Source organism: Phyllobates terribilis, unplaced genomic scaffold, assembly GCF_046119375.1.
Source record: "Phyllobates terribilis strain yellow unplaced genomic scaffold, ASM4611937v1 Scaffold_5__5_contigs__length_657084704, whole genome shotgun sequence".
Lineage (NCBI taxonomy): Eukaryota > Metazoa > Chordata > Amphibia > Anura > Dendrobatidae > Phyllobates > Phyllobates terribilis.
In genome coordinates this window covers 317,523,657-317,667,835 of record NW_027362765.1, presented here as the reverse complement: position 1 = coordinate 317,667,835, position 144,179 = coordinate 317,523,657, and the positions used below count along the sequence as shown (strand labels likewise).

Sequence of the window (144,179 nt, the reverse complement as noted above, 5' to 3'; positions counted from 1 at the left end):
TTGCCAGTGTCACCTACAGCACTGACAGCCACATTGCCAGTGTCACCTACAGCAGTGACAGCCCCATTGCCAGTGTCACCTGCAGCAGTGACAGCCACATTGCTAGTGTCACCAGCAGCAGTTACAGCCAAATTGCCAGTGTCACCTACAGCACTGACAGCCACATTGCTAGAATCACCTACAGTAGTGACAGCCACATTGCCAGTGTCACCTACAGCAGTGACAGCCACATTGCCAGTGTCACCTACAGCAGTGACAGCCACATTGCCAGTGTCACCAGCAGCAGTGACAGCCACATTGCCAATGTCACCTACTGCACTGACAGCCACATTGCCAGTGTCACCTACTACAGTGACAGCCACATTGCCAGTGTCACCTACAGCACTGACAGCCACATTGCCAGTGTCACCTGCAGCAGTTACAGTCACATTGCCAGTGTCACCCACAGCACTGACAGCCACATTGCCAGTGTCACCTACTGCAGTGACAGCCACATTGCCAGTGTCACCTGCAGCAGTTCAGTCACATTGCCAGTGTCACCTACAGCACTGACAGCCACATTGCCAGTGTCACCTACTGCAGTGACAGCCACATTGCCAGTGTCACCTGCAGCAGTGACAGCCACATTGCCAGTGTCACCAGCAGCAGTGACAGCAACATTGCCAGTGTCACCTACAGCAGTGACAGCCACATTGCCCGTGTCACCTACAGCACTGAAAGCCACATTGCCAGTGTCAACTGCAACAGTGACAGCCACATTGCCAGTGTCACCTACAGCAGTCACAGCCACATTGCCAGTATCACCTACAGCACTGACAGCCACATTGCCAGTGTCACCTACAGCAGTCACAGCCACATTGCCAGTATCACCTACAGCACTGACAGCCACATTGCCAATGTCACCTACAGCACTGACAGCCACATTGCCAGTGTCACCTGCAGCAGTGACAGCCACATTGCTAGTGTCACCAGCAGCAGTTACAGCCAAATTGCCAGTGTCACCTACAGCACTGACAGCCACATTGCTAGAATCACCTACAGTAGTGACAGCCACATTGCCAGTGTCACCTACAGCAGTGACAGCCACATTGCCAGTGTCACCTACAGCAGTGACAGCCACATTGCCAGTGTCACCAGCAGCAGTGACAGCCACATTGCCAATGTCACCTACTGCACTGACAGCCACATTGCCAGTGTCACCTACTACAGTGACAGCCACATTGCCAGTGTCACCTACAGCACTGACAGCCACATTGCCAGTGTCACCTGCAGCAGTTACAGTCACATTGCCAGTGTCACCTACAGCACTGACACCCACATTGCCAGTGTCACCTACTGCAGTGACAGCCACATTGCCAGTGTCACCAGCAGCAGTGACAGCAACATTGCCAGTGTCACCTACAGCAGTGACAGCCACATTGCCCGTGTCACCTACAGCACTGACAGCCACATTGCCAGTGTCAACTGCAACAGTGACAGCCACATTGCCAGTGTCAACTGCAGCACTGACAGCCACATTGCCAGTGTCAACTGCAGCACTGACAGCCACATTGCCAGTGTCATCTACAGCAGTTACAGCCACATTGCCAGTATCACCTACAGCACTGACAGCCACATTGCCAATGTCACCTACAGCAGTGACAGTCACATTGCCAGTGTCACCTACAGCAGTGACAGTCACATTGCCAGTGTCACCTACAGCAGTGACAGTCACATTGCCAGTGTCACCAGCAGCAGTGACAGCAACATTGCCAGTGTCACCTACAGCAGTGACAGCCACATTGCCCGTGTCACCTACAGCACTGACAGCCACATTGCCAGTGTCAACTGCAACAGTGACAGCCACATTGCCAGTGTCAACTGCAGCACTGACAGCCACATTGCCAGTGTCAACTGCAGCACTGACAGCCACATTGCCAGTGTCACCTACAGCAGTTACAGCCACATTGCCAGTATCACCTACAGCACTGACAGCCACATTGCCAATGTCACCTACAGCAGTGACAGTCACATTGCCAGTGTCACCTACAGCAGTGACAGTCACATTGCCAGTGTCACCAGCAGCAGTGACAGCAACATTGCCAGTGTCACCTACAGCAGTGACAGCCACATTGCCAGTGTCACCTACAGCACTGACAGCCACATTGCCAGTGTCACCAGCAGCAGTTACAGCCACATTGCCAGTGTCACCTACTGCAGTGACAGCCACATTGCCAGTGTCACCTGCAGCAGTTACAACCACATTGCCAGTGTCACCTGCAGCACTGACAGCCACATTGCCAGTGTCACCTACAGCAGTGACAGACACATTGCCAGTGTCACCTGCAGCAGTGACAGCCACATTACTAGTGTCACCAGCAGCAGTTACAGCCAAATTGCCAGTGTCACCTACAGCACTGACAGCCACATTGCTAGAATCACCTACAGTAGTGACAGCCACATTGCCAGTGTCACCTACAGCAGTGACAGCCACCTTGCCATTGTCACCTACAGCAGTGACAGCCACATTGCCAGTGTCACCAGCAGCAGTGACAGCCACATTGCCAATGTCACCTACTGCACTGACAGCTACATTGCCAGTGTCACCTGCAGCATTTACAGTCACATTGCCAGTGTCACCTACAGCACTGACAGCCACATTGCCAGTGTCACCTACTGCAGTGACAGCCACATTGCCAGTGTCACCTACTGCAGTGACAGCCACATTGCCAGTGTCACCTGCAGCAGTGACAGCCACATTGCCAGTGTCACCAGCAGCAGTGACAGCAACATTGCCAGTGTCACCTACAGCAGTGACAGCCACATTGCCCGTGTCACCTACAGCACTGACAGCCACATTGCCAGTGTCAACTCCAACAGTGACAGCCACATTGCCAGTGTCACCTACAGCAGTTACAGCCACATTGCCAGTGTCACCTACTGTAGTGACAGCCACATTGCCAGTGTCACCAGCAGCAGTTACAGCCACATTGCCAGTGTCACCTACTGCAGTGACAGCCACATTGCCAGTGTCACCTGCAGCAGTTACAACCACATTGCCAGTGTCACCTGCAGCACTGACAGCCACATTGCCAGTGTCACCTACAGCAGTGACAGCCCCATTGCCAGTGTCACCTGCAGCAGTGACAGCCACATTGCTAGTGTCACCAGCAGCAGTTACAGCCAAATTGCCAGCGTCACCTACAGCACTGACAGCCACATTGCTAGAATCACCTACAGTAGTGACAGCCACATTGCCAGTGTCACCTACAGCAGTGACAGCCACATTGCCAGTGTCACCAGCAGCAGTGACAGCCACATTGCCAATGTCACCTACTGCACTGACAGCCACATTGCCAGTGTCACCTACTACAGTGACAGCAACATTGCCAGTGTCACCTACAGCACTGACAGCCACATTGCCAGTGTCACCTGCAGCAGTTACAGTCACATTGCCAGTGTCACCTACAGCACTGACAGCCACATTGCCAGTGTCACCTACTGCAGTGACAGCCACATTGCCAGTGTCACCTGCAGCAGTTCAGTCACATTGCCAGTGTCACCTACAGCACTGACAGCCACATTGCCAGTGTCACCTACTGCAGTGACAGCCACATTGCCAGTGTCACCTGCAGCAGTGACAGCCACATTGCCAGTGTCACCAGCAGCAGTGACAGCAACATTGCCAGTGTCACCTACAGCAGTGACAGCCACATTGCCCGTGTCACCTACAGCACTGAAAGCCACATTGCCAGTGTCAACTGCAACAGTGACAGCCACATTGCCAGTGTCACCTACAGCACTGACAGCCACATTGCCAGTGTCACCTACAGCAGTCACAGCCACATTGCCAGTGTCACCTACAGCAGTCACAGCCACATTGCCAGTGTCACAAACAAATTTGATAAATGTAAATATCAATATGCAATTGTGTTTTTATTTTGACACATAAGTATGACCCATGTATTATTGGTATATATATGCCGTTGTTTTCTGTGCATATAGTGAACATCAAACACCATATATAATTCAGCCACATTCAGCTGGATGGACATTGCAATATTCGCAAGTTAAAGGGAACCTGTCATGTCAGTTGGTGCAGGTAAACTGCCCCCAGGTTGTTGTTAGTGATGCATCACTAACACGCTTTTTGCATTAAAATCATCGCTATAATCATTTGTAAAAAGCACTTTATGTACTTATATCATATCTGCTCCTTTAGACATAGGGGTGTTCATTACTGTATTCAGTCGGGCTTGTCCCCGCCCACTCAATTAAAAATGTTCCCGGGTTTGCGCCGACGTCACATGAATAGTCTTTTTGAAATCCCGCGCTTGCCCATTGTATATGTTCACCCACGCTTGCGCAATGTGTAGTGTAAAGCCGTGAGTCGCCGCGCGTGCGCAGTGACAAGTGGTTCCCATGCTCGCGCAGACAAAATGGAGGAGCTGATCAAGCACCTGGTTCAAAGCCAGCACCAGCAGCTGCAACACAACAGCTGGCACAACAGGAGACAAGTAAGCTGCTTATGCAACAGCTGAAGTAGTAACAGCAAGAGGAGCAGCAGCAAAAGCAGCAGCAGCAAGAGCACCGAGAGCAGCAGCACCAGAATCAGCTCCGACAACAGTAGCAGCAGATTGATTTATTCACAGAGGCAGTTTGTGGCACAGCGGCAGCTTCGACCCCAATGTCAGCTAATGATTTCTCTGTCCGGAAGGCAGTGAGGAGAGCCTTGCAGAAAATGACCCCGGGTGATGACATAGAGGCCTTTTTAACAGTTTTTGAAAGGGTCGCAGATAAGGAGAATCTCCCTTAATCGGGGAGCCACGAAATGCCTACTATGATTTAGCCTTACAGGACGCCAAAGAATATGAAAAATTGAAAACAGAAATTTTGGTGCGCTTGGGGGTGACAATGTTTGTCACGGCACAATGGGTTCACCACTGGGCATATCACTATGACAAACCCCCTCGCTCCAAAATGTTTAATCTGCTGCACCTCATCCAAAAGAGGTTACAGCCAGAGTCCTCTACACCAGCGCAGATGGTGAAGCGATTTGTAATGGACCTGTTTGTGCGCTCCCTTCCAAGCCTGATGTAGACTTGGGTTGCCCAGGGAGATCCCCCGAACACCGATGACTTGGTCGGACTGGTCAAAAGGTATCAGGGGATCGACAGGTCCTTGGGGAGGCAACCCACTCCATGGGGGGGGGGGGGGCTGAGGCTAAAAAGGGAGTGGGGCATCCAAAGTCCAAGGTGTAGCATCGGCGTCTCTGCCTACTGCCAGGCAGAGACGCCTTTCCCTTCATCGCCGTGGTCCCGGTCCGGTGTTTTCCCGCTGCCGTGGCGCGCACCGCACGCAGCTTCCCGGGCACTGTGCTTAGGGCACGCGCGCGCTCCCTCCCTCTTAAAGGGGCCGCACGCGCCGTCCTAAAGAGTCCCCGGCCAATGGCTGTAGGACTTCCCCTTTATAAGGCACCTCCTCCAAAATGGAAGTGTCTGTGCAAGGTTGTTGTTTTGTGTGCTAATACTTTCTCCAGCCCTCAGGTCCCACTGCCTGTCAGCCTTGCCCGCCAGTCTGTCTAACAGTCCTGTCCACAAGTCTGTCTAACAGTCCTGCCCGCCAGTCTGCCTATCTGGAGCACCCGCCAGTTACCTGCCGTGCCCGCCTGCCTACCTGGAGCACCTGCCAGTTACCTGTCGTGCCCGCCAACCTGCCTACCTGGAGCACCTGCCAGTTACCTGCTGTACCCACCTGCTTGCTTACCCGGAGCACCTGTCTGGCTATCAGCCGTACCTGCCTGGTTATCTACCCGGATCACCTGCTAGCCTTCCTGCCGTGCTCATCCGCTGTACCGGTCAGCTTCTGTCATCTGACCCGTGGGAGTCACCTGCTCTCACACAAGGTCAGTCCCAGAGTGGCACCTGGTCCACTTGCCCGGTCCTTTCCTGGTTCACGGAGTCGAGTAAGCCGCCGTGTGACCTGGGTCGGTCCGAGTAGGCACTTAGTTACGCCCCTCTGGTCCCTCCTTGCCCCGAGGCACAGAGGTTCAACCACCCGGATCCATAACAGTTTGTACAGGCCATGGAACCCGGTGGTCCCCGGGCTCCTTCGCTCTCAGACCTGTACCAGGAGGTCTCTCGCCAGAGATCCTATCGGCGGACAGTCAACTCCCGCATGGACGCGCTGTCCACCCCGACTGTGTCCATCTCTAACCGAGCAGCACCCGCTCTGGCGGCACCTCAACCCAGTGGCGCTGTGACACCTGGCTTTGGACCCCGGCTCTCTGCGCCTCCACGTTTTGATGGTGACCCCGTCCTATGTCGGGGCTTCATAAATCAGTGCACGCTGCACTTTGAACTCCTGGCACACCAGTTCCCCTCCGACCGGGCCAAGGTGGCGTTCATCATGTCTCACCTCACCGGAGAGGCGTTGGTGTGGCTTAACCCTCTGTGGGAAAGAGGGGATCCCCTGGTGTCCGATCTTCTGGCTTTCCTCGCTGCCTTCCGGAAGGCCTTCGATGAGCCCGGACGAAAATTTTCCACTGCTTCCTCACTTCTTTGTCTCCGCCAAGGGAGTCTCACTGTGGGCCAGTATGCCGTACGTTTCCAAACCTTCGCATCTGAACTTGCCTGGAACAATGAGGCCCTGGTGTCCACCTTTAGGGAGGGCCTTTCCGGACGGATCAAGGATGAGCTTGCCGGTTGTGACATCCCTTCCACCCTGGACGACCTGGTGTCATTAGCTACCTGGATTGACATCCGTTTTCTGGAACGTGCTAAGGAGATGACCCGGGAAAGAAGATTTCTGCATCTCGCTCCAACATTCCTCGCAACCAGCAATCCCCCAGGCATGTTCGCCAGAACCTATGCAAACTGACCAAACCAAGATGGTCAAGTCTCGCCTGGAGACATGCCGAGCTGAGGGGAGTTGCTTCTATTGTGGCAGTATCGAGCATTTGATCCGTTCCTGCCCGGTGAGGCCGGGAAACTCCAGTGTCTAGGACCGCTCGGAGAGGTCGTCCTAGGCAAGAGTAAATCCTCCCCGTCCTTGACTCTATCTGTTTCCATTTCCAGTGGTGAGACCCGCTTCTTTGAGACTGCCCATCGGGATTCCGGAGCCGCTGGGAACCTCATTCAACAGGCCGTTGTGGAGCATTATCAGATTCCTACCGTACATGTGACTGAACCGTTGGCGGTTGCCTCTGTGGATGGGAAGCTTCTCCCGGAAATCTTGCTTGTCACTGAGCCTGTAACCCTTCAGGTGGGAATGCTGTACTCGGAGAAAATCTCCTTTCATGTGCTGTCCGGTCTCTCTCACTCCTTCTTACTTTGTCTACCCTGGTTACAAAGACATGAGCCCGTCCTGAATTGGAGATCTGGTGAAGTGCTCTGTTGGGGTCAGGAATGCCATGAGTCCTGTCTGCTTCCGGTTCGTCCTGCTCGACCCCCGTCTACTCTGGCTAATCTACATGGTCTGCCGGCACCCTACTGGTCCTATGCAGACGTCTTTGCCAAAAAGGAAGAGGAGACACTACTACCTCATAGGCTGTATGATTGCCCCATCGACCTGGTACCTGGTGCTTCTCCTCCCCGCGGGCGAATCTACCCTTTGTCGCTGGCCGAGACCCATGCCATGTCTGAGTACATAGAGGAGAATCTTGCTAGGGGATTTATCCAGAAATCTACCTCCCCGGCTGGAGCAGGATTCTTCTTCGTCAAGAAGAAAGACGGCACTCTACGTCCCTGTATCGATTACAGGGGCCTAAACCAGATTACCATCAAAAATAAGTACCCCCTGCCTCTCATCTCGGAGCTGTTTGACCGCCTTAAAGGCGCGAAGATCTTTACCAAGCTCGATCTTCGTGGGCTGTACAATTTGGTCCGGATTCACCAGGGAGACGAGTGGAAGACAGCATTCAACACTCGGGACGGTCACTACAAATACCGCGTGATGCCCTTCAGTCTCTGTAATGCTCCAGCTGTCTTCCAGGAGCTGGTGAACGACATCTTCCAAGATCTCCTGTATTCCTGCGTGGTGGTGTACCTGGACGATATCTTGGTTTTCTCTCCGGATCTGCCCTCACACCGGAGGGATATTCGTCAGGCTCTGCTTAGGCTCCGGAAAAATCGCCTGTACACTAAATACGAGAAATGCCTCTTTGAGCAGACCTCTCTGCCGTTCCTAGGTTATGTTATCTCCGAGACTGGTCTGCAGATGGATCCCGAGAAGGTGTCTACCATCTTAAAGTGGCCCCGACCGGAGGGGTTGAAGGCGATTCAACGATTCCTGGGCTTCGCAAACTATTACTGTCTCTTCATTCCTCATTTCTCCTCCCGGACTGCTCCCATCTCTGCGCTCACCCGTAATGGAGCAAATCCCAGGGAATGGACTTCTGAAGCGGAGAAGGCCTTTGTCTCCCTTAAACAAGCCTTCTCCTCCGCTCCTGTGCTACACCGTCCGGATTGCAACAAGCAGTTCTTCCTGGAGGTTGATGCCTCCTCCTCCGGGGCCGGAGCAGTGCTCACCCAGAAATCCTCGTTCGGGCATATGGTGACCTGCGGATTCTTCTCCAAGCTCTTCTCCTTGTCCAAACGCAACTACTCTATAGGAGATCGAGAACTTCTGGCCATCAAGTTAGCGCTGGAGGAGTGGCGCTATTTGCTTGAGGGGGCTCTGCACCAGGTGCTCATCTACACTGACCATAAGAACCTCAATAATTTGCAGAACTCCCAAAGACTAAATCCACGTCAGGCCAGGTGGTCTCTATTCTTTGCCCATTTCTGCTTCACTCTTCACTACCGCCCGGCGGACAAGAACATTAAAGCTGATGCTCTATCCCGCTCATTCCTGTCTTCCGACCAAGAGGAGGAGTCTCTACATATCATTGACCCCTCCAAAGTAATGACTGTTGCTCCGTTTGTCCTATCTCATCTTCCAACCGGTAAGACCTTTGTAGCGGTTCCGGATTGTAAGAAGGTTCTACTCTGGGGCCATTCATCCAAACTAGCCGGTCATGCTGGCCAGAGGAAGACCTTTCTGCTCATTGCCCGACATTACTGGTGGCCTTCCCTGCGCAAGGATGTTGCGGACTTTGTTGTGGCTTGTTCCTCTTGAGCCCTTAACAAGGTTCCCAGGCACCTTCCAGCTGGCAGTTTCCTTCCTCTGCCTGTGCCTTCCACTCCGTGGCAACACATTGCAGTGGACTTCATTATGGACCTCCCTGTTTCTGCCGGTTGCACTGTCATTTGGGTGGTCGCCGACAGCTTTTCTAAGACGACCCACTTCATAACTCTGCCTGGTCTTCCGTCTGCACCGGTGCTAGCTAAGGACTTCATCCAGCACATCTTCCGTCTTCACGGCCTACCCCTCCGCATTGTCTCGTATCTCGGAGTTCTATTCACTTTGCGCTTCTGGAGAGCCACGTGCAAGCTGCTGGAAGTCTGTTTGGATTTCTCTTCTACTTATCATCCGCAGTCCAATGGTCAAGTGGAAAGTATCAATCAGAGCCTTAACAGCTTTCTTCGGCACTTTGTCAACGCTCACTATAGCGATGGGGTTGAGCTCCTCCCCTGGGCCAAATTCTCCAATAACAGCCATGAGAGCGAGTCTTCTACTAAATCCCCGTTTTTTGTGGTCTACGGTCGACACCCACGGATTCCGTTTCCCGTCTCCTCTTCAGTGGACAATCCTGCGGCGGAGTCTCTCCTCAGCGAATTTTCGGCTATTTGGGAAGACACTAGATCTGCGCTTCTTCTGTCCTCCGAGCGGATGAAGAAACATGCTGATAAGAGACGTCTGGATCCGCCTCTATTCCGTCCGGGAGACAAGGTCTGGCTTTCCTCCAAATATGTCCGTCTCAAGATATCTTCTTATAAGTTGGGTCCGCGGTTCATCGGTCCGTTCGAGGTTCTGAACCAAATTAATCCCGTGGCTTACAAGCTGAAACTCCCGGTCACCTTACGGTTTCCCAACTCCTTTCATGTATCTCTCCTCAAACCAGTTGTTCTTAATTCTTTCTCTCACGATCTAGGTACCAACCCAGCTCCAGTCTCCGCTGAGGACGTCTTTGAGGTAGAGAACATTTTGACCACCAAGAGGGTATGAGGAAAGACTTTCTTTCTTGTGGATTGGAAGGGGTTTGGCCCGGAGGAGAGGTCTTGGGAACCCAGGGAGAACATTCACGTCCCTCATCTTCTTAAAAAATTTCTCGCTGGCCTAAAGAAGAGGGGGCGTAAGGGGGGGGGGGGTACTGTAGCATCAGCGTCTCTGCCTCCTGTCGGGCAGAGACGCTGTTCCCCTTACCGCCGCGGTCCCGGTCCGGCGTCTTCCTGCTCCCTTGCTGCTGTGTGGCGCGCACCATGCGAAGCTTCCCGGGCACTGTGCTTAGGGCGCGCGCGCTCCCTCCCTCTTAAAGGGGCCGTGCGCGCCGTCCTAAAGAGTCCCCAGCCAATGGCTGGAGGACTTCCCCTTTATAAGGTACCTCCTCCAAAATGGATGTGCCTGTGCAAGGGTGTTGTTTTGCGTGCTAACACTTTCTCCAGCCCTCAGGTACCGCTGCCTGTCAACCTTGCCCGCCAGTCTGTCTAACAGTCCTGTCCGTCAGTCTGTCAAACAGTCCGGCCCGCCAGTCTGCCTACCTGGAGCACCCGCCAGTTACCTGCCGTGCCCGCCTGCCTGCCTACCTGGAGCACCCGCCAGTTACCTGTCGTGCCCGCTAGCCTGCCTACCTGGAGCACCTGCCAGTTACCTGCTGTACCCGCCTGTTTGCCTACCCGGAGCACCTGTCTGGCTATCAGCCGTATCTGCCTGCTTATCTACCCAGATCACCTGCCAGCCTTCCTGCCGTGCTCATGTGCTGTAATGGTCAGCTCCTGTCATCTGACCTGTGGGAGTCACCTACTCTCACATAAGGTCGGGCCCAGAGTGGCACCTGGTCCACCTGCCCGGTCCATCCCTGGTTCACGTAGTTGACTAAACAGCCGTGTGACCTGGGTCGGTCCGAGTAAGCACTTAGTTACGCCCCTCTGATCCCTCCTTGCACTGAGGCACAGAGGTTCCACCACCCGGATCCGTAACACAAGGGGGTGGCGGAGGTCATGCCAAGGGCCTCATCGGGGGATGTAATTTGCTGGAGATACATCTTTTTTTTTTTAAGGTTGAAGGAAGACTAAGTCCATCTAGTTCAACCCATAGCCTAACATGTTGATCCAGAGGAAGGCAAAAAAAAAACATGTGGCAAACACTAAGCTCCACATTGGGGAAAAAAATTCCTTCCCGACTCCATACGACAATCAGACTAGTTCCCTGGATCAACGCCCTATCAAGGAATCTAGTATATATAACCTGTAATATTATACTTTTCAAGAAAGGCATCCATGCACTTCTTAAATTTTAATAGTGAATCACTCATTACAACATCATGCAGCAGAGAGTTCCATAGTCTCACTGCTCTTACAGTAAAGAATCCCTGTCTGTGATTATGATTAAACCTTCTTTCCTCCAGACGTAGAAGATGCCCCCTTGTCCCCGTCTCTGGCCTCAGAGTAAAAAGATCTGTAGACAGGTATTTGTACTGTCCCCTCATATACTTGTACATAGTAATAAGATCACCCCTAAGCCTTCCTTTTTCCACAGTAAATAACCCCAAGTGTAATAACCTGTCTTGGTATTGCAGACCCCCTGTCATGAAAGTTAGCCGCCATCTTAGGTATGATACGTCATACCTGAAGATATTCCCTACTGTCATTTCTAAAAATCCCTCGCACAGCTCCTACCATGTCACAATTCTCCAGCCCCTGGTAAACAGAGCAATTCGCCCCCACCTCTGGAGATCAGTCTCAAGAAACTTCTTTGATATGGTAAATAGATGGGCCAGCTCTGTTGTGTCCTAGGGGGTAATTAACACCTTGATGTCACTTGAAAGTAGAAGCAAACCATCTTGCAATCCTGCAAACCTTTCCCATTGTCCCAAGGAACCATGTGCTTTCTTTGTGGAAAATGGCCACCAAAAGCTACAGACATACTATTAATTCATAACCACACGATACAAGTTAGGGAACCCAAATAAAATGTATCATGTGGGGAAGGTGCCCGCGGACACAATCATGGGACTTATAAATCCATGAGTGGCCTAGAAAGCTAGATATTTAGAAGAACCATATACAAGGTCCCGGGGGGGGCATGTTTAGAGTCAATTTCTTCCCCAGAAGAGTAGGATCACGACGAGACCTCTGGTGATACGATGAGATCACCCCAGGGAAAGTTATGGGTACTTTTCTCAAATAGAGCCAAAACTGGCATTGGTAGGGGGGCGGGGCTTAGTAAACTGACATCACCAAGAGTGGGCGTGACAGCCAGAAACCCCCTCAGTTTTTGACCCAGGAGATGATGTGAACAACTCCTAACGTTGGGTCTAGGTCTCTGAGTGGGAAGAGCACCTTCGCCATGTGCTACTGAGGCCTGGACGACTGCAACTAAGCTTGAACCTGTGGGATAGCATTAGTTTGACAGGAACGGTCCCTCGTAAACCCATGTTGATATTGGGTCATGAGGTTATTCTTCTTCAGATACTCTAGTATAGCATCTCTTAGGAAATCCTCCAGGATTTTACCCACAGTAGAGGTTAAGCTTACTGGCCTATAATTTCCAAGTTCAGTTTTTGTCTCCTTTTTGAATATTGGCACCACATTTGCTATACGCCAGTCCTGTGGTACAGACCCTGTTATTATGGAATCTTTAAAGATTAAAAACAATGGTCTATCTATGACGTTACTTAATTCCTGCAGTACTCGCGGGTGTATCCCATCCGGGCCCGGGGATTTGTCCACTTTAGTGATTTTTAGACGCCGCCGTACTTCCTGTTGGGTTAACCAAGTGACATTTAATGGAGAATTTTTGTCATCACTAATCATGTTTTCTGTCATGCGATTTTCTTGTGTAAATACTGTTGAAAAAAAATCATTTAGCATATTGGCTTTTTCCTCATCCTCATCCACCATTTCACCCAGACTATTTTTAAGGGGGCCAACACTATCATTTTTTAGTTTTTTACTATTTATGTAGTTAAAGAATATTTTGGGGTTATTTTTACTTTCTTTGGCAATGATTCTCTCTGCCTCAATCTTTGCTGCCTTGATTTGGTTTTTACAGAATTTATTTAATTTTCTATATTTATTTAATGCTTCATCACTACCTACTTGCTTTAGTTCTCTAAATGCTTTCTTTTTGTCACTTATTACGCCCCTTACAGCTCTATTTAGTCATAGTGCTTTCCTCTTATTTCTAGCATGTTTATTGCCATAGGGTATACAGTATATTGTGCACAGGTTCTATTCAGGATGCTAATAAATGTCTCCCATTTGCTTTGTGTAGCTTTATGTCTCAGGATATCGTCCCAGTTTATTGCACTAAGATCATCTCTCAACCGTTGGAAATTTGCCTTCCTGAAGTTTAGAGTCCTTGTAACCCCTCTACTACACATCTTATTAAAGGTTACATGAAAACTTATTATTTTCTGATCACTATTACCCAAGTGACCCCCAACTCGTATATTTGATATGCGGTCTGGCCTATTGGTTAATATTAGGTCTAGCAGTGCCCCCCTTCTTGTTGGGTCCTGAACCAGTTGTGAAAGGTAATTGTCTCTCATAGTTGTCAAAAACCTATTACCTTTGCTTGAACTACAGGTTTCTGTCCCCTAATGTATTTCAGGGTAGTTGAAGTCCCCCATAATAATGACTTCTCCTTGAGTCGCTGCTTCATCTATTTGCTTTACGAGGATATTCTCTGCTGCTTCCATTATTTTTGGAGACTTATAACAAACCCCTATCAGTAATTTATTATTTTTTCCCCCTCCCCTTATCTCCACCCACAGGGACTCTACATTTCCATTAGATTCACATATAACCTCCCGGAAGATGGGTTTTAAGGATGATTTTACATACAGTATAAACACACACACCCCCCTCGCTTGTTTGTACGGTAATTTCTGAACAGACTATAGTCCTGTAAATTAACTGCCCAGTCATGGCTCTCGTCCAGCCATGTCTCAGATATCCCCACCATGTCATAATTATTTTCCAACAAAATTAATTCTAATTCCTCCATTTTGTTGGTGAGGCTTCTGGCATTAGTGTACATGCATTTTATGTATCTCTCTGTACCTCTATTCCTTCTTACTTTATTGACTGTTCTAACCCCACCCCCAATTTCTTTATTTGTGCCCAGGTCACTATCTGCACTATCTTCCCCACCTATAAAATGAATACCCTCCCGCCCAATCCCTAGTTTAAACCCTCCTCCAACCTTCTAGCCATTTTCTGTCACAGCCCAGGTCATATAGCAGCTCAATGTACCCTGACCACCGAGCAAATGGACTGTAGCATGGGACGTCGGTGTTCCTTCTATGCATATTCAGTTTGCAATGTGGACTGTCCACCGGAAAGGGGCCCCAAGCTTGTCCTGTATAAGTGAATGGCCTGTAAATGACTGGACTACTAGACTCAGGGAGTTCGTGTCACGCCAGGTGTGAGTGCAACACAGAGAGTCACGCCAGATGTGAGTGCAACACAGAGGGGAAAGGGAAAGGGAGCCCAGACACTAGGGAAAGGGGGAAGAGGTGACCTCCTAATCTGGACTAGCATCACCCAGTCTCCCCCTAACGTCCCTGTACAGCCTCTGCAGCTGTCCCTGATCACAAGCCTCGCCCTACTATCCCTGGCGTAAGGCTAAAGCTGGGGGGTGAAAGGAGATGAGCACTAGTCAACCTCCACTAGCACTCTAAAGACAAAAGGGGAAGACAACACAGGGGAACAACAACTCAGCTTTAGAAGAACTCCAACAGGGCACACGGCCTCAAGACTCCAGAGAGGACGTGATGCTGCTTCAGCCAAGTTCCAAGTAGAAATGAGTATAACCGGCGACGCCCACCTAGACACACCAGGTATATATACACCCAGACTAAAGGGAGGTAGTCGCTGGGTCCTAAACACAGCCTCCTATCTAGGCAGCTGTCTGCATTGCCAAGCGTGGAGATCTCCTGCAAACCACTACAGGGCGACTGTCCGTTACCTCTGACACACCTGTGACAGTCTGGTGACCCTCGTGAGGGCCACATTCCCTTTCAAATTGATTCCTGGGAAGAAGGTTGGCGTCCGCTGCATTCATGGGGATGCTAAAGACTATCCGATGATCAGAGTGGTCATTGAAACGGCCCGAGGTACTGAGTCCCATTAGGACGGCTTGTTCCCAGATTTATTGTACCAAATTATCATATGCTGGGACTTTGTGTTGTTTTAGGACTTGTTGGGGAGGGGCGGAGACCTTGATTGCTCGGGTAGTAAACAGGTTAGCCCTAAAAACGTCTCGCCAACCCTAGAGTCTGACGGGCTTCCCTTCTGTGTAATGGGAGAAGAGGAGAAAGTAGTATCCCCTCAGACGAACTTTCCTGAGATAGGGGTGACCAGAGAAAAATCTGGGTTCACCCAACATAGGGACCTATCTCTAAAAAAAGCGTTCAATAAGGTAACAGCCATAAAGAGCATAACACAGGGGTCGGGGGCTGACACCAGGTTTCCCTATTTCATGTTGTTGGTACCAGGACTCTATAGACAAAGGGTGTTGGACAGGGCCGATTCACACGTCTTGGGTGGCAATCTGGGGGTGGACAAAACTCAAGAACAGGTCATGCGGAGGTTCTATTGGCCCAGATGTCACCGTGAAATCCTAAGCTATTGCAAGTCCTGTCAGACCTGCCAGTTAACCGCTACCACCTCTTCCTTCCAAAATCCTCTTGTGCCACTATTCATCAAGGCAGGACCACAGAGAAACCAAGCTGAAACGCCATGCTGGCTGGACAGAGCAGAAGGGGACACTAAAAGTGTCACAGTGGCAGAGACAATGTCACCGAACAAGAAACAACAGTGCCGAGATCTGCTTTAGTGGAACCGGTTTTAGGAGTTGTCAAGACGAACACAGGTGAGTGAACATGGAATCCTGACAGAACCACATGTGCAGGTGAACCAAGAGCCGTATTGAATCCCCGAAGCCCGCCGCAGGGTGATTTGTAAGGAGGGGGCTAAATTGGACGCGTATTCTATACCCCGCAATGATGAACTCATAGAGAACCTAGGGTCAGCCAGATACATCACCTCTCTGGACCTAACGAAGGGTTACTGGCAAATCCTTCTATCTCAAAGTACCAAGGAAAAGATGGGCTCTTTTTTACCTGACGGTGGCTTCCAGTATACCAGAAGCCCATTTCAGCTGCAAAGAGATCCAGATACCTTCCAGAGGGCCATACACTGGCTCTTAGCCCCTCACAAAAAGTATGCCGCAGCTGACCTCAACGATATTGTGATATTCAGCTCGGATTGGGAAAGTCATCTGCAGAAGGTCCAGGTCGTGCTGGATGCCCTGAAGAAAGGGGGGTTTACCATAAACCCAAAGAAGTGTGACATCAGGAAAAAGAAGGGAAAATACCGGGGCTACATCGTCAGTAGAAGCAAAGTAAAGCCGCAAGTAAATAAGGTGGAGGCAGACCAAAATTGGCCGAAATCAGTCTCCAAGGAACTGGTTTGGGCATTTCAGGGAATGTTGGGATACTATCAGCGGTGTATCCTGAATATCGCCATGACAGCCACACCCATGATCTACCTTCTTAACCCCTTTCCGACCTTGTCAATAATAGTACGTAGATGCGCCCTGGGCCTATAGGGCCAGCTACGTACTATTGCGCGCAATCTTTAATGTGGTCCTGCGACCGAAGTCGCGGTGACCACTTTAAATTTAGCGTCGTGGCATCTGAGGTAAGATGGCACCGTCATGCCACCACGCTACCCCCCGCTACCACGATCGCTATGATTGGCTGTTTTGAACAGCCAATCACAGCATTTCTCACTGTTTTCGGCAATCAGATTACCGGAAACAGTGATGTGCAGCCTAGGATCGGTGCTCCTAAGAACACCGATCCTACGCTGTTGCTAGGAGACCCCAGCCCTGGCGCCAACTCGCTATGATCGGTGCGATCGCCGGTGACAGGGCGGTCACGGGGCGGTGACGGGCTTGTGACCTGCCTGTCACCGCCCCATGACCCCCTGCAGTGTAAGTCCAGGCCCCAGCCACCTCTGATTGGAGCGATCGATGTCTGCATTCCAAAGCGTCACTCCTTCCCTTCCGAGCCCTGCCAAACAATGGCTTTTCCCCACATATGGGGTATCAGCGTACTCATAATAAATTGCACAACAACATTTGGGGTCCAATTTCTCCTAGTACCCTCGTGAAATTTAAAAAATTGTGTCTAAAAGATCGTTTTTGTGGAATTTTTTTTTTTTCCACTGCTGTACGTCATAAACTTTTGCGAAACACTTAGGGGTTCAGAATGCTCACCACACATCTAAATAAGTTCCTTAAGGGGTCTAGTTTCCAAAATGGTGTCACTTGTGGGGGGTTTCCACTGTTTAAGGACATCAGGGGCTCTCCAAACACGACATGGGGTCCGCTGTCAACTCCAGCGAATTTTGCATTGAAAACGTCAAATTGCGCTCCTTCCCTTCCGAGCCCTGCCGTGTGCCCAAACAATGGCTTTCCCCCACATATGGGGTATCAGTGTACTCAGAAGAAATTGCACAACAACTTTTGGTTTCTAATTTCTCCTGGTACCCTGGTGAAAATAAAAAAATTGGGGTCTAAAGTAAAATTTTAGTGAAAAAAAGTTAAATGTTAATTTTTTCCTTTCACGTTCAATTAATTGCTGTGAAGCACGTGAAGGGTTAATAAACTTCTTGAATGTGGTTTTGAGCACCTTGAGGGGTGCAGTTTTTAGAATGGTGTCACTTTTGGGTATTTTCTCTCATAAAGATCCCTCAAAGTGACTTCAAATGTGACATGGACTCTGAAAAAAATGGTTTTGTAAATTTTGTTTTGAAAATGAGAAATCGCTGGTCAACTTTTAATCCTTATAGCTCCCTAACCAAAAAAAAAATTTCTTTCCAAAATTGTGCTGATGTAAAGTAGACATGTGGGAAATGTTATTTATTAACTATTTTGTGTGACATATCTCTCTGATTTAAGGACATGAAAATTCAAAGTTTAAAAATTGTGAAATTTTAAATATTTTCGCCAAATTTCCATTTATTTCACAAATAAACGCAAGTGATATAGAAATTTTTTACCACTATCGTGAAATACAATATGTCACGAAAAAACTTTCTCAGAATCAGGGGGATCCGTTGAAGCGTTCCAGAGTAATTACCTCATAAAGTGACAGTGGTCAGAATTGTAAAAATTGGCCTGGTCATTAACGTGCAATCCACCCTGGGAAGTAAAGGGGTTAAGGGCATGAAGACGTCAATGGACAAATGGTCTCTTGAAGCAGAAATGGCATTCCAAGAATTGAAACGTTGAAACTCAGGGCTACAGGACTTCAACTTTTATGCGGAACACAGTGTAATGCACACGCCCGGGCTGAGTGGCGTGTGCGTGTATATGTAGTGATTCCACTGGACCGTGCCAGAGAGTGAATGCCTGGAGGGGCGTAACTAAGTATCCACCCGATCCGACCAGGGTCGCACGACGGTATACGACGCCAGTGCACCAAGGAGGAACCGAGCAGAGGGACCAGGTGCTACTCCAGGACAGACCCCGGACACGGCTGTTGACCCACACAGGGGAATACAGGAACAGGCAGGTTAGGCTGGCACACAGACTGCTGGGTATAGGCAGACACGGCTGGTATGCAGACTGGCGGATGCTGGTAAGCACGACTGGTATGCAGGCAGGGAGGTACTGGCAGGTACGACAGGTTGGAGCACCGAGTGGATAGGACCCAGTACAGACTGGGACTCAGGAACAGAACCGCAGATGCGGTGGACAAACACAGCAGAGTGAGGCCGCCCAGAGCGGCGAGCAAGAGCAGAACAAGACGAGACCGCCTGGAGCGGTGAGCGAGAGAAGAGCAGGACAAGGCCTCCTGGAGCGGTGAGTGAGAGGAGCAGGACGAGACTGCCGGAGCAGCGAGCAAAGGGTCAGAGCACAGCGAGACTGCCGGAGCAGCGAGCAAAGGGTCAGAGCAGAGCGAGACTGCCGGAACAGCAAGCAAAGGGTCAGAGCAGAGCGAGACTGCCGGAGCAGCGAGCAAAGGGTCAGAGCAGAGCGAGACTGCCGGAGCAGCGAGCAAAGCGTCAGAGCAGAGCGAGACTGCCGGAGCAGCAAGCAAAGGGTCAGAGCAGAGCGAGACTGCCGGAGCAGCGAGCAAAGGGTCAGAGCAGAGCGAGACTGCCGGAGCAGCGAGCAAAGGGTCAGAGCAGAGCGAGACTGCCGGAGCAGCGAGCAAAGGGTCAGAGCAGAGCGGAAACCGCAGGAGCGGTGAGAAAGGCATAGCAGAGCGGAAACCGCAGGAGCGGTGAGCAAGGCAGAGCAGAGCGGAAACCGCAGGAGCGGTGAGCAAGGCAGAGCAGAGCAGAAACCGCAGGAGCGGTGAGCAAGGCAGAGTACAGTGGAAACCGAAGGAGCGGTGAGCAAGGCAGAGCAGAGCGGAAACCGCAGGAGCAGTGAGCAAGGCAGAGCAGGCAAGAACCGCCGGAGCGGTGAGCAAGGCAGAGCAGAGGGGACAGGGCTCTGTTCACACGGAACAGACTGGAAGGGAGAGGCAGAACCAGGTACACACAAGATACTTGCAATGACGTAGCGAGTGGACTCTAAACTCACAAACGGGAGTACAGGGACAACGAGAAGGAGTTAGGTACGGGATCAGATTCTGCAGGAAAAGGGAAGGTACGGACATAGAGAAAAACAGGTAACAGGCTAGGAGAGTATTCAGACAAGAACAGACACAGCAGCAAGATACAGGAGCGGTTCTAGGTATGCGGCCCCTAGAAGGCGGAACGAACAGGCTAGGAGAGTGTTCAGATAGGAACAGGCAAGATACAGGAACGGGTCTAGGTATGCGGCCCCTAGAAGGCGGAAAGAACAGGCTAGGAGCGTGTTCACACTGGCCTAGAAATACAGCCTCCAGGATAGGCAGAAGACAACAGGCTAGAATATAGTTCAGACAGGACACAGTTAAGACACGGGAACTGTTACCGCAAGGCAGGAAACATAGACAGGACCTGGCACATCAGTGACTAGAAGCCAACTGACAGAACACAATGCTCAGGCAAGGATTCCAGGGAGGAGCTGGGTTAAATACCAGGTGACAGACAGCAATAGGCTGAGGACGCATTAGGGGTGTGTCTGCAGCAGCTACAAGAAACAGGAAGTTCAGCAGGTGTCGCCCTAAGCAGACAGAGCAGAGCAGACAACATGGAAAGAAGCCAAAGTGACAGTCTGGACTGGAAATCAAGTGCGCGCTCTTGCACAGTGGGAGATGGACCACTATGCAAGGACGCCGCCAGGTATGTTACACACAGGCCTGGGAAACTGCACAATAACGCAGATGCCCTGTTTAGACTCCCCTGTTTGGTGACTAAAGGCAGAGACAAAGTCACTGACAAAGTACTGGAGGGGAGATAAGTAGCAGTAAGATTGTTAGCTCCAGTAATATAAACATAAGAGAAAATGTTCCAGCACACAAAGTGATCAGTGGTTAAACAGCCATGATTAGTGCTAGGGTGATTAAGCACCTGTAGGGAGGGAGGAGATCAGAGGATAAAATCCCAGTCTTTTAGAGCATTTGGTGTGGGTGAGCCTGGAGGTGAAAGCTCTGGGCTAAACATTGGGTTATTTGTTCCTGAAGCAGGCGGATACCCGTAGCAACAAGGACTGTGCCATACGTTATGTTTTGTTTTTCCTGTTAGGCGGGGAATGCCGTGTTTGTTTTGCTAACATTGCTGTGGTTTATGCCTACTCTTAATAAACCGCAACAGAAGATTTAAAGAGACAGTGTTCCTGTGTCTTCCTCGATGTGCAGCCAAGTGAGCCATCTACCACAATGCGTAAAAAAAATTGCAAAACATATAGAGGCACAGTATAGCATTCGATTTTACGGATACATTACAATTCTGTAACATAGTAAAATGTAAATTGTCTTGTAAATGATTAATAGCTGCTGCTGGAAAAAAACTGATTGTATATGGATGACAAGGGAGAAATAAATTGTCCCACTTTTCTGGATGAAACTCTGAACGATTTTTTATATGGTCGTGTGAACCTTGACAGTCACAGTTTGGGAGTTGCAGTTCTGCAACAGATGGAGAGCTACAAGTTGGAAACTTGAGTGATTGTGTGTTCTTGTTCAGTTGCTCAAAAAGATGGCTGTACACATTAGACAGAAGTGGGTACCACAATGTTTTATTGTACACTTGTTGTACAACTATACATCTAGTGCTACAGGACCTGACTGAGCAGAGTTCTTTCACATGTGTGTAACAGTGCAGTGTTAGGAAGTTGTTTTTTTTTACATAAAACGTTTTAACGGGGTTTGCCGCTTTCTCTTGTAGGTCCAGCTTTCCTCATAAACTTATCAGCACTTCTACACATAAAATGGCTGCCCATAGAGGCGCAAATGTAAAGAACAGTCCATCAGTCTCCTTCAACAAAAAAACAGCTTTCCCATGAGAGGTGTTTTACAATGGAATAAGCTGGTGGGCTGGTCTGGTCATAGCAGCCATTTTAAACAATGATAGCAGGGGTGCTGATGTAAGAAGAGGCCGTTCACACAGCTGTCCATCCTGTCTATCTATCAGATCTAACACTGGAGATACCAGGGGTACGGAGATAAGAAGAGGCTGCTCACACTGCTGTCCATCGTGTCTATCAGATCTAATACTGGAGATACCAGAGGTGCTGATGTAAGAAGAGGCCGCTGACACTGCTATAAGATCTAATACTGGAGATACCAGGGGTACAGAGGTAAGAAGAGGCTGCTCACACTGCTGTCCATCTTGTCTATCAGATCTAATACTGGAGATACCAGGGTACAAGGGGTGCTGGTGTAAGAAGAGGCCGCTCACACTGCTGTCCATCCTGTTTATCAGATCTAATACTGGAGATATCAGAGGTGCTGATGTAAGAAGAGGACGCTCACACTGCTATCAGATCTAATACTGGAGATACCAGGGGTACAGAGGTAAGAAGAGGTTGCTCACACTGCTGTCCATCTTGTCTATCAGATCTAATACTGGAGATACCAGTGTTATGATCTGCAACAAGAACTAAGGAAAGAAGGAAAAAGCTTTCCCTACAGTAAGACTAAGCTGAATCCCTACGATGTAGCGGGCTGCCTGTTCCTAGCGAACAGACCCGCCATAGTCCTAGGCTAGTCTGAACGAAGACCTATAGAGTAAAGGGAAGGGATCCCTAAAAGAACTAAGGGCTAGAACAAAAAGGGACACCTCCTGAACAGAGAAAGTTGTTGCAAAAAACAAAAGACAAACTGACAAAAAAGGTACTAGAGGTCCCAAAGGACCAAGCGAACTGAGAGATAGGCACCGAAGCACCTGGCTAGCAAAACAGTCAAACAACACTGAAGTCCAGCACAGCCAAAAAAGCGGAGCTGGAATATAAAGGCAGATGGTCACGTGACCGCAAAACACAAGATGGAAAAAACAAACAGGAGGGTTCTAACAGTACTCCCTCTTTTAAGAGGATCCTCCGGATCCTCCAGGCCCAGGCCTATCCGGAAACCTCTTGTGGAAAGCTCTAACAAGCCTAGGAGCAGAGACATCATTCGCTCTCACCCAGGAGTTATCTTCGGGACCGAAACCCTTCCAGGAGACGAGATACTGTACTCTCCCTCTATGCCATCTAGAATTCAAGATACGTGAAATCTCATATTCGCCGTCTTCCACCACAGGAGGAACTGAGACAGTGGCATCCCTATCAGATACATCTGCCTTTTTCAACAAGTAAACATGAAACACAGGATTAATCTTCCAGGAACTAGGAACATCCAACCTAACCGCAGATGGGTTAACAACCTGAAACAGTTTAAATGGACCCACAAACTTAGGACCCAGTTTTTTAGAGGGAATCCTCAACCGCAGGTTCTTTGAGGACAAACAAACCATGTCACCCACAGTAAACAAAACCTTTCGTTTCCTGTCAAAATACTTCTTGGACTTCTTGTTAGCCTCTTGAAGGTTGCAACCGTACATTAGTCCAAACTCTCTCCAAATCACCGGAAAAATTCTCCTCCTCCGGCATCGCCGACCCCAATTTGGAGAATGAACCAAAAGACGGATGTCTCCCAGTACAACAAAAAATAGGCGAACACCCAGCTGAGGAGGATGTATTATTGTTAAGAGCAAATTCTGCGAGAGGCAGAAACTCAGACCACACCTCTTGATTGTCCGCCACAAAACATCGCAAAAACTGTTATACATCCTGGTTCTTTCTTTTAGTCTGTCCATTAGACTCAGAATGATACCCAGACGAAAATGACAAATGGACTCCCAACCTGTCACAAAAAGCAAGCCAAAAGCGAGCCACAAACTGAGGTCCTCTATCAGAAACAATATCCGTGGGAACGCCATGAAGCTTGACAATCTCCTTGACAAACGCCTTAGCAAGTGTCTTGGCGCAGGGCAACTTAATGAATGGAACCAAATGACACATCTTACTAAAACGGTCCACGACCACCCGATGACAGTAAAACCCTCAGACACGGGCAGATCAGTAATAAAATCCATTGTGAGATGCGTCCAAGGCGCACTAGGAACCTCCAGAGGGCAAATCAACCCCGCAGCAGGAGTATGTGAAGCCTTTGACCTAGAACACACCGTACATTGACGCACCCACTTGATGACTTCTTTCTGCTATCCAGGCCACCAAAAACTGCAACTGATAAGTCTCTTAGTCTCAGAAATTCCTGGATGACCTGCCAACCGAGACTCATGACACTCCACAAACAAGTCTCTCCTAAAGGTTCTAGGCACGAACAACCTCCCATGTGGAGTGTTAGATGGAGCATCATCTTGAGCTTTTAGAATCCCATTCTCTAAAACGGAGTCCAATGCTACCACCACAACTCCTTTCTGTAAAATGTTCTCCTCCTCCTCGACACCGACCGCAGGAGAGAAGCTGCGAGATAAAGCATCGGCTTTAACATTCTTAGTACCAGGGATATAGGTAACAGAAAAATGAAACCGAGAAAAAAAAAGTGCCCACCTAGCTAGACGGGCATTCAAGTGCTTGGTAGCATCCAGATAGATCAAATTCTTATGATCTGTGAAAACCTGAATAGGAAATATAGCGCCCTCCAAAAAATGACGCCAATGTTCAAACGCGAGTTTAATAGCCAGCAACTCCAACATCATAATTCAATTCGGTTTCCGAAAATTTTTTCGAAAAGAAGGCACAAGGATGTACTCCATCCCTGTTCTCCTGAGACAAAACTGCTCCGCCCCCCACCGATGAAGCATCGACCGTAACCAAAAAAGGCTTGGTCTCATCAGGCTGCATAAGGATAGCGGCTTAACTGAACCTCTCTTTGAGATACTTAAACGCTTCAATGGCGTCAGTAGTCCATTGGACCGTATTCGCACCTTTCCTGGTTTCCATCTCAAAGCCCTCGCTGGAGACAATATAGCCCAAAAAACTAATTTTCTGCACAGCGAACTCACATTTCCCCAGCTTAGCGAAGAGTGAATTATCACTCAATAACTGCAAAACTTCACATACACTCTGCCAATGGGACTCCAGATCTGGCGAATAAATCAAATTTTCATCCAAATTTACAACCACATTCTTACTAATCAAATGTCTCAAGATGTCATTTAGGCTATGTGCCCACGATGCAGAAGTGCTGCATATTTTTTACGCTTCTCTCTGGCAGGAAAAACGCATGCGGTTTTTACATGCGTTTTTCCTGCCAGGTAGAAGAGTTTGTCAAGCGGTTTTGCATGCATTTCTGCATGCGGTTTATCAAGCGCTTTTCCAAGCGATTTTAGCATCACTTGGAAAAGTGCTTGACAACTTGTTCACACTATATAAATCCATGCAACCGGCATGGATTTATAGTAGTGTGACCAAGTTAGTTAAAAAAAGAATAAGAATGGTAAAAAAAAAAAAAAAAAAAAAGATTATACTTACCTTCCGGTGTCCTCCTGGTGTTATCTCCGCCGCGTCCGGTGTCTTGCACTGCTCGCGGTGGTGTGAAGGACCTGCGGTGACGTCATTCAGTCATGTGTCAGGTCACATGACTCAATGACGTCATGGTAGGTCCTTCACAACAGCGCGAGCAATGCAAGAGACTGGACGGAGCGGACAAAACACCGGGAGGACATAGGAAGGTAAATATAATCTTTATTTTTTATTTGAAATTCTTTTTTTTACAGTTTCTATGGTACCCAGGTCTGGATGAGAATCTTCTCTCCTCCAGACCTGGGTATCATCCGCACATTGAACCGTGTGATATCCGCTTGTGCACATGTAGTGATGCGGATGTCAGACGGGCCAATGCAAGTCAATGGCGGTGATTGCATGGGCAGTGACATTGCGGCTTGTCATTGGGGACCATGGAGGATGGATTACCAAGCGTTTCCCAAGCGTTTACGCTGCGTAAATTCCGCAGCATAAACGCTTGGAAAATGCTTCGTGGGCACACAGCCTAATAAGGTTCTGAAAAAATGCAGGTGCATTGGAAAGACCAAAAGGCATCACCAGATTCTCAAAATGACCTACCTGAGTGTTAAAAGCAGTTTTCCACTCATCACCCTCCTTCACTCGTAACAAATTGTATGCCCCCCGGAGATCAATCTTAGAGAACCACTTGGCCCCACTAACTGGTTAAACAAGTCAGGAATTGACGGCAATGGGTAGGAGTTGCGTATGGTAATCTTATTAATTTCTTGAAAATCCAGACACGGACGCAAACCCTCGTCCTTTTTTTTAACAAAGAAAAATCCAACTGCCACAGGTGACTTAGAAGGTCTAATGTCACCAGCAGCCAGGCTAGTCTGTATGTACTCCTCCAAGGCCTTTCTTTCAGGGATAGTTAGATTAAACAAGCGACTCTTGGGAAGAGTAGCTCCCGGAATAAACTCAATGGCGCAATCATAATCTCTATGAGGAGGTAAAACTTGCGACTCCTCCTCCGAAAAAACCCTCCAAAAATCTTGAATAGGTACAGGTAATTCCCCTTCTCTCACAGCCGCAATGCGACCATTACAACATTTATCATAGCATTTCGGACTCCAAGACTTAATCATATTAGTGGACCAGTCCAGCAAAGGATTGTGCAGTTTAAACCAAGGCAATCCTAGAACGACCGGAGAGGGTAAATTATCTAATACTACCAAGTCCAAAATTTCTTGGTGAAGACCATTGATAGTAAAGGGAAATGCAGCAACCTTGTGAGTAATACATTTCAAGGGAGTGTTATCAATTGCAATCACAGAAATAGGTGATGACAAAGGTTTGGATTTCAATTTAAGTTTTTCCAAAAACCCTTTATCAATCACATTAAGTGTTGAACCACAATCCACAAATACCTGAAATTCAATCAAATTTCCCTGCAAAGTAGTACTCCCTGAAAGAAATACTCCTGCAGAGCGTAAACAAGCTATATGGGCGTACCTGACCTTTTTTTCATTTACTTAAACGAAGCTCACAATACTTAATCAAATGGTCAGCTTTACCACAATAAAGACACAATCCCTCGGCAAACCTCCGGTCTCTTTCCTTAACCCTTTCACTCAGACCAGCAAGAAATAGACATTTCAGAGCAGGATCATTCCATCTGACTTCAGAAGCCCACCTTCTGAAGTGTGTGCAATAAATCTTAGCATCATCTGACCCCTGATTCAAACGCCTGAGTTCTGCCTCAGCAGATGAGATTCGATCAGGATCGTCATACACTGCTCAAAAAAATAAAGGGAACACTTAAACAACAGAATATAACTTCAAGTAAATCAAACTTCTGTGAAATCAAACTGTCCACTTAGGAAGCAACACTGATTGACAATCAATTTCACATGCTGTTGTGTAAATGGAATAGACAATAGATGGAAATTATTGGCAATTATCAAGACACCCTCAATAAAGGAGTGGTTCTGCAGGTGGGGACCACAGACCACATTTCAGTACTAATGCTTTCTGGCTGATGTTTTGGTCACTTTTGAATGTTGGTTGTGCTTTCATACTCGTGGTAGCATGAGACGGACTCTACAACCCACAGAAGTTGCTCAGTTAGTGCAGCTAATCCAGGATGGCACATGAATGTGAGCTGTGACAAGAAGGTTTGCTGTGTCTGTCAGCGTAGTGTCCAGAGGCTGGAGGCGCTACCAGGAGACAGGCCAGGACACCAGGAGACGTGGAGGGGGCCGTAGAAGGGCAATTACCCAGCAGCAGGACCGCTACCTCCACCTTTGTGCAAGGAGGAACAGGAGGAGCACTGCCAGAGCCCTGCAAAATGACCTCCAGCAGGCCACAAATGTGCATGTGTCTGCACAAATGGTTAGAAACCGACTCCATGAGGGTGGTATGAGGGCCCGACGTCCACAGATGGGGGTTGTGCTCACAGCCTAACATCGTGTAGGACTCTTGGCATTTGCCACAGAACACCAAGATTGGCAAAGTCGCCACTGGCACCCTGTACTCTTCACAGATGAAAGCAGGTTCACATTGAGCACATGTGACAGACGTGACAGAGTCTGGAGACGCCGTGGAGAGCGATCTGCTGTCTGCAACATCCTTCAGCATGACCGGTTTGGCAGTGGGTCAGTAATGGTGTGGGGTGGCATTTGTTTGGAGGGCCACACAGCCCTCCATGTGCTCTCCAGAGGTAGCCTGACTGCCATTAGGTACCGAGATGAGATCCTCAGACCTTGTGAGACCATATGCTGGTGCGGTTGGCCCTGGGTTCCTCCTAATGCAGGACAATGCCAGACCTCATGTGGCTGGAGTGTGTCAGCAGTTCCTGTAAGATGAAGGCATTGAAGCTACGGACTGGCCTGCCCGTTCCCCAGACCTGAATCCGATTGAGCACATCTGGGACATCATGTCTCGCTCCATCCACCAACTTCACGTTGCACCACAGACTGCCCAGGAGTTGGCGGATGCTTTAGTCCAGGTCTGGGAGGAGATCCCACAGGAGACCATCCGCAACCTCATCAGGAGCATGCCCAGGCGTTGTGGGGAGGTCATACAGGCACGTGGAGGCCACACACAATACTGAGCCTCATTTTGACTTGTTTTAAGGACATTACATCAAAGTTGGATCAGCCTGTAGTGTGTTTTTCCACTTAAATTTTGGGGGTGACTCCAAATCCAGGCCTCCATTGGTTAATAAATTTGATTTCCATTGATGATTTTTGTGTGATTTTGTTGTCAGCCCATTCAACTTTGTCAGAACAAAGTATTCAATGAGAATATTTCATTCAGTCAGATCTAGGATGTGTTGAGTGTTCCCTTTATTTTTTTGAGCAGTGCATAATAGACCCATAGCAGAAAAAAACTCTTCTACCGACCTCAAACATGGATCATTAGGTTGAAGAGAAAAGGCCCACCCTTGTGGTTCATTGCGCAAAAGTGACATAATAAAACCAATGAGTTGTGATTCATTCCCAGAGGATCTTGGTCTCAAACGAAAATATAACAAACAAGCATTTTTAAAGGAAAAAAAATCTGGCTGTTTACCATAAAGAACATCCGGCAGTCCTACCTTGGGTTCCACAAAATGCGCTCTGGAACAGCTACTCAGTCACGTGTTGCTGGAGATCGACCACCTCCAGAGTCAACCCCTGCAAGCGTTGAGCCAAATCCTGGATGGAAGCCATACTGATCCCAGTATTAATATTTCCTTAATTTTCTTTTTTTTTGGGCTGGACTTACTGTTATGATCTGCAGCAAGAACTAAGGAAAGAAGGGGAAAGCTTTCCCTACAGTAAGACTAAGCTGAATCCCTACGATGTAGCGGGCTGCCTGTTCCTAGCGAACAGACCCGCCTTAGTCTTAGGCTAGTCTGAACGAAGACCTATACAGTAAAGGGAAGGGATCCCTAAAAGAACTAAGGACTGGATCAAAAAGGGACACTTCCTGAACAGAGAAAGTTGTAGCAGAAAACAAAAGACAAACTGACAAAAAGGTACTAGAGGTCCCAAAGGACCAAGCGAACTGAGAGATAGGCACCGAAGCACCTGGCTAGCAAAACAGTCAAACAACACTGAAGTCCAGCACAGCCAAAAAGGCGGAACTGGAATATAAAGGCAGATGGTCACGTGACCGCAAAACACAAGATGGAAAAAGCAAACAGGAGGGTTCTAACAACCAGGGGTGCTGGTGTAAGAAGAGGCCGCTCACACTGCTGTCCATGCTGTCTATCAGATCTAAAACTGGAGATTACAAGGGGGGCGAGGTAAGAAGAGGCTGCTCACACTGCTGTCCATCCTGTCTATCTGATCTAATACTGGAGAAACCAGAGGTGCTGATGTAAGAAGAGACCACTCACACTGCTATCAGATCTAATACTAGAGATACCAGGGGTACAGAGGTAAAAAGAGGCTGCTCACACTGCTGTCCATCTTGTCTATCAGATCTAATACTGGAGATACCAGGGGTGCTGGTGTAAGAAGAGGCCGCTCACACTGCTGTCCATCCTGTCTATCAGATCTAAAACTGGAGATTACAGGGGGGTGAGGTAAGAAGAGGCTGCTCACACTGCTGTCCATCCTGTCTATCAAAGTTAATACTGCAGATACCAGGGGTGCTGATGTAGGAAGAGGCCGCTCACACTGCAGTCCACCTTGTCTATAAGATCTAATACTGGAGATACCAGGGTACAGAGGTAAGAAGAGGCTGCTCACACAGCTGTCAATCTTATTTATCAGATGTAATACTGGAGATACCAGGAGTGCTGATGTAGGAAGAGGCCGCTCACACTGCTGTCCAACCTATCAGACCTAATACTGGAGATACCAGTGGTGCGGTGGTAAGAAGAGGTTGTCAACACTGCTGTCCACCCCGTTTGTCTGATCGAAAAATGAAGATACCAGGGGTGCTGAGGTAACAAGCCACTGTTCACACTGCTGTCCACCCATCTGTCTGTTCTAATACTGGAAATACCTGGGGCGCAGAGGTAAGAGGCTGCTCACACTGCTGTCCATCCCGTCTGTCTTATCTAATACCGGAGATACCAGTGGTGTGGAGGTAAGAAGAGGGCACTCACACTGCTGTCCACACCGTCTCTCTGATCTAATACTGGAGATACTAGGGGTGAGGTGGTAAGAAGAGGCTGCTCACACTGGTGTCCAACTTGTATATCTGATCTAATACTGGAGATACCAGAGGTGTTGTGGTAAGAAGAGGCTGCTCACAATGCTGTCCACCATGTCTTTCTGATCTAATGCTGGAGATACTTGGGTGCTGAAGTAAAAGGAAGCAGCTTGTATAGTAGATTGATAGGGGGTAGTGTAGTTTGTGTGTCTTGTTCGTTAATCATGATCCCCTTTTGGCAGAAAATGACTAAATGAGGAAGAAAACTGTTACTGTGACATGATTAGTTTCGAAAAGCAAGTGCAGGAGTGAAAAGGGGGATGTCCTTTCTTCTCTAATACTAGAGAAACCGGGTGTCGAGAAAAGAAGAGGCTGTTCACAGAGTAGTATACCCTGTCATTCTGATTATGGTCTTTGGTCCTGGGCTTTAACCCTGAGCTATAGTAAATTTACAGTGCATGGTTAAAGCTGCTGCTTCTGCAATCTAGCAGGTCAGGTCTCTGGCTGTCAGACACAGTTGAGGACCCTGGGGAGAAGACAAAAGCGTTTTATTACTGCTTCCAACTTCTCCTTTTCTGGCTACATAGTGAGGGCCTGTAGGACTTGGCATAGAAGAGCAGTTGAATTTTAGCAGACCCAGTGACACATGGCACAGCAGGGGGATGTTTTCACCTGTAACTGCGGCTGTTTGCCTGTAACTGTTTCCTAGAAATCTTTTAGGATTTTCATGGAAGACACATTAAATAAAATAAAAATATTTATAAAACATCTGCATAATAAAAGAAAAACAATATTCAGACCCCATTACAAAAACTCTGAAAATAAAAATCGAAATTTAAATGAAATACATTTTATTATATACATGTAAAAAATAACCTACACATACACATATAAAGTATCCATATGACTGTAATGACTTGGAGAATTCATTCAACATGTTATTTGTTATGAACAGTAAAAAAAATACAGTGTAATTTATATGTACCCCAAAACAGCGGTAAAAAATAACACAATTTCTCCGGCACAAAACAAAGCCTCACATAGCCACGTCAAAACATTGAAACATTATGGCTGCTGAACAGAGTACAGCCATGAACAAAAAAATTGTCAGGACCTGTCACCATAAACATGGAGCCCATGATGTTATACAACCCCTGGCAAAAATTATGGAATCACCGGGCTCGGAGGATGTTCATTCAGTTGTTTAATGTTGTTGAAAAAAAGCAGATCACAGACATGGCACAAAACTAAAGTCATTTCAAATGTCAACTTTAGGACTTTAAGAAACACTAAAAGAAATCAAGATAAAAAATGTGGTACTCAGTAAGGGTAAATTTTTTCAGACCAAGCAGAGGGAAAAAATTATGGAATCACTCAATTCTGAGGAAAAAAATATGGAATCACCCTGTAAATTTTCATTTCCAAAACTAACACCTGCATCAAATTAGATCTGCTCGTTAGTCTGCATCTAAAAAAGAGTGATCACACCTTGGAGAGCTGTTGCACCAAGTAGACTGACATGAATCATGGCTCCAACACGAGAGATGTCAATTGAAGCAAAGGAGAGAGCTATCAAACTCTTAAAAGAAGGTAAATCATCACGCAATGTTGTAAAAGATGTTGGTTGTTCACAGTCAGCTGTGTCTAAAATCTGGACCAAATACAAACAACATGTGAAGGTTGTTAAAGGCAAACATACTGGTAGACCAAGGAAGACATCAAAGCGTCAAGACCGGAAACTTAAAGCAATATGTCTCCAAAACAGGAAATGCACAACAAAACAAATGAGGAACGAATGAGAGGAAACTGGAGTCAATGTCTGTGACCAAACTGTAAGAAACCACCTAAAGGAAATGGGATTTACATACAGAAAAGCTAAACATAAGCCATCATTAACACCTAAACAGAAAAAAACAAGGTTACAATGGGCTAAGGAAAAGCATTCGTGGACTGTGGATGACTGGATGAAAGTCATATTCAGTGATGAATTGCGAATCTGCATTGGGCAAGGTGATGGAGCTTTGTTTGGTGCCATTCCAATGAGATTTATAAAAATGACTGCATGAAGAGAACATGCAAATTTCCACAGTCATTGATGATATGGGGCTGCATGTCAGGTAAACGCACTGGGGAGATGGCTGTCATTACATCTTCAATAAATGCCCAAGTTTACATTGATATTTTGGACTGTTTTCGTATCTTATCAATTGAAAGGATGTTTGGGGATGATGACATCATTTTTCAAGATGATAATGTATCCTGACATAGAGCAAAAACTGTGAAAACATTCCTTGAAAGAAGACGCATAAGGTCAATGTAATGGCCTGCAAATAGTCCGGATGTCAATCCAATTGAAAATCTTTGGTGCAAGTTAAAGAAAATGGTCCATGACAAGGCTCCAACCTGCAAAGCTGATCTGGCAACAGCAATCAGAGAAAGTTGGAGCCAGATTGATGAAGAGTACTGTTTGTCACTCATTAAGGCCATGCCTCAGAGACTGCAAGCTGTTATTAAGCCAGAGGTGGTGCAACAAAATACTAATGATGTATTGGAGAGTTCTTTTGTGTGTTTGTTTTTCATGATTCCATAATTTTTTCCTCAGGATTGAGTGATTCCATAATTTTTTTCCCTCTGCTTGGTCTGAAAAAAATTACCCTTACTGAGTACCACATTTTTTATCTTGATTTCTTTTAGTGTTTCTTAAAGTCCTAAAGTTGCCATTTGAAATGACTTTAGTTTTCTGCCATGTCTGTGATCTGCTTTTTTTCAACAAAACAACTGAATGAACATCCTCCGAGCCCGGTGATTCCATAATTTTTGTCAGGGGTTGTAGATCAGCAGGAGCTGAGCAGATTGATATCTGGTTTTGTGAAAAAAGATTCAGCATAACCTGTGATTTCATCATTTAAACTTCTGCTTTTCTGGGATTCATGGTACACTGCTGGGCGATCCTGACTGACAGCTTTGTCTAAGGTCTCATTCAGACGTCCGCGTTCCATCCGTGTTTTTCATATATACAACTCGTACCCATTATAATCTATGGTGCTAGTCACATGTCCAAATTTTAAGGACCGTGTAAAACTCATGGAGACATGTCCCTGATGTCAGGTATCATGTATGAAACGTTCCAATACAAGTCTAATGTCTGTGAAAAACACGTATAGTAAACGGATGGCAGCAGTGTACAATCCATGTGCTGTCCATGAATAACATTGCAATGGATAGGAGACGCTTGGTAATTTATTTATCCATACGTGAAAAATACTGATGGCATACTGATGGTAAATACTGATAACACATGGAGCCAAAATACTGTCGACACTGGAACCATTTTCTGTGTACATGAAAAATACTGATGTGTGAAAGAGGCCTAAGGGTTCATAGGGATATGTGTCACTCACTGATAGGACTATAAGTCCCAGAGAGAGCAATATATATAAATGATGAAAACACAGGTTATACTGAATTTTTTCTCACAAAGCTATATATCAATCTTCTCAGCTCCCCCTGCTCTATAATGAGATGTATGCACATTAGACAGCAAGTTTCATGGTTGCCAGGTCCCTTTAAGTCCTATTCAGGCCTAGTTACTAAGGGGTTAAACGTTTTAGGATCCTATTTATAATGACATTTTCTATTTCTGGGGTAGGGATCCCCTTTAAAGGGGAGCTCAGGTTTCTGCGATCTACCGCAGCAGTCTGTGCGCTGGCAGGTAAGTGGCATTGTTCATATGCTTGTCTGGCATCAGCACCCAGCAAATAGGATCCATGAGAAACTCATGGAGTACAGTACACTGGTGGCATGATTTCACTTGGGGTCCAAGTGCCAACATACACATGGCGCTGCCTGGCTCCTTTCACAAGTTCAGAGAGGAATTGTCCACTATGGATAAGCTCTGTGCTGTGCTGCATCTTCTCCCAGCAATCATCTTCCATAATCGTTGGGAAAGTGACCCCTACAGGTAAAAGATAGCATTACACAGGGCCAATTAAGGCTACAGCAGCCACAATGCGCATGCACCTACTTCCGATATATGTCCCATAGGGGCACGAAGTATACACAAATATAGAAATATCGTTTAACCAGACTTAAAACTATATATAAATATATATATATGCGCATAAATAGTTCACGAACAAGAGCTCGGGACGCTTGTAATCTCGTTGCTATACAGAGATGCTGTGACGACCACAGAACGCGACCCCTCTTCTAACGTCTTGTCCCTTCTCGTGACGTCACATCCGGCGTCCAACGCGAGCATGCGCAGTGCGGGTACAGAAGCCGCTGGGTGCATGCGCATGTGTGCCGGTCAGTTCTGTGGTGCTGAGGCTTTGTCACATCTGTGAGAGTGGAGAGCTGGAGCTGTGCAGGCCTGGACCCTGACCTGGGGAAGACAGGTGGCTGTCATCATGTAGAACTCAGCTTTACTGCAGTGGGAGGGGGAGGGCAGTAGAGGCCATCATATGTCATTATTATATAGTGGGCAGGGTCATTTCTGTATTGTTTGTGCACCTCCAAGTTCTATATGGGAAAGATCATAATAAGTCTAGTGGGAAAACATGAAATGTACATGCAGGACATACGCTCATCTGCAGATCTGCTGACTTGTCACCAAGTTCCTAGTGCTGGATCACAGGTCTGATTGTAGTGTATGGCCGATCAACAGGGTTTACCGACCCCAGAACTTACATTATTTATTAATACGTTTTAGGCAGGTTTGTAAAAAATGATACAAAGTAATAATGTTTCCAAAACTAGAAGCGTTAATAGTTTATTTTTATCAATGAACAAATTGCGAAGTGAATGTACAAAAGAGAAATCTAAATCAAATCAATATTTATTGTGACCGTCCTTTGCCTTCAAAACTGTATCAGTTCTACTAGAAACATTTGCACACAGTTTTTGAAGGTACTCAGCAGGGAGTGTTTTCCAAACATCTTGGAGAACTAACCACAGATCTGCTTTCTTTTCATGTAATTCTAAACAGACTTGATGTTGCAGTCAGGACTTTGTGAGGGCCATGTCATCACTTCCAGGACTCATTGTTCCTTTCTTATGCTGAAGATAGTTCTTGATGACTTTGGCTGTATATTAGGGGGTAATTGTCCTGCTGCAGAATAAATTTGGAGTCAACCAGACGACTCTCTGGTGGTATGGCATAATGAATAAGTATCTGCCTGTATGTCTCAGCATTGAGTACACCAAGAAATGGGCAACGTTGTAGACCTTAGATGCAGTGGTCGGCCAAAACAACTTAATGCAGCAGATGAGATACATCATGCTTATTTCCCTTCATAATCAGAAGATGTCTGGCAGTGCCATTCGCTCAGAATTGAGAGAAACCAGTGAGACCGAGCTACACCCATATAATGTTCAGATTCAGAGAAGTCTAGCCAAAAGATGTCTGCATGGAAGAATTGTGGCCAAAAACCATATGTTCAACGTGGAAACAAGGCCAAGTAACTCGACTATGCACAAAAATAAAGGAATTGGGGTGCAGAAAAATGGCAGCAGGAGCTCTGGACTAATGATTCAAATTGTGAAATATTTGGCTGTAGCAGAAGGCAGTCTGTTCACTGAGCGCCTGGAGAGCAGAACAATAATGAATGTCTGAAGGCAACAGTGAAGCATTGAGGAGGTTCCTGCAAATTTGGGGCTACATTTCACCAAATGGAGTTGGATATTTGGTCAGGATTAATGGTGTCCTCACTGCTGAGAAAATAAATATAGTCAGATACTCATCGATCATGTAATACCATCAGGGAGGCGTCTGATCAGTTCCAAATTTATTGTGCAGCAGAACAACAACCCCAAACATACAGCCAATGTCATTAAAGGGGTTGTTCGGTCTTAAGCTACAAGTCTGCAGCCACTCTGTGTGACTGTAGACTTGTGAATACTCACATTGTGTGCTTTGTGAGGAATTTCCAGGGGTGGCACCGGAAACAGCGGTCATGTGACCGCAAGTATACGATATGTATATTCCCGGCCACATTCCGACTACATGGGTGCAGTGTCTTTTAATGCAAGTGAATTGAGCCTCCGGAAACAGTCTAGTTAGATTGTGGCCATAAGTATGCATGTCACATTCTTGCAGTCACCTGATCGCTGTTCCCGGGACAGGAAACTCCTCAATACCTGTGTGAGGTGTGAGGATTCACAAGTCTGCAGTCACATAGATTGATTGCCGATTTGTAGCTTAAGACCGGACAACCCCTTTAACAACTATATTCAACGTAAATAAGAACAACAAAGAGTCCTGGAAATGATGATAAGATATCTGACATCAGGTCTGTCTGAGATTACATGAAGAGACTGAAGGATTTGTACAAGTGACATCCACAGAAGATCTGTGGTTAGTTCTCCAAGATGTTTGGAGCAACCTTCCTGCTGAGTTCCTTCAAAAACTGTGCAAGTGTACCAAGAAGTAGGGCGGCTATACCAAAAATTGATTTAGATTTTTCATTTGTTCATTTACTTTGTGTTTTCTTAATTGCTAAAAATGAACTATTAACAAACACTTCTATTTTTGAAAGTATGCTTAGTCTCTATTCAAACATAAGTATTTTTGATCAAATGCCAAAACCAGGAGGGTCTCCAAAACACAGAACAATTGTCAGTCTTTCAGTTATAGTTTTTCAGTGTAAGTTCCACTCTTGGTTTTGGCATGCAAACACTGATGCAAAATACTGACTAAATACTAACTTGTGAATAAGCCCTTACTTTGTATTTTTTCCACACCTGTTTAAAACTTTTGCCCAGCTTTGTGGGTGTGTGCGTGCATATGTGTGTAAAGGACTTTTGCCAATACCCTAGACGAGATCAGCACTCTAAAACTTGGACAACAATATATATATGTGAAAGAGTAATCCCCACCCAACTGAGTGCACAACTGCTGTAATAAGCCGCAAGGTATCTGCTTAGCATAATAAGGGATAATGCAAATAAATAACTAATGCAAACTGCACTGTAATGACACTTTAATCAAGTCTCTGCATATATCAGAAAGATCAAAAAAGGAATTAGTTCCTACAGTGATGGATGATGATCCGTGATTACATCTTATCTGGTTATCCGGAACTGCAGGTCACTTACCCACATAATGTGATGTCTCACAATTTTCATGGCACTAGTACTGGATTTCATGGAGCACAAGATGAGAAGTCCCAGGGATAATCAAATCAAATAAAAATTCCGTTAATCACACAATATACAAAGAATTGTAAAGTGTTAAAAAAAAATAAACATTGGTCACTCCTATGGGAAGACAAAATAATGGGGAATTTTATTCCAAGACATCCTTGTTTTGTGTATAAAGGGGCAAAAAAATGGCAAATTTCATTGCACCCACAGTAGTTGATAAGTCTAGGAATAAAAGCTAACAACTAATGTCAGGAGAAATCATGTTTTTTTTTTCCTTGTAGGAAATGCACTATGTGTACTTCTACTAGGAATCATTCTGAAATTCATTCATTTACATCCATGGAAGAAAACTACACAATAAAGGGTCACTTTTCTTGTTATAGCAAGGGTATAATATACTGTAGTAAGTGCCCTTGTGATAAGCTCTATGTGGGACACACAAAGAGGGAATTGCCGGTCAGATTAAAGGAACACGCTAACAAGATTAAAAAAGCATTCATAGGCCATCCCTTATCCAAACATTATAAAGAGGTCCACAATAGTAGGATGGATGGGGTCTCTTTTTGGGGTATAGAATTAGTACAACATCATTGGAGGGGTGGAAATTATTTGCACCAGATGTCAAGAGCTGAAAGTCGCTGGATAGTCCAACTTAAAGGTAATGTGTCACCAGCCTGGGCGATATCAGACCTCTACTATGGGCATACAGGTGATAGAAAAGTAAATCTATACTTACCTGTAGCCAAGTGACGTCACAGTGCACAGAATAGTTCGCTTACCAGCAATCAGCTGGACCGCGGCACTACCGGCCGGAGCGATACTAAGAAAGACTTGCAGACGCCGCAGAACCATCACATGGATCGTCAGAAGTTAGATTGAAGGAGGATCTCTAGTCTGACTTTATTGATTATCCCTGGGACTTCTCATCTTGTGCTCCATGAAATCCATTACTAGTGCCATGGAACTTGTGCAGCATCACATTTAGTGGATACGTGACCTGCAGTTCCGGATGATCATCCATCACGGTAGGAATTAATTTCTTCTTTGATTTTTCTGATATATGCTAATACTTGTTAATAGTGACACTGCAGCATAGTTTGTATTAGATATGTATATAAATAATATGTGTGTGTGACACTCTAGATTTCTGAAAGAGTGCTTAAAAATGCTAGAAAGAATGCACTGCAATATCAAAATGACCTGCTGTGTGCTTCAGTCCTTTTGACCTTCCCTTAACTGCTTAAGGCTTCGAAAGTGATGAAGCGGCTAAAAGAAGTGACTTGTCCATTCTTCAGGAGGCTCACTACTTTACATATACAGTTAAAAAAAAAAGACTCCATAAAAATGACCCAAAAGATGCTTCTGTTATCCCCACCCCCAGCATTTTCTGAAAGAGTATTCTGCTTAAAAAACTCAGTGGTTGTGCTGTCGTAAAAATTTGCTATGTGCTCAAACCCTTAGTGTCACAGAAGAAATCTCAGTGATGCTTTTAATGAGGATATCTTTTAGTGGAAGAGAAAATAAAGAGGTGGTGATCACATTTCTGAATTTGGAAATATATGAAAATATTGGCCACTGAGTGGTACCATTCTGCTGAGCTACATGGCCTCCTCAATTACAACCTATCTGGCCAAGACTGTTATTCCTCTGTATGCTATCATTTTTCCAGTATGTTTCAGACTTGGACGTGTTTGCTTCTCAGTGATGGGTTCTTGACTCCTGGAATAATGTGTACATTCATCTTGTTACCGGTTGTTCTCTTCATTTTAAGCACGATTGTCTTTTCCAATGAGCTGGGTCTTCTCACAATTTGTCCATAATGGTTCATTGGTTCTTCAGTTTGGCTAGGTCTAGGATCTCCTAAGGATTTTTTTGCCATCCACTGGATGTGTAAAAGTCGACGCCAATGATTGACTTCAAATTGTCGATATACACTGCTCAAAAAATTAAAGGGAACACTCAAATAACACATCCTAGATCTGAATGAATGAAATATTCTCATTGAATACTTTGTTCTGTACAAAGTTGAATGGGCTGACAACAAAATCAAACAAAAATCATCAATGGAAATCAAATTTCTTAACCAATGGAGGCCTAGATTTGGTGTCACCCCCAAAATTTAAGTGGAAAAACACAGTACAGGCTGATCCAACTTTGATGTAATATCCTTAAAACAAGTCAAAATGAGGCTCATTATTGTGTGTGGCCTCCACGTGCCTATATGACCTCCCTACAACTCCTGGGCATGCTTCTGATGAGGTTGCGGATGGTCTCCTGTGGGATCTCCTCCCAGACCTGGACTAAACCATCCGCCAACTCCTGGACAGTCTGTGGTGCAACGTTGGTGGATGGAGCGAGACATGATGTCCCAGATGTGCTCAATCGGATTCAGGTCTGGAGAACAAACGGGTGGGCCAGTCCATAGCTTCAGTGCCTTCATCTTGCTGGAACTGCTGACACACACCAGCCACATGAGGTCTGGCATTGTCCTGCATTAGGAGTAACCCAGGGCCAACCGCACCAGCATATGGTCTCACAAGGGGTCTGAGGATCTCATCTCGGTACCTAATGGCAGTCAGGCTACCTCTGGCGAGCACATGGAGGGCTGTGCGGCCCTCCAAAGAAATGCCACCCCACACCATTACTGACCCACTGCCAAACCGTTCATGCTGAAGGATGTTGCAGGCAGCAGATCGCTCTCCACGGCGTCTCCAGACTCTGTCATGTCTGTCAAATATCCTCAGTGTAAACCTGCTTTCATCTTTGAAGAGCACAGGGCGCCAGTGGTGACTTTGCCAATCCTGGTGTTCTGTGGCAAATGCCAAGCGGCCTGCATGGTGTTGGGCTGTGAGCTCAACCCCCATCTGTGGACGTCATGCCCTCATACCACCCTCATGCAGTCGGTTTCTAACCATTTGTGCAGACACATGCACATTTGTGGCCTGTTGGAGGTCATTTTGCAGGGCTCTGGCAGTGCTACTCCTGTTCCTCCTTGCACAAAGGTGAAGGTAGCGGTCCTGCTGCTGGGTCCACGTCTCCTGGTGTACTGGCCTGTCTACTGGTAGCGCCCCCAACCTCTGGACACTACGCTGACAGACACCGCAAACCTTCTTGCCACAGCTCGCATTGATGTGCCATCCTGGATGAGCTGCACTATCTGAGCAACTTCTGTGGGTTGTAGCGTCTGTCTCATGCTACCACGAGTGTGAAAGCACAACCAACATTCAAAAGTGACCAAAACATCAGCCAGAAAGCATTGGTACTAAGATGTGGTCTGTGGTCCCCACCTGCAGAACCACTCCTTTATTGAGGGTATCTTGATAATTGCCAATAATTTCCATCTATTGTCTATTCCATTTGCACAACAGCATGTGAAATTGATTGTCAGTCAGTGTTGCTTCCTAAGTGGACAGTTTGATTTCACAGAAGTTTGATTTACTTGGAGTTATATTCTGTTGTTTAAGTGTTCCCTTTATTCTTTTGAGCAGTATATTTTTCTAGTATATAAGCTTCATATTCACACAGCTAAAGAAATAATGTAAGTTGGTTTTATAAATCCTCATAATAGCTGGTCTTAATGCAAACTTTGATTTTCGTTGTGTATGTGTTTCCACCTTAGAATCACCCCGTGCATCACAAACACGGTCCTTTTTGTGAGGCTTCAGTATGGAAAAGAGCAGGAATCAGGTGACCAAGAGAATATTAAAGCTCACCCTAGAGATCATTTACCTGCTGACTGGTGAGGTGAGAGACACTCTTCTGGCATGCCCTCATCCCTTATAAGCTATGGAAATGGGGATTAAGGGTAGACATTGGGAGCATGTTTCACTTTATGCATTTGTACGAACACCACAGGTGTAGTGTGAGCATATAACACTAGCTTTATCTGAATTAGTAAACTCTGGATGTCACAGATAAGAGCTTTTAGAAATCATGTCACATGAAATTACTCTTGTTACAAAAGTTAACCATACTTTGAAGTAACCAGTGGTGTAACTAGAGTCCGATGGGCCTTGGTGCAAAAGTTGAAAATGAAGATCTACCCCCCCCCCCCTCCACTGCATGTTGGTCAGGTGTATGGGCCCTTGTAGCATTCTAAAACCTATAAGGACATGCGTGTTGCCCCCCCCTCCTGGGCCCCTTTCAAGTCATTATGTCACTGTATATATGCCTCCCATCCTGGGCTCATCCTGGTATATATGACCCCCATCCTGGTGTATATATCCCTCACATTGGTATATATGTGCCTCATCCTGGTATATACAGTACAGACCAAAAGTTTGGACACACCTCATTTAAAGATTTTTCTGTATTTTCATGACTATGAAAATTGTACATTTACACTGAAGGCATCAAAACTATGAATTAACACATGTGGAATTATATACTTAACAAAAAAGTGTGAAACAACTGAAAATATGTCTTATATTCTAGGTTCTTCAAAGTAGCCACCTTTTGCTTTGATGACTGCTTTGCACACTCTTGGCATTCTCTTGTTGAGCTTCAAGAGGTAGTCACCGGAAATGGTTTTCACTTCACAGGTGTGCCCTGTCAGGTTTAATAAGTGGGATTTCTTGCCTTATAAATGGGGTTGGGACCATCAGTTGTGTTGTGCAGAAGTCTGGTGGATACACAGCTGATAGTCCTACTGAATAGACTGTTAGAATTTGTATTATGGCAAGAAAGAAGCAGCTAAGTAAAGAAAAGCGAGTGGCCATCATTACTTTAAGAAATTAAGGTCAGTCAGTCCGAAAAATTGGGAAAACTTTGAAAGTGTCCCCAAGTGCAGTTGCAAAAACCATCAAGCGCTACAAAGAAACTGGCTCACATGAGGACCACCCCAGGAAAGGAAGACCAAGAGTCACCTCTGCTTCTGAGGATAAGTTTATCCGAGTCACCAGCCTCAGAAATCGCAGGTTAACAGCAGCTCAGATTAGAGACCAGGTCAATGCCACACAGAGTTCTAGCAGCAGACACATCTCTACAACTGTTAAGAGGAGACTTTGTGTAGCAGGCCTTCATGGTAAAATAGCTGCTAGGAAACCACTGGTAACGACAGGCAACAAGCAGAAGAGACTTGTTTGGGCTAAAGAACACAAGGAATGGACATTAGACCAGTGGAAATCTGTGCTTTGGTCTGATGAGTCCAAAGTTGAGATCTTTGGGTCCAACCACCGTGTCTTTGTGCGACGCAGAAAAGGTGAATGGATGGACTCTACATGCCTGGTTCTCACCGTGAAGCATGGATGAGGAGGTGTGATGGTGTGGGGGTGCTTTGCTGGTGGCACTGTTGGGGATTTATTCAAAATAGAAGGCATACTGAACCAGCATGGCTAGCCCAGAATCTTGCAGCGGCATGCTATTCCATCCGATTTGCGTTTAATTGGACCATCATTTATTTTTCAACAGGACAATGACCCCAAACACACCTCCAGGCTGTGTAAGGGCTATTTGACCAAGAAGGAGAGTTATGGGGTGCTGCGCCAGATGACCTGGCCTCCACAGTCACCAGACCTGAACCCAATGGAGATGGTTTGGGGTGAGCTGGACCGCAGAGTGAAGGCAAAAGGGCCAACAAGTGCTAAGCATCTCTGGGAACTCCTTCAAGATTGTTGGAAGACCATTTCCGGTGACTACCTCTTGAAGCTCATCAAGAGAATGCCAAGAGTGTGCAAAGCAGTCATCAAAGCAAAAGGTGGCTACTTTGAAGAACCTAGAATATAAGACATATTTTCAGTTGTTTCACACTTTTTTGTTAAGTATATAATTCCACATGTGTTAATTCATAGTTTTGATGCCTTCAGTGTGAATGTACAATTTTCATAGTCAAGAAAATACAGAAATTTCTTTAAATGAGGTGTGTCTAAACTTTTGGTCTGTACTGTATGTTCCCCATTCTATGACTATTCTTTAACGCATAAAAACATAAAAAAGAATAAACGATTCTAATCACCTTCCCCCGCTCGCACTACGTGCGGCGTCCTGTTCTATAGCCGCTGCAGAAGTCGGCAGCTGACTCTAACGTGCAAGCAATGGGCAGTGCATGTCGTCACTGCCATGCGCAGCTCGTAACTTGCACGCCTACGTCTTCTGCTGGCTTCTGATTGAGGTCTCTGTGCTGTAATACAATTCAGCTAAATGTGCATCTTCGGACTCACATCGAGCTGAAATATAAACTGGTGTCGGTGGGTCCCTCTCCAGCACAAGCCCGGTCGTTTTGCACCCTCTGCGATCGCAATCGTTATGCCCCTAGAAGTAACTTTTCGGAATAAGCTTTTCTGTGTGTACATGAGGATTTATGCTACTTCCGTTCATTGTATGTCTTTATGCTTTTGACAGTTTTCCCTTCTGCAGGCTGTAGCTCTTAATTTGCAGTTGACTCTAAGCTGGTGGGAGGTGACAAACTGCTATGATTTTTCCCATACACATCACAGCACACAGAGGCCTTCTTGCTATTTTTTTCTTAATTAGCAAACAGAGAGAAGCAGAATAGAGGAAATTATTTAGTGGTACTGAGCAGTGTAGCTGTGAATCCAGCATGGGTGAAGAGATAAAAGACTTATTAGATAGGTCAGCCTCATCATTCTGTGTTTCCCTTTGCTTGTTTTTTTTTTGCTCTTCTCACCCCTCTTGTCTCAATAGAATATATTAGGAGGTAAAATCTGACACTTAAAGTACCGCTCCAGCACTTTTTTATTGCAGCGGTGGAGTGATGCTACTAATCTAAGTTCCCTCCCCCAATTTTTATATTCACCAGCCGCCATCTTAATCTGTTATCGGAACCGCTCTGATTCTGTTGTGAACTGCCGGCTCTAGTGTTGCTCGGTGATCCGGAAGTCACAGCTGAATGTAAGTCTATGAGAGCCACAATGAGGCCAGAACGAGGTTCTCATAGATTTACATTGAGACCCTTACATCTGACTCTTGATCAGTCACAAGATGGCGGCACAGGAGCGCAGTGTTGCCAGGAAGAGCGGAAGACAGCGGTTGGTAAGTATAAGACTAGGGTCAGGGAACTTTGATTTGTAGGACCGTTCCAGCCCTGAAATAAAATAATCAAACCCTGGAGTGGTGCTTTAACTGTCCTGGCAGTCTGTTGTGTCTTGAGCAAAATGGAGTTAAGCTGATTTGTTATTTTCAGAGTGGGAGATGAGCTCTGGAGGCAGGGAGAAGGTTTTCATAAGTGGAGAAAGACGCAGATTTCTTTAATAAGATACGTTGCAAAGTTTCTTATATTCACTTGTACTATAGATTAAAAATATATTTGTTAAATAGGACCTTTCTCCAAAGTTTTCATGTTGAACTGGACACACAATGTGATAGTTGTTGCAGAGTGGAATGAAACTTTTTTTTTTCCTAACTTCACGCTTTCATTGCAGAAATATTAGCAATCAGATATTTGGCACCTAATGAGTTACCTTTAGTGAAGTCCAAGTGGGTGCTATCTGGTAGTATATACTGGGGCGCATACTTCTGCCTACCGTATGAGACTGACCAATCCATCAAAAGCAGGCAACTACATAGAAGTGCACAGGGACCTGTGATGATGTCATCAGGGTCACATGACCAGAGTCCACATGTCCACATATCTCCACAACAACAAGCGAAATTAAAAAAATAAATAAACTTTTTATTCCACTCTGCAGTCACTATTACATGGAGAGTCCAGTTCAACATGAAAAACTTAGTGAAACGTCCTCTTTAAAGTATAGGTCACAGTGGCTCAGTGATTAGCATTGTTTTTTTGCAGCGCTGGGGTCCTGGGTTCAAGTCCCACCAAGGACAACATCAGCAAGGAGTTTGTTCTCCCCGTGTTTGCGTGGGTTTTCTCCAGGTTCTCCGGTTTCCTCCCACACTCCAAAAGACATACTGATAGGGAATGTAGATTGTGAGCCCCAATGGGGACAGTGACGATAATGTCTATGAAGTGATGTGGAATTAATGCCGCTATACCAGTGAGTAATATAAATAAATCTAATAAATCTGTTCATACAGTCTTATATTGTGTCCTATCTTGTAATAGGACTATGTACCAATGAAAAAAGATATGATGACATCACACCAGTCACTGATACGTGAGAAAAACAATGATGAGAAGATCCTGGACCTCACCAGCAGGATCATCCATCTGCTGACTGGAGAGGTGAGCGCTGCTGGGAATACTGGACATACTATATGTAACACAAGTGATAGTGTCTGGATGATAATGTATTATTGTGTGTGTCAGCTTCCTATGACATGCCATTATGTATTCCTTCACTTAGGATGAAGATAGTTCAGAAAACCAAATAGATTTCTATAAGGAGATAAAGGTGGAAACATGTCATTCACTGAAGTCTATAGGTAAGGGACAATTCATTTAGTTTAGTAAAGAAGACTGTTATAGACATTTGTATAAACTATTAGAGAAATAACAAAATGCGAACATAACGTGAGATCGAGCATTGTCATATATGAAAAAAATGTTAAGCTAATTCCATTCTAAATGATCATCAGCCTCTGTGTATTGGAGGTTCATTTACTGTGGTTGGAGGTGAACCCTGCCTTACTATGCCAATGACTTTAAATTGGATGATAAGTAGTTCCAGCAAGTCTCTGTTCAATAGGGATGTACATTGGCTTACAAAAGTATTCACCCCCCTTGGCTTTTTACATATTTTGTTACATTACAACCAGTGTTTAAATATTTTTGTAATCTGATTTGTGTGTGATGCATCAGAACTAAATAGTCTAAGTTGTTGGTATAAATTCAGTTTATGGGATCATATAACTAAAAATTGGCATGTGCATATGCATTCACCCCTTTTGCAATGAAGTCCCTAAAAATTTCTAGTGCAAGCTATTCCCTTAGTGAAAGAAAGTCCTGTGTACAATCTAAGTGTCACATGGTCTGTCAGTATATACACACCTTTTCTGAAAATCCACAGAGGCAGCAAAACCATTAAGCAAGAGGCGCCACTAAACAAACAACACCATGAAGACCAAGGAGATCTCAATAACATTGTCCATGATTTGTTTCGAGAAATACAAGTCAGGGTTGGGTTATATAAAAAAAAAAAAAAAATCCCAATCACTGATGATCTCCTGGAGCACCATCAAATCCATTATCATAAAATGGAAAGAACATGGTACCACAACAAGCTTGCCAAGAGAGGGCCACCCACCAAAACTCTCAGCCCGGGCAAGGAGGGCATTAATCAGACAGGCAGCACAGAGACCAAAGGAAACCCCCAAGCAGAGACTGGAGTATCTGTCCATGCAACCACAATAAGCCGTACACTCCATAGAGGTGGCCTTTATGGAAGAGTGAGGCTCGTTTTGAGTTTGTCAAAAGACGTGGGAGACTCCCCAAGTGTATGGAGGAAGGTGCTGTGGTCAGATGAGACCAAAATTGATATTTTTGGCCAAGATAAACGCTATGTCTGGTGCAAAACCAACACAACTCATCAACCCAAGAACACTATCCCCACAGTAAAACATGGTGGTGGCAGCATCATGCTGTGGGGATGTTTTTCAGCAGCAAAAATGGATATTCTTGAGCAAAACCTGTTTGTCAGTGATTTTAGACTGGGAGGGAGGTACACCTTCCAACAAGACAATGACCCAAAGCATACTCGTAAAGACACACTCGATTGGTTTCAGGGGAAACGTGTAAATCTTCTGGAGTGCCCTAGTCAAAGCCCAGACCTTAATCCAATTGAGAATCTGTGGTCAGACTTGAAGATAGCTATTCCCCAGAGGAAACCATCTAACTTGAAGGAGCTGGAGGAGTTTTGCCTTGAGGAATGAACAAAAATCCCAGTGGCAAGATGTGGAAAGCTCATAGAGACTTATCCAAAGCAAATTGCAGCTGAAATTGTCACAAAAGGAGGCTCTACAAAGTACTGACTTTAGGGGGGTGAATAGTTATGCACACTGAAGTTTTCAGTTATTTTGTCCTATTTGTTGTTTGTTTCACAATAAAAAGAAAAACAAATGTTCACAGTTGTAGGCATGTTCTTTACATGAACTGATGCAAACTGTCAAAATAATAGTGAAATTTCAGGTTGTGAGGTAGCAAAACATGAAAAATGCCAAGGAGGGTGAATACTATCGCAAGCCACTTTATAAGTTACGACCAGTGGTATATTACTAAGTCTTTAAGACCTGTTAGTAGTGCTTCAGTATTGGAAGATTTTGAAGGACTCTGACAATATTCTCCATAATAGACAATGTAAAAGATGAGGCTATACTGCTGAGTATAGTAAAGTAATAAGGATGTCTTATTTACTTTTGAGTTTGGTAGTTCACATTGTGTGAGCGTAAGATAATAGACACCAGTGGCCGGTAATGCCATTCTATGACGTATCGCCATTGTTGCTTCCTAAACAAGGAGATTAATGAGATGTCTATATGCTAGAGCATCATAGCTGGAGAATAGATATGGACCTGCTGTGGTAGGATCTTGGGCAACAGGATGATAATTAAATTGACATTTGTACATGCAGAGAGAAGCTTGGTCCATCTAATACAGTGAGGTATAATGGCACCTTGATAGAGTCATTATATATACTCGTCAACATTGAAATTGCAACATCAAGAAGGAAAAGTCATGGAGTAATGAAAATCACAGGATGGATAGACATGTTAATGATATGCAAATGATGAAAAAATGGAAACAACATTTTTAAAACATCTCATTATATTCAGTATCGAGTATGATCGCGATCGCCACGCGCAGAAATCCTCACACTTACACTCCTTGGCTGCTATCAATGAGGTTATTAATGGTTGTCTGAGGAATGTTCTGCCACACTTAATGCACTTGGGCACTTAAATTATTAAGATCCGCTGCTGGCAGCTCCCTTTTGTAATTGCCGACCAATGATGTCCCAGATGTACTCGATGAGAGACAAGTCTGGAGATGCTGCAGGCTATGGGAGCACGTTTAGGCCACACAGACTGCTCTCAGTATGTGGCATGTGGCCTGGTGATGTGTTGAAAAATAGCTCCTGGAACACTTTGGAAAATGACTGTACTGGTTTCTTATTTGATCCATTCTATGCTGCAAGTGAAGTTAGACATCACATTCCAAGTCTAAAGCGCTAAACCTTGTCCATACAATCCATCAGAGGGCGTTTGCATGAAATTAGCTGCAAGCCAGAAGTCCAGATACAGGTGCTCCACTGAACTCTCACTACCCCCTCAAAGGCTATCATAGTGTAGAGCAAGATGGCAATGGAGGTCTGTCCTCTTCAGCAATGAGTCCGGCTTTTGTCTTGGATGTAATGATAGCTGGAGATTGGTCTGGAGACAACGTAGGCAACACCATGAAGAGGCCTTCCTTATGGAATGTCACACTTGTCCTACTCCTAGGATTATGTTGTGGGATGGCATAATGTATGGTGGTCAGATCCCTCTAGTCTTCATTCCAGGTGCACTAACAGCTCAGCATTACATTGATTTGGTTGAGGAACTAGTGGTACCACCATTTCTTCAAAGTGTCCCAGGAGCCATTTTTCAACTTAATACCAGGCCGCATGTTGCTTTTGCTACTGTGAACAGCCTAAATGACCTAAACGTGCTATCATATCCTTACAGCATCTCTGGACTTGTCTCTGATCGAGCACATCTGGAACATCATTGGTTGGCAATTGCAAAAAGAGCTGTCAGCAGCGGATCTTGATGATTTGCCCATGTGCATTCCTCAGACAACTATTAACCTAATTGATAGCATGAAAAGACATGTACAGTAAGTGCATGTACTTCTACATGTGGCATTCATACTCAATCGTGAATAACTAAAGATTTTGTTTTTATTTTTGCAACATTTGCATATCATTATCATGTCTGTGGTGTGATTTTCATACTTAGATAGTGTCATTACACCACTTAGCTTAGCTGGCTCGGACAGGGGGGGCTGAGACTTTTCAAATCTAATTTAACCACATGGGTTTTGATCAGCTGCAGACACAAGCAGACTACTTGCACTATGGAAAGCCTTTATACAGGACTCCATTGTGTTCCCTAACAGGACAATCTTGCTGAGACACTAGAAATTATATTGTGGGGGCAAAAAAGGAATTAAAGCCTAGAGCATTAGAGATTCAGTATTAGCTTCCCTAGAAAGCATTAATTATGTGTTATTTACAGATGGTTCCGGAAATTTACCATTGAAATGTCACAGTTCTCTTTATCCAAATGGTTGTACAGAAGATAACAAAGTCGTTACAGAAGAATCCCAGGTATCCATGGAGATGACATTTTTCACATATATATATAAATCTAATATATATAATTGTCTTATCCCGTCTGTCTGTCTGTCCACGAAATCCCACGTCGCTGATTGGTCAGGCCGCGGCCAATCAGCGACGCGGGATTTCAGAAAAAGATGGCGGCCGTTAGCGGCTCACCCTCACATTCTCACCCGCACACGCTCACCCACACACGCTCACCCTCACCCGCTCACCCTCAGACGCTCACCCTCAGACGCTCACCCTCAGACGCTCACCCTCAGACGCTTACCCTCAGACGCTCACCCTCACCCGCTCACCCTCACACGCTCACCCGCACACGCTCACCCTCACCCTCACCCCCTCAGACGCTCACCCTCAGACTCTCTGATGCTCACGCTCGGACGCTCACACTCTGACGCTCATGCTCACACTCGGACGCTCACGCTCACACTCTGACGCTCCCGCTCGGACGCTCACGCTCACACTCTGACGCTCCCGCTCGGACACTCACGCTCACGCTCGGACGCTCACGCTCGGACGCTCACGCTCAGACGCTCACGCTCACACGCTCTGACGCACACGCTCACGCTCACACGCTCTGACACACACGCTCACTCTCACACGCTCTGACGCTCAGGCTCACACGCTCAGGCTCATGCTCTGATGCTCACGCTCATGCTCTGATGCTCACGCTTGGCGCTCACGCTCATGCTCTGATGCTCACGCTTGACGCTCAAAAATGACGCTCACGCTCTGACGCTCTGGCTCTGACGCTCACGCTCTGACGCTCACGCTCACACGCTCTGACGCTCATGCTCTGACGCTCACGTTTGACGCTCACGCTCTGACGCTCACACTCATGCTCTGACGCTCACGCTTGACGCTCACGCTCTGGCTCTGACGCTCACGCTCACATGCTCTGACGCACACGCTCTGACGCTCACGCTTGACGCTCATGCTCTGACGCTCACGCTTGACGCTCACGCTCTGACGCTCACACTCATGCTCTGACGCTCACGCTTGACGCTCACGCTCTGGCTCTGACGCTCACGCTCACATGCTCTGACGCACACGCTCTGACGCTCACGCTTGACGCTCATGCTCTGACGCTCACGCTTGACGCTCACGCTCTGACGCTCACGCTTGACGCTCATGCTCTGATGCTCACGCTTGACGCTCACGCTCTGACGCTCACGCTTGACGCTCATGCTCTGACGCTCACGCTTGACGCTCACGCTTGACGCTCATGCTCTGACGCTCACGCTTGACGCTCATGCTCTGACGCTCACGCTTGACGCTCACGCTCATGCTCTGACGCTCACTCTTGACGCTCACGCTCATGCTCTGACGCTCACGCTTGACGCTCACGCTCTGGCTCTGACGCTCACGCTCACATGCTCTGACGCACACGCTCTGACGCTCACGCTTGACGCTCATGCTCTGACGCTCACGCTTGACGCTCACGCTCTGACGCTCACGCTTGACGCTCATGCTCTGACGCTCACGCTTGACGCTCACGCTTGACGCTCATGCTCTGACGCTCACGCTTGACGCTCATGCTCTGACGCTCACGCTTGACGCTCACGCTCATGCTCTGACGCTCACTCTTGACGCTCACGCTCATGCTCTGACGCTCACGCTTGACGCTCACGCTCATGCTCTGACGCTCACGCTTGACGCTCATGCTCTGACGCTCACGCTTGACGCTCACGCTCATGCTCTGACGCTCACGCTTGACGCCCACGCTCTGACGCTCGCGCTCATGCTCTGACTCTCATTCTTGAAGCTCATGCTCTGGCTCTGACGCTCACGCTCGGACGCTCACGTTCTGACGCTCATGCTCACACTCTGACGCTCACACTCTGACGCTCACGCTCTCACGCTCGGGCTCAGGCTCTGACGCTCACGCTCAGGCTCTGACGCTCACGCTTGACGCTCATGCTCTGATGCTCACGCTTGACGCTCATGCTCTGACGCTCACGCTTGACGCTCACGCTCACGCTCATGCTCTGACGCTCACGCTTGACGCTCACGCTCTGACGCTCACGCGCTCTGACGCACATTCTCTGACGCTCACGCTCTGACGCTCACGCTGATGCTATGACGCTCACGCTTGACGCTCACGCTCTGGCTCTGACGCTCACGCTCACACGCTCTGACGCACACGCTCTGACGCTCACGCTCACACGCTCTGACGCTCACGCTCACACGCTCTGACGCTCAGGCTCACACGCTCTGACGCTCAGGCTCTGACGCTCACGCTTGACGCTCATGCTCTGACGCTCACGCTTGACGCTCATGCTCTGACGCTCACGCTTGACGCTCACGCTCATGCTCTGATGCTCACGCTTGACGCTCATGCTCATGCTCTGACGGTCACGCTTGATGCTCACGCTCATGCTCTGACGCTCACGCTTGACGCCCACGCTCTGACGCTCACGCTCATGCTCTGACGCTCACGCTTGACGCTCACGCTCTGGCTCTGACGCACACGCTCTGACGCTCTCGCTCTGGCTCTGACGCTCACGCTCTGATGCTCACGCTCTGGCTCTGACGCACACGCTCTGACGCTCACACGCTCTGACGCTCAGGCTCACACGCTCTGACGCTCAGGCTCTGACGCTCACGCTTGACGCTCACGCTCATGCTCTGACGCTTGACGCTCACGCTCATGCTCTGACGCTCACGCTTGACGCTCACGCTCTGACGCTCACGCGCTCTGACGCACATTCTCTGACGCTCACGCTCTGACGCTCACGCTGATGCTATGACGCTCACGCTTGACGCTCACGCTCTGGCTCTGACGCTCACGCTCACACGCTCTGACGCACACGCTCTGACGCTCACGCTCACACGCTCTGACGCTCAGGCTCACACGCTCTGACGCTCAGGCTCTGACGCTCACGCTTGACGCTCATGCTCTGACGCTCACGCTTGACGCTCATGCTCTGACGCTCACGCTTGACGCTCACGCTCATGCTCTGACGCTCACGCTTGACGCTCATGCTCATGCTCTGACGGTCACGCTTGATGCTCACGCTCATGCTCTGACGCTCACGCTTGACGCCCACGCTCTGACGCTCACGCTCATGCTCTGACGCTCACGCTTGACGCTCACGCTCTGGCTCTGACGCACACGCTCTGACGCTCTCGCTCTGGCTCTGACGCTCACGCTCTGATGCTCACGCTCTGGCTCTGACGCACACGCTCTGACGCTCACACGCTCTGACGCTCAGGCTCACACGCTCTGACGCTCAGGCTCTGACGCTCACGCTTGACGCTCACGCTCATGCTCTGACGCTTGACGCTCACGCTCATGCTCTGACGCTCACGCTTGACGCTCACGCTCTGACGCTCACGCGCTCTGACGCACATTCTCTGACGCTCACGCTCTGACGCTCACGCTGATGCTATGACGCTCACGCTTGACGCTCACGCTCTGGCTCTGACGCTCACGCTCACACGCTCTGACGCACACGCTCTGACGCTCACACTCACACGCTCTGACGCTCAGGCTCACACGCTCTGATGCTCAGGCTCTGACGCTCACGCTTGACGCTCATGCTCTGACGCTCACGCTTGACGCTCATGCTCTGACGCTCACGCTTGACGCTCACGCTCATGCTCTGACGCTCACGCTTGACGCTCATGCTCATGCTCTGACGGTCACGCTTGATGCTCACGCTCATGCTCTGACGCTCACGCTTGACGCCCACGCTCTGACGCTCACGCTCATGCTCTGACGCTCACGCTTGACGCTCACGCTCTGGCTCTGACGCACACGCTCTGACGCTCTCGCTCTGGCTCTGACGCTCACGCTCTGATGCTCACGCTCTGGCTCTGACGCACACGCTCTGACGCTCACACGCTCTGACGCTCAGGCTCACACGCTCTGACGCTCAGGCTCTGACGCTCACGCTCATGCTCTGACGCTCACGCTTGACGCTCACGCTCTGGCTCTGACGCTCATTCTCTGACGCTCACGCTCTGGCTCTGACGCTCTGGCTCGGACGCTCTGACGCTCACACGCTCCCATGCTCACCCTCTCCCACGCTCACCCTCACACTCTCACCCGCTCCCACGCTCACCCTCACACTCTCACCCGCTCCCACGCTCACCCTGTGCTTGCCGGACATCTCCCGGCTGCTCGCAGCAGAAGTTCCCCGACCGGCGGCCTCGCTCCGCGGTCCTCCAAAATTCATTAGGGGCCCCGGGGGGATACATTGGGGGGTTAATTTAAAGTAGTGCACAACCCATTTAAACACTGCTTCGCTGATTAGTCGCGCCCGGTCGGCCGCATACATATTCTAGAATACCTGATGCGTTAGAATCGGGCCACCATCTGACGCTCAGGCTCTGACGCTCAGGCTCTGATGCTCAGGCTCTGGCTCTGACGCTCACGCTCTGGCTCTGACGCTCAGGCTCTGACGCTCTGGCTCTGACGCTCACGCTCTGGCTCTGACGCTCACCCTCGGACGCTCACCCTCGGACGCTCACCCTCGGACGCTCCCACGCTCACCCGCTCCCACGCTCACCCTGTGCTAGCCGGTCATCTCCCGGCTGCTTGCAGCAGAAGTTCCCCGACCAGCAGCCTTGCTCCCCGGTCCTCCAAAATTCATTAGGGGCCCCGGGGTGATACATTGGGGGGTTAATTTAAAGTAGTGCACAACCCATTTAAACACTGCTTCGCTGATTAGTCGCGCCCGGTCGGCCGCATACATATTCTAGAATACCCGATGCGTTAGAATCGGGTCACCATCTAGTGAAAGTTATAAATGCCTAAAAGTTACTAGATTACCCTGCAGTTCTCTTTACAGGAAAATGTTATAACTCTTCCTTAATGAGTAACCATTGATTTCAGAAATCAATAGTTCTCTTGAAAATAAGAAACTCTGTAATATATCTTATTAGAGAAATCTGCTTCTATCTCTGCCTGGTCTGATCTTTCATTCTTAATTCATGGGAAAAATCTGTATTCAATGAAGACAGATTTCTCCATTACTGAGATACCAGATATCAGTTATGGCTTTTAAGAGTCTAAGAAGAGGGAAGGAGTAAGGAGTTGGGGTATGTGCGCACGTTGAGTATTTGATTGCTGAAATTTCTGCAAGGTTTCTGCATCTCTTGGCAGCAAAAACGCTGCGGAAAAAAAAAAGTTTTTGTAGCGATTTTTGATAAGTATTTTGCATGCTGTTTTGTACAGCAGTGAATGCTTTTTGAAGCTAAATAAAGATATTTGAAAAAAGGAACGTTGGGGCATCGCTTTAACCCTTTGATTACCTTCAGACCTGTGGTGAGTATATTGGTTAATTTAAATGATTAAAGAATGTGTCTGTTTTATTTCAAATAAAGTGTTTTATTTTGTGTCTGTGTGTTTATTTAACTGTTTACTTACAGGATTAGTAATGAGGGTATCTGGCTGACACCGCTTCATGGCTAAATTTAGGGCTTTGTGACAGTGACACCTAATCCCATTACCCCTAATCCCATTCAAATATGAAGTGTCATTTCTGCGGCAGCTGAGGCCAGCTATTTTTAGCCTAGGAAGGGGCCATTAGGCCAACATGTTCCCTGGCTATTAATAACAGCTCACAGCTGTTTTGTTAGCCTTTGGGTACGTCCCCACGATCAGCAACCAGCAGCGCTTTGGATGCAGCATACTTTACCTGCTTCCAAAAGGCTGCGTTCTAATGCCACACTTGTTTTGTCAGTACATGCATCTCCACTACAGAAATTGACATGCTGTCGGTGAGTTTATGCAGCGTCAAAAACAAGCACATTGGGCATGGGATTTCTTATAAATGAAATAAAATGAAGAATTTAAATTTAAAAAAAAAATGGCGTGAGCTCCCCGATCACTTTCATAACCAGCAGAGGGAAAGCCAATCACTGGGGGCTGATTTTACTTGTCAGGGAAGGGGCCATTAGCCAGATGCTATTAATAACAGCCCACAGTTGTTTGCTTAACGTTTACTGGCTAGATTACAGGGGGACCCCTGAAAAAAAAATTGACGCAGCATTCTCCTATAAAATCTAACCAGCAAAGGCTAAATGGATACTGGCCCCTTCCGAGGCTAATAATATCAGCCCTCAGCGGCCCCAGAAATGGCGCATCCACAAGATGCGCCAAATCTGGCACTTGGCCTCACTCTTCCCATTTGCTTTGGCGCGGTGGCAAGTGGGGTAATAGGGTTGGGGTTCATGTCAGCCTTGTATTGGCAGATGACATGAAGCCCAGGTTAGTAATGGATAGTAATAAGATGCCACCATTACTAACCCCATAGTAAAGGTTTGGAAATAAACACAAGGCCTGAAAAAAATCCTTTTTTTTTTTTTTAAATAAAAGTCCACATGGTTATATTCATTTATTTAAAAATAAAAAACCATAGTATACTCACCTAGCGCCTAATCCGCTGAAACCAATGTCCCCTGTAAAATCATCAGCCGACGCCTGTCATACGCTCTCAATTCTTTGTGCGTTTTTGCCTTGCTTTTGACCAATTGACTTCTACTGAGTCAGTCAAATCTGCAGCAAAAATCCGCAGCAAGTCCGCAAATATTTTTATACCTGCGTTTTTGCTGTGGATTTGACTGATTCAATTGAAGTCAATGGGTGAAAACGTGGCAAAAATGTACAAAGCATTGACATGCTGAAGATTTAAACACGATGCAAATCCTGACAGGAAAATTCCTGATCATGTGCACAGCACTTTAGGATTCTAATTGCATTAGCTGGCACAAGGATTCCCTAGCGTTTTTGGCCCATTTCCGCACGGAAAGAAACCACCAAAAACGCACCGTGTGCACACAGACTTGCAGGCCAACACAGACCTTCTCTTGCAACGACAGTTACATTTCCCCATAGAACTTTATAAGCACCAACTGTCAACTCCTATCTCAGTAATGGGAAAGTCTGTGTTCACTGAAGACACATTTTACCTGTGAAGTGAGAATTTTGAGAATGAATGATGAGTCCAGGAGGATTTCTCTAAGATATATTACAAGGTTGATTATTTTCATACTGTACTGTTGATCCATGAGAAAAAAAAGACGGTTACTCTTTCACGTATAAGAAGTTTAGATTTGCCCCCATCAGCCCAAGGGAGTTTCAGGATGTGATTACATTTATGTAATTCCTTCAGTTCTGCTTTCTATGTTCCTTTCATTGTGGTGTTATTTATTTTATAATTAGACTTCCAATCTGGCCGACGTAAAAGTTGTAGTTATATCGCAGATTGGCAAGGAAGATCTGTACTTGAAGGCAGATCAGCGTTGTAAAGAGGAGGAAATTCCTACAGCTATCAGCCCAGGTGAGTAGAAGATGTTGAAAAGCTTCATAATCTTCAAATTTACTCAGCTTAGAAAACTGGCTAGGAAAGGATAGGAGAAAAGTGCAAGCACCTTAGCTACAAAGCTAGCTAGTGATTGTTAAGTGAAGTGATCCTCAGATCTTGATGGTGGTAAGCAGTCTTTAAAGAAGCCCTCCGTTGAAGATTTTTTTTAAATCTGTGTAAATGTGCATATAGCAGACCTTGGCAAAGTGCGGCCCGCGGGTCACATCCGGCCCTCTGGCTGTTCTAGTCCAGTCTGCGGACCGAGACAGCAGTAGGGCTGAAAACAGTGGCCCACGGGCCGCACCATGCCCTCTCCCCCATGCCCTCTGTCTTCATCCACTGTCACCACTTACTGTCATTGGTGGAAAAGGGACTGCCAGCCCCTTCTTCCACTAATCAGCTTGTGAGACAGCTGACACGATAATATAATTTCATCGCGTCAGCTGTGCGCTGCGGAGAGTCAGTGTATCGGAGACAGGACCAGAGGCTGTTTGTATGTACATAGAAGGCTATGTGGGGGCTCATACTGTAAATAGGTGGGGCTTAAGCTGTATATAGGAAGCTGTGTGGGGGCTCATACTGTATATAGGGGGGCTCAATCTGTATGTAGGAGGCTATGTGGGGGCTCATACTGTATATACGGGGCTATGTGGGGGCTCTTATGTTATATAGGGGGCAGTGTGTGGGCTCCTACAGTATACAGTAGGCTACGTGCAGGTTTATACGGTATAAAGGGAGTTGTGTGCGGGCTCATACGGTATATAGGGGATGTCAGTATGCTGAATTCTGCTCAATATTAAGTGATACAATTAATATAAAATAAATATAATTAAGGTTAATATTAATATTGAGCAGAATTAATTTCAGCATATTGGTTCAGATTTCCACAACAGTCACTATGTCTCATGTGGCCTCTCGGGAAAATTAATTGCCCACCCCGGTATGTAGTGTACTGTCAGTGTGTTAATATACTCGCCTACCACTGCCTTCTCCGGAATCCAGCTCCGTTCTGCTGCTCTTTTCAATGCCGCTCTTCAGATTATCTGGATCACACTGAGCTCTGTGTGACGTGGAAGAGGCTTTTACAATGTAATCCTATGAAGCATCAGAACAAGGCTCCATAGACTTAGGCTATGTTCACACGTGGCTTTTTTGCTGCTTTTTTCTGCAGCAAAAACCTGATCTGTTTGCAGTAAAAAAGCTTCAGAAAAAAAGCAGATTTTGCTGGCTGTCTTTGCTGCATTTTTCAGGATTCTAAAGTTGAGATTTGCTTCCGCAATACAAGCATGAATAATGCAAGGTGGTAAGGCACCAATGCAAGACAAATGTGAAACCTTAAAACATTTTTGGAAAAAAGGGCAAATTGACCAAATTATGTAGTGGGAAAAGATTTTTATGTCTGAAAAAATAGTAACTATTCTGAACAAAAAGGATCTTGAAAAAATACATAATTACAAATGTAACAACAGCGGGGGACGTTGAAATGGTCTGGAACAGTTGCTAAATCTGCATGCTGCAGCGCTGGGGTGATGTCTGCAGTGTCCACCGCTGAGACATGAGTGGTGTCATGGACACTGCAGACATCACCCCAGCGCTGCAGCATGCAGATTTAGCAACTCCAGATGACTGATGAAGGTCTGACCGACCGAAATGTCTTATATATTCTGGAATTTCTGTGAAAAATAAAATTATCAATTCACTTTGAATGAAGAGCGAGTGCCAAGTTTTTCTTATTCTGTCTATGGATTGGGGTTCTTGTGCACCGAACAGTAAACCCAGAAGTGCAGTGTTTGTTTTCGGAAATGTTAACTTTAAAACACCTCTAATGTAATTAAATTGTACTAATCCTAACTGCCATTCTCATGATACCAAAACATTTTAGTTTAAACTTGGGAAAATCACAAACATAACTGAGTTTCACATCCTGCTATACCTGCTGTTTTTCACTAAAAATGCAGCAAAAACTGATGGCAACGTTTTTGTTGCTTTTTTGCACGCACTTATTGTTTTCTATGGGTGAAAAAATGCTGTAAGAAGTGACATCTTGCAGTTTTAAAAAAAAACAGCTGTTTTTCAATTCAGTCAGGAGAAAAATAACAATGTGTGTGCATGAGATTTCTGAAATCTCATAGCTTTTGCTGGTGCTGTAAAACGCAGCTTTTAATTTGCATAAAAAAACGCATCAAAAACGCAACATGTTGTAAGGCTATGGCCTTACATTGTAAAAGGGGAGTCTGAATAGCAGTGATATCACTGAGAAGAGGAGCAGAACGGCGCTGAATACCGGACAAGATGGTGGTAGGTGAATATATTAACACAACTTACTACACTACATCCATATGTACACAGATTTGTTTAAAAAATCTTCATGGGTATTCAGGGCGGAGAGGCAAAAGATAACACTATTAAGACCATGTTGCTAATCTCTAAAGCTAAGAGTAGCTCCATATCTATGGGCCTTTTATCTGTTGATGCAGAGAAGGCCTTGGACAAGGTTCATTGGGGGTTTATGAAGGAGGCATTGCGTCAAATAGGCATTGGACCAAGATTTTTACAGTTAATATTTTCCCTGTACTCTGGCCCTGCTGCTAGAGTTAGGGTCAATGGAACCTTGTCCTCACCTTTTGTGATACGAAACAGGACTACACAAGGGTGCCCGCTGTCCCCCCCTTCTGTACATGATAGTGATGGAACACTTGGCTAATGCAATAAGGAAAAACAGCAATATTCTTACAATAGGTACCATGACTTATAAGACAGCATTATAGATGACCTTCTCCTCTATGTCTCTCGGCCTCAGACATCTCTTCCTTCTTTAATGAAGGAGTTTGTTAGATTTGGGTTCCTGAGTAATTTTAAAGTTAATTATTCAAAATCGGAGGCATTAATTGTATCGTTGTCACAGAGAGAGGTTGAACATGTAATGGATAACTTCCCTTTTAAGTGGAAGTCGGAAGCGATAAAATATCTGGACGTGCTCATTTCGCCTGACTTTTCAAAACTTTTTGCACTAAATTACCAGTCGCTTTTGGATCGTACATATAAAGACCTACTGAATTACAGTAAACTAAGATTATCTTGGTTTGGGAAAATGAACGCAGTAAAAATGGATATATTGCCCTGCTTTTCATATATTTTTCAAACTGTTCCCATTTCTCCCCCATGCAGCTTCTTCATCAAACTACGTACAGCATTAACCAGGTTTGTGTGGGGTAAATATAGACCTAGGATAAGTATGCAGACTTTAAACCGTCCTAAAATAGCCAGTGGAGGTGGATTTCCGAATTTTAAAGTATACTTCCAAGCTTCTGTTTTAGGTCGCTTTATAGACTGGCATTTCCACTCTCTGACAAAGCAATGGGTCACAATTGAGCAGGAAGGGGTGAGAAGCATCTTCCTTGTCTTTTTGCCTCTGATGTTTTCTCGATAGGGGGCTTGACGGAATTGACTATGGGAACAATTAAAGTTTGGCATGCAATTCTGAAAAAGCACCATTCCTCTAGAACAGGGTTTCCCAAACTCCAGTCCTCACGGACCCCATCAGCTCATGTATTCAGGATTTTCTTAGCATTGGCCAGGTGGTGGAAGTATCATCAAGGCATCAGTAATTCTCTTAGCTGTGCAGCACTATGGAAATCCTGAAAACATGACCTGTGGGGGACCGTGAGGGCTGGAGTTTGGGAAACACTGCTCTAGAACATTCAGCCCTCTTACTCCACTTTTTTCTAATCCTTCCTTTCCTCCTGGATATCTGCGAGAATCTTTCTTAGGATGGAGAGCTATGGAGGACACCTGCCTTCTACAGATATTGGAAAATGGTAAAATGCCGTTATTCAATACATTACAGGATAGGTCTCCGTCTAGAAAATTGCTGTGGATGGAATACTTACAGTTGCAATCATTCTTGTCTTCTCAGAGGATGGCACCCCCATTCCAGTGTACACCCTCTTCTTTTGAGAGGTTATTCTTACAGGAGTCTCCCCCCAATCATACAATATCCCTGCTTTATAATTACTTGATTAGGGAGGGTATCTCAGGAAAGCTACAGTTTCAACACATGTGGGAACAAGAATTAGGGGTAGTCATATCTTCAACAGATTGGGAAAAAGGATTCTTATTTACACACAAAATGTCGGTCACATGTTATGCGCAGGAGAAAAATTTTAAAATCATGTCAAGATGGTACCGGTATCCTGTAAAACTTCACACCATATTTCCGGCACCCTCAGACATATGGTGGCGATGTGAAGTAGAAAAAGGATCTATGCTTCATATATAGTGGGAGTGTAGTAAGATCAAACCTTTGTAGGAAAAAATATTTTCCAATTCTAATCTAATCACCGGAAGTAGGGTCGAAAATCGTCCTGAGATGGCTCTGCTTTCCATCTTGCCCTCATCAATCGGGTCTCAAAAAAAAGATATCTTACATTTCTGTTTAGCAGCAGCTCGTACTGTGATCCCACATTACTGGAAATCACCTCAAATTCCCCAAATTTCGGAATGGTATAATGAAATGGTTAATATCTGCAGAATGGAGGAACTCTCTGCTGACTATAATGGATGTGCTGATAAATTCAGGAGGATCTGGAGTGTCTGGATTCTGTTTCAAGACTCATCGGAGTTTCATAGGCTGTTTGAGTGAGAGGCCGATGAATAGGCGAGCTGGATCCGGGTTTGTGCTGGGAACTAAATAGAGAGTCTAAATGAGCCTTAGCATATGTCTCCCGTTTCCCCTTCCATCCCCTAATCCCTCCTTCCTTTCTCATCTTTCTTTCTCTTCTTCCTCTCTCCCCTCCCCCCCTTTTTTTTTCTCTTTTTCCCCCTTTTTTTTTTGCACTGTAGTATTTTTGATTTATGTAGTGGTCTTATCAGAGAAGTGATAGAGAATGTGTTATTTTGATCACCATGACTAAACACCAGCATTTATTAATGTATGTTATATATGTTAATGTCTATTTCTAACTCAATAAAAAGAGATTATACAAAAAAAATCTTCATGGGAGGGCTTCTTTAACAGAGCAGTCATGTGCTACACAGGCCTTTCTCTGGTGGCACCACTCTCTAATGTGGAAATATAACTGAAGTTTGTGCTTAGTTTTTTTTGTATATATAAATTAATTTTAGTTACTGTGAGTTGTCATAACGATGTATAAAACAGCACAACACACAGAAAAGTCATGGCCCAAAATGTAAATTGTATACATTAAAAAATTATACATTTTAGAGGACAAAGAGAATGAAAAGGGAGGAGAATCATCATATGCCTGAAGCTTTATTCCAGTACAGATACAGTACAGACCAAAAGTTTGGACACACCTTCTCATTTAAAGATTTTTCTGTATTTTCTTGACTATGGAAATTGTACATTCACACTGAAGGCATCAAAACTATGAATTAACACATGTGGAATTATATACTTAACAAAAAAGTGTGAAACAACAGAAAATATGTCTTATATTCTAGGTTCTTCAAAGTAGCCACCTTTTGCTTTGATGACTGCTTTGCACACTCTTGGCATTCTCTTGATGAGCTTCAAGAGGTAGTCACCGGAAATGGTCTTCCAACAATCTTGAAGGAGTTCCCAGAGATGCTTAGCACTTGTTGGCCCTTTTGCCTTCACTCTGCGGTCCAGCTCACCCCAAACCATCTCGATTGGGTTCAGGTCTGGTGACTGTGGAGGCCAGGTCATCTGGCATAGTACCCCATCACTCTCCTTCTTGGTCAAAATCTTTAAATGAGAAGGTGTGTCCAAACTTTTGGTCTGTACTGTACATCAAAATGAGAGATTTATTAAGACGTTGTTTCTCCCTCCCCCATGACAGCACTACGGAGAGAGGGAAACCTACAGATAAAAAAGGGCGGTACCTCTCCCCTCATCAGTTGGTTTCCTGTCCTTGACGGGGAACCTACAGTGTAGAGTGGTACCTAAAGAAATGAAGATTCCAAGACGTCCCAGGCCTGGCCAGTCCGATCCATGCAGTGGGGGTCCCCTGCCTCGGTTGGTGCAGTGCACTGAAGCCCCGCTGCTGGGTCCGGCGGGCCTTCACAGTGGGAGTAGAAGCGCAGCTACCGCACCACGCTGTAGTGCTGGGCTTCTGGGCGTCCGACTGCGTATGCGCGGGGACGCTCCGGACACTCTTCCTAATGACGCAAATGGAGGGGCACGTGACCGGAAGTAACCTGGCGCAGGAGGTAAACGCTGGGAGGACGCCAGAGCCTGCTCCACATAAAAAGAGCCAGTGATAAGGCTCTGAGCGGTTCTCCGGCGGTCCTCTCTTTGAGAATGGGGTCGACCAGAGAAGAACTGTCCCAGGAACAGCTGAGCCCACTGGATCAGCAGAGCCCGGATCCAGATCCACCACTGGAGCAGCGGCAGAAATGGAGCCCACAGGAGGCACGACAGCATGAGGTCTCCCAGCACCATGAAGTCTCCCAGCACCATGGTCGTGGTAGCAGTGGAAGTGGGCTTTCTGCAAAATCCACCAGGCACAGCAAAGATTCCACCGTGAAGTCCCCATCCAGCAAAGGGAAATCCATGGCAGATGTAATCCCTTCTCCTAAACCAGAACCCCTGTTCGCATCGGATTGGTAAGTGATCTCCCTGAAAGTTTAGAATATAATTAGCCCCTTTCCCTCTCATTTTTTTTTAAGACGGGAAAAAGTGCTAGCAAGACCCAAGCATAAAATCTGTGCGCTCTGCAGTGAAGATTTACCCATTACATGGGTGAAGAGGCTCTGCAGTTCATGCATACAGCAGACAGTCTGTGAAGAAACCCCTAGATTTACCTCTGAACTGCGATCAATAATTTAATCACAGGTGGAGAGTACCTTTAAGTCCTTGCGGGGTAGGGATAAAAGACCTAAGAGGTCTAGAGATTTTTCCCCGGAATCTGGGTCTGATACTGCAGAGGGGGAACAATCTGATGCACATTCCTCCTCCTCATCCCCAAAGGAAGGCAGAGGTCGTAGTTGTTTCCCATTGAGGAAACAGATAGCCTGGTTAAGGCGGTTAGATCCACTATGGAGTTAGTTAACCCTAGGCCAGAAAAAAACGTTCAGGACATAATGTTTGGCTGGATCTGAAAAAGCGTAGGTCTTTCCCTCTTAATGACAAGATTCAATCTCTAATTAAGATGGAATGGAAAAGACCTGAGAGGAAAAGTATATCTATTCCAAAAAGAAAGTATCCTTTTGATGATCCAGTCTGTTCATTCTGGGAAATAGACCCGAAACTAGACGTAGCCTTTGCTAAAGAGTCCAAAAAATTTGCTCCTCCCTTTGAAGATATGGGAGTATTAAAAGACTCTTTAGATAAAAAAAAAACTGATACTTTCCTAAAAGAATCCTGGGAAGCTGCGGGGGGGGGGAGGAGTCCTAAAACCGGCTTTTGCTGCCGTTTAGACCACTAGGTCTATGATGGTCTGGTTGAGTAAGTTGGAGACTCAACTTCAGAATAAAGTATCTAGGGAAAATTTTTTAGACACCATTCCCCTAATGCGGGGGGCGGCTGCTTTCTTGGCCGATGTGTCCACCGACTCAATTAGATTGGCAGCAAAATCGGCAGTTTTTTCCAGCGCCGCTCGTCGAGCCCTTTGGCTCAAATGTTGGTCAGATGACCTCCAGGCAAAGTCCAGACTCTGCTCCATTACCTGTGAGGGGGAGTTTTTGTTTGGGTCGACCCTAGATGATATACTTGATAAGGCAGGGGATAATAAAAAACGATTTCCCATCCCCGCTATCCCTTCATATGAATCGTCTTTTCGGAGAAAGAAATTTATTCGAAAGAAGACCCCAAAAACTAGAATACCTGGGAAGACAAGAAACGGAGGAACAGGGGTTTCATGTTCAATAACCCTTCCCGTGACGACAGAAAGCCTTCGCAATAAGGTTTTTCCCCAGGTGGGGGGGGGGGGACTATCCCTGTTTCTCCCGGCCTTGGAAAAGATTTCCAACAGTGCGTGGATTTTAAATCTGGTAGGGGCAGGTCTAAGATTAGAGTTCCTTTCCGCCCCGAAACCAAATTTCGTAGTGACTCCCCTACGATCCTCTAACATAGAGTAGGTATTCCTAGAGCAGGAGGTTCTAGGTCAGGTAACAAAGGCTGTACTACAGGAAGTCCCCTTTCAAGAAAGAGGGGAAGGATTTTGCTCCCCGTTGTTTCTAGTGAGGAAACCAGACAAATCTTTCAGGACTATTATAAACTTGAAGAAACTGAACAAATTTCTAAGAATTCCGACGTTCAAAGTGGAGTGTTACCATTATGGATTATGTTGTTTGGATTTAAACTTTCTTAAAAGACCTGCTGCTACTGGATACCTGTGCTTTCATCATTTTTATCTGCCGTCTAGAGGATCATGGACTGTGGCTACAGACTATACTGGCTGGAGATACGAAATCTGTGGGCCAACCAAAAGTTGGGAGACAGTGAGTATGGCCTTATACAAAGCCAGTGAAACTACTGAACCCAGATTAGGAACTTGAAGACTGAGAGAACTGTATTTTGGCCATTTACCTGGAATTGCGTTATTACCATGGCTGTGATCAATAAAATATTGTTGCATCGGTAACCTGCCTAGGTGATTACTTACAACCCACAACCTCAGATCTTTACAGAAACAATAAAGACGGCTGTGAAAATTTTGTTTCCTGGTTGTTTCATGACGGTTCTGGATTTAAAGGACGCTTACTACCATGTCCCCATTCACAAAAACTTCCGGAAATACCTCAGGGTAGCGGTCTCTATAGAGGGAAATATCAGACATTACCAGTACGCCACACTCCCGTTTGGTCTCGCAATTGCTCCTCGGGTGTTCACCAATTTAATTGCGGTAGCAATGGCACACCTGAGGGAGCAAGACATCTTAATTGTCCCATACCTGGACAACTTCCTAGTGGTGGCCGACTCCAGTCACCACTGCAGAAATCAGCTGAGGATAGTCATGACTTCCCTAACAGATTTAGGTTGGCTCTTAAACCTAAAGAAATCAAAGACCGAGCCAAGTCAGGTGCAGGAATTTCTGGGTCTTACTCTGGACTCAAGGAGACAAGAGTGTCGACTCCCAGAGGAGAAGATACAAAAGATTATGGGGCAGATGTCTCAAGAAATAGATCACCTCTCTATGACTGTACGGAAAGCTATGCCCTACTAGGCTCTATGACCGCCTGCATTCCAGCAGTTCAGTGGGCCCAAATCCACACCAGGGACCTACAGTGGGAGATTTTAACGGCCGAAATTTCCCTAGGAGGGCGTTTAGAAGGTCAGCTAACACTGTCTCCAAGGGTCATCCTTTCCCTGGGATGGTGGAAAAAGATTAACAATTTGACCAGTGGTATTCCCTGGGTGGGCAGGGTCACTTAGGTTTTGACCACAGACGCAAGTCCCAGTGGCTGGGGGGCACATCTGAAAGACGAGATAGTTCAGGGTGTCTGGACAAAGTAGCTAAGGTTGATGTCCTCAAATATGAAAGAACTTTTGGAAGTAAAGTTTGCCCCGATAGAATTATTAGATTCTCTCTGGGGGTCATAATGTGAGAGTGTTCTCGAACAATCAGGTAGGGGTTGCATATTTGAACCACCAGGGAGGAACTAATTCCCGCCCTTTGATGGACATGACAAACCTCATCTTTCAGATAGCCGAAATCAATCTTATTTCCTTATCCACACTACACATAAGAGGGGTAGAGAATCGCAAAGCAGATTTCCTGAGTCGAACCAAGTTAAGACAAGGCGAATGGGAGCTAAGCCAGTCCATTTTCAAATCAGATTGTATAAATGTGGGGCCTTCCTATCCTAGATTTGTTCGCCAACAAGCGAAACAAAAAAGTACAAACTTTCTTCTCAATAGACCCGGAAGGAAACCCCTTGCGCTGGATGCCTTCATGATCCCATGGGATCAGAGTCTAGTTTATGCCTTTTCCCCGTTGGTCCTGATACCTGCAGTCCTGAGAAAGGTCAGAGAAGACAGGGTAAGGGTAATACTGATTGCCCCCTTTTGGCCAAAGAGGACATGGTTTTCCTGGCTGAGGAAGATGTCTGTCACTGACACTTGGGTGCTACCGAAAATTCTAGACCTTCTCTCCCAGGGGTCAGTGTGTCATCCTCAAATTTCAAGCTTACACATGACGGCTTGAAATTTGAGAGGGCTCTCCTAAAAGATAGAGGCTTTTCCCCAAATCTAATTGCCACCATACTACAGATTAGGAAACCGGTTACTATTAAGTTCTATAGGAAAACGTGGAAGAAATTCCTGGCTTTTTCAGGGTCTAGCGTAATGGGAAAAGCCCCAGTGCCGACCATCCTTGAGTTCCTACAGAAAGGGTTAGAACAAGGTTTAGCTACTAGCACCCTGAAGGTCCAGGTCGCAACATTAGGAGCACTGTATAATTGTGATTTGGCTGGGGACAGATGGATAGCTAGGTTCATCAAAGCTTCGGCCAGATCCAGACCTATAGCTAGTCAAAAACTACCACCTTGGGACTTAAACTTAGTTCTTATGGCCATGGCCATGCCTCCCTTCGAACCCTTAGACTGCGCGTCGCTAAAAATACTGTACCTCAAGACAATGCTTTTAGTATCATTAGCATCAGCATGCAGGGTTAGTGATATCCAGGACCCGTCAGCAGGATTGCCCTTTACACAGATCTTGGGAGGACAGAGTGGTTCTCAAACCTGACCCAGCCTATTTGCCCAAGGTTTCCTCTCGATTTCATAGATCCCAAGAAGTCACCCTTCCTTCCTTTTGCTCCAATCTGGAAAACAAAAAAGAAAAAGACCTCCATACTTTAGACGTGAGGAGGTGTCTAATACAAGACCTGGCAGCCACACAGTAGTGTAGGAAGGATAGGTCTCTTGTTTGTATGTTTTCAGGGTCCTTGTAAATGGTTAAAAGCTTTGAAGGCCACGCTGGCGAGATGGATAAGAGACGCCATTTCCCTAGCATATTCATCAAGCGGGGAAAACGCTCCGGAGGGATTGAAGGCTCATTCAACAAGGGCAGCGGCAACCTCCTGGGTGGAAAAAGCAGGCATCTCCATAGAGAAGATATGTACAGTTGCAATTTGGTCATCCCCTTCTACTTTCTTCAACATTATCGGCTGGACCTAGCCTCTTCCTCTGATCTCACCTTCCGGAGAAGGGTTCTGGAAGCGGTGGTCCCTCCTTAGAGTACAATTCTCTGTAATTCTCTCTGTGGTGCTGTAATGGGGGATCGAGAAAGACGTAGTTACTTACCGGTAACAAAATTTCTCTGAGCCCATGGCAGCACCCGTATATTTCCTTTCTGCACGCGTGGTGAGCACACTTATTTGTTAATTTTGTTTAATCACGGTGTTCCTTATAAGCAAGACAATGATGAAGTTTTTTTGTTGCATTAATCTGGAGGTCCTCTCTTGCTGTGTAAACAACTGATGTGAGGAGAGGTACCGCCCTTTTTTATCTGTAGGTTTCCTGTCCTTGAAGGGCGGATATCCTCTCTCCCTGGTGCTGTCATGGGCTCAGAGAAATCCCGTTACCGGTAAGTAACTACGTCTTTTCCACATGTGGACTGTCCATGATGCCATAGTCTATGAGAACAATGTGAATCTGCCTGTTATTTGCTCTCACAGTTTACATCCAGGCACTTGGCTAGCCCAGCAATATGGATCCCAGAGTAATTTTAACTGTCAGCAGAGGCGCAAGGGTGTTTACTCCTTTGGGTAGTACCTTGTAGTGAATAGTCCCCAGCACACATGGAAACATAGTACCTTGTCGAGAAACTTGTGGTCCATGTTCAAGAGAGAGGAATCCAATATTTTTCTTGTATAAGATTGCGGTTAAAGACATAGGTGATTGGCGCTCCCACAATAGGGAAATAATAAAATATGGAGTATTCACAAAAAAACTCCAATTGTAAATTTTTTTTTTATTGAAAACACAATGCGTTTCGGCTGATGACAGCCTTCCTCAGGTGCCTGGAGATGAAGTGGAGCCTGGACTTATTTATACATCTCCTCAGTTGGGATAGGTGGAGTTATTATTTAACAGTAAAAGCACACCGCATTTAACAATAACAATTGTTCTCAACAGTTTACATCCTGAACAGATCATTAAAGTGATCCTGTCGTCAGGATTGTGCTAAGTAAACTACCGGCAATGTCAGGTTGACGCCATTAAACTGATTAAAATGATGCCTGAGTTGATGAAATCAGTTTTGTAGTTGTTGTGTAATCTTGATTTGCAGTTTGGAGATAATGATATTCTCGTGCTTCTGGGCGGGCCTGTGGGTGGGGGCTTATGTTGGTGCTCTGTTCTGATATTCATCATTGTGGCTTAAATAACAGGTCACTGATCCTTCAGTGACTTGCCTCCTATTTTAAATACTGCTCTTGCGCAGGTCATATTGTGGTCTTTTGAAAAAATTTCTTTAACTTTAGCAACAACAATATGAGCTGCGCAAGAGCATTTCATCAACTCAGGTATCATTTTAATCAGTCTAACAGTGCCAACCTGACACTGCCCTGTAGTTTACTTAGCACTATCCTGATGACAGGTTCGCTTTAAATAAAAAATTTGTTTTATATGACCTCATGGGAAGGGCAAAAAACGCCAGAATAACACAAAATTATATTGTACATTTAAGTGCTATCTTGCAGGAAAGGATGAGCTGAAACAGTTATCGCTCCAGATATAATTACTTGTCAGCACAAGGTCTGCATGACAACAAATACACCAAACAGTGTTCTAAACATATTGAAAGGTTTAACAAGAAAAAAGTCTAGCAAGAAAAAGGCTATTCCATAATCTAAAGAGAAGCTCAAAGGGCTTTGTTCAGGAAAGCTTTATTCATTTCAACGACTCCTTGCAGATAAAAGATGTAGGTAAGTATCTTTCAGAGAATAGAACACCTTTCTAAAAGGATATGGATATGTACACTAAATGTGCTCTACTATATCGTTCAGACTATCAGGGTGTAGACTTTGTAATTTACAGATCCAATAAAACTCCTTTGAATTTAATGCTTTTTTTCTCTTTGGTATTTCACTACTTATCTGTTCCAAGGGTGTAACTTTGATCACATCAAAATTCTTTTCATGTTTAATAGTGACATGACGTGAAGGACGTTCCTTCAAAACAACATTTTTAGTGTTTTGTCTATATCCATTCATGTAAGACCGATTTTAATGTTTGTATTGTGCGGCCAACATATTGAAGACCGCAAATACAATTAATCGCATAAATGACATAATTGAAGTTGAATGATAAACTATGAGTACTTCACCAGTACTGTTCGATGTTATTTGTTTAGAACCATGATCAATAATTTTGCAACAGCAACATTTTTTTATCCCACCTCTGAAAAACTAGATAAACACCCTGTGCTGTGTGCTTTTATTGTTAATTAATAACTCCACCTATCCCAACTGAGGCGATGTATAAATGAGTCCAGATCTCCACTTCATATCCAGCCACTTGAGAAAGGCTGTCAGCAGCCGAAACATGTTGGGTTTTTATCTCTGTTTTTAATAAAACAAAATTTTATCAATTGGAGATTCTATTTGTGAATACTCCATTTCTTATTATTTCCATACTGTGGGAGCGCCAATCACCTGGGTCTTTCACCGCAATCATGCAATGCCGGAACTCCACTGGAGGAACTTCTTACAGCATACCTGGTCAGCTGTGCCCAATTGCATCTTAAAGAATCATAGAATGTTAGAGTTGGAAGGGACCTCCAGGGTCATAGTGTCCAACCCCCTGCTCAATGCAGGACTCACAAAACCATCTTGGATGTACAAACTACTCCTAGTGTTGTGCCTGAGTTATCACAACCTATTCTGGGGAGCAAACATTCTGTCTTTCACCTGACCCTTATTTACTACTAATTTACTACACTTTGATAGCGCCACATTTTTCTCTCCTTTTCCCCAAGGGATTTCCATTTTCCTTGTATAAGATTGTGATCATTCATTCCCTTTATGGTAGAGGTGATATGCCCCTCCCCTCCTCTATTACCTTTGATAGTTCCAGTAGATCCAGGCCATTGTGATCACACAAGAAGAAAGAAAAAAGCGGTCTATAGGAGTGCTAAAGCCAATAGATTCAGGACAGTATTGAAAATTATAAGGTGACAGACCTTTATTAATTATTTAATTACTTAGGCATTGATTCCTCGACATCAAAAGATTCCGAGTTCCGTTTTTTTATTTCCTCCCCAAGATACACAAAGATATCTGTAACCTACCTGGCCACCCCAACATATCAGGCATTGGATCTATGACATCTAACCTTTCCCACTATATCGACCTATTTTTACAAAAGTATGTCTTAAACCTTGGGTCTTATCTCAAGGACTCATCCCAACTCCTTAATCTGCTTAAAGAACTCCCTCCTCAGACTGATTGCCTGATTCTCACGTTGGATGTGAGTGCGCTCTACAGTAATATCACTCATGACCTGGGGTTACAGGCAATCAATCACTACCTTAATGCTGATGTTTCTATGCCCCTTGAACAAAAGGAATTTTTTTTGGAAGCCATTCATTTTATTTTAAATAATAATGTTTTTACATTTGAAAGTACTGTTCTTCTCCAGGTAAGGGGCTGCGCAATGGGAATGAGATTCGCTCCTAGTTACGCTAACTTGTACATGGGCGTATTTTAATCTGTCTTCATCGTGCAGTCCCCTTTGGCGCTAGGCCATATAGTTTTTTATCGTCGCTACATAGACTATTTATTTCTTCTATGGAGGGGCTCAAAAACTACAGCCCTCAGATTTATAGAGTATCTCAATAAAAATCCCTCGGGGCTGGTCTTTACAGCATCTATTTTGGAAAGTGCCCTCCAGTACCTTGACCTGATGGTGCGGTTTGATGACACTGGGAGGGTGTTCACGTCAACACATTTCAAACATGTGGATGTTAATAGTTATCTCTGATTCAATAGTGGACACCTTTCTAAGTGGGTCACCAATATTCCTTATGGTCAGTACTGGAGGGTACGAAAAAACTGTACGAAGGATCATGACTTCATTGAAGAATCAAAAATTCTAAAGAAAAGGTTTAGCCAGAAGGGTTATCCCAAAAGATTATTAACTGACGCATTTAATAAAACTAAACACCTTACTCAAGACCTATGTATTAGTAAGATCCAATCAGCAAAGGTCGATGAAAATAAAGTTGCTGAGTTATCTGATTGAAGTTTAGTCACCACTTTCAATCAATCCCAAGTGACTATTCAGAGGATGTTAAACAAATTTTGGTTTATCCTAAAAGCCGATCCAGTTCTCTCTAAACATCTTCCTAATAAACCGAAAATTATTTATAGAAGGAACCGGAACCTACGTAATCTAGTGGTGCCGAGTAACTCCTATTTTCAACCTGAGTTGGGTAAAGGAATCTGTAGTCCCAACAATGGTTGTTTTTCATGTAACACTTCTAAGTGCTTATGTTGTGGGACTATTACCAGTGGGATCACAGCCTTCTCATCCCAGACAACGGGCAAAACTTTTTCTATCAATTGTCAATCTGTGTATGTTGTGTATCTGCTGCAGTGCACATACGGCCTGCCATATGTGGGCTGCACGATACAGACAATACATGCTCATCTTAATAAACATCGGCACAACATTCGTACCGGGTATCAATTGCATAGTGTTTTAAGCACTTTAGTACGGTACATCAAAAAGATCCAAAGTTTTTGAGACTCACCATAATTGATCATGTGGCGGATACTGCCCCTGATCGTTATGGTGGTCTCATTAATAAAGAAAGCTTCTGGATTTTTAAACTTGGCACATTGGCCCCTTAAGGGTTAAATTTAACTATAGATAATGTGGTCAATTAGTGCCTTTTCATTCCCTTTTTTTATTTTTTATATTGTCACACTAGTCCTAGTTTTTATGTCAGAACTTGTATGTGCTTTAATAGATTATATTTTTAGGTGTGTATTATATGCTCCTTCTTTTAGTTAGTTTTACATTCATTGTTTTTTTATCTAATTTCTTTTATTGGTTTGCTGGCTTGCCACCAGCATCCTAAGGGTGTAATGAGGTCATAATATTGTTGTAAACTTATTGGTCCGCTGCCCCTATAAGTATGTCATTTCCTCTTTTAATCTTTGTACCACCTGATGAAGGTAGCAGACCGCTACCGAAACACGTTGTGGAGCATAAGTAATTAATAAAGGTCTGTTACCTTATAATTTTCAATACTGTCCTGAATCCTCTCTTGGCTTTAGCGCTCCTGCAGACCGCTTTTTTCTTTCTTCATTTCCACGTCCCGTCCGAGGGTATGCCCCAGGAGCTGCTCTGGGCCTGCTTTAATCATCTGTTTATGAGTTAGGACCTCCCGTGATCACGTGACTAGATCCAGTTATAGCTGCAAGTTACTACAGCAACGAGGTCCTCACCTCGGAGTAATCAGCTGAGGTTGGAGGAGGTGAGTGAGCCATCGATCCCCCCCTTCCTTTCTTCAGCCCACTGGATCACCAGGTGCTTTTCATGGTGCGCTTGTCTCCCTTCTTTTTTGTCTCTTATTATGGTCACACAGTACTACATAGAGTTCGACTGTCATTGACCAAAGTCTTTCCAGGCCTAAATAATTTAGAGGTAGAATATAGCTTGTCCATTGTCAAGGATGCATCCATGTCTAATTTACCTGAAAGATCATTGGTGTTAGTAATTTCTAACACAGTTCCATCCATTCAGTTCAGTAGTCCTCAGAAAGTAGAGTTTACTTTAGTAATCTTTGACGACTTCCTTCACTTTCTCTTTCTTGGTTACAAAATTTGTGGCCTTGTCCCGAAGTTCAATCACTTGTGACCGGCAAGGAGCTTCCACTTTGACGCCTCCTAAGTTGACGATTTCAGATCCGCCTTGATGTTCTTCATTTTATCTCTCATGTCCTTGGTGAACTGGTGAAGGTTCCTCCTCAGGCACGGCATTTGCTTTTTGATGGCCTTTGACCTGAAAGAAACTATAAGATTATGTGCACTCAGAGCATATATGAAGTGGATTTTCCAGACTGAAGATGTCTGCATATTACCATTGCAGCATTATGGATGAGAATTCATTAAATCTAGTTTACATGCGGCAGTTAATCCACAGTATGTGAATCTATGTTGGGGATTTCACCCATTGCAATGTGAAGTGTGGAACCACTCAGTTCCACCATCACATCTGCCTTAGCAAAAGGGCACAGTTATACTACCAGGACTCAGGAAAGCTGTGGTCAGAGAAAAAGTAGGAGACCATGGACTACCTAAGGTTCCACTACCTGAGACATGAAAACAAAGTTGATGTGAGAGTGTTTTGACTTATTGGGGAGGCTCTAACAGAGCCATTCCCAATGTAACCCAAGATGTTCGATAAGGATACTTGCTTATAAAGAGTTTGAATAAAGCATCCCAGTGGGTTTTTATTGAGGTATGACAGTCTTATTCTATAGAGCAATTAAAGGGGTAACAAGCTATTTCTACAGGACCTGGAATAAATGCAAACATACCCAACCAGCGGGAATACACAGGAATAAAGAAGATCAACATCCATAACTGCTGCAGTACCATAGGGAGGCTCTGTGCTGGGGATTGGTGACAGACAGGGAAAGTTGGTTAGAGCCTTAGTAAGATGGGCAAAAGTCAGGCTTTGCTCCAATTGGAGCCTCATTTTACACAGAGGCATATGATTTTTCTTTGTTGTGACAGTATTTGTAGATATGAGCCGCCAGCATGAACTAAGTGTACGAGGGGCGATCCAAAAGTAATGATAGTCAATACTAAACACAATGAATATAGTAAAAAAAAAAAAATTATTTTTCTACATAGTCTCCTAACAAGTCTATACATTTAGTCCATCTTTTTTCTAACCTTAGAATTCCCTTCGAAAAAAATTCTTGATCTTGACCCTCAAAAAAATCCCCAACAGCGGTTATCACGTTGCTATTGTCGTCAAATTTCTTGCCCCGGAGGTGTTCCTTGAGCCGAGGAAAGAGAAAGAAGTCACTGGGGGCTAGATCTGGCGAATAGGGGGGGTGTTCCACCAGTTCAAAGCCCGCTTCTTGAATGGTAGCCATGGCAACTGCAGCTTTGTGATCCGGCGCGTTATCTTGGTGAAACAGCACTCCAGCCCGCAGTTTGCCGCGCCTTTTCTCCTTGATAACCTCCCGCAATCTTCTTATTTGTTCTGCGTTAGTAGGAGCCCGTAATAGTGGCTCCCTTCTCCAAATAGTCCACCATAATAATTCCTTCAGCGTTCCAAAAAACGGACGCCATAACCTTCCCTGCTGAGCTTGACACTTTGAATTTCTTCGGCTTCGGTTCGTTGGCTCGTTTCTATGTCATCGATTGTTGTTTCGTTTCGGGATCAAAGTGGTTGATCCAGGTCTTGTCCATGGTCATAAAACGTGACAAAAAATTCTCCTTGTCTGCTTGGAACTTTTCGAGATTTGCTATTGAAATGTCAACTCGTTTCTTCTTTTGCTCGTCGGTTAACATTTTTGGCAACCAACGTGCCGAGACCTTTCTCATATGCAATTCTTTTGCAAGGATTCTTTGAATACTGCCATATGAGATCCCTGTGACCTCAGCTACATGCCTGATAGTCACTCTTCGATCGGCCAATACAACTTCTTCAACTTTTTTCACGTTTTCTTCATTGAGGGACGTGGATGGGCGTCCTTCACGATGTTCATCTTCCGTCGATGTTCTTCCCAGCTTAAATTCCTTGGCCCAGCATGCAACTGTGGAATATGGAGGAGAAGAGTCCCCCAATGTTTCCACCAAGTCGCTGTGTATGTCTTTGGTAGTCATTTTTTTCAAGCAGAGGTATTTGATGACAGCTCTGAGCTCGTTTTTTTCCATTTTGAGTTCCTATTCAAATGAATGTAGCTCCCGGGAATTGTGGCCTATTTAAGTGATTTTTTTTTCCTGGACTAGTGGGTACCTAAGAGAGAAGAAAACATTTTATTTTAATTTCTGTGTGCAATAGAAATAACCGATTATCATTACTTTTGGATCGCCCCTCGTATATGTGGTGCATTCTCTCCTTGGAGCTCCTGTTTCAGACAAGGCAGCTGAAATCACTAAAATGAAACAAATAGGCTAGATAAATGAATTAAAATGTAAAATAAATAATGTTTAAAGCAAAATGATTCTAAGGAAGAAAGAGTTTCCTTTCCCTTTAAGAATATTGATCAGCAAAATAAAAAAACTCTGCTTTTTTGTTTTTTTAGGTTCTAGATAAATAGAAAATGTAATAAAAAAAAATAAAATCATATAGATGTTGATTTTTTTTTCTTTTACATCCTTATGTGTTTTCTAGATTCTGAAAATGAATATGACATGCAAGATGATCACCTTTCCAAGTCAAATGTCCATTCAGCATTCCAGAATTCCATTGGGTCATTTTCACCCTCTAAACATGGAGAATATTTTCCCAGTCCTCCATACATGATCACACACTCTACATCTCACATTGGGGATCAGGTATATATATGTTCTGAATGTGGGGACAGTTTTAACTGCAAGTCTCATCTAGTGTCTCATCAGAAGATCCACACGGGTAAAAAACAATTTGTGTGTTCGGACTGTGGAAAATGTTTTGCATATAACTCTCACTTGGCCAGGCATCAGATCATACACACGGGGGAGAAACCATTTTCATGTGAGAACTGTGGGAAATCCTTTACCCAGAAGTCCTACCTCGTCCTGCACGAAAGATGCCACACGGGTGAAAAACCATTTTCCTGCTCGGAATGTGGGAAATGCTTTGCTCGGAATGCCAGTCTGTGTATGCATCAGAGAATTCACACGGGAGAGAAACCATACTCATGCCTGGAGTGCGGCAAAAGTTTTTCACAAAGATCTTACCTTCTTCTCCATCAGACGTGTCATAGAGGAGAAAAACCTTTCTCGTGTCCTGACTGTGGAAAGTGTTTCACTACAAACTCATATCTTGTTAAGCACCAAAGGACTCACATTAGTGATAAAACACACGCATAGTTAGTGCTTAATTTTATTGTTTTAAGTAAATTAACCCTTATTTTCTAGTGGGAAATAGAGATAAAAGTATAACTCCACAAATGAGCCCAGTGTTGAAGTCACTTTGTTGTATTATGTGGTTCAGCAGTGCATCTATGAGATCCTTACACATGTACAACAGTATCCACTTCATTATTGAACAGTGATTGGACACCACAGATTATATCCTAATAGTTTGCTCTATGACTAGGCATCCTTGATCACTAGAGATGAGTAGATCAGGCAAAATTTGAATTCACCTGTTCGCACTGACTTTCCTGGGAGATTAGATTCGCAGAGAAGTTATTCTCCTTGAATTTAATGTCCCTTATTGTGCTCTAGGGTCTCTCCAGATACCAGAGCATAATAAATGTAAGATGTAAAACAAAAGATATCCTTTTACTGACAGCATACCTCTCTAGGCCTCACCATCACCCATCCGGTCCTCGACTCATTTTCTGATCGCCTTTGCTTGCGCTGAAATCCCTGGGCCCCTTGCGCTAGTCTAGCATTTACAGCTCTGGTGAGGCCCAGGAGGGTTCTTTGCAAGCGTGCAAAATGTCATGATGTCACTTCGAGAGCAGTGCCTTTTGCTTGCACACGCACAGAACTGTTCTGGATCTCATCAGAGCCGGAAGTCCCGGCGTAACGTGAGAGGCCACAGCTTTACGAAATTGGTTATAATATTTCGTGTTAAGTAAATCTCCATTTTCCAGGTCCAGCAGCTAATGAATTTTATATATAAATTCTGGGATTGTAGGCTGCTGATCCGATATCCAGTCTTGAGCATTCTTTCTTGCATGTATAGCATTCGGGCCACTGCTATTTTACCATGGTCATCAATCCTTAAATCTTCAGTGTACCCCAATATACATACAAAGGGAAAGGGAATTAGATCGGCCGAGTAGACTCTATTTATAATATATAGAACCCCTCTCCAGAATGCTTTTAGATTAGGACAGGACCACATCATATGCAGCATGGATGCGGCACTATGTCACATAAGAACTGATGGGTTCCGTATACTCAATGTATGAAATAAAGATTAGATAGCCTATGAGACTCACTTAGACACAGTTGTGAAACTGTCATCAACTTCCTGCCAATGACCTTCTTCTATAGGGCCAATATCTCTCCCATTTATACTTAGAGGTTGCTGGATATTTTGCCAACACCAGTTTCAACGGAGCATTATAAAGCATGGAAATCAGTCAATTAGTTATTAGAATTTGCCATCCTCTGTATTTTCTTATTCTTGGGTACTGTACCATTTAGATTGAACCCCCTTGCCTCATACGCATCACACAACACCGAGATATTTATAAAATTCAGTATGAGGAATTTCAAACTCCCTTTGTAGTTGAGCAAACTCGTTAATCACAGCTCCTGAGAAAATATGAGGTAATCTATGGATTCTCCTTAATACCCAGCTGTTAAACTCCTCCAAGTAAAACCCATTAGGAAGTCACGGGGTCTCCTATAATAAAGTGTACTTGATGACTCCCTGTAAATTCTGTAGATACCTCACCTTCTACCATAATTTATGAGTTTGCATTAGAGTCAGAATTCTCACTAAGGACACTAAAGTTATGTGCCTCCAGTGCCCTATACAACTTAGATGTACAGTGGGTACGGAAAGTATTCAGACCCCTTTACATTTTTCACTTTGTTTCATTGCAGTCATTTGGTAAATTCTAAAAAGTTCATTTTTTCCCCCTCATTAACCCCTTAACGACCTTGGTTCTTTCTGTTTTTATGTTTTCATTTTTTGCTCCCCTTCTTCCTAGAGCCAGAACTTTTTTAGTTTTCGTTCAATATGGCCATGTGAGGGCTTATTTTTTGCGGGACGAGTTGTACTTTTAAACGCCATCACTGGTTTTACCATATCATGTGCAGGAAAACGAGAAAAAAATTCCAAGTGCGGTGAAATTGCAAAAAAATGCAATTCCACAGTTGTTTTTGGGTCCTTTTTTTTACCAAGTTCACTGATTGCTAAAACTGACCTGCCATCATTATTCTCCGGGTCATTACGAGTTCGTAGACACCAAACATGTACAGGTTCTTTTTTATTCAAGTGGTGAAAAAATAATCCAAAGTTTGCTAAAAAAAAAAAAAAAAATGACGCCATTTTCCTAGACCCGTAGCGTCTCCATTTTTCAGGATCTGGAGCCGGGTGAGGGCTTATTTTTTGAGCGCTGGGCTGACTTTTTTATTGATACTATTTTGGGGTAGATCCGATGCTTTGATCGCCCATTATTGCATTTTATTGCAATGTTGCAGCGACCAAAAAAACGTAAATCTGGCGTTTAGAATTTTTTTTCTCGTTAAGCCATTTACCCATTGGATTAATTCTTCTTTTATATTGATAGATCGGCAATTCTGAATGCGGCGATACCAAATATGTGTATGTGGGTTTTTTTTTTAATTATTTTATTTTGAATGGGGTGAAAGGGGGGTGATTTAAACTTTAATATTTTTTTACTATTTTTAAAAACATTTTTTTTACACTTACTGCATGCTTCAATAGTCTCCATAGGAGACTAGAAGCAGCAGTTGTCTGATTGCTTCTACTGCATACAGGCTATGAGCAGATCGCTTGTATGCAGCAGAAATGCTCACTTCCTATGAGCACCGACCACTAGGTGGCTCTCATAGCAATTGAGACATGACAACCAAAGTCGTCTGCTGCAGACCCTGGGTTGTCATGCCCACCCATCGATGACCCGCGATCACGTGACGGGGTCACCGATGGGCGGGGCTTAGGACGCGCTTCCCGGAAGCGCGAGTTAAATGCCGCTGTCAGACATTGACAGCGGCATTTAACATGTTAACAGCTGCGGGTGGATCGCGATTCCACCCGCGGCTGTTGTGGGCACATGTCAGCTGTAATAATCAGCTGACATGTGCTCGGTTCAGTGTGGGCTCAGCGCCGGAGCCCCCGCTGAACCGGCCTTTCCGACCAGGTGCGTACTATTACTGCCCTTGTCAGAAAGGGGTTAAAGTACACTCTGCACCCCATCTTGACTGAAAAAAACTGAAATGTAGATATTTTTGCAAATGTATTAAAAAAGAAAAACTGAAATATCACATGGTCATAAACCTCCTTGCAGATCCTCTCCAGTTCCATCAGGTTGGATGGTGAACGTTGGTGGACAGCCATTTTCAGGTCTCTGCAGAGATGCTCAATTGGGTTTAGGTCAGGGCTCTGGCTGGGCCAGTCAAGAATGGTCACAGAGTTGTTCTGAAGCCACTCCTTCGTTATTTTAGTTGTGTGTTTAGGGTCATTGTCTTGTTTTAAGGTGAACCTTCGGCCAAGTCTGAGGTCCAGAGCACTCTGGAAGAGGTTTTCATCCAGGATGTCTCTGTACTTGGCCACATTCATGTTTCCTTCAATTGCAACCAGTTGTCCTGTCCCTGCAGCTTAAAAACACCCCCATAGCATGATGCTGCCACCATCATGTTTCACTGTTGGGATTGTATTGGGCAGGTGATGAGCAGTGCCTGGTTTTCTCCACACATACCGCTTAGAATTATCACCAAAAAGTACCACCTTCATCTCATCAGACCAGAGAATCTTATTTCTCATAGTCTGGGAGTCCTTCATGAGTTTTTGAGCAAACTCTATGTGGGCTTTCATATGTCTTGCACTGAGGAGAGGCTTGCTTCCGTCGGGCCACTCTGCCATAAAGGCCCGACTGGTGGAGGGCTGCAGTGATAGTTGACTTTGTGTATCTTTCTCCCATCTCCCTACTGCATCTCTGGAGCTCAGCCTCTGGAGTGATCTTGGGGTTCTTCTTTACCTCTCTCACCAAGACTCTTCTCCCACGATTGCTTAGTTTGGCTGGACAGCCAGGTCTAGGAAGACTTCTGGTGGTCCCAAACTTTTTCCGTTTAAGGATTATGGAGGCCACTGTGCTCTTAGGAGCCTTGAGTAATTCAGAAATTCTTTTGTAATCTTGGCCAGATCTGTGCCTTGCCACAATTCTGTTTCTGAGCTCCTTGGGCAGTTCCTTTGAGCTCATGATTCTCATTTGGTCTGACATGTACTGTGAGCTGTGAGGTCTTATACACTGCTCAAAAAAATAAAGGGAACACTCAAATAACATCCTAGATCTGAATGTATGAAATATTCTCCTTGAATACTTTGTTCTGTACAAAGTTGAATGTGCTGACAAAAAAATCACACAAAAATCATCAATGGAAATCAAATTTATTAACCAATGAAGGCCTTGATTTGGAGTCACCCCCAAAATTAAAGTGGAAAAACACACTACAGGCTGATCCAACTTTGATGTAATGTCCTTAAAACAAATCAAAATGAGGCTCAGTATTGTGTGTGGCCTCCACGTGCCTGTATGACCTCCCTACAACGCCTGGGCATGCTTCTGATGAGGTTGCGGATGGTCTCCTGTGGGATCTCCTCCCAGACCTGGACTAAAGCATCCGCCAACTCCTGGACTGTCTGTGGTGCAACGTTGGTGGATGGAGCGAGACATGATGTCCCAGATGTGCTCAATCGGATCCAGGTCTGGGGAACGGACGGGCCAGTCCATAGCTTCAATGCCTTCATCTTGCAGGAACTGCTGACACACTCCAGCCACATGAGGCCTGGCATTGTCCTGCATTAGGAGGAACCCAGGGCCAACCGCACCAGCATATGGTCTCATAAGGGGTCTGAGGATCTCACCTCGGTACCTAATGGCAGTCAGGCTACCTCTGGCGAGCATATGGAGGGCTGTGCGGCCCTCCAAAGAAATTCCACCCCACACCATTACTGACCCACTGCCAAACCGTTCATGCTGAAGGATGTTGCAGGCAGCAGATTGCTCTCCACGGCGTCTCCAGACTCTGTCACATCTGTCACATGTGCTCAGTGTGAACCTGCTTTCATCTGTGAAGAGCACAGGGCTCCAGTGGCGACTTTGCCAATCCTGGTGTTCTGTGGCAAATGCCAAGCATCCTGCATGGTGTTCGGCTGTGAGCACAACCCCCATCTGTGGCTTTTGGACCTTCATACCACCCTCATGGAGTCGGTTTCTAACCTTTTGTGCAGACACATGCACATTTGTGGCCTGCTGGAGGTCATTTTGCAGGGCTCTGGAGGTGCTCCTCCTGTTCCTCCTTGCACAAAGGCGGAAGTAGGGATCCTGCTGCTGGGTTGTTGCCCTCCTACGGCCCCCTCCATGTCTCCTGTTGTACTGGCCTGTCTCCTGGTAGCGCCTCCAGCCTCTGGACACTACGCTGACAGACACAGCAAACCTTCTTGTCACAGCTCGCATTGATGTGCCATCCTGGATGAGCTGCACTACCTGAGCAACTTCAGCGGGTTGTAGAGTCCGTCTCATGCTACCACGAGTGTGAAAGCACAACCAACATTCAAAAGTGACCAAAACATCAGCCAGAAAGCATTGGTACTGAGATGTGGTCTGTGGTCCCCACCTGCTGAACCACTCCTTTATTGAGTGTGTCTTGATAATTGCCAATAATTTCCATCTGTTGTCTATTCAATTTGCACAACAACATGTGAAATTGTCAATCAGTGTTGCTTCCTAAGTGGACAGTTTGATTTCACAGAAGTTTGATTTACTTGAGTTATATTCTGTTGTTTGAGTGTTCCCTTTATTTTTTTGAGCAGTGTATAAACACGTGTGTGCCTTTCCAAATCAAGTAATATCAGTTTAATTAAACACAGCTGGATTCCAGTGAAGGAGTAGAACCAGGGCTGTGGAGTCGGTAAGCCAAACCTGCGACTCCGACTCCTCAATTTCCCTTACTCCGTATCCACGACTCCGACTCCCACATATATTGCTTATAGTGAAAAATTTATTGTAGTACAATGTGAACATCAGACATTTAATCATTTTTATGATACAATAATCAAGATATTTAGATAGAACATAATATATATTTATTATATATAAAACACTATGTAATAAACTATGTAAGTGGAAAAAACAGTTTTCAACAAAAACATACTAAAATAACATTTGTGCAGTCTGTGAATTTGTTCTAAGAAATAGAATTGCCTCCATCAGATCCTCCTTCATAGATGATCTCAAATCTGACCTAATAATTTTAAGGCTAGAGAACAACCTCTCTACACTAACTTGGGTTGGAGGCAAAGCCGTAACCACATGGGCAACATCTCTAACAATTTCCGGGTATAAAGAAATTGCCTCATGCACAGTCAGTTTTGATGAACGTTTGAATTTTTCTATTTCTTTTGAGAGCAAGTGAAACATTTTGCTGAAATATGGTCAATCTGCTTGCTATAGTGAAATCTTTTTCCTTGCGGCAACGCTTTGCCTGCTCCATGTCATCCAAATACCTGATGAGGATGAAGATATGGCAGCAGTAGCACAGTCAGGAGGACCCAAGTCCTCTTGCTCCTGGCAGTCCTCCTGTAGGCCACTCATCCTAACTGCTACCTCGGTCAGAGCTTCTTTTCCTTTAGTAAGCTGTTGATCATAAAGCAGTATATGATGACTTTGGTCCACATAAACAGCTGCCAGAAAAATTGTATTTTCCAATAGCTGTGTCTCTCTCCGTTTCATTGAAGCAGAAATGCCATCTGCGATTAAACCACCTCTTTGGGACAGGCAAAATAGCAAGTTCTTCCACTCCCTTATCAAAATGCCAGGAGTTAAATCCTCAGCTTGTAATTTTTTAGTCACGGTAAATGGGTGATTAAGCGATTCCTTCAATTCAGCCACCTGTGTCCATTGACCTTCATTTAGGGTTACCTGAGGGTTCGCCATATCTATAAGAAGCGGTTTTAGTTCAAGCAATCGCTCAATCATTAACCCCTTTACCCCCGAGGGTGGTTTGCATGTTAATGACCAGGCCAATTTTTAAAATTCTGACCACTGTCACTTTATGAGGTAGTTACTCTGGAACGCTTCAACGGATCCCCCTGATTCTGAGATTGTTTTTTCGTGACATATTGTATTTCATGATTGTGGTAAAATTTCTTCGATAGCACTTGCGTTTATTTGTGAAAAAAAAGGAAATTTGGCGAAAATTTTGAAAATTTTGCAATTTTCAAAATTTTAATTTTTATGCCCTTAAATCAGAGAGACATGTCACACAAAATACTTAATAAATAACATTTCCCACATGTGTACTTTACATCAGCACAATTTTGGAACCAAAATTTTTTTTTGTTAGGGAGCTATAAGGGTTAAAAGTTGACCAGCGATTTCTCATTTTTCCAACAAAATTTACAAAACCATTTTTTTAGGGACCACATCACATTTGAAGTCACTTTGAGAGGTCTTTATGACAGAAAATACCTAAAAGTGACACCATTCTAAAAACTGCACCCCTCAAGGTGCTCAAAACCACATTCAAGAACTTTATTAACCCTTCAGGTGCTTCACAGGAATTTTTGGAATGTGGAAGAAAAAAATGAACATTTAACTTTTTTCACAAAAATGTTACTTTAGACCCAATTTTTTTTATTTTCACAGGGGTAACAAGAAAAAATGGACCCCAAAATTTGTTGTGCAATTTCCCCTGGGCACGCATATACCCCATATGTGGGGAAAAACCACTGTTTGGGCACACAGCAGGGCTCGGAAGGGAAGGAGCGCCACTTGACTTTTTGATTGTAAAATTTGCTTGAATAATTAGCGGACGCCATGTTGCGTTTGGAGAGCCCCTGATGTGCCTAAACACTGGAGCTCCCCCACAAGTGACCCCATTTTTGAAACTAGACCCCCCAAGGCACCTATCTAGATGCATAGTGAGCACTTGGAACCCCCAGGTGCTTCACAAATTGATTCGTAAAAATGAAAAAGTATTTTTTTTCCCACTTTTTCATTTTTACGAATCAATTTGTGAAGCACCTGGGGGTTCCAAGTGCTCACTATGCATTTAGATAGGTGCCTTGGGGAGTCTAGTTTCCAAAATGGGGTCACTTGTGGGGGAGCTCCAATGTTTAGGCACACAGGGGATCTCCAAACGCAACATGGTGTCCGCTAACAAATTGAATGGAAAATCGGCTCAAATTGTTAGCGGACACCAGGTTGCGTTTGGATTGCCCCTGTGTGCCTAAACATTGGAGCTCCCCTACAAGTGACCCCATTTTGGAAACTAGACCCCCAAGGCACCTATCTAGATGCATAGTGAGCACGTGGAACCCCCAGGTGCTTCACAAATTGATTCGTAAAAATGAAAAAGTGTTTTTTTTCCACTTTTTCATTTTACGCTGTTCCCCTCACCTCCCTGCTCCGTGCCCGGCGTCCTCCTCCCGCTCTGCTCTCTTAAAGGGGCCGCGCGCGCCGTCCTAAGGAGTCCCCGGCCAATGGCCGGAGGACTTCACCATATATAAGGCACCTCCTCCAAAATGGAGTTGCCCGAGCAATGTTGTTGCACTGTTCTACTCTGCTTCAGCCCTCAGGTCCCGTTGCCAGTTACCTGCCAGTTACCTGCCTGATTCCTGCCAGAGTCCTGCCAGTTTGCTGTCTGTTTCCTGCCAGTTATTCCTGCTACCTGCTTGCTAGCCTGAGGTCCGACGGTCTGCCTTACAACTCCTGTCAGTCTGTCTAAGGACCAGCTTGCCCGCTCACCTGGGAGCGCACATCAGCTACCTGCCTGCTTGCTAGCCTGAGGTCCGACGGTCTGCCTTTCTACTCCTGTCAGTCTGTCTATGGACCAGCTTGCCCGCTCACCTGGGAGCGCTCCTCCGCTACCTGCCTGCTTGCCTGCCCGGAGGCTCCGCCGTCACGTGCTGTGACCACCAGCTATTCCAGAGACTCTTGCCCGCTCACCTGGGAGCGCTTCTCCGCTACCTGCCTGCTTGCCTACCTGGAGGCTTCGCCGTCACGTGCTGTGACCACCTGCTATTCCAGAGACTCTCGCTTGCTCACCTGGGAGCACACATCCTCCATCTGCCTTGCTAGCCTACCTGGAGGTTCAGCCATCACAGGTCGTACCTACCCTTTACCTAGAGACTGCCCCGGTCACTTGCCGTGACCTCCAGCCCGTTCACCCAGAGACTGCCCCGGTCACTTGCCGTGACCTCCAGCCCGTTCACCCAGAGACTGCCCCGGTCACTTGCCGTGATCTCCAGCCCGTTCACCCAGAGACTGCCCCGGTCACTTGCCATGACCTCCAGCCCGTTCACCCAGAGACTGCCCCGGTCACTTGCCGTGACCTCAAGCCCGTTCTTCCAGAGACTGTCCCGGTCACTTGCCGTGACCTCCTGCTCGTACACCCAGAGACTGTCCCGGTCACCTGCTGTGACTGCCTGCCTGGTCGCCACCCGCTCCCTTACAAGGACCGCCCCCTTGTATAGTAGCTCAGAGGTTCCGCCTCCCAGACCCGTTACTGTTTGCTCGGGCCATGGAACCCGGTGGCACCCAAGCTCCCTCGCTCTCGGACCTCTGTCATGAACTGTCCCGTCAGAGGTCCCAACAGGAGTCCATCCTGGGTCACCTGCGGAATGTCAATTCTCGCCTGGATACTCTGACTGCTCCACCAGCAACCACCGCCAGTGCCATGACTCGCAACCCGGCAGCTCCGCTGCCCACCAATACCATGGTATCCTACCCCGGACCCCGGCTTTCTGCACCTCCTCGCTTCGGAGGCGACTCCGCCCAGGCTCGGGGCTTCATAAATCAGTGCACCCTGCACTTTGAACTATTGTCCCACCAGTTTAACTCCGACCGGGCCAAAATTGCCTTCATCATGTCCCATCTCACCGGGGAGGCCCTGGCCTGGCTAAATCCTCTATGGGAGAGAGGAGACCCCCTGGTGTCCGACTTGCCTGCCTTCCTCACGGCTTTCCGGAAAGTCTTCGACGAACCCGGACGGAAGACCTCATCCGCATCATCTCTGCTACGCCTCCGTCAGGGAAGTCTCACCGTGGGCCAATATGCCATACGGTTCCGTACCCTTGCCTCGGAGCTGGCCTGGGATAATGACGCTCTGGTATCTGTCTTCTGGGAGGGTCTGTCCGGCCGTATTAAAGATGAACTTGCCGGTCGGGACATTCCTACCACTCTCGATGACCTAATAACTCTTGCCACCCGGATTGACCTACAGTTCCAGGAGCGTGCCAAAGAGGTCACCCGTGAGAAGAGGTTTCCACGTCTAGCTCCTACCTTTCAGAAACTCGTCACTCCCTCCATCTCTCCCCAGGTACACTCTCCTGAGTCTATGCAGGTCGACCAGACCAAGATGGTCAAAACCCGTCAGGACTTACGCCGTGCCGAGGGGAGCTGCTTCTACTGTGGCAGTAAGGAGCACCGGATCCGTGCCTGCCCAGAGAGGTCGGGAAACGCCTGTGTCTAGGTTCGCTCAGAGAGGTCGACCTACACAAGAATAAATCCTCTCCATCTCTGCTGCTGTCAGTTTCAATCGTCTGCGGGGAGAACCGTTATTTCGAACTAGCCCAACTGGACTCTGGAGCAGCCGGGAATCTTATTTCACAGTCCCTGGTAGAGAAATACCGCATCCCCACCAAACCTCTGGCTGTACCCTTGTCTGTTGCTGCCGTGGATGGGGGTCTCTTACCACGCCCCATCCAACTCATCACCGAATCCATTACTCTACAGGTGGGAATGCTGCATTCTGAGAGTATCTCCTTTCATGTTCTGCCTGGACTCTCTCACGCCCTCTTGCTAGGTCTACCTTGGCTCCAGAGACATGCACCCGTGCTTGACTGGCAGACCGGAGAAGTCCTTCGCTGGGGACAGGACTGCCATAAGACCTGTCTGGTTCCCGTCCATCCTTCTCCTACCCCAGCTAATCTACCTGGACTTCCGATTCCTTATTGGTCTTATGCTGATGTCTTTAATAAAAAGGAAGCAGAGACACTACCCCCTCATAGACCATACGACTGCCCTATCGACCTGTTACCCGGTACTACTCCTCCCCGTGGGCGTATTTATCCATTATCCGCTGCTGAGACCCGGTCGATGTCCGAATATATTGAGGAGAATCTGGCCAGGGGATTCATCCGGAAATCTACCTCCCCGGCGGGAGCAGGCTTCTTCTTCGTAAAAAAGAAGGACGGCTCTCTCCGTCCCTGTATAGACTATAGAGGCCTTAACCAAATCACGGTGAAGAATAAGTACCCCCTTCCGCTCATTCCGGAGTTATTTGATCGTCTGAGAGGGGCTAGAATCTTCACCAAACTGGACCTCCGTGGGGCGTACAACCTGGTTCGTATCCGTCAGGGGGATGAATGGAAGACGGCATTCAACACCCGGGACGGCCACTATGAATATCTGGTAATGCCCTTTGGTCTCTGTAACGCTCCTGCCGTCTTTCAAGAGTTGGTCAATGACATCTTCCGGGACCTTCTCTACTCCTGCGTAGTGGTGTACCTGGACGACATCTTGGTCTTCTCTCCGGATCTCCAGACTCACCGGAGGGACGTTCGTCAGGTCCTGCTCAGGCTCAGGCAGAATCACCTCTTCGCTAAATACGAGAAGTGCCTCTTTGAGCAGACCTCGCTTCCGTTTTTGGGCTACATTATTTCTCAGACTGGCCTACGAATGGATCCAGAGAAACTGTCTGCCATCGAGAAATGGCCTCGACCGGAGGGGTTGAAGGCCATTCAGCGGTTCCTGGGCTTCGCCAACTACTACCGCCTCTTCATACCACACTTCTCTTCCCGGACTGCCCCAATTTCCGCGCTCACCCGTAAGGGTACTAATCTCAAAGAGTGGCCGCCCGAAGCAGAGGAGGCCTTTCTTTCCTTAAAACAGGCCTTCTCTTCCGCCCTGGTGCTGCATCGCCCGGACGGCAACAAGCAGTTCTTCCTGGAAGTTGACGCCTCCTCCTCTGGAGCCGGAGCGGTACTTACTCAAAAATCATCTTCCGGGAGGATGGTAACTTGCGGCTTCTTCTCTAAACTCTTCTCCTCCTCAGAGCGCAATTATTCCATAGGAGACCGAGAGTTATTGGCCATCAAACTGGCATTGGAGGAGTGGCGTTACCTGCTCGAGGGGGCTCTTCACCCGGTAATAATTTACACTGACCACAAGAACTTGGCTTACCTCCAGCATGCCCAGAGACTTAACCCGCGCCAAGCCCGGTGGTCCTTGTTTTTTGCTCGCTTTGATTTTGTTCTTCATTTTCGCCCGGCTGACAAAAACGTCAGGGCGGACGCCTTGTCTCGATCCTTTCTGGTGTCTGATCTCGAGGAAGATCCGAAACACATCATCGATCCCGCCAGAGTAATGCAGGTGGCTCCCGTGAGTCTAAATCGTCTCCCTCCCGGAAAGACGTTCGTATCAGTACCTGATCGGGAGAAGATCCTTCACTGGGGTCACTCGTCTAAACTGGCTGGCCATGCCGGTCAAAAAAAGACCCTCCAGCTTATTACCCGGCACTACTGGTGGCCTACCCTGCACAAGGACGTAATAGACTTTGTTTCTGCCTGTGTGTCCTGCGCCCGCAACAAGGTTCCGAGACATCTGCCAGCCGGTCGCCTCCTTCCGCTCCCAGTACCTGCTGCCCCCTGGCAGCATATAGCAATGGACTTTATAACAGACCTCCCAGTCTCTGCCGGTTGTACGGTCATTTGGGTGGTCGCTGACCGCTTCTCCAAGATGGCTCATTTCGTTCCCCTGCCAGGCCTCCCGTCTGCACCCGAGCTAGCTAAAGACTTTATTCGTCACATCTTCCGTCTTCATGGCCTGCCCCTCCACATCGTGTCGGATCGTGGGGTACAGTTCACCTCACGCTTCTGGAGAGCCACTTGTAAACTGCTAGACGTCACCCTGGATTTCTCTTCCGCTTACCACCCACAGTCCAATGGTCAAGTGGAGCGGATCAATCAGAACCTGACCAGTTACCTCCGGCACTTCGTTAATGCCCATCATTCAGACTGGGTGGATCTCCTACCATGGGCCGAGTTCTCTTATAACAATCACGAGAGCGAATCCTCCTCCAAATCCCCGTTTTTTGTAGTCTTCGGTCAGCATCCTCGGATTCCTTTTCCTGTCTCCACCTCTGTGGACAACCCGGCTGCGGAATCTCTCGTTGGCAAATTTTCCTCCATTTGGGAGAGTACCCGATCCGCACTCCTTCAGTCGTCCGAACGGATGAAAAGACACGCTGACAAAAAACGCCTGGATCCTTCACAATTTCGTCCCGGAGATAAAGTCTGGCTCTCATCTAAATATGTCCGACTCAAGATACCTTCTTACAAGTTAGGGCCTCGGTTCATCGGCCCCCTGGAGGTCATCAGTCAGATCAACCCGGTGGCCTATAAATTGAAACTCCTGGCCAACTTACGGATCCCTAACTCCTTCCATGTATCTCTCCTCAAACCTGTGGTACTTAACTCTTTTTCCAAGTCTACAGGTACGTCTCCTGCTCCGGTTTCTGCTGAGGACGAGTTTGAGGTAGAGAACATTCTTGCCACCAAAAGGGTAAGAGGAAAGACCTTTTTTCTAGTAGATTGGAAGGGGTTTGGTCCTGAGGAGAGAACGTGGGAGCCCCGGGAGAACATCCATGCCCCTCTTATCCTTGCTAAATTTCTGTCTGGCCTAAAAAAGGGGGGGCCTAAAGGGGGGGGTACTGTAGCGCCGGCGTCCCTGCCCTCTTCTAGGCAGGGACGCTGTTCCCCTCACCTCCCTGCTCCCTGCCCGGCGTCCTCCTCCCGCTCTGCTGGCAGCGCGCGCTCCTTCCCGGCCACTGTGCTTAGGGCGCGCGCGCTCTCCCTCTTAAAGGGGCCGCGCGCGCCGTCCTAAGGAGTCCCCGGCCAATGGCCGGAGGACTTCACCATATATAAGGCACCTCCTCCAAAATGGAGGTGCCCGAGCAATGTTGTTGCACTGTTCTACTCTGCTTCAGCCCTCAGGTCCCGTTGCCAGTTACCTGCCAGTTACCTGCCTGATTCCTGCCAGAGTCCTGCCAGTTTGCTGTCTGTTTCCTGCCAGTTATTCCTGCTACCTGCTTGCTAGCCTGAGGTCCGACGGTCTGCCTTACAACTCCTGTCAGTCTGTCTAAGGACCAGCTTGCCCGCTCACCTGGGAGCGCACATCAGCTACCTGCCTGCTTGCTAGCCTGAGGTCCGACGGTCTGCCTTTCTACTCCTGTCAGTCTGTCTATGGACCAGCTTGCCCGCTCACCTGGGAGCGCTCCTCCGCTACCTGCCTGCTTGCCTGCCCGGAGGCTCCGCCGTCACGTGCTGTGACCACCAGCTATTCCAGAGACTCTTGCCCGCTCACCTGGGAGCGCTTCTCCGCTACCTGCCTGCTTGCCTACCTGGAGGCTTCGCCGTCACGTGCTGTGACCACCTGCTATTCCAGAGACTCTCGCTTGCTCACCTGGGAGCGCACATCCTCCATCTGCCTTGCTAGCCTACCTGGAGGTTCAGCCATCACAGGTCGTACCTACCCTTTACCTAGAGACTGCCCCGGTCACTTGCCGTGACCTCCAGCCCGTTCACCCAGAGACTGCCCCGGTCACTTGCCGTGACCTCCAGCCCGTTCACCCAGAGACTGCCCCGGTCACTTGCCGTGATCTCCAGCCCGTTCACCCAGAGACTGCCCCGGTCACTTGCCGTGACCTCCAGCCCGTTCACCCAGAGACTGCCCCGGTCACTTGCCGTGACCTCCAGCCCGTTCTTCCAGAGACTGTCCCGGTCACTTGCCGTGACCTCCTGCCTGTACACCCAGAGACTGTCCCGGTCACCTGCTGTGACTGCCTGCCTGGTCGCCACCCGCTCCCTTACAAGGACCGCCCCCTTGTATAGTAGCTCAGAGGTTCCGCCTCCCAGACCCGTTACACACACTATCCTTTACAACAAGCTCTATGATCTGTTTTTTAAATGTATCTACTGTCATTGTCACAGTAACTTTGTCACTGACAAAATATCTTGCAACTGATGGCTGCAAAGTTCTCTGCTCCTTTGTTTGGCTGGAAGAGCTGGGCACTGGTTCATTGGTTTGGATGCAGTCTTTCTCATCCACTGCTTTCAGTACTTCTGGATGAAAGCGCTGTAAATATTTCTTTAGATTAGAAGCTCTGGTAGGAGCATTTTTATCTTTGCCTGAATATGCACTGATCTTGGCTTCACAGCATTTGTTTTCGTCTGGATCATTTGTCATACACTGACAGACATAATGTTTTCTATCTTGAGTGATGGTGAAATGTTCAAATACAGCTGATTTAATGTGATGCTTCTTTGACATTCTCAGGTTTTTAATTCTGCATTCACAATCCAAATGACAATTGTTTTTCCTAAAAACAATTGTACAAAATTATTGCCAGGTCGTACAACTGATATAGTGGTCAGTAATACTGTTATTCCTCATGTACTCACAGTTAACTGATGCAAAGTTTGTTGAAAGGATAATACTTCTTACAGTCTTCCTCTTCTGAGTAGCAGCTGTGAGATGCTTGGAAGACGCACACCTAGTAAACATCTAGTCTAGAGGAGGAGCTTTACTACTAAGAATTTGCAACACATTTTCACTTTCAGTTTCATACATTGTAAGTAGGGGGGTTGGGGCAGCATGAGGTTAACCAAGTATAAGATTAGATAAGGGCAGTGGAGAACAGTGACATACAAGAAGTAAGAAATGTCTCTATCTCCAGCAGAACTGCTTATCACTGTTGTTCATAGTTTGATAGAACATACAGTACAGACCAAAAGTTTGGACACACCTTCTCATTTAAAGATTTTTCTGTATTTTCATGACTATGAAAATTGTACATTCACACTGAAGGCATCAAAACTATGAATTAACACATATGGAATTATATACTTAACAAAAAAAGTGTGAAACAACTGAAAATATGTCTTATATTCTAGGTTCTTCAAAGTAGCCACCTTTTGCTTTGATGACTTCTTTGCACACTCTTGGCATCTGCTGGTCCTATACCGGTGGTGGTGTCACAGCAGATCACAGCCAGGTACGCTTACCTTTTACCCTGATTATAATCCACTGGTCATCTGGTATACAGCTATCCCTAGGATCAAGTTCCACATTTAGGTACACACCACTTTACTGTGTACCTCCGACCTTCATTTAAAGGGATAGCTTGCTGCCCGCAGGTGCACAGATCACATAAAGTAAGGGCATAATCCCCATTTCTCCTAACTTTGGAATTCTTCCACACTACATTACTGTGAGCACACTGCACTTTATTTGCCGGTTTACACCACGCTACAATCCAGGATCCTGAGAAACGGAACGTACTAGATTCTACCATATAGCTTTTTTGAAGCCCCTGATGAAAACCCCGGTGGGGTTGAAACGTTGGGCATCTTTTTGAGCTACCTTTGTCTTGGAGAATCTATTAAAGCATCCACCTGTTTGAAACACATCCATTGACTTTCTATTATTATTTGAGTGCCAGAACCTTAGTAGATATTATACAGTCTTGTTGAGTTCCTGGCACCTTCACTCTATTGGTTGAGCCTGGACTTTATATTTTGTATTTCTCCATTAAGAGCTGTAAAAGCTGGTCGTGCAAATAATGATAATGGTACACCGTCCTTCACAACAAGCTGGATGAGCAGTCTTTTAAACATATCTGCTGTCATTGTTACAGTAACTTAGTCACTTACAAAATCTCTTGTTAATGATGTTTGAGATGCTCTTTCCTCCTTTGCCTGGCAGGAAGTGCTGGGCGCGGGGTTCTTGGTGCTGCTGTTATCTTTCTCAGTCACAGCTTTGAAAACTTCTGGGTGGAAGCCTTGTAAATGTCTTTTTAGATTAGAAGCTCTTGTAGGAGCATTTTTATCACTGCCTGACTATGCACTGATTTTGGCATCACAGCATTTGTTTTCCTCTGGGTCACTTGTCATACATTGACACCCAAAATATTTTTCATCTTGAGTCATTGTGAAATGCTCAAATACAGCTGACTTCATGGGGAGCTTCTTAGACATGTTGTAATCATATAAATTCATTCTCAAAATAATTTTGTCCTTTAAAATAAAATAATGTATATTATAATTCCAGCAAGAACAGGGAACCATGTACAGTGGGGAAAATAAGAATTTGATACACTGACAATTTTGCAAGTTTTCCCACCTACAAAGAATGGAGAGGTCTGCAATTGTACACTTCACCTGTGAGAGACAGACTAAAAAAAATCCAGAAAATCACATTGTATGATTTAAATAATATGCATTTTATTGCAAGAAATACGTATTTGATACAATAGAAAAACAGAACTTAATATTTGGTACAGAAACCTTTATTTGCAATTACAGAGGTCAGACATTTCCTGTAGATTCTGTTTCTCTCAGGTGAAGTGTACCTATGATTGAAAATTTCAGACCTCTCCATTCTTTGTAGGTGGGAATCGACAGTGTATCAAATACATACTTTCCCCACTGTATAATTTTAGATAGAAATAAAACAAACTTTGCATAAATCAATAGTACAGATGTAAAGTTTGTAAAATATGTTATTAGATAGCTTTACTTTGAATTTCCAATCTCAGGCTTTTCTTAGGGTACAGCTCACTAAATGCTTCACAGTCTATGAAGAGGGGAGGAGGGAGGGAGCAAGTTTGTTGTGTATCCAGGAACAAAGAAACTGATAACAGAGCTAATAACTTGATGTTTTGGCTTCTATACCTATACAAGTCCTCATATAAGTCCTCATCAATCCTATTGCTGTATTTTCCCTGTATATTGTATGTATATTGTATAGAAGCTAGCTTCCCAAAAGTATATGAGCTCAAAGAAAAAAAACAAACAAGCATCAAGCATACAGAGAGAACATACAGTATACTGGACTATTGATTTATGCACAGTTTATTGAAAGTTTAAATATGCTGTAAGAAGTAATTACCTTAATCTTGTTACCCTGTTCACTCTAGCAATTCTTCTGAGATGAGTGCAGGCCTTCCTTCTTTCTGAGTGTGGTTACTTTTTACCTTGTCTGTAGAGGTGAAGCTTCACTGGTGCTGGAGTGCAGCACTGACTTATCTCAGCTAAGACAAAGCCTAGATCCTCAGGCTACATTCACACCATGGGCGTAGCCAGGATCAAAACTAGGGGGGGGGGGCAGAACCTCATACTGTTCAAGTAGATCAGGAATAGAACAGACATTTATAGGACATTTCATAACTTTCCCAAATTCCTATGAAAAAATATTCAGCACATTCTGCATTGTACCCAATTTATTATATATTTTAGGAGTCGGAGGCAGTCCACTTTATTCCGACTCCACCAAAATGAGCACCGGCTCCGACTCCACAACCCTGAGTAGAACCATCTCAAGGAGGATCACAAGGAAATGGACAGCATGTGACTTAAATATGAGTGTGTGAGCAAAGGGTCTGAATACTTATGACCATGTGATATTTCAGTTTTTCTTTTTTAATAAATTTGCAAACATTTCTACATTTCTGTTTTTTTTCAGTCAAGATGGGGTGCAGAGTGTACTCTAATGAGAAAAAAAATGAACTTTTTTAGAATTTACCAAATGGCTGCAATGAAACAAAGAGTGAAAAATTTAAAGGGGTCTGAATACTTTCCGGACCCACTGTATTAAAATATTGTTGGATTAAAAGATGCTGTGCTCTCCCTTCCTCAGGGCTATCCCAGCCACAAATATGTTGAAGTTGAGCCACCATGTAATAAACCCATGGGTTTTGATCCTCCAATCCTCCAGCCCTTTTGTCTGTCTGCAACGTCTCCAGCTTAATTCATAGACAACCTCCATTGCTGTGTATAAAGTAGTGGAAACATTTGCCAGAAACAACAAGGCATCACCCTCATAAAGAGCAATTCTCTCCTTTACAGAATCCTTCAATACCTGGATAATTGCCATGAGAGGCTCAATGACCAACGCAAAGAGCAGGGGAGACAGGGTGCTGCCCTGCCGTGTGCCCTTACCCAACACAAAGGCTGATGTGAGTCATCTATTAACCCTTTTGCCTTGCCTTCAGCTCCCAAATAAGCAGCTTTATCTATGAGATGAACCGAAAACCCAAATCAAAATCTTCCAACACCGCCCAGAGGAACTCCCATTCAATGCTGTCAAATGCCTTAGTGAAATATAACCTTTAGACAAGTTAAAAACCTAAATAAAACATATGACCATGGAGACAATGTAGAAATAGCCTCAGGTTGTGACAACAACTGTATCAGGGGAGTAAACCACGTCTCACGACAATCCCAAAGGGCACTGGTCACTCAGGACAGAATGAGCACCTTAATGACCTAGTATCCATGCAAAGCGTCCATTCATTTCTGTATGGGCAGTAATCAAAACGTCTCTCAAGAAAGACACAACTGAATGAAGATAGATTTAGGTTATTACACCAGCATGAGAGACCATTTAACACAATGGGCAGAAATAGTATACAGCCTCCTGGAAGGTGTGTAATAAATGAGGCAAGAGAATGTCTCCATATTTCTGAGTCTGGCGAATTATTATTGGCCATTGAAGCAAATGCTACCTCTTGTTCATCCAATTGATTAGGGCTAATTAAGATATTGGTCTGCATCCAAAAAAGAGTAAATCTAACTTTTCCATGTATGAGAGAATATGATCTCTGGAAAAATTCCAGTTTGAATCTTTAAAGGTCTTGATAAAATTCAGAAAAAATGTGTAATTTTTGACCTGGCAGCTCTGTTCTAACCTCCATGTCCTTCAAGGCCCACACAAATGAGGTCACTATCTGTGCTTTTGTGATCAAGGGCAGCAAAACACCAGCTTTTTCTCCCTCCTAAAAGAATTGTTGCTGGGAAAACACACTTGTTTTTGGCCACTTCCATAAATGGGAACTACCGTATATACTTCCTGTGAATCTTTCCAAGCCAGTAGATCCCCAGCCTCACCACATAATACAAAGATTTAACTCTGTCTTTAAGGAACTCCGCAAATTGCCAAGTCTTGATTTTTGACTGACTTATTGCCTGTATTAGCACCTCATCAAACTAGCTTTCATGGCATCCCAAAGAAAATTCTGTGAAACAGAGTTCCTATTGTCTTTGAAATAATATTGAAGAGTGGTAGTGACTAATTGGCCAAAGGATTCATAGTCCATAAATTAACAGACAACTCAGGCATGTCAATAAAGGCAAGTTATCTGATAAGGCCTAGGGCAAATATTCCACGGATTTTAAATAAAGCAAAATATGTTCTGTGCCCACTAACAAGTCAACGCTTGATAGCGTTTTAGGTGATCTAGAACAGCATGAGAACTGTCGAACCCTTGGGTAGCTTGTATGCCACAAATTCGACGAGACAATTACAACAGTAACTCACGAAATTTGGAAAGAAGACTGAGTTCCATGGCCCGATCTAGTCTGAACTGATCCCAGTACGGGTAAGTGATGTTATTTAAATGTCCCATCATTAATACAGCTACACCCGGCACCTTGTAAATCATTGACACTACTGACCATATTATACTGCTATTGTATGGAGGAGGAATGTAAACTGCTATTAATAACCCCTTGGAGTATATTTTACAATGAATACAAACCTACCATCCCATCAACCTTAGAAAGAATACATTTAAAAGGAATGGACCTATGGGTTATGACAGTGACTCCCTCCGGCAATAACCCCTATAAGTACAGTAGAAGCCATGACCGAGCTTTTTATAAGTGTGGTTTTAACTTTTTTCTCAGGTGTGTCTCTTGTAGGCACACCACTGCAGGTAAGTATGCCCGAATATAAGCCATTACAGTCACTCATTTTGAAGTGTCTCCCAATTCTCTAACGTTCCAAGAAAGGAATTTAACATTATTAGTTGTTATACCATTCTTTATATGGGCTGGAAAAATTAAATGACAACACCATTAACATTCCCACTTTGCACCAGTATAGGGCAGCAAGACTGTGCTGGATTAACATCAGAATGAACATAATATTACATTTAACACTGTGAAGCACAAAGAGTTTAAACAAAACTAACTCCCATAGAACAAACAAGTAACATAAATTTATGGCTACATATGGCTTGAAATGATGTAATAAGGCCTCAGTCCATCTTGCATATTTTAATGGTTTGGGGGGGCAACATGGATGACATTCCAGAATTTATATCGTATTTGAATAATAATGAATTTAATTTACGATTTACATACACCATCAACCGTAACTCTATTACTTTTTTGGACTTAGAGCTCAATGGCCAAAATAATGAACTAATCACTTCTAAAACATTCAGGAAACCCACATCAGGGAATACAATTTTGCATGCGCACAGTTTTCACCCACCCCATGTCCTAAAAGCCATTCCAGTAGGAGAAATTACTAGAGCTAGGAGGAATTGTAGTGACTCCATTTCCTTCTCAAAAGAATGTACCACCATTAATTCTAGACTATCATGTAGAAATGATCCAAAATGGACCTTAGATAGAGCAAGAAAAATAGTAGATAGTAAATCTAGTAAATCTAGAAGCAATCTCAATACTAAAAGGAACCACCACAACACCAGCTCTAATATTCCAACATTAGTTCTCACCTATAATACTAATTTTTCTGCAATATCTAATATAGTAAAACGCAACATAGATATTCTGAGAGAGGATTCAGTCATGGATGTAATATTAAAGGACGGAATTAGGGTAGTTCCACGTAGAGCACCAACAATAGGCAACAAAATCTCTCCAAGTTTATACAGAGGAAAGCCCATCAAAACAACTGGTAACTGGCTATCAACTAGTGGCTACCATAAGTGCGGTTTTACGAACTGCAAATCATGTCTGGTTTCATCAAAAAAATTAACATATACGGATAAAAATAATTCCAAGGTATATCCAATAAAAGGGTTTCTGAATTGTAACACTGATTATGTTATTTACATGATTGAGTGCACTATTTGTAATCTAAAATATGGATCAACTACTAGGAAATTTAAAGTACGCCTGAGGGAACAGTTATATGATATTTCCCATCAAACTAATCTTAGTATGTCTGGTTCTTCCAGACATTTTATCAATTGTCATAATAAATGCACTAAAGGCCTATTAGCTTATGCCATAGAACATGTTCCCCGCCACATCCGTGGCAGAGACCGACAAAATACTCTCAGAAATAGGGAGGCGTTTTGGATTTTTGTACTGGATACTAGAATTCCCTCAGGCTTAAATTATAGAAAAGAGTTAATGTTACATTACTGACTTGGTGTCTCATTCTTGTTTTTAAAAATTCCCGTTGCTTTTTAATTCACCACTCTTACAAAAATTTTTCTTTTTCTTTGCAATCTTGGGTTGTTACACGCCTGCAGCACCTCTTCTTGATTAGTGCCAGCATAAGAAGGGTTCCTCCCCTTATATCTGACACTTATTCATACCAAGTTTAAGAGCGGTCTTCGCTCGAAACGCGTCTGGTAGGTCACCCCTCCTTGGTGCCCCTGTGTTTCCCTTCTATTATTGTTCTTCCACCAGCTGGAGTTACATTATCGCCATCTGGATATTTTTTAAAAATTCTAAATAAAAGACATTTGTGTTTATTATTGGAGTCTGTGGAGCTGGATCATCATCTTTAATATTACCTGTGTAATTTGTGACCCTGCTCCATCCACTTCTATGACAGCAGTGGTGTAATGCGTGACCACGCTCCATCAACTACATTACTACTCCCATAGACAGAGCAGAGTCACGCATTACAACACTGCTCCCATAGAAGTGGGCAGAACGGGGTCACGCATTTCCAAGGGAACAATAGTGTAATGTCTGACCCTGATAAAGATTATTATTATTTTTTGGGGGTGAGTGGGCAATTAATGGGTCACCCTGCTCCATCCATTTCTATGGGAGCACTGGTGTAATGTGTGACCCCGCTCCATCCATTTCTATGGGAGCAGTGGTGTAATGTGTGACACCGCTCTATAGACTACATTACTACTCCCATAGAAGTGGACAGAGAAGGGTCACACATTAAATGCCCCCCTCCCCCCCCCCCCACAATAATAACATTTTCAGCAGGGTCACGTAAGAGCAGATGTCATAACTTTGTAGCCCTTACAAAGTAATTTTCATCCTATTGCAACCCCTAGATTGCCCACATAGTACTCCATATAGTACAATGGGCCCCACATAGATAGAATAGATAGATATTCAACAGATATATAACTTTACAACCTATAATAAACTTACACCCTTTAGAGCCTTTCATGTGGCACTAAAGGGTGTTTAGCCTTGTTAAACCTAATAAATAAATTAAAAAACTAACCAACCAGGCTGGGAAAGTCCCTGGTTATTGGGCACTTACCAGCTTAAAAATTTCAGCCTGCAGCCACCCCAGAAGTTACGCCTCACATTAGATCGCCAACTCTGTCGCTTTGCCCGGCTCTTCCCGATTGCCCTGGTGTGGTGGCAGTTGATTGTAGTTGATGTCAGCTGTAAAGTGTCAAAAATCACAGCTGACATCAACCTGGGGTTAGAAATGGAGCAGTGACTATCAGACACCCCCATTTCTTACTTAGTAATGAAGAAAAAAACAGACAGAAAAATAAATTTTATTTGAAAAAACAGTCCCCCACACTTTCCCTGGTTCCTCAATTTATTTTTGAAAAAAAAAAAAAGCCATGCAGGTCCGCCGTAGTCCACAAATAGAAACCTTAAAAACATAAAAAGATAAAAGTAAAGACAAGACACTGTCCCTCGTTCACCAATTTATTAGAAAACAAAAAGTTCTGACGTAGTCCATCGCATTGCCACGATGATCCCCGAATCCGAAGTTCAATTGCTATGGAGCCTCATTCAGAGAAGTTTCACACATATCAGAAATGTTTTGAGCTATCTCCTGAACTAAAAGAGATTTCAATTTATGCAGTTCAAATCTTGTTCAGCATGGTGAAAGGAGCAGAAAAATGCAAAAAATTTCAGAATCCAACCATTCTAACCAGACATATGAGTGTTCGTTCAATATGAAATTCCCATTCATTTTTGCCATTGGGAATCAGTTTCACACATATCAAAAATATTTTGAGCTATCTCCTGAACTAAAAGCGATTTCAACTCACCCAGTTCAAATCTTGTCCAGCAGGGTGAAAGGAGAAGAACAACGCAAAAATTTTCAAAATCCAACCAGAGATATGAGTGTTTGTTCGATATGACATTTTTCATTGATTTCAGCCTTTGGGAGCCAGTTTTACACATATCATAAATGTTTTGAATTATCTCCTGAACTAAAAGAGATTTCGACTTATCCTCTTCAAATCTTGTCTGGTATGGTGAAAGGAGCACACAAACGCAAAGAAATTTGGAATCCAATCATTCCAACCAGAGATAAGAGTTTTTGTTCGATATGACATTTTTCATTGATTTCAGCCATTGGGAGCCAGTTTCACACATATCGGAAATGTTTTGAGATATCTGCTGAACTAAAAGAGACTTCGACTCATTCAGTTCAAATCTTGTCCAACATGGTGAAAGGAGAAAAAGAACGCAAAAAAATTCAGAATCCAACCATTCCAACCAGAAATATGAGTGTTTGTTCGATATGACATTTGTTACGCTCGCGACTGGACTGACTGGCGTGAGCTTGATTAGTGATCCCACTGTACCATGAACCTAGGAGTGCCTGGAAGGGCGTAACTAAGTATCTACCCGATCCGACCAAAGTCGCACGGCGGCTAACGACTCCATGAACCAAGGAGGAACCGAGCAGAGGGACCAGGTGCGACTCCAGGTCAGACCCCGGTCACAGTTGTTGACCCACACCGGGGAATGCAGGAACAGGCAGGTAGACTGGCATACAGGCAGGTGGGTATTGTCAAGTACGGCTGGTATGCAGACAGGTGGGTAATGGGAAGTACGGCTGGTATGCAGACAGGTGGGCACTGGGAAGTACGGCTGGTATGCAGACAGGTGGGTACTGGGAAGTATGGCTGGTATGCAGACAGGTGGGCACTGGCAAGCACGGCTGGTATGGAGACAGCGAGATACTGGCAAGCACGGCTGGAGTGCAGACCGGGAGGTACTAGCAGGTTGGAGCGCAGGCTGGATAGGGTCCAGTACAGACTGGGAGACAGGTACAGAGCTGCAGATGCGGTAGACAAGCAGAGTAAAGCGAAACCGTCGGAGCGGTGGGCAAGTCAGAGCAGAGAGAAGCTGCCGGAGCGGTGGGCAAGTCAGAGCAGAGAGAAACTGCTGGTGCGGTGAGCAAGGCAGAGCAGAGAGAAGCCGCCGGAGCTGTGGGCAAGTCAGAGCAGAGAGAAGCCGCCGAAGCGCTGGGTAAGGCAGAGCAGAGGGAAGCCGCTGGAGCGGTGAGCAAGTCAGAGCAGAGAGAAACAGCCGGAGCGGTGGGTAGGGCAGAGCAGAGGGAAACCGCCGGAGCGGTGGGCAAGTCAGAGCAGAGAGAAACCGCCGAAGCGGTGGGTAAGGCAGAGCAGAGGGAAACCGCCGGAGCTGTGGGCAAGTCAGAGCAGAGAGAAACCGCCGGAGCGGTGGGCAAGACAGCAGAGAAACCGCAGGTGCGGTGGACAAGGCAGAGAGGACAGGGCTCTGTTCACATTGAACAGACTGGAAAATACAGGAAGATATGGAGGAAGGGAAAAGGGACAAGCAGAACCAGATACACACAAGGTACTTACTATGAAGTAGCGAGTGGACACAAAACTCACAAACAGAAGTACAGAGACAACAAGTTGGAGTTAGGTGCAGGTTCAGATACTGCAGGAAAAGGAAGGTACGGACATAGCGACAAACAGATAACAGGTTAGGATACAGTTCAGACAGGAACTGCTACTGCAAGGAGATACAAGAACAGGCCTGGGAATGCAGCCCCCAGAGATGGCGAAAACAGACAAGAAGACACAGAATTGGACCTGGCTGTAGTGCCGGCGTCCCTGCCCTCTGCTAGGCAGTAACGCTGCTCCCCTCACCGCTCTGCTCCGTGCCCGGCATCTTCCCCCCGCTCTGCTGTCAGCGCGCGCTCCGTCCCGGCGTCCTCCTCCTGCTCTGCTCTCAGCGCGCGCTCCTTCCCGGCCCCTGTGCTTAGGGCGCGCGCGCGCTCCCCTCCTCTTAAAGGGGCCGCGCGCGCCGCCCTAAAGAGTCCCCGGCCAATGGCCGGAGGACTTCATCATATATAAGGCACCTCCTCCAAAATGGAGGTGCCCGAGCAATGTTGTTTGCACCTGTGTCTCACCTGTGCTTCAGCCCTCAGGTCCCGTTGCCAGTTACCTGCCAGTTTCCTGCTAGTTACCTGCCAGTTACCTGCCTGATTCCTGCCTGAATACTTGTTACCTGTCTGCCAGTCTGAGGTCCGACGGTCTGCCTTACTACTCCTGTCAGTCTGTCTAAAGGACCAGCCTGCCCGCTCACCTGGGAGCGCATATCAGCTACCTGCCTGCTTGCCTGAGGTCCGACGGTCTGCCTTACTACTCCGGTCAGTCTGTCTATGGACCAGCTTGCCCGCTCACCTGGGAGCGCTTCTCCGTTATCTGCCTGCTTGCCAGCCCGGAGGCTCCGTTGTCACGTGCTGTGACCACCAGCTATCTCAGAGACTCTTGCCCGCTCACCTGGGAGCGCATCTCCGTTACCTGCCTGCTTGCCAGCCCGGAGGTCCCGTTGTCACGTGCGGTGACCACCAGCTATTCCAGAGACTCTTGCCCGCTCACCTGGGAGCGCTTCTCCGTTACCTACCTGCCTGCCAGCCCGGAGGTTCCGCCGTCACGTGCCGTGACCACCTGCTATTCCAGAGACTCTCGCTTGCTCACCTGGGAGCACACATCTACCATCTGCCTGCTAGCCTACCCGGAGGCTCTGCCATCACAGGTCGTACCTACCCCTTACCCAGAGACTGCCCTGATCACTTGCCGTAACTCCCTGTCCGTTCACCCAGAGACTGCCACCCGCTCCCTTACAAGGGCCGCCCCCTTGTATAGTAGCTCAGAGGTTCCGCCTCCCGGACCCGTTACAGTTTGCTCGGGCCATGGAACCCGGTGGCACCCAAGCTCCCTCGCTCACGGACCTGTGTCATGAACTGTCCCGTCAAAGGTCCCAACAGGAGTCCATCCTGGGTCACCTGCGGAATGTCAATACTCGCCTGGACACTCTGATTGCACCACCTGCAGCCACTGCCAGTACCATGACTCGCAACCCGGCAGCTCCGCTACCCACTAATACCATGGTAACCTATCCCGGTCCCCGGCTGTCTGCACCTCCTCGCTTCGGAGGCGACTCCGTCCAGGCTCGGGGCTTCATAAATCAGTGCACCCTGCACTTTGAACTTTTGTCCCATCAGTTTAATTCCGACCGGGCCAAAATTGCCTTTATCATGTCCCATCTCACCGGGGAGGCCCTGGCCTGGCTAAATCCTCTATGGGAGAGAGGAGACCCCCTGGTGTCCAACTTGCCTGCTTTTCTCTCGGCTTTCCGGAAAGTCTTCGACGAACCCGGACGGAAGACCTCATCCGCATCCTCTCTGCTACGCCTCCGTCAGGAGGGTCTCACCGTGGGCCAATATGCCATACGGTTCCGCACCCTTGCCTCGGAGCTGGCTTGGGATAACGACGCTCTGGTATCCGTCTTCTGGGAGGGTCTGTCCGGTCGTATTAAAGATGAACTTGCTGGTCGGGACATTCCTACCTCTCTCGATGATCTAATAACCCTTGCCACCCGGATTGACCTACGGTTCCAGGAGCGTGCCAAAGAGGTCACCCGTGAGAGAAGGATTCCACGTTTAGCTCCTACTTTCCAGAAACCCGTCATTCCCTCCATCTCTCCCCAGGTACACTCTCCTGAGCCTATGCAGGTCGACCAGACCAAGATGGTCAAAACCCGTCAGGACTCACGCCGTGCCGAGGGGAGCTGCTTCTACTGTGGCAGTAAGGAGCACCGGATCCGTGCCTGCCCGGAGAGGTCGGGAAACGCCTGTGTCTAGGTTCGCTCAGAGAGGTCCACCTAGACAAGAATAAATCCTCTCCATCCCTGCTGTTGTCAGTTTCGATCATCTATGGGGAGAACCGTTATTTCGAACTAGCCCAACTTGACTCTGGAGCAGCCGGGAACCTTATTTCACAGTCCCTGGTTGAGAAATACCGCATCCCCACCAAACCTCTGGCTGTACCCTTGTCTGTCGCTGCCGTGGATGGGGGCCTCTTACCTCGCCCCATTCAACTCATCACCGAATCCATTACCCTGCAGGTGGGAATGCTGCATTCTGAAAGTATCTCCTTTCATGTTCTGCCTGGACTCTCTCACGCCCTCTTGCTAGGTCTGCCCTGGCTCCAGAGACATGCACCCGTGCTAGACTGGCAAACCGGAGAGGTCCTTCGCTGGGGACAAGACTGTCATAAAACCTGCCTGGTTCCCGTCCATCCCGTCCGTCCCTCTCCTACCCCAGCTAATCTACCTGGACTTCCGATTCCTTATTGGTCTTATGCAGATGTCTTTAATAAAAAGGAGGCAGAGACATTACCACCACATAGACCATACGACTGTCCCATCGATCTGCTACCCGGTACTACTCCTCCCCGTGGGCGTATCTATCCTTTATCCGCTGCTGAGACCCGGTCAATGTCCGAATATATTGAGGAGAATCTGGCCAGAGGATTCATCCGGAAATCTACCTCCCCGGCGGGAGCAGGCTTCTTTTTCGTCAAAAAGAAGGACGGCTCTCTCCGTCCCTGTATAGACTATAGAGGCCTAAACCTGATCACGGTGAAGAATAAGTACCCCCTTCCGCTCATTCCAGAATTATTTGATCGTCTGAGGGGGGCTAGGATCTTCACCAAACTGGACCTTCGTGGGGCGTACAACCTGGTTCGTATTCGTCAGGGGGATGAATGGAAGACGGCATTCAACACCCGGGACGGCCACTATGAATACCTGGTAATGCCCTTTGGTCTCTGTAACGCTCCTGCCGTCTTTCAAGAGTTGGTCAATGACATCTTCCGGGACCTTCTCTACTCCTGCGTAGTGGTGTACCTGGACGACATCTTGGTCTTCTCTCCGGATCTCCAGACTCACCGGAGGGACGTTCGTCAGGTCCTGCTCAGGCTAAGGCAGAACCATCTCTACGCTAAATTTGAGAAGTGCCTCTTTGAGCAGACCTCGCTTCCGTTTCTGGGCTACATTATCTCTCAGACCGGCCTACAAATGGATCCTGAGAAACTGTCTGCCATCGAGAAATGGCCCCGACCGGAGGGGTTGAAGGCCATTCAGCGATTCCTGGGCTTCGCCAACTACTACCGCCTCTTCATACCACACTTCTCTTCCCGGACGGCCCCAATTTCTGCGCTCACCCGTAAAGGTACTAATCCCAAAGAGTGGCCACCCGAAGCAGAGGAGGCCTTTCTTTCCCTTAAACAGGCCTTCTCTTCCGCCCCGGTGCTGCATCGCCCAGATGGCAACAAGCAGTTCTTCCTGGAAGTTGACGCCTCCTCCTCTGGAGCCGGAGCGGTACTTACTCAAAAATCATCTTCCGGGAGGATGGTAACTTGTGGCTTCTTCTCTAAACTCTTCTCCTCCTCTGAGCGCAACTATTCCATAGGAGACCGAGAGTTATTGGCCATCAAACTGGCATTGGAGGAGTGGCGTTACCTGCTCGAGGGGGCTCTTCACCCGGTAATAATTTACACTGACCACAAGAACTTGGCTTACCTCCAGCATGCCCAGAGACTTAACCCGCGCCAAGCCCGGTGGTCCTTGTTTTTTGCTCGTTTTGATTTTGTCCTTCATTTTCGCCCGGCTGACAAAAACGTCAAGGCGGACGCCTTGTCTCGGTCCTTTCTGGTGTCTGATCTCGAGGAGGATCCGAGACATATCATCGATCCCGCCAGAGTAATGCAGGTGGCTCCCGTGAGTCTAAATCGTCTTCCTCCTGGTAAGACGTTCGTACCAGTACCTGATCGGGAGAAGATCCTACACTGGGGTCATTCGTCTAAACTAGCTGGCCACGCCGGTCAGAAAAAGACCCTCCAGCTTATTACCCGGCACTACTGGTGGCCTAACCTGCACAAGGATGTAATAGACTTTGTTTCTGCCTGTGTGTCCTGCGCCCGCAACAAAGTTCCGAGACACCTGCCGGCCGGCCGCCTCCTACCTCTGCCAGTACCTGCTGCCCCCTGGCAGCATATAGCTATGGACTTCATTACTGATCTGCCCGTCTCTGCCGGTTGTACGGTCATTTGGGTGGTCGCTGACCGCTTCTCCAAGATGGCTCACTTCATTCCACTGCCAGGTCTTCCGTCTGCACCCGAGCTGGCTAAAGACTTTATCCGCCACATCTTCCGTCTTCATGGCCTGCCCCGTCACATCGTGTCGGATCGTGGGGTACAGTTCACTTCCCGTTTCTGGAGAGCCACTTGTAAATTGCTGGACGTCACCCTGGACTTCTCCTCCGCTTACCACCCACAGTCTAATGGTCAAGTGGAGCGGATCAATCAGAACCTGACCAGTTACCTTCGGCACTTCGTTAATGCCCACCATTCTGACTGGGTGGATCTCCTGCCATGGGCCGAATTCTCGTACAACAATCACGAGAGCGAGTCTTCCTCCAAATCCCCGTTTTTTGTAGTCTACGGTCAGCATCCTCGGATCCCGTTTCCCGTCTCCACCTCGGCGGACAATCCGGCTGCGGAATCTCTTGTTAACAAATTTTCCTCCATATGGGAGAGTACCCGGTCCGCACTCCTTCTGTCATCCGAGCGTATGAAAAGACACGCTGACAAAAAACGTCTGGACCCTCCTCAATTCCGCCCTGGGGATAAAGTCTGGCTCTCGTCCAAATATGTCCGGCTCAAGATCCCTTCCTATAAGTTAGGGCCTCGGTTCATCGGCCCACTGGAGGTCATCAGTCAGATCAATCCGGTGGCCTATAAATTGAAACTCCCGGCCAACTTACGGATCCCTAACTCCTTCCATGTGTCTCTCCTCAAACCTGTGGTGCTTAACTCTTTTTCCAAGTCTACAGGTACGCCTCCTGCTCCGGTTTCTGCTGAGGACGAGTTTGAGGTAGAGAACATTCTTGCCACCAAAAGGGTAAGAGGAAAGACCTTTTTTCTGGTAGATTGGAAGGGGTTTGGTCCTGAGGAGAGAACGTGGGAGCCCCGGGAGAACATCCATGCCCCTCTCATCCTTGCTAAATTTCTGTCTGGCCTAAAAAAGGGGGGGCCTAAAGGGGGGGGTACTGTAGTGCCGGCGTCCCTGCCCTCTGCTAGGCAGGGACGCTGCTCCCCTCACCGCTCTGCTCCGTGCCCGGCATCTTCCCCCCGCTCTGCTGTCAGCGCGCGCTCCGTTCCGGCGTCCTCCTCCTGCTCTGCTCTCAGCGCGCGCTCCTTCCCGGCCCCTGTGCTTAGGGCGCGCGCGCGCGCGCTCCCCTCCTCTTGAAGGGGCCGCGCGCGCCGCCCTAAAGAGTCCCCGGCCAATGGCCGGAGGACTTCATCATATATAAGGCACCTCCTCCAAAATGGAGGTGCCCGAGCAATGTTGTTTGCACCTGTGTCTCACCTGTGCTTCAGCCCTCAGGTCCCGTTGCCAGTTACCTGCCAGTTTCCTGCTAGTTACCTGCCAGTTACCTGTCTGATTCCTGCCTGAATACTTGTTACCTGTCTGCCAGTCTGAGGTCCGACGGTCTGCCTTACTACTCCTGTCAGTCTGTCTAAAGGACCAGCCTGCCCGCTCACCTGGGAGCGCATATCAGCTACCTGCCTGCTTGCCTGAGGTCCGACGGTCTGCCTTACTACTCCGGTCAGTCTGTCTATGGACCAGCTTGCCCGCTCACCTGGGAGCGCTTCTCCGTTATCTGCCTGCTTGCCAGCCCGGAGGCTCCGTTGTCACGTGCTGTGACCACCAGCTATCTCAGAGACTCTTGCCCGCTCACCTGGGAGCGCATCTCCGTTACCTGCCTGCTTGCCAGCCCGGAGGTCCCGTTGTCACGTGCGGTGACCACCAGCTATTCCAGAGACTCTTGCCCGCTCACCTGGGAGCGCTTCTCCGTTACCTACCTGCCTGCCAGCCCGGAGGTTCCGCCGTCACGTGCCGTGACCACCTGCTATTCCAGAGACTCTCGCTTGCTCACCTGGGAGCACACATCTACCATCTGCCTGCTAGCCTACCCGGAGGCTCTGCCATCACAGGTCGTACCTACCCCTTACCCAGAGACTGCCCTGATCACTTGCCGTAACTCCCTGTCCGTTCACCCAGAGACTGCCACCCGCTCCCTTACAAGGGCCGCCCCCTTGTATAGTAGCTCAGAGGTTCCGCCTCCCGGACCCGTTACACTGGCAACTTCAAAGTCAAGGAGCACATTGAATGTTAGTGTTATTCAGGCACCTCCTACTTGTTGGAGGGGGTTTAAATATCCAGTGACTCACAGAAATAGGCTGGAGACGCATTAGGGGTGCGCCCACAGTAGCTATAAGAATCAGGAAGTAACCGGGCCGCCGCCCTAAACAGTCAGTCAAGAGACATGCACACAGCATGAACTGGAACACGGTTTGCAGGCTGGACTGACAGGTAAGATTGCGGTCATGCATAGTGGGAGGTGGTGCACTATGCAAGCACGCCGCCAGGTATGTTACCACATTTTTCAGTGATTTCAGCCATTGGGAGCCAGTTTCACACATATCAGAAATGTTTGAGCTATCTGCTGAACTAAAAGAGACTTCAACTCATCCAATGTTGTCCAGCATGGTGAAAGGAGCAGAACAATGCAAGAAATTAAAAAATCCAACAGTCCAAAAGTCTCCCACAGTAGTAGCCCTGCTTAACGTTACTTGTCTCATCTATTGCATTATTTCTGTATAAATATGTCACTCTTCAGATTTTGTGTTATACTAGCCTAATGAAGAGGCCTGAGTAGCCTCGAAAGCTTGCAACTTGTTACCATCTTTTCATTTAGCCATTAAAAGGTATCGACCACTGAGGACTCTCAAATCTTAACATTTTTCTATCTACTGGCTAACACGGTACAAAAATATATATTTTCCCTGCATCAAAATGGAGGATACCAGAATGTACCACATCTTCATGGAACTAAAGTCACTTCTGAATAAACGTGCACAATTGGACAGCGACATCTTTTTCATATCTAAATGTAAAAGGAGAATCTAATTCCTAAAGGACTCTGGATTACAAACCCAATTTTTCATACCTACAATACTTATTATGCACAAAACCTTTGTCACAGGATTTCTGAGAGACTAAGGAACCACCTTTTGCATGTCTTCTACAGCATCAAGAGTAAAGTCCAAGGGCAATTTGAAACTCCGAGGAAATTGCAAAAAGAGCAAAAATTACAGCAATACTACAACAAACTACGGACCCTTCTGATTCATAGCAAGGAAAAGAAGCTACACAGATTGCACCTAAATACAAACAATTACAAAGCAAAGCCAAAACCTGACAACTTGGACAACTACTCCATTCCAGACAAAGAAGCATCTAACTGCGCCATTAATCTCTCAGATTATACACCCAACAAAGCGGAGCTGACCATACTTTCTAGGGGGCTCTCATTTTGTCCTACTAAGGCCCTAGATAAAACTGAACTCTGCAGTGATATGGAAAATTATTTCAGGAGACTGCACCTGAGGGAATATTTCAATGCTACAGAAGATTCAGAACCCACTCGAACTGAAGGAAAAGGGATCTTGACAACCAAGAAGAGGTCAGATTGGACACCTCCACCTAGACGCAACCCTCATTTGGATACATATATAGACTCCTTCAGATATGTGATAAAATCCACCATACTAGACACAGACGACAAGCATCCAACATCAGTGCCCAGGAGAGAAAGGCCATACAATCTTTAAAAACACTACTACTACAAAAAATTGCAGTCTGACCCTACACTTGCAATAGCAAGGAACTAAACAAGGACGCACTCTCTACCCTTGTCCGACCATTTCAGCCTGCCATTACTGGTAAGTACACCAGTCCTCTCAGGGTCAACCACTCATGATGAATTTTCTTTGTCATTAAGACATTTAGTTATGAGAGGTTACCTTCCCTCATTTTTGCCTTTTGGGGTATCTTGTTTAAAATATTTTGCTATTTGCTTAAATCTGTTAGCACTGGAAACATGCACATTGCACTTTATTTGATTGGTTTGGTCTGACTGCCTGTCAGTAATGCACTTTAAAGTACGCCACCATATGGTCAGCCTAAGTATTACCCATTTAATCCTGACATTATTATGTATCTGATTCAATTATAATTATACAAAAGACTCTTTTACGATTTTGGTCAGGAATTTTTTGGTATAGTGCTCTTTCATGTTTTCTTATGTGCTTTCTCATATACTTGTATAATTTTCTTTTGGTTTGATGCCCCAACTATTTTCTATCTGTAAAGCTATGCAAATTTGATCAAATACCTAATATCAGGGCAGGCTTTGTACTGGCTGGATTGGATATTCCATTGTCTACCTTGCTTTTTTTTGTTTTGTTTGAGTTATATATTTTTAAATGAATGCTTCAATAAAATATGTATACTTTTTTCTAAGCCATGATGACTCTGTTGTTCTCTCTTTAACTAATGTTGTTTTTGAGACGGTATAGGAGGGTGTTCAGGGGGATGTCTTTCCCCCACTTACACCTCTCTTTTGATATTTGGGCTATCTATCTAATTACAAGTTGGTATCTTGTCTGCCTGATGAATCCATAAGAACCAATGACCTGTTACCGGAGAGTCCAAGAATAGGGACATTCGATATGTTTCCCAAAATCCACAAATCTGGAAATCCAAGACAACCAATTATTTCATATGTAGGCACCCTTCCTGAGTAAGATTCTGGATGGGTAGAGTGTGTTCTTAAACCCCTGGTAAAGAGTACACCCAGCTACATTCAGGACACGACGGACCTACTGAATAAACTAGCAGCAATAAGTCCTCTACCAGAAGGAACCATCCTGGCCACCATGGATGTGGAATTGTTGTACTCTAATATCCCACACCAGGATGGATTAAATGCCTGCAAAATCTTCATGGAAAATACAGGAATTGATGCCGATTCTGTGGTGAAACTTACAAAATTCACCCTCACCCACAATTACTTTGAATTTGATAACAACATATATCTACAGGAGACTAGTACAGCGATGGGAAGTAAAATGGCTCCACAGTACGCAAATCTTTTCATGGCCAAGCTTGAAAGTGACTTTTTGTCCTCATGTCCCATCAGGCCTCTGGCCTACTATCATTTCATTGACGATATTTTAACCCCTTTGCAACCCATGCCGTATTAGTATGCACATTTGCGTACCCCCCGTTCAGTGAGGGCTGCTGCGCTGAGCCCTCACTGAACCGAGCACATGTCAGCTGATTCTTACAGCTGACATGTGCCCGCAACAGCCGCGGGTGGAATTGCGATCCACCCGCGGCTGTTAACATGTTAAATGCCGCTGTCAATCTTCGACAGCGGCATTTAACGCGCGCTTCCGGGTAGCGCGTCATAAGCCCTGCCCATCGGCGACCCCGTCACGTGATCGCGGGTCACCGATGGGTGGGCATGACAACCCATTGTCTGCAGCAGACGCCTGTGGTTGTCATGATCTGGTCGCTATGAGCGCCACCTAGTGGTCGGCGCTCATAGCACAGGACCATTTCTGCTGCATGCAGGGGATCTGCTCGTCCCCTGTATGTAGCAGAGCCGATCGGATAGTTGCTGCTTCTAGTCTCCTATGGAGACTATTGAAGCAAGCAACAAGTGAAAAAAAAACGTTTTTAAAAATATTAAAATTTTTAAAAAAATATAAAAGTTTAAATCACCCCCCTTTCGCCCCATTCAAAATAAAATATATAAAAAAAAACCTACATAGACATATTTGGTATCGCCGCGTTCAGAATCGCCCGATCTATGAATATAAAAAAAGAATTAATCCGATCGGTAAACGGCGTAACGAGAAAAAAATTCTAAACGCCAGAATTACGTTTTTTGGTCGCCGCAAAATTGCAATAAAATGCAATAACGGGCGATCAAAACATTGGATCTACCCCAAAATGTTATCAATAAAAATGTCAGCCCGGCGCGCAAAAAATAAGCCCTCACTCAGCCCCAGATCCCGAAAAATGGAGACGCTGCAGGTCTCGGAAAATGGCGCTATTTTCTTTTTATTTTTTGTACCAAATTTTGGAATTTTTTTTCACCACTTAAATATAAAATAACCTATACATGTTTGGTGTCTACGAACTCGTAATGACCTGGAGAATAAGAATGGCAGGTCAGTTTTAGCATTCAGTGAACGTGGTAAAAAAAATAAATAAAAAACAACTGTGGTATTGCACTTTTTTTGCAATTTTACCGCACTTGGAATTTTTTTCCCATTTTCCCGTACACGATATGGTAAAACTAGTAATGGCGTTGAAAAGTACAACTCGTCCCGCAAAAATAAGCCCTCACATGGCCATATTGACCAAAAAATAAAAACGCTATGACTCTGGGAACAAGGGGAGCAAAAAACGAAAAAGCAAAAACGGAAAAAGCTCTGGTCCTTAAGGAGTTAATCATCTGAATGGGGTCTGAGCAACAGCTGAAGACGTTCCATGAAGATTTAACCCCTTTACAGCCTGTGACATATTAGTACGCACAGACTGTAATCCCCCGGTTCAGTGAGGGCTCCGGCTCTGAGCCCACACTGAACCGGGCACATGTCAGCTGATTATTACAGCTGACATGTGCCTGTTAACATGTTAAGTGCCACTGTCAATCTCTGACAGCGGCATTTAACAGCGCTGCGCCGGAAGCGCGTCACTTACCCCGCCCATCGGTGACCCCGTCATGTGATCGCTGGTCACCGATGGGTGGTCATGACAGCCCTGGGTCTGCAGCAGACTCCAGTGGTTGTCATGAGCTGGTCGCTATGAGCGCCACCTAGTGGTCAGCGCTCATAGCACTGGACCATTTCTGCTACATACAGGTGATCTGCTGATCATCTGTATGTAGCAGAGGCGATCAGACAAGTGCTGCTTCTAGTCTCCTATGGAGACTATAGAAGCAAGCAAAAAGTGAAAAAAAAAAAGTTTTTAAAAAAATAAAAAAAATATAAAAGTTTAAATCACCCCCCTTTTACCCCATTCAAAATAAAATAATAATAAAAAAAAACCTCACATACACATATTTGGTATCGCCGCGTTCAGAATCGCCCGATCTATCAGTATAAAAAAGAATTAGTGCGATCGGTAAACGGCGTAACGAGAAAAAGATTCTAAACACCTGAATTACGTTTTTTGTCGCTGCAACAGTGCAATAAAATGCAATAACGGGCGATCAAAACATCGGATCTACTTCAAAATGTATCAATAAAAACTTCAGCTCAGTGCGCAAAAAATAAGCCCTCACCCAGCCCCAGATCCCAAAAAATGGAGACGCTACGGGTCTTGGAAAATGGCGCCATTTTTTTTTTTTTTACCAAACTTTGAAATATTTTTCACCACTTAAATAAAAAAGAACCTGTACATGTTTGGTATCTACGAACTCGTAATGACCTGGAGAATAATAATGGCAGGTCAGTTTTAGCATTCAGTGAACGTGGTAAAAAAAACAAACAAAAAACATCTGTGGTATTGCACTTCTTTTGCAATTTCACCGCACATGGAATTTTTTTCCCGTTTTCCCATACACAATATGGTAAAACTAGTAACGGTGTTGAAGATTACAACTCGTCCCGCAAAAAATAAGCCCTCACATGGCCATATTGACCAAAAAATAAAAACGCTATGGCTCTGGGAACAAGGGGAGCAAAAAATGAAAATGCAAAAACGGAAAATCCCAGGGTTGCGAAGGGATTAATCAATTTCATCCCACCATCAACCTAACACTCAACTACTCCTGTACTGAAATTAACTTTTTGGACACCATCATCAAGCTACAGAACAATGAAATAGAGACATCCCTGTACCGGAAGTCAATCGACCGTCCAACATAGCTTAAATGGAACAGTTTCCATCCAAAACACATAAAAAATTCTATTGTCTACAGCCAAGCCATCAGATACAATCGGATATGTTCCAACCCTAAGGATAGAGACAAACACCTTGGTGGCCTCAGAAAGACCTTTTTGAATCAGGGCTACCATCCAAGAACAATTGAGAACCAGATTACAAGAGCCACCAGAATCATCTCCTACATTACAAAACTAAACAAGAAAGCAACTGGGTGCCTCTAGTAGTCACTTACAACCCAAATCTGGAGGTGCTAAGGAGAGCTGCACGGAAACGACAGCCTTTACTACAAAAAGATGCCCGATTACAATCCATATTTCCAGACCCCCCACTTCTGTGTTTCAGGCAGCCCCCAAATTTAAGAGGCATCATTGTCAGATGCTCCCTGTCATCTCCACCAGTTACAGGTACCTTTCCCTCCAACCAAAAAAATGTAAAACCTGTCCATTTATAATGACCACAGGCAAGATAAAGATACCCAACTCACATCAGGACTACAAGATCCCAAGTACTTTCAGCTGTATCACATCTAATGTAATGTACTTAATTATATGCACCAAACGTCCATCAGGGAGTCTGTATGTAGGGGAGACAGGGAAAAAACTTAGGACAAGGATGAATCATCATCGCCACACAATAAAAGAAGAAAAAATAGATCTACCTATGGCCAGGCATTTTTGTTTCCCTGATCACAACATCACTGACTGGAAACTATTGGTATTAAAAGGTAATTTCAAATCTCAGAGAGACAGAATAGTTTGGGAATATAAACCGATGGTGACCTTTGACACCTTCAGAGCATGAATGAATGTGTCACATGGATTTATGTCATTCTACATCAACTAAGGAATGTGATCCTCAGAGCTTTAGGGTCATCATAACAGTCCTTATCTATGAACCAATTCAGCCAGAACTGTTTATCTTTCTCCCACAGTAATAGCTCTGCTTAACGTTACCTATTTCATTATTTCTGTGTACTATTCTGTATAAATATGTGAATTCAGATTTTGTGTTATACTAGTCTGATGAAGAGGCCTTAGTAGCCTCGAAAGCTTGCAACTTGTATATCAAGGCTGTATTATACAATATATGTACATTTTACCTTTTGTGTCTCCCCCATTTCCTCATAGACTGTAAGCTCGCGAGCAGGGCCCTCACTCCTTTCGATATGAGATATGCTTATTCTGTATTGTCTGTATAAGTCCCCCCTAAAATTGTAAGATGCTGCGGAATATGTTGGCGCTATAAAAATAAAAATTATTATATTATTATCATCTTTTCAGTTAGCCATAAAAAGGTATCAACCACTGAGGACTCTCAAATCGTAATATTTGTCTATCTACTGGCTACCACGGTACAAAAATAAATATTTTCCCTGTATCAAAATCTAACCAGAGATATGAGTGTTCGTTCGATATGACATTTTTCATTGATTTCAGCCGTTGGGAGCCAGTTTCACACATATCAGAAATGTTTTGACCTATCTGCTGAACTAAAAAAGATTTCAACTTATTCAGTTCAAATCTTGTCCGGCATGGTGAAAGGAGCAGAAAAACACAAAAAAAATCAGAATCCAACCATTCCAACCAGAGATTTGAGTGTTCGTTCTATGACATTTTTCATTGATTTCAGCCATTGGGAGCCAGTTTCTCACATATCAGAAATGTTTTTAGCTATCTGCTGAACTAAAAGAGATTTCAATTCATCCAATTCAAATCTTGTCCAGCATGCTGAAATGAGCAGAGAAACGCAAAAAAAAAAATCAGAATCCAACCATTCCAAATAGAGATATGAGTGTTTGTTCAATATGAATTTCCCATTCATTTTTGTCATTGGGAGCCAGTTTCTCACATATCAGAAATGTTTTGAGCTATCTCCTGAACTAAAAGAGATTTCAACTCATCGTCTCGAAATCTTGTCCGGCATGGTGAATGGAGCAGAAAAACGCAAAAAATTTCAGAATACGATTCCACCCAGAGATATGAGTGTTCGTTCGATATGACATGTTACATTAATTTCAGCCATTGGGAGCCAGTTTCACACATATCAGATATGTTTGAGCTGTCTGCTGAACTAAAAGAGATTTCAACTCATCCAGTTCAAATCTTGTCCAGCAGGGTGAAAGGAGCAGAAAATTGCAAAAAATTTCAGAATCCAGCAATTCCAATCAGAAATATGAGTGTTCATTCGATATGACATTTTTCATTGATTTCAGCCATTGGGAGCCAGTTTCATATATATCAAAAATGTTTTAACTATCTGCTGACCTAAAAGATTTCAACTCATCCAGTTCAAATTTGTCCATCATGGTGAAAGGAGCAGATAAACGTGAAAAAAATTCAGAATCCAACCATTCCAATCAGAGATATGAGTGTTCCTTCGATATGACATTTTTCATTGATTTCAGTCATTGGGAGCCAGATTCTCACATATCAAAAATGTTTTGAGCTATCTCCTGAACTAAAATAGATTTCAACTCATCCAATTTAAATCTTGTCGAAAAAGAACCAGAAATCAACATACAAACAGGAGAAGGTCTGCTGATGGCGGATTAAGACAAATGGGGTAGTCACCCTGTTCTCCATGCTCCCCCTTTAATAACCAGCTATATGCTAACAGTAACCACAGGTACTTATGGGCAATCCCAGATGGACCACTGAACAAAATATTAATTCAGAGGGTACCCCTTGTGACAGGGTGTGAGACGGAGCAGACAGAGACAGCAGGCTGATGAACAATCCAACAACCTTCATTGGGACTGGGAGAACATAACACCAAATGTAGCTGTAGTTCCTTAAAGTCAGTAACACAGAAAGGGACAAATCCGTGGGCACCACCCAGTAATCCAACGCCAAGTACAATGCAACAACAGTCTCAGACTAAGTCCTCAAATCCAGCAGGGTAGCGAGAGATCACAATCCCATGTGGCAACTGATTCCCAATGTCCAATAGTCTTACGGATCTTCAATAGAGATGAGCGGTGTTCGACTCGAACTGTTCGCCAATCTCAAATTCGAGCTGTTTTGGGCGGTGTTCGAGTGCAAAAAATTCGGCTGTTTGAGGTTATGTTCGATAACTGTTCGTGCACCAAAAGCGTAACTGGATTTTTTTACATCATGCAGGGATTGTCTGCCACTCACTCTAATGCCACAGCCATGGTGGTTGTGGCATTACAGTGGTTGCCCAAATCGATGGGAACAGTGCTCACAGTGAAACTTGAAAAGCCGGCAATTCAGCAGTGGCATACACCGGTACCTGACAATTTAGAACAGAAAGAATAGAGCATCACACATAGATTAGATAGATAGAAACATGTCAGTCACATATATAAGAAGTACAGTGACAGTGTTGGTTACTGTACTTGTCATTTAGTGTTAAAGGATTTATTAAAAAAAATAATAGTGTTTTCATGCACCGTCTCTTTAAAAAAGCCGGCCGGCAATTCAACATCGGTACCCAACAATTTAGAACAGAAAGAATAGAGCATCACACATAGATTAGATAGATAGAAACATGTCAGTCACATATATAATAAGTACAGTGATAGAGTTGATTACTGTACTTGTCATTTAGTGTTAAAATAAAGGATTTATGAAAAAAAAAATTGGCGTGGGGTTCCACGTAATTTTAGTCTCTAGCGCAGGTTAAGCAGAAGGCTGGGGCTGATGTTTGAAGCCTGGGACGGGGGTAATATTCACGGAGCTTCCCAGGCTACTAATATCAGCCCCCAGCTGAATACCTAGCCTTTACTAGCTTTTAAAATTATGGACCCCCCCAAAAAATGACGTGGGGTCCCCCCTATTTTAATAGCTAGAAAAGGCTAGGCAGACAGCTGGGGGCTGATATTAATAGCCCAGGAAGGGTGCCATGAATATTGGCCCCCTCCCAGGCTAGAAACACCAGCCGTCAGCTGCCCCAGAAATGGCGCATCCATAGGATGTGCCAATTCTGGCACTTAGCCTCGCTCTTCCCACTGCCCTGTAGCGGTGGCAGTGGGGTAATAGGGCCAGGGTTGATGTCAGCTTATAATGCCAGCTGACATCAAGCCCAGGTTAGTAATGGAGAGGCGTCTATAAGACACCCCCATTACTAACCCCATAGTCAAAGTTAAAAAAAAAAAACACAACACCCAGAATAAAGTCCTTTAATTGAAATAAACACACAATTCTTTATTGTTCTAAATTAAACCATACTTACCATCACGCCCATTCCAGCTGAAGCCAACGATCTCCTGCAATAAAAGTTAAATAATAAAGCAACCTCATCCTTACCTTTCCATGGTTCCCAGGACGGCTCCAGCTCTGCTACATTCAGATGACAAGCTGGACTGCAGCAGAGCGCTGCCATCCAGCTTGCCATGCCGCAGACACTGAGAAGCGGAGGCATGCTTGCGCTCCTCAGTGTGTGGCTGTGAGCCGAGATCATGTCCAATGAACTCATCTCACCTCATGCACGTCACTGACAACGTGGGAGAATTCTCCTGCGCATGCGGTGAGCGTGAGAGAATTCTCCTGCGCTCACGGCAAGCGCAAGCGCAAGTACTCTTCTGCCTCTAGTAGTGGTGCTAGCCAGTAACCCCATGTCATCTGCCTGTATGAGTGGTGCTATCCAGTAACCACATGTATTCTGGCTCTAGGAGTAATGTTAGCTAGTACGCGCACGTCTTCGCCCTCTAGGAGTGATGCTTCCCGGTATCCCTATGTCTTCTGCCTTTAGGAGTGGTGCTAGCCAGTAACCGCACGTCTTCTACCTCTAGTAGTGGTCTAGCCAGTAACCCCATGTATTCTGCATCTAGGAGTGATGCTAGCGAGAACCACATGAACTCTGCATCTAGGAGTAGTGCTAGCCCTTAACCCTAAGTGTTCTGCCTTTCAGAGTGATAATAGCCAGTATCCACACGTATTCTGCCTCTGGGAGTGGTGCTAGCCATTAACTGCACGTCTTCTGCCTCTAGGAGTGGTGCTAGCTAGTACGCGCATGTCTTCTGCCTCTAGGAGTGATGCTAGCCAGTAACCCCATGTATTCTGCCTCTAGGAGTGGTGCTAGCCAGTACCCACATGTAGTCTGCATCTAGGAGTGATGCTAGCCAGTGACCCCATGTATTCTGCCTCTAGAAGTGGCGCTAGCCAGTAACCACATGTAGTCTGCATCTAGGAATGGTGCTAGCCAGTAACCACAAGTACTCTGCATTTAGGAGTGGTGCTAGACAGTATCCTCATGTATTCTGCCTCTAGGATTAATGCTAGCCAGTAACCCCATGTAGTCTGCATCTAGGAGTGGTGCTAGCCAGGAACCACATATATTCTTCCTCTAGGAGTGATGCTAGCTAGTACGCTCACGTCTTCTGCCTCTAGGAGTAATGCTAGCCAGTATCCCTATGTCTTCAGCCTTTAGGAGTGATGCTAGCCAGTAACCGCACGTCTTCTACCTCTAGTAGTGGTGCTAGCCAGTAACCAAATGTATTCTGCCTCTAGGAGTAGAGTTAGCCAGTAACCCCATGTTTTCTGCCTCTAGGAGTGGTGATAGCCAGTAACCACATGTAGTCTGCCTCTAGGAGTGGTGCTAGCCAGTAAACCCATGTCTTCTGAATCTAGAAGTGGTGCTAGCCAGTAACCGCACGTCTTCTACCACTAGTAGTGATGCTAGCCAGTAACCCCATGTATATTGCCTCTAGGAGTGGTGCTAGCCTGTAACGACATGTAGTCTGCATCTAGGAGTGATGCTAGCCAGTATCCCTATGTCTTCTGCCTTTAGGAGTGGTGCTAGCCAGTAGCCGCACGTCTTCTACCTCTAGTAGTGGTGCTAGCCTGTAACCCCATGTATGCTGCCTCTAGGAGTGGTGCTAGCCAGTAAACACATGTACTCTGCATCTAGGAGTGATGTTAGCCAGTAACCCCATGTCTTCTGCCTCTCGGAGTGGTTCTAGCCAGTAACCGCACGTCTTCTTCCTCTAGTAGTAGTGTTAGCCAGTAACCCCATGAATTCTGCCTCTAGGAGTGGTGCTAGCCAGTAACCTCATGTATTCTGCCTCTAGGAATGGCAACAGTCAGTAACCTCTCGTCTGCTGCCTCTAGGAGTGGTGCTAGCCAGTCAGCGCATGTCTTCTGCCTCTAGGAGTAATTCTAGCCAGTAACCCCATGTATTCTGCTCTAGGACTGATGTTATCCAGTAACCCCATGTATTCTGCCTCTAGGAGTGATGCTAGGAGGTAACCTCATGTAGTCTGCATTTAGGATTGATGCTAGCCAGTAACCCCATGTCTTCTGCCTCTAGGAGTGATGCTAGCCAGTAGCCCCATGTGTTCTGCCTCTAGGATGGGTGCTAGCCAGTAACCACTTGTAGTCCGCATCTAGGAGTGATGCTTGCCAGTAACCCCATGCCTTCTGCCACTAGGAGTGGTGCTTGCCAGTAACCCCATGCCTTCTGCCACTAGGAGTGGCGCTAGCCAGTAACCCCATTTATATTGCCTCTAGGAGTGGTGCTAGCCTGTAACCACATGTAGTCTGCATCTAGGAGTGGTGCTAGCCAGTAACCCCATGTTTTCTGCATTTAGTAGTGGTGCTAGCCAGTAACCGCACGTCTTCTACCTCTAGTAGTGGCGCTAGCCAGTAACCCCATGTATATTGCCTCTAGGAGTGGTGCTAGCCAGTTACCACATGTACTCTGCTTCTGGAGGGATGTTAGCCAGTAACCCGATGTCTTCCGCCTCTAGGAGTGGTGCTAGTCCGTAACCCCATGTCTTCTGCCTCTAGGAGTGGTGCTAGCCAGTAACATCTTGTAGTCCGCATCTAGAAGAGCTGTTAGCCAGTAATCACTTGTAGTCCGCATCAAGGAGTGATGCTAGCCAGTAACCCCATGTATTCTGCCTCCAGGAGTGGTGCTAACCAGTAACCACATGTATTCTGCCTCTAGGAGTGGTGCTATCCAGTAACCCCATGTATTCTGCCTCTAGGAGTGATTCTAGCTAGTAACCCCATGTATTCTGCCTCTAGGAGTGGCGCTAGCCAGTAACCTCATGTATGCTGCCTCACGGAGTGGTGCTAGCCAGTAACCCCATGTCTTCTGCCTCTATGAGTGGTGCTAGCCAGTAACCCCATGTCTGCTGCCCCTAGGAGTGGTGCTAGCCTGTAACCACATTTAGTCTGCATCTAGGAGTGCTGCCAGCCAGTAAGCGCACATCTTCAGCCTCTAGGAATGATGGTAGTCAATAGCCCCATGTATTATGTTCTAGCTGTGATCCTGTCCAGTAACTATGTATTCTGTCACTAGGAGTGGTGCTAGCCACTAAGAGCACATCTTCTGCCTCTAGGTGTGATGCTAACCAGTAACCCCATGTATTCTGCCACTAGGAGTGGTGCTAGCTAGTAACCTAATGTAGTCTGCATCTAGAAGTGGTGCTAGCCAGTAACCGCATGTCTTCTGCCTCTAGGAGTGATGCTATCCAGTAACTCTATGTATTCTGCCACTAGGAGAGGTGCTACCCAGAATCCCCATGTGTTTTGACTTTAGGAGTGGCGCTAGCCAGTAACCCCATGTCTTCTGCCTCTAGGAGAGGTGCTACCCAGTATCCCCATTTATTCTGCCTCTAGGTGTGGTGCTAGCCAGTATCTCTATGTCTTCTGACTTTAGGAGTGGTGCTAGCAAGTAACCGCATATCTTCTCCTTCTAGTAGAGGTGCTAACCAGTATCCCCATGTTTTCTGCCTCTAGGAATGGCACTAGCCAGTAACCCTATGTCTTCTGCCTCTAGGAGTGGCGCTTTCCCGTAAGCGCACGTCTTCTACCTCTAGGAGTGATGCTAGCCAGTAACGCTATGTAGTCTGCCTTTTGGAGGGTTGCTAGCCAGTAACCCCATGTATTTTGCCTCAAGGAGTGGTGCTAGCCAGTAACGGCATGTACTCTGCCTCTAGGAGTGATGCTAGCCAGTAACCCCATGTATTTTTCCTCTAGGAGTGGTGCTAGCCAGTAATCTAATGTAGTCTGCAAATAGGAGTGGTGCTAGCCAGTAACGACATGTACTCTGCCTCTAGGAGAAATGCTAGCCACTAACCCCATGTATTCTGCCTCTAGGAGTGGTGCTAGTCCGTAGCCCCATGTCTTCTGCCTCTAGGAGTGGTGCTAGCCAGTAACCACTTGTAGTCCGCATCTAGGAGTGGTGCTAGCCAGTAACCTCATGTAGTGTGCATCAAGGAGTGATGCTAGCCAGTAACCCCATGTATTCCGCCTCTAGGAGTGGTGCTAGCCAGTAACCACATGTTTTCTGTCTCTAGAAGTGGTGCTACCCAGTATCCCCATGTGTTTTGACTTTAGGAGTGGCGCTAGCCAGTAACCCCATGTCTTCTGCCTCTAGGAGAGGTGCTACCCAGTATCCCCATTTATTCTGCCTCTAGGTGTGGTGCTAGCCAGTATCTCTATGTCTTCTGACTTTAGGAGTGGTGCTAGCAAGTAACCGCATGTCTTCTCCTTCTAGTAGAGGTGCTAACCAGTATCCCCATGTTTTCTGCCTCTAGGAATGGCACTAGCCAGTAACCCTATGTCTTCTGCCTCTAGGAGTGGCGCTTTCCCGTAAGCGCACGTCTTCTACCTCTAGGAGTGATGCTAGCCAGTAACCCTATGTAGTCTGCCTTTTGGAGGGTTGCTAGCCAGTAACCCCATGTATTTTGCCTCAAGGAGTGGTGCTAGCCAGTAACGACATGTACTCTGCCTCTAGGAGTGATGCTAGCCAGTAACCCCATGTATTCTGCCACTAGGAGTGGTGCTAGCTAGTAACCTAATGTAGTCTGCATCTAGAAGTGATGCTAGCCAGTAACCCCATGTCTTCTGCCTCTAGGTGTGATGCTAGCCAGTAACCCTATGTATTCTGCCACTAGGAGTGGTGCTAGCCAGTAACCACATGTAATCTGCATCTAGGAGTTGTGCTATCCAGTAAACCCATGTCTTCTGCCTCTAGGACTGGTGCTAGCCAGTAATCACAGGTACTCTGACTCAAGGAATGGCACTAGCCAGTAACCTCATGTCTTCTGCCTCTAGGTGTGATGCTAGCTAATAAGCGCCATGTTTTTTGCCTCTTGGAGTGGTGCTCCATCTAGGAAGACACCCCCATTACTAACCCCATAGTCAAAGTTAAAAAAAAAACACAACACCCAGAATAAAGTCCTTTAATTGAAATAAACACACAATTCTTTATTGTTCTAAATTAAACCATACTTACCATCACACCCATTCCAGCTGAAGCCAACGATCTCCTGCAATAAAAGTAAAATAATAAAGCAACCTCATCCTTACCTTTCCATGGTTCCCAGGACGGCTCTAGCTCTGCTATATTCAGATGACAGGCTGGACCACAGCAGAACACTGCCATCCAGCTTGCCATGCCGCAGACACTGAGAAGCGGAGGCATGCTTTGCGCTCCTCAGTGTCTGGCTGTGAGCCGAGATCATGTCGAATGAACTCAGCTCACCTCATGTACGTCACTGACAACGTGGGAGAATTCTCCTGCGCATGCGGTGAGCGTGAGAGAATTCTCCTGCGCTCACGGCAAGCGCAAGCGCAAGTACTCTTCTGCCTCTTGTAGTGGTGCTAGCCAGTAACCCCATGTCATCTGCCTGTATGAGTGGTGCTATCCAGTAACCACATGTATTCTGGCTCTAGGAGTGATGTTAGCTAGTACGCGCACGTCTTCGCCCTCTTGGAGTGATGCTACCCGGTATCCCTATGTCTTCTGCCTTTAGGAGTGGTGCTAGCCTATAACCGCACGTCTTCTACCTCTAGTAGTGGTCTAGCCAGTAACCCCATGTATTCTGCATCAAGGAGTGATGCTAGCGAGAACCACATGTACTCTGCATCTAGGAGTAGTGCTAGCCCTTAACCCCAAGTCTTCTGCCTTTCGGAGAGATAATAGCCAGTATCCACACGTATTCTGCCTCTGGGAGTGGTGCTAGCCATTAACTGCACGTCTTCTGCCTCTAGGAGTGGTGCTAGCTAGTACGCGCACGTCTTCTGCCTCTAGGAGTGATGCTAGCCAGTAACCCCATGTATTCTGCCTCTAGGAGTGGTGCTATCCAGTAACCACATGTAGTCTTCATCTAGGAGTGATGTTAGCCATTATCCACATGTATTCTGCCTCTAGGAGTGGTGCTAGCCAGTAACCATAAGTACTCTGCTCTAGGAGTGGTGCTAGCCAGTAACCACATGTAGTCCTCATCTAGGAGTGATGCTACCCAGTATCCCCATGTGTTCTGCCTCTAGAAGTGGTGCTAGCCAGTAACCCCATGTTTTTTGCCGTAGGAGTGGTGCTAGCCCGTAAATACATGTATTCTGCCTCTAGGAGTGATGCTAGCTAGTATGTGCACGTCTTCTGCCTCTAGGAGTGATGCTAGCCAGTATCCCTATGTCTTCTGCCTTTAGGAGTGGTGCTAAGCCAGTAATCACAAATACTCTGCATCTAGCAGTGATGCTAGCCAGAACCACATGCACTCTGCATCTAGGAGTAGTGCTAGCCAGTAACCCCATGTATTCTGCCTCAAGTAGTTGTGCTTGCCAGTAACTGCACATATTTTGCCTCTAGGAGTGGTGCTAGCCAGTACCCACATGTAGTCTGCATCTAGGAGTGATGCTAGCCAGTGACGCCATGTATTCTGCCTCTAGGAGTGGCGCTAGCCAGTAACCACATGTAGTCTGCATCTAGGAATGGTGCTAGCCAGTAAACACAAGTACTCTGCATTTAGGAGTGGTGCTAGCCAGTATCCTCATGTATTCTGCCTCTAGAATTAGTGCTTGCCAGTATCCCCATGTAGTCTGAATCTAGGAGTGGTGCTAGCCAGGAACCACATGTATTCTTCCTCTAGGAGAGATGCTAGCTAGTATGCTCACATCTTCGGCCTCTAGGAGTAATGCTAGCCAGTATCCGTAGGTCTTCAGCCTTTAGGAGTGGTGCTAGCCAGTAACCGCACGTCTTCTACCTCTAGTAGTGGTGCTAGCCAGTAACCACATGTAGTCTGCCTCTAGGAGTAGAGTTAGCCAGTAACCCCATGTTTTCTGCCTCTAGGAGTGGTGCTAGCCAGTAACCACATGTAGTCTGCCTCTAGGAGTGGTGCTAGCCAGTAAACCCATGTCTTCTGAATCTAGAAGTGGTGCTAGCCAGTAACCGCACGTCTTCTACCTCTAGTAGTGATGCTAGCCAGTAACCCCATGTATATTGCCTCTAGGAGTGGTGCTAGCCTGTAACGACATGTAGTCTGCATCTAGGAGTGATGCTAGCCAGTATCCCTATGTCTTCTGCCTTTAGGAGTGGTGCTAGCCAGTAGCCGCACGTCTTCTACCTCTAGTAGTGGTGCTAGCCTGTAACCCCATGTATGCTGCATCTAGGAGTGATGTTAGCCAGTAACCCCATGTATTCTGCTCTAGGACTGATGTTATCCAGTAACCCCATGTATTCTGCCTCTAGGAGTGATGCTAGGAGGTAACCTCATGTAGTCTGCATCTAGGATTGATGCTAGCCAGTAACCCCATGTTTTCTGCCTCTAGGAGTGATGATAGCCAGTAGCCCCATGTGTTCTGCCTCTAGGATGGGTGCTAGCCAGTAACCACTTGTAGTCCGCATCTAGGAGTGATGCTTGCCAGTAACCCCATGTCTTCTGCCACTAGGAGTGGTGCTAGCTAGTAACCCCATGTGTTCTGCCTCTAGGAGTGGCGCTAGCCAGTAACCCCATTTATATTGCCTCTAGGAGTGGTGCTAGCCTGTGATCACATGTAGCCTGCATCTAGGAGTGGTGCTAGCCTGTAACGCCATGTTTTCTGCATTTAGTAGTGGTGCTAGCCAGTAACCGCACGTCTTCTACCTCTAGTAGTGGCGCTAGCCAGTAACCCCATGTATATTGCCTCTAGGAGTGGTGCTAGCCAGTTACCACATGTACTCTGCTTCTGGAGGGATGTTAGCCAGTAACCCGATGTCTTCCGCCTCTAGGAGTGGTGCTAGTCCGTATCCCCATGTCTTCTGCCCCTAGGAGTGGTGCTAGCCAGTAACATCTTGTAGTCCGCATCTAGAAGAGCTGCTAGCCAGTAATCACTTGTAGTCCGCATCTAGGAGTGGTGCTAGCCAGTAACCTCATATAGTCTGCATCAAGGAGTGGTGCTAACCAGTAACCACATGTATTCTGCCTCTAGGAGTGGTGCTATCCAGTAACCCCATGTATTCTGCCTCTAGGAGTGGTGCTTGTCCGTAGCCCCATGTCTTCTGCTTCTAGGAGTGGTTCTAGCCAGTAAATACATGAAGTCTGCATATTGGTGTGCTGCTAGCCAGTAAACCCATGTCTTATGCCTCTAGAAGTGGTGCTAGCCAGTTACCACATGTACTCTGCATCTAGGAGTGATGTTAGCCAGTAACCCCATGTCTTCTGCCTCTAGGAGTGGTGCTAGTCCGTAGCCCCATGTCTTCTGCCTCTAGGAGTGGTGCTAGCCAGTTACCACTTGTAGTCCGCATCTAGGAGTGGTGCTAGCCAGTAACCCCATGTATTCTGCCCCTAGGAGTGGTGCTAGCCAGTAACCACATGTTTTCTGCCTCTAGGAGTGGTGCTATCCAGTAACCCCATGTATTCTTCCTCTAGGAGTGATGGTAGCCAGTAACCTCATGTAGTCTGCGTATAGAAATGTTGCTAGCCTGTAACCAGATGCAGTCTGCATCTAGGAGGGGTGCTAGGCTAGCCATTAACCCCATGTCTTCTTCCTCTGGGATTGGTGCTAGCCAGTAACCCCAGGTCTTCTGCATCTAGCAGTGGTGCTATCCAGTAACCCCATGTATTCTGCATCTATGAGCGATGCTAGCCAGTAACCTCATGTAGTATGTATATAGAAGTGGTGCTAGCCAGTATCCACATGTAGTTCGCATCTAATAGTGGTGCTCGTCAGTTACCCCAAGTCTTCTGCTTCTAAGAGTGGTGCTAACCAGTAACCCCATGTGTTGTGCCTCTAGGAGTGGTGCTAGCTAGTAACCCCATGTATTCTGCCTCTAGGAGTGGTGCTAGCCAGTAACCTGATGTATTCTTCCTCTTGGAGTGATGCTAGCCAGTAACCTCATGTATTCTTCCTCTAGGAGTGATGCTAGCCTGTAGCCCATGTATTCTGCCTCTAGGAGTGGTGAAAGCCAGTAGACCTATGTATTCTGCCACTAGGAGTGGTGCCAGCAGGTAAACTCATGTAGTCTGCATCTAGGAGTGGTGCGAGCCAGTAACCCAATTTTTCTGCCTCTAGGAGTGGTGCTAGCCAGTAAACGCACGTCTTCTGCCTCTAGGAGATATACTAGCCAGTAACTCCATGTATTCTGCCTCTAAGAGTGGTGCTAGCCAGTAACCACATATCTTCTGCCTCTAGGAGTGGTGCTATTCAGTAACCACATGTCTTGTGCCTCTAGGAGTGGTGCTAGCCAGTAACTCCATATATTCTGCCTCTAGGAGTAGTGCTAGCCATTAACCCCATGTATTCTGCCACTAGAAGAGATGCTAGCCAGTAACCCCATGTATTCTGCCTCTAGGAGTGGTGCTAGCCATTAACCCCATGTATTCTGCCTCTAGGAGAGATGCTAGCCAGTAACCCCATTTATTCTGCCTCTATTAGTGGTGCTAGCCAATAACCCCATGTATTCTGCTTCTAGGAGTGATGCTAGCCAGTAAGTGCACGTCGTCTGCCTCTAGGAGTGGCGCTAGCCTGTAATCCCATGTTTTCTGCCTCTAGGTGTGGCTCTATCCAGTAGCCCCATGTATTCTGCCTCTAGGAGTGGTACTAGCCAGCAACCACACATCTTCTGCCTCTAGGAGTGATTCTAGCTAGTAACCCCATGTATTCTGCCTCTAGGAGTGGCACTAGCCAGTAACCTCATGTATGCTGCCTCACGGAGTGGTGCTAGCCAGTAACCCCATGTCTTCTGCCTCTATGAGTGGTGCTAGCCAGTAACCCCATGTCTGCTGCCCCTAGGAGTGGTGCTAGCCTGTAACCACATTTAGTCTGCATCTAGGAGTGCTGCTAGCCAGTAAGCGCACATCTTCAGCCTCTAGGAGTGATGCTAGCCAGTAAACCCATGTATTCTGTTCTAGGAGTGATCCTGTCCAGTAACTATGTATTCTGTCACTAGGAGTGGTTCTAGCCACTAAGAGTACATCTTCTGCCTCTAGGTGTGATGCTAACCAGTAACCCCATGTATTCTGCCACTAGGAGTGGTGCTAGCTAGTAACCTAATGTAGTCTGCATCTAGAAGTGGTGCTAGCCAGTAACCGCATATCTTCTGCCTCTAGGAGTGATGCTATCCAGTAACTCTATGTATTCTGCCACTAGGAGAGGTGCTACCCAGTATCCCCATGTGTTTTGCCTCTAGGAGTGGTGCTAGCCAGTAACCCCATGTCTTCTGCCTCTAGGAGAGGTGCTACCCAGTATCCCCATTTATTCTGCCTCTAGGTGTGGTGCTAGCCAGTATCTCTATGTCTTCTGACTTTAGGAGTGGTGCTAGCAAGTAACCACATGTCTTCTCCTTCTAGTAGAGGTGCTAACCAGTATCCCCATGTTTTCTGCCTCTAGGAATGGCACTAGCCAGTAACCCTATGTCTTCTGCCTCTAGGAGTGGCGCTTACCCGTAAGCGCACGTATGCTACCTCTAGGAGTGATGCTAGCCAGTAACCCTATGTAGTCTGCCTTTTGGAGGGTTGCTAGCCTGTAACCCCATGTATTTTGCCTCAAGGAGTGGTGCTAGCCAGTAACGACATGTACTCTGCCTCTAGGAGTGATGCTAGCCAGTAACCCCATGAATTTTGCCTCTAGGAGTGGTGCTAGCCAGTAATCTAATGTAGTCTGCAAATAGGAGTGGTGCTAGCCAGTAACGACATGTACTCTGCCTCTATGAGTAATGCTAGCCAGTAACCCCATGTATTCTGCCAGTAGGAGTGGTGCTAGCTAGTAACCTAATGTAGTCTGCATCTAGAAGTGGTGCTAGCCAGTAACCGCATGTCTTCTGCATCTAGAAGTGGTGCTAGCCAGTAACCGCATGTCTTCTGCCTCTAGGACTGGTGCTAGCCAGTAATCACAGGTATTCTGACTCAAGGAATGGCACTAGCCAGTAACCTCATGTCTTCTGCCTCTAGGAGTGTTGCTAGCTAATAAGCTCATGTCTTAAGCCTCCAGGAGTCGTGCTAGCCAGTAACAACATGTAGTCTGCCTCAAGGAGTGGTGCTAGCCAGTAACCACATGTTTTTTGCCTCTAGGAGTGGTGCTAGCCAGTAACCACATGTATTCTGCCTCTCGGAATGGCACCAGTCAGTAACGTCTTGTCTTCTGCCTCTAGGAGTAATGCTAGCCAGTAACCCCATGTATTCTGCTCTAGGACTGATGTTATCCAGTAACCCCATGTATTCTGCCTCTAGGAGTGATGCTAGGAGGTAACCTCATGTAGTCTGCATCTAGGATTGATGCTAGCCAGTAACCCCATGTCTTCTGCCTCTAGGAGTGATGCTAGCCAGTAACCCCATGTGTTCTGCCTCTAGGATGGGTGCTAGCCAGTAACCACTTGTAGTCCGCATCTAGGAGTGATGCTTGAAGTAACCCCATGTCTTCTGCCACTAGGAGTGGTGCTAGCCAGTAACCCCATGTGTTCTGCCTCTAGGAGTGGCGCTGTCCAGTAACCCCATTTATACTGCCTCTAGTAGTGGTGCTAGCCTGTAACCCCATGTTTTCTGCATTTACTAGTGGTGCTAGCCAGTAACCGCACGTCTTCTACCTCTAGTAGTTGCGCTAGCCAGTAACCCCATGTATATTGCCTCTAGGAGTGGTGCTAGCCAGTAAACCCATGTCTTATGCCTCTAGGAGTGGTGCTAGCCAGTTACCACATGTACTCTGCTTCTGGAGGGATGTTAACCAGTAACCCGATGTCTTCCGCCTCTAGGAGTGGTGCTAGTCCGTAACCCCATGTCTTCTGCTTCTAGGAGTGGTGCTAGCCAGTAACATCTTTTAGTCTGCATCTAGAAGAGCTGCTAGCCAGTAATCACTTGTAGTCCGCATCTAGGAGTGGTGCTAGCCAGTAACCTCATATAGTCTGCATCAATGAGTGGTGCTAGCCAGTAACCCCATGTATTCTGCCTCCAGGAGTGGTGCTAGCCTGTAACCACATGTATTCTGCCTCGAGGAGTGGTGCTATCCAGTAACCCCATGTATTCTGCCTCTAGGAGTAGTGCTAGTCCGTAGCCCCATGTCTTCTGCCTCTAGGAGTGGTGCTAGCCAGTAAACACTTGAAGTCTGCATATAGGTGTGCTGCTAGCCAGTAAACCCATGTCTTATGCCTCTAGAAGTGGTGCTAGCCAGTTACCACATGTACTCTGCATCTAGGAGTGATGTTAGCCAGTAACCCCATGTCTTCTGCCTCTAGGAGTGGTGCTAGTCCGTAGCCCCATGTCTTCTGCCTCTAGGAGTGGTGTTAGCCAGTAACCACTAGTAGTCCGCATCTAGGAGTGGTGCTAGCCAGTAACCTCATGTAGTCTGCATCAAGGAGTGATGCTAGCCAGTAACCCCATGTATTCTGCCTCTAGGAGTGGTGCTAGCCAGTAACCACATGTTTTCTGCCTCTAGGAGTGGTGCTATCCAGTAACCCCATGTATTCTGCCACTAGGAGTGATGGTAGCCAGTAACCTCATGTAGTCTGCATATAAAAATTTTGCTAGCTTGTATCTAGATGCAGTCTGCATCTAGGAGGGGTGCTAGGCTAGCCAGTAACCCCATGTCTTCTTCCTCTAGGATTGGTGCTAGCCAGTAACCCCAGGTCTTCTGCATCTAGCAGTGGTGCTATCCAGTAACCCCATGTATTCTGCATCTATGAGTGATGCTAGCTAATAAGCGCACGTCTTAAGCCTCTAGGAGTGGTGCTAGCCAGTAACCACATGTAGTCTGCCTCAAGGAGTGGTGCTAGCCAGTAACCCCATGTTTTTTGCCTCTAGGAGTGGTGCTAGCCAGTAACCACATGTATTCTGCCTCTAGGAATGGCACCAGTCAGTAACCTCTTGTCTGCTGCCTCTAGGAGTGGTGCTAGCCAGTAAGCGCATGTTTTCTGCCTCTAGGAGTAATGCTAGCCAGTAGCCCCATGTATTCTGCTCTAGGACTGATGTTATCCAGTAACCCCATGTATTCTGCCTCTAGGAGTGATGCCAGGAGGTAACCTCATGTAGTCTGCATGTAGGATTGATGCTAGCCAGTAACCCCATGTCTTCTGCCTCTAGGAGTGATGCTAGCCAGTAACCCCATGTGTTCTGCCTCTAGGATGGGTGCTAGCCAGTAACCCCATTTATACTGCCTCTAGGAGTGGTGCTAGCTAGTAACCACATGTTTTCTGCCCCTAGGAGTGGTGCTATCCAGTAACCCCATGTATTCTGCCTCTAGGAGTGATGCTAGCCAGTAAACTCATGTAGTCTGCATATAGGAGTGGTGCTAGCCAGTAACCACATGTAGTTCGCATCTAACAGTGGTGCTATCCTGTAACCCCAAGTCTTTTGCTTCTAAGAGTGGTGCTATGCAGTAACCCCATGTGTTCTGCCTCTAGGAGTGATGCTAGCCAGTAACCCCATGTATTCTTCCTCTAGGAGTGATGCTAGCCAGTAGCCCATGTATTCTGCCTCTAGGAGTGGTGCAAGCCAGTAAACCTATGTATTCTGCCACTAGGGGTGGTGCTAGCCAGGAAACTCATGTAGTCTGCATCTAGGAGTGCTGCGAGCCAGTAACCCCATTTGTTCTGCCTCTAGGAGTGGTGCTAGCCAGTAAACGCACGTCTTCTGCCTCTAGGAGAGATGCTAGCCAATAACCCCATGTATTCTGCCTCTAGGAGTGGTGCTAGCAGTAACTCCATGTACTCTGCCTCTAGGAGTGGTGCTAGCCATTAACCCCATGTGTTCTGCCTCTAGGAGAGATGCTAACCAGTAATCCCATGTATTCTGCCTCTAGGAGTGGTGCTAGGCAGTAACCCCATGTAGTCTGCCTCTAGGAGTGGTGCAAGCCAGTAACCCCAAGTCTACTACCTCTAGGAGTTTTGCTAGCCATTAACCCCATGTCTTCTGCTTCTAGGAGTGATGATAGCCAGTAAGCACATGTCTTCTGCCTCTTGGAGTGGTGCTATCCAGTAACTCCATATATTCTGCCTCTAGGAGTAGTGCTAGCCATTAACCCCATGTATTCTGCCACTAGGAGAGATGCTAGCCAGTAACCCAATGTATTCTGCCTCTAGGAGTGGTGCTAGCCATTAACCCCATGTATTCTGCCACTAGTAGTGGTGCTAGCCAGTAACCCCTTGTATTCTGCCTCTAGGAGTGGTGCTAGCCAGTAACCACATATCTTCTGCCTCTAGGAGTGGTGCTAGCCATTAACCCCATGTATTCTGCCTCTAGGAGAGATGCTAGCCAGTAATCCCATGTATTCTGCCTCTATTAGTGGTGCTAGCCAATAACCCCATGTATTCTGCTTCTAGGAGTGATGCTAGCCAGTAAGTGCACGTCTTCTGCCTCTAGGAGTGGCGCTATCCAGTAACCCCATGTTTTCTGCCTCTAGGTGTGGCTCTATCCAGTAACCCCATGTATTCTGCCTCTAGGAGTGGTGCTAGCCTGCAACCACACATCTTCTGCCTCTAGGAGTGATTCTAGCTAGTAACCCCATGTATTCTGCCTCTAGGAGTGGCGCTAGCCAGTAACCTCATGTATGCTGCCTCACGGAGTGGTGCTAGCCAGTAACCCCATGTCTTCTGCCTCTATGAGTGGTGCTAGCCAGTAACCCCCTGTCTGCTGCCCCTAGTAGTGGTGCTAGCCTGTAGCCACATTTAGTCTGCATCTAGGAGTGCTGCTAGCCAGTAAGCGCACATCTTCAGCCACTAGGAGTGATGCTAGCCAGTAACCCTATGTATTCTGTTCTAGTAGTGATCCTGTCCAGTAACTCTATGTATTCTGTCACTAGAATTGGTGCTAGCCACTATGAGCACATCTTCTGCCTCTAGGTGTGATCCTAACCAGTAACCTCATGTATTCTGCCACTAGGAGTGGTGCTAGCTAGTAATCTAATGCAGTCTGCATCTAGAAGTGGTGCTAGCCAGTAACCGCATGTCTTCTGCCTCTAGGAGTGATGCTATCCAGGAACTCTATGTATTCTGCCACTAGGAGTGGTGCTAGCCAATAAGCGCACATCTTTTGCCTCTAGAAGTGATGCTAGCGAGTAACCCCATGTCTTCTGCCTCTAGGAGTGGTGCTAGCCAGTAACCTCATGTAGTCTGCATCTAGGAGTGGTGCTAGCCAGTAACCCCATGTGTTTTGCCTCTAGAAGTGGCGCTAGCCAGTAACCCCATGTATTCTGCCTCTAGGAGAGGTGCTACCCAGTATCCCCATTTATTATGCCTCTAGGTGTGGTGCTTGCCGGTATCTCTATGTCTTCTGACTTTAGGAGTGGTGCTAGCAAGTAACCGCATGTCTTCTCCTTCTAGTAGAGGTGCTAACCAGTATCCCCATGTCTTCTGCCTCTAGGAATGGCAATAGCCAGTAACCCCATGACTTCTGCCTCTAGGAGTGATACTAGCCAGTAACCCTATGTAGTCTGCCTTTTGGAGGGTTGCTAGCCAGTAACCCCATGTATTTTGCCTCAAGGAGTGGTGCTAGCCAGTATCGACATGTACTCTGCCTCTAGGAGTGATGCTAGCCAGTAACCCCATGTATTTTGCTCTAGGAGTGATGATAGCCAGTAACCCCATGTATTTTGCCTCTAGGAGTGGTGCTAGCCAGTAACCTAATGTAGTCTGCAAATAGGAGTGGTGCTAGCCAGTAACCGCAAGTCTTCTGCCTCTAGGAGTGATGCTAGCCAGTAACCCCATGTATTCTGCCACTAGGAGTGGTGCTAGCTAGTAACGTAATTTAGACTGCATCTAGAAGTGGTGCTAGCAAGTAACCGCATGTCTTCTGCCTCTAGGAGTGATGCTAGCCAGTAATCCCATGTCTTCTGCCTCTAGGTGTGATGCTAGCCAGTAACCCTATGTATTCTGCCACTAGGAGTGGTGCTAGCTAGTAAACCCATGTCTTCTGCCTCTAGGACTGGTGCTAGCCAGTAATCACATGTACTCTGACTCTAGGAATGGCATTAGCCAGTAACCTCATGTCTTCTGCCTCTAGGAGTGTTGCTAGCTAATAAGCGCACGCCTTAAGCCTCTAGGAGTGGTGCTAGCCAGTAACAACATGTAGTCTGCCTCTAGGAGTGGTGCTAGCCAGTAACCCCATGTTTTTTGCCTCTAGGAGTGGTGCTAGCCAGTAACAACATGTAGTCTGCCTCTAGGAGTGGTGCTAGCCAGTAACCCGATGTTTTTTGCCTCTAGGAGTGGTGCTAGCCAGTAACGACATGTAGTCTGCCTCTAGGAGTGGTGCTAGCCAGTAACCCCAAATACTCTGCATTAAGGAGTGGTGCTAGCCAGTAAGAAAATGTATTCTGACTCTCGGAGTGGCGATAGCCCGTAAGCACACATCTACTGCCTCTAGGAGTGATGCTAGCCAGTAACCCTATGTAGTCTGCCTTTTGGAGTGATGCTAGCCAGTAACCCCATGTATTTTGCCTCAAGGAGTGATGCTAGCCAGTAACGACATGTACTCTGCCTCTAGGAGTGATGCTAGCCAGTAACCCCATGTATTTTGCTCTATGAGTGGTGCTAGCCAGTAACAAAATGTATTCTGCCTCTCGAAGTGCAAATAGCCCGTAAGCGCACATCTTCTGCCTCTAGGATTGATGCTAGCCAGTAACCCTATGTAGTCTGCCTTTTGGAGTGATGCTAGCCAGTAACCCCATGTATTTTGCCTCAAGGAGTGGTGCTAGCCTGTAACGACATGTACTCTGCCTCTAGGAGTGATGCTAACCAGTAACCCCATGTATTTTGCCTCTAGGAGTGGTGCTAGCCAGTAACTGCATGTTTTCTGCCTCTAGGAGTGATGCTAGCCAGTAACACCTTGTATTCTGTCACTAGGAGTGGTGCTAGCCAGTAACCCCATGTCTTCTGCCTCTAGGTGTGATGCTAGCCAGTAACGACATGTAATCTGCCTCTAGGAGTGGTGCTAGCCAGTAACCACAAATACTCTGCATTTAGGAGTGGTGCTAGCCAGTACCCCCATGCTTTCTGCCTCTAGGAGTAGTGCTAGCCAGTATCTCCATGTGTTCGTCCTATAGGAGTGGTGCTAGCCAGTAACCCCATGTCTTCTTCCTCTAGGATTGGTGCTAGCCAGTAACCCAATGTCTTCTGCCTCTAGGAGTGGGGCTATTCAGTAACCCCATGTATTCTACCTCTAGTAGTGATGCTAGCCAGTAACCTCATGTAATCTGCACATTGGAGTGGTGATAGCCAGTAACCAATGTAGTCTGCATCTAGGAGTAGTGCTAGCCAGTAACACCATGTGTTCTGCCTCTAGTAGTGGTGCTATCCAGTAACCCCATGTCTTCTGCCTCTAGTAGTGGTGCTATCCATTAACTCCATGTCTTCTGACTCTAGGAGTGATGCTAGCCAGTAACCTCATGTAATCTGCATATAGGAGTGGTGCTAGCCAGTAACCACATGTAGTCCTCATCTTAGAGTGGTGCTAGCCAGTAACCCCATGTCTTCTGCTTCTAGGAGTTGTGCTAGCAAGTAACACTATGTATGCTGCCTCTAGGATTAGTGCTAACCAGTAACCACATGTAGTCTGCATCTAGGAGTAGTGCTAGCCAGTAAACCCATGTCTTCTGCCTCTAGGACTGGTGCTAGCCAGTAAGCACATGTACTCTGACTTTAGGAATGGCACTAGCCAGTAACCTCATGTCTTCTGCCTCTAGGAGTGTTGCTAGCCAATAAGCGCACGTCTTCAGCCTTTAGGAGTGCTGCTAGCCAGTAACCACATGTAGTCTGCCTCTAGGAGTGGTGCTAGCCATTAACCCCATGCATTCTGCCTCTAGGAGAGATGCTAGCCAGTAATCCCATGTATTCTGCCTCTATTAGTGGTGCTAGCAAATAACCCCATGTATTCTGCTTCTAGGAGTGATGCTAGCCAGTAAGTGCATGTCTTCTGCCTCTAGGAGTGGCGCTATCCAGTAACCCAATGTTTTCTGCCTCTAGGTGTGGCTCTATCCAGTAACCCCATGTATTCTGCCTCTAGGAGTGGTGCTAGCCAGCAACCACACATCTTCTGCCTCTAGGAGTGGCGCTAGCCAGTAACCTCATGTATGCTGCCTCATGGAGTGGTGCTAGCCAGTAACCCCATGTCTTCTGCCTCTATAAGTGGTGCTAGCCAGTAACCCCATGTCTGCTGCCCCTAGGAGTGGTGCTAGCCTGTAGCCACATTTAGTCTGCATCTAGGAGTTCTGCTAGCCAGTAAGCGCACATCTTCAGCCACTAGGAGTGATGCTAGCCAGTAACCCTATGTATTCTGTTCTAGTAGTGATCCTGTCCAGTAACTCTATGTATTCTGTCACTAGGAGTGGTGCTAGCCAGAAACCTCATGTATTCTGCCACTAGGAGTGGTGTTAGCTAGTAATCTAATGCAGTCTGCATCTAGAAGTGGTGCTAGCCAGTAACCGCATGTCTTCTGCCTCTAGGAGTGATGCTATCCAGTAACTCTATGTATTCTGCCACTAGGAGTGGTGCTAGCCAATAAGCGCACATCTTCTGCCTCTAGGAGTGATACTAGCCAGTAACCCCATGTCTTCTGCCTCTAGGAGTGGTGCTAGCCAGTAACCTCATGTAGTCTGCATCTAGGAGTGGTGCTAGCCAGTAACCCCATGTGTTTTGCCTCTAGTAGTGGCGCTAGCCAGTAACCCCATGTCTTCTGCCTCTAGGAGAGGTGCTACCCAGTATCCCCATTTATTATGCCTCTAGGTGTAGTGCTAGCCAGTATCTCTATGTCTTCTTACTTTAGGAGTGGTGCTAGCAAGTAACCGCATGTCTTCTCCTTCTAGTAGAGGTGCTAACCAGTATCCCCATGTCTTCTGCCTCTAGGAATGGCAATAGCCAGTAACCCCATGTCTTCTGCCTCCAGTAGTGGCGTTTCCGTAAGCACACGTCTTCTACCTCTAGGAGTGATGCTAGCCAGTAACCCTATGTAGTCTGCCTTTTGGAGGGTTGCTAGCCAGTAACCCCATGTATTTTGCCTCAAGGAGTGGTGCTAGCCAGTAATGACATGTACTCTGCCTCTAGGAGTGATGCTAGCCAGTAACCCCATGTATTTTGCTCTAGGAGTGATGATAGCCAGTAACCCCATGTATTTTGCCTCTAGGAGTGGTGCTAGCCAGTAACCTAATGTAGTCTGCAAATAGGAGTGGTGCTAGCCAGTAACTGCAAGTCTTCTGCCTCTAGGAGTGATGCTAGCCAGTAATCCCATGTATTCTGCCACTAGGAGTGGTGCTAGCTAGTAACCTAATGTAGTCTGCTTCTAGAAGTGGTGCTAGCTGTAACATACCTGGCGGCGTCCTTGCATAGTGGTCCATCTCCCACTGTGCAAGAGCGCGCACTTGATCTCCAGTCCAGAATGTCTCTTTGGCTTCCCTCCATGCTGTCTGTTTGCCTCTGTGTCTGCTGCTTAAGGGCGGCGCCCGATCACTTCCTGCTTTTTGTACCTGCTGCAGTTACACCCCTTGTGCGTCCTCAGCCTATTGCTGTCTGTCACCTGGTATTTAAACCATCTGCTCCAATTAACCCATGCCTGAGCATCTTGCCCTGTCAGTTGGCTTTTGTCTCTGACATGCCAGGTCCTGTCTATGTTACCTGTCTTGCAGTATCTGTTCCCATGTCTGTACTGTGTCCTATCTGTGTACCTTAACCTGCAGTCTGTACTCGTTCCTTGCCTGTTTGTTCCGCCTTCCTGGAGGCTGTATTTCCAGGCCAGTCTGAACACGCTCCTTGCCTGTTCGTCCCGCCTCTCTGGGGGCCGTATTCCCAGACCCGCTCCTGTATCCCGCTGCAGTGTCGGTCTCTCCGTACACTCAGTTCCAGTCTGAACTCTCTCCTATCTTTTACCTGTTTTTTCTCTTTGTCCGTTCCTTTCCTTTTTCTGCAGAGTCTGTACTCGTACCTAACTCCTGCTCGTTGTCACTGTACTTCCGTTTGTGAGTTTGTGGTCCACTCGCTACTTCTCTGCAAGTACTCTGTGGGTATCTGGTTCTACCTTTCCCTTCTAGTCTGTTCCGTGTGAACAGAGCCCTGTTCCTGCCGCGTCTGCGGTTTTCGCTTTGCTCAGCTCTGTCCGCCGCGTCTGCGGTTTTCGCTTTGCTCAGCTCTGTCCGCCGCGTCTGCGGTTTTTCGCTTTGCTCAGCTCTGTCCGCCGCGTCTGCGGTTTTCGCTTTGCTCAGCTCTGTCCGCCGCGTCTGCGGTTTTCGCTTTGCTCAGCTCTGTCCTCCGCGTCTGCGGTTTTCGCTTTGCTCAGCTCTGTCCGCCGCGTCTGCGGTTTTCGCTTTGCTCAGCTCTGTCCACCGCGTCTGCGGTTTTCGCTTTGCTCAGCTCTGTCCGCCGCGTCTGCGGTTTTCGCTTTGCTCAGCTCTGTCCGCCGCGTCTGCGGTTTTCGCTTTGCTCAGCTCTGTCCGCCGCGTCTGCGGTTTTCGCTTTGCTCAGCTCTGTCCGCCGCGTCTGCGGTTTTTCGCTTTGCTCAGCTCTGTCCGCCGCGTCTGCGGTTTTCGCTTTGCTCAGCTCTGTCAGCCGCGTCTGCGGTTTTCGCTTTGCTCAGCTCTGTCAGCCGCGTCTGCGGTTTTCGCTTTGCTCAGCTCTGTCCGCCGCGTCTGCGGTTTTCGCTTTGCTCAGCTCTGTCAGCCGCGTCTGTGGTTTTCGCTTTGCTCAGCTCTGTCCACCGCGTCTGCGGTTTTGCTTTGCTCGGCCCTGTCCACCGCGTCTGCGGTTTCGAATTTGTCTCCCAGTCTGTACTGGACCCTACCCAGCCTGCGCTCTAGTCTGCCTGTTCCTGTATTCCCCGGTGTGGGTCAACAGCCGTGTCCGGAGTCTGACCTGGAGTAGACCCTGGTTCCTCTGCTCGGTTCCTCCCTGGTGCACTGGCGTCGTACGCCGTCGTGCGACCTTGGTCGGATCGGGCAGATACTTAGTTACGCCCCTCCAGGCACTCTCCGGTTCATGGCACAGTGGAATCACTACATAAACACGCACACGCCAGTCAGTTCGGGCGTGTGCATAACAGCATGCTCAGGCCATGTTTCCCGTTGAGCCCCACGGCCTTCGCTCTCTGAGACTTTTTCCAGCGAATACGTGCATTAAAAATAAATAAAAAAAATTTTTTTTTTTTTCTCTAGCTGAGTTCCAGGCAAATTATGCACCCGTCCAGATGGATCTATCAGCTCTCGTTCCTGCGGATCCGCCACGTTACTATGGGGATCCAAGTCAGAGTCGTGCATTTGTGGAGCAATGCATGCTACACTTCAAGTTCTACCCTCTTTGTTTCCCCACCGATCGGGTTAAGGTGGGATTCATTATGTCTAACCTAGCGGGTGATGCCTTGGAATGGATCAACCCCCTATGGGAAACACAGGATCCTATCGTCCTGGACATAATGGCCTTCCTGGTGGCCTTTCTAATGGTCTTCGATGATCCTAACCCGGAGGCTCCTGCTGAAGCTTCAGTTCCCAGTATCCCGGAGCAGCCCCGATGGGTAATGTGTGTGGGTAGCACAATAGTCCTCCAGCCCAATGAGACTACTGCCCACCCAGAATCCTCACAGGGTGACTACACTCTCCGGAATACTTCTCCCAACCTCAAGAGGCAGTCCAGACGTGCTAGACGTAGAGGCAAGCCGTCACGCCAGGGTCTGTCCTCCCTGAGACCTCCTGACCCCAACCTTGAAGTCCCTACTGAAGCTTCATTTCCCTGTATCCCGGAGAATCCCCAACGGGTAATGTGCGTGGGTAGTGCACCAGTTCTCCTGCCCGAAGAGACTGCTGCCCACCCAGAATTCACACCGGAGGACCCCCTGTTGCCTCCTGAATCCCCCGGGATACCACTTGAGGACAATTGGAGAGAGACTTCCCTATACCCTGCACCTGATACCTCGCCCGCTTCGTCCAGTGAGTCCGACCTAGTGTTCTCCGAAGCAGAGGTTACCCCTGAGTCTCTACACCCCTCCGATCAGGCAGAGGATCTCCAGTTGTCTCCTGAACCCTTCGGGGTGCTACCTGGTAGCGAATGGACAGAGACTTTCCTATACTCGGTACCTGATACCTCGGCTGCTTCATCCAGTGAGTCCAACCTAGTGTACTCTGAAGCAGAGGTTACCCATGAGTCTCTTCACCCCTCCGACCTGGCGGAGGACCTCCAGTTGTCTCCTGAGCCCTTCGGGGTGCTACCTGGTAGCGAAAGGACAGAGACTCCCCTATACTCTGTACCTGATACCTTGCTCGCTTCGTCCAGTGAGTCCCACCTAGTGTACTCCGAAGCAGAGGTTACTCCCGAGTCTCTACACCCCTCTGACCAGGCGGAGGACCTCCAGTTGTCTCTAGAACCCTTCGGGGTGCCACCTGGTGGTGAATGGACAGAGACTTTCCTATATCCTGGATCTGATACCTCGCTTGCTTCGTCCAGTGAGTCCAACCTAGTGTACTCTGAAGCAGAGGTTACCCATGAGTCTCTACACCCCTCTGACCAGGCAGAGGACCTCCAGTTGTCTCCAGAACCCTTCGGGGTGCCACCTGGTGGTGAATGGACAGAGACTTTCCAATACTCGGTACCCGATACCTCGCCTGCTTCGTCCAGTGAGTCCGACCTAGTGTACTCTGAAGCAGATGTTTTCCCCGAGCCTCTGCACTCTTCTGACCCGGCAGAGGACCTCCAGTTGTTTCCTGACTCCTCCGGGGTACCACCAGATAACAAAGAGACAGTGACTTTTTCTCACCCTGTACCTGATAACCCGTCTATTTCTTCCTGTGAATTTGACAAGATGTACCTCGAAGCAGAGGTTATCCCCGAGTCTCTACACCCCTCCGACCAGGCGGAGGACCTCCAGTTGTCTCCTGAACCCTTCGGAGTGCTACCTGATAGCGAATGGACTGAGACTCTCCTATACTCGGTACCTGTTACCTCGGCCGCTTCTTCCAGTGAGTCCGACTTAGTGTACTCCGAAGCGGAGGTTATCCCTGAGTCTCTACACCCCTCCAACCAGGCGGAGGAGCTCCAGTTGTCTCCTGAACCCTTCGGGGTGCTACCTGATAACGAATGGACAGGTACTTTCCTATACTCGGTACCTGATACCTCGCCCGCTTCATCTAGCGAGTCCGACCTAGTGTACTCCGAAGCAGAGGTTACCCCCGAGTCTCTGCACTATTCTGACCCGGCGGAGGACCCCAAGTTGTTTCCTGAATCCTCCTGGGTACCACCAGATAACAAGGTAACAGGGACTTTTCTACACCTTGTACCTGATACCTCGCCCATTTCATCCTGTGAGCTTGACAAGATGTACCCCGAAGCAGAGGTTACCCCCGAGTCTCTGCAGCCCTCCAACCCGGCGGAGGACTTCCAGTTGTCTCCTGAACCCTCTGGGGTGCTACCTGATAATAAGTGGAGAGAGACTTCTCTGTGTGCTGTTCCTGGTACTCCACCCGTTTCATCTGTTGCTGAGGATGGCTGGATAGGAGGTAGCATCCTAGCTAACCAGATGAGACCAGTTTCTCCAGTGGACAGTGGAATTGATCTCCTTGAAGTGAAGGATTGGCCCTCGAATTCCCTGCGGAACATTCTGGCAGGCCTGAAGAAGAGGGGGCATAAAGGGGGGGGTACTGTAACATACCTGGCGGCGTCCTTGCATAGTGGTCCATCTCCCACTGTGCAAGAGCGCGCACTTGATCTCCAGTCCAGAATGTCTCTTTGGCTTCCCTCCATGCTGTCTGTTTGCCTCTGTGTCTGCTGCTTAAGGGCGGCGCCCGATCACTTCCTGCTTTTTGTACCTGCTGCAGGCACACCCCTTGTGCGTCCTCAGCCTATTGCTGTCTGTCACCTGGTATTTAAACCAGCTGCTCCAATTAACCCATGCCTGAGCATCTTGCCCTGTCAGTTGGCTTTTGTCTCTGACATGCCAGGTCCTGTCTATGTTACCTGTCTTGCAGTATCTGTTCCCATGTCTGTACTGTGTCCTATCTGTGTACCTTAACCTGCAGTCTGTACTCGTTCCTTGCCTGTTCGTTCCGCCTACCTGGAGGCTGTATTTCCAGGCCAGTCTGAACACGCTCCTTGCCTGTTCGTCCCGCCTCTCTGGGGGCCGTATTCCCAGACCCGCTCCTGTATCCCGCTGCAGTGTCGGTCTCTCCGTACACTCAGTTCCAGTCTGAACTCTCTCCTATCTTTTACCTGTTTTTTCTCTTTGTCCGTTGCTTTCCTTTTTCTGCAGAGTCTGTACTCGTACCTAACTCCTGCTCGTTGTCACTGTACTTCCGTTTGTGAGTTTGTGGTCCACTCGCTACTTCTCTGCAAGTACCCTGTGGGTATCTGGTTCTGCCTTTCCCTTCTAGTCTGTTCCGTGTGAACAGAGCCCTGTTCCTGCCGCGTCTGCGGTTTTCGCTTTGCTCAGCTCTGTCCGCCGCGTCTGCGGTTTACGCTTTGCTAAGCTCTGTCCGCCGCGTCTGCGGATTTTCGCTTTGCTCAGCTCTGTCCGCCGCGTCTGCGGTTTTTCGCTTTGCTCAGCTCTGTCCGCCGCGTCTGCGGTTTTCGCTTTGCTCAGCTCTGTCCGCCGCGTCTGCGGTTTTCGCTTTGCTCAGCTCTGTCCGCCGCGTCTGCGGTTTTCGCTTTGCTCAGCTCTGTCCACCGCGTCTGCGGTTTTCGCTTTGCTCAGATCTGTCCACCGCGTCTGCGGTTTTCGCTTTGCTCAGCTCTGTCCACCGCGTCTGCGGTTTTCGCTTTGCTCAGCTCTGTCCGCCGCGTCTGCGGATTTTCGCTTTGCTCAGCTCTGTCCGCCGCGTCTGCGGTTTTCGCTTTGCTCAGCTCTGTCCACCGCGTCTGCGGTTTTCGCTTTGCTCAGATCTGTCCACCGCGTCTGCGGTTTTCGCTTTGCTCAGCTCTGTCCACCGCGTCTGCGGTTTTCGCTTTGCTCAGCTCTGTCCGCTGCGTCTGCGGTTTTCACTTAGCTCAGCTCTGTCCGCCGCGTCTGCGGTTTTCGCTTTGCTCAGCTCTGTCCGCCGCCTCTGCGGTTTTTCGCTTTGCTCAGCTCTGTCCGCCGCGTCTGCGGTTTTCGCTTTGCTCAGCCCTGTCAGCCGCGTCTGCGGTTTTCGCTTTGCTCAGCTCTGTCCGCCGCGTCTGCGTTTTTCGCTTTGCTCAGCTCTGTCCGCCGCATCTGCGGTTTTCGCTTTGCTCAGCTCTGTCCGCCGCGTCTGTGGTTTTCACTTTGCTCAGCTCTGTCCACCGCGTCTGCGGTTTTGCTTTGCTCGGCCCTGTCCACCGCGTCTGCGGTTTCGAATTTGTCTCCCAGTCTGTACTGGACCCTACCCAGCCTGCGCTCTAGTCTGCCTGTTCCTGTATTCCCCGGTGTGGGTCAACAGCCGTGTCTGGAGTCTGACCTGGAGTAGACCCTGGTTCCTCTGCTCGGTTCCTCCCTGGTGCACTGGCGTCG

The 144,179-nt window shown here is 46.7% G+C and overlaps 1 protein-coding gene across 4 annotated transcripts; it reads left to right on the top strand.

Moving 5' to 3' along the window:
- Nucleotides 1–34,329: 34,329 nt before the first annotated feature.
- Nucleotides 34,330–82,793, top strand: LOC141273109 (uncharacterized). 4 transcript variants are annotated; one of them, XM_073684500.1, is made up of 7 exons: nucleotides 34,330–34,437; nucleotides 40,892–41,016; nucleotides 45,296–45,415; nucleotides 45,537–45,615; nucleotides 49,405–49,496; nucleotides 56,680–56,797; nucleotides 76,112–82,793. In XM_073684500.1, exons 2-7 carry the CDS (start codon nucleotides 40,939–40,941, stop codon nucleotides 76,789–76,791), a joined length of 1,167 nt encoding a protein of 388 aa, XP_073540601.1. In that variant the 5' UTR covers nucleotides 34,330–34,437; nucleotides 40,892–40,938; the 3' UTR covers nucleotides 76,792–82,793. The 4 variants fall into 4 exon arrangements, with proteins under 4 accessions (XP_073540601.1, XP_073540604.1, XP_073540600.1 ...); XM_073684499.1 differs by having other exon boundaries at nucleotides 34,356–34,526; XM_073684502.1 differs by lacking the exon at nucleotides 34,330–34,437 and adding an exon at nucleotides 36,003–37,041.
- Nucleotides 82,794–144,179: the final 61,386 nt, after the last annotated feature.

Excerpts from the sequence above, each read along its gene's own strand:
- LOC141273109 (XM_073684500.1), top strand. The coding sequence starts at position 40,939 with ATGGAAAAGAGCAGGAATCAGGTGACCAAGAGAATATTAAAGCTCACC. Across the intron at positions 45,416-45,536 it reads TCCATCTGCTGACTGGAGAG|GATGAAGATAGTTCAGAAAA; the intron begins GTGAGCGCTGCT and ends TCCTTCACTTAG. Across the intron at positions 45,616-49,404 it reads TCATTCACTGAAGTCTATAG|ATGGTTCCGGAAATTTACCA; the intron begins GTAAGGGACAAT and ends TGTTATTTACAG.